Source organism: Agelaius tricolor, unplaced genomic scaffold, assembly GCF_023055355.1.
Source record: "Agelaius tricolor isolate 1412-34295 unplaced genomic scaffold, bAgeTri1.0.p SCAF_4, whole genome shotgun sequence".
In the NCBI taxonomy this organism is placed as follows: Eukaryota; Metazoa; Chordata; class Aves; order Passeriformes; family Icteridae; genus Agelaius; species Agelaius tricolor.
The window spans coordinates 36362444-36506622 of NW_027269264.1; the positions used below are offsets into that span (position 1 = coordinate 36362444).

Below are 144179 nucleotides of genomic sequence, written 5' to 3' on the forward strand. Positions count from 1 at the left end.
ATGATTAAAAACTCTGTTTATCTTTGTAGCCCATTTTGTATTTCTTCACAGACTTGACAGGTAAATTCAGAACTGGTTACTTAGGTAAGGCATTTTGATAAAGGGACAAGGTAAATTAGTCAACTTGATTGCAGTGGCTTCCTGCCCAAGGGCATTTGACAAAGATTACGTTACACAAAGAAATAATTCAGATTTGCCTCTGAAACAACCACATGACTAGCTTTGACCCTTTATAAGAAACCTTGTCAGTTGCTTACCTGCACAATTAAAAGTCTGTATCTCACTTTGGCCTGAATAGACCTAGTTCAACTCCGCTTGAACTTTACTCAGAAAACTCTGAATTTAGACAAAGGGAAGCAGATGTATCTTTACTGACAAAGCTGAGATGTTTTTGCAAGTTTGATCTGAAGTGAAGAGAGCTGTTAAGTAAAGGTGTCCTTTCAGTCCAGCAAAGGAAAGTAGGAACTGCTGGCTAATTTATTTATCCTAATATTGCACAGAAAAAGAACTGCTGTCCTGGGAGAGCCCTACCTTTGGTGCTAGGAAACAGTCAGAACAAGGTTGGTTAAAAAAAAAAGAAGTTCAGCATTAAAATACGTCTCCTCTTCAAACTGTTTAGGAAAGCTTTGCTTTCTGCCCCATCTAACTGTGCAATAAAGTGAGATCACAGCAAATCAAAGAGATTTTTTCCTGGAAGCCAGGCCACCCAGAGGAGTCTGCTGCTTCCGAAAAAGGGAAGACAAAACTTTGCTCTTGGTCTGATTGCCATGGCTATCTGCTTCTACCCTGCTAGACCTGCCTATACGTCTGTGAGGGACAACTCCCCCCAGAACACCCCTTCAGATCCAGTTTGTACTCGAGGCTCTCCAGGTGGCCTTTCAGCCTGCATAGCTCTTGTTAGTCCTCCTCCTCCCATTATCACAACTCTCCTGTGCATTGGCCTCCTTTGTTATTGTACCCCACAATGACTGCAGAATTGAATATGTAGCTCCCACCACCGCCATTGCTACGATTTTTTTAATTGCTTACCAGAATATTTTAGGTGTGGTAACAAAGATTCTTCATGTATGAGAGGTGAGAGTGGGTGACTGATGTTAGCTCCCTTGCTTCTCAGCTTTCCCACTCTTTGCTCTATGCCCATATTTCAGTTAAATACCTTCTTGTTTCATGGGCCAACAGTGGTTTCCCAGTCACTTGTCTCCCAGCTGCCTAAGGAGGAAAGTGCAGGGAGTCCAGTACTGCAGGGAGGAAGGCTGATGTTCACCCTTTTGGGCTTTATTTTTCTTGCTCTTGGTTAATATTCAGGTGCTTCAGTACTTACCTTCAGACCTAGATGGTGGTGTCTCTGCTCTGTTGTAGGGGAGCATGAACCTCTTTACCATGGATGGTTCAGGTCCACTCCTGTGGGAAAGGGGTATCCTGAAGTGGGTTCTGTGCTGCAGAGTGAGGCTGCTCATGGCCCAGTAAGTGACTCTGCAATTGTGCCTTGCACATGATTCTGGGAACCTATGACATCCCCTTTCTAAGAAAATTCTCAGATAAAAGTTCTGGCTTTCTTCCAATGACCTGAAATTAATCCACCAAAACTTCAAAGAAGGCATACAGAGGAGTGAGGTAGGGTAAAGCTGAGGGTGCTTTTGCTTGACTCTATTTTTGAAGTCATGTGGCTTTTTTTCAGGAAATCCTTTGGGTCTTTTGAGGAGAGAGTTGGCTACTTACAGAGAGAGTCCTGCTCATCCCTGGATCTCAGGATCCTAGGAGCTGTTTCCAGAGCTGTCTCTTTGTCCCTGAGACCAGCTCAGTTCTAATCCCTCTGTGGTGCAGTGTCTCCAGACTGATGTGGTGCAGTGTGGGGTGGTCCTGCTGGGAGGTGGCACCAGCGATGCCATGCTCAGGAATCACAGCTATCGGACTATGGTGAATGTGGGTGTGGGGCCATCTCCTTAAAGAGATGTAACTGCAGCCATATTACTTTGACTTTTCTGCTTATGAGCTCAGGAATGTAACCTTGGAAATGCTGTTCAGTTTTCCAAATATTACCTTTTGCTTCCAAACATTCATCAGTAATCTTATCAGCAGTGCTGTACAGTTTTGCAGTGAGAGAGATTGCCAAAATTGTTTTAGTTGGGTTGTGACTCAAAAGATCTGGTGCCTGTCCCACACTCTGCTGCTAAGATCATCTGCAACTGTGAGTAAATCCCTTTTGGCTGTAATGCAGTGAAGTGAACTAACAGCAAAGTGAGGGGATTTAATGTTTTGCTTGTTCAGATGCAGTAATTATTATGCCCCCATAACATGATAAGGAGTAATACAGAGAGTGAAAACCACAGATAAGGTCTGCAAAGCTTCAGCATAGCACCAGGGAACACAGGAAAAGAAGACACAACCTTCTAGAAAGTTCCATCTAGTCTTTCAGCTACCTGGGGCCTGTTGAAATGTTTTAGCATTCATCAGATCATGCTAATATTTAAATTTATTTATGAAAAAGCTGTATAGTTATATGGCTGTAATTATAAACATAGGTTGCAGTTTTAAGATAGTTTAAACCTCAATAGTTTGTACATGCATGTAGCTCTACACAAGCATAACTGGAGAATTGCACACTCTCTCAGATGTGTATATCTGTTTCTTTCTGTTTTAAAGGAGTGAAGACCAGGATAATATTCTACATAGTCTAGTATAATAAAGGTCTCAACTGAAAAAAACCAAACAAACACAAAATAAGCTCAAGTTTAACTCTCTGCCTTTCTAAAGGTGGTAGAAATAAACCAATCTACTTAAAACATACTGAAGAGACAGCAGACCAACAACATAATCTTCATTTAGAAAACCATGCCAAAAATCAAACTTAGACTTCTAAAGACTTTTATAGTCCTCACACTCTACCATTTAAATAAGAAGAATTAATAATTTTAAAACAATTTTACAGAAAAGATGCTCTATCAATTTGTTTACCTTTCTACACTCTAACTTCACTAGATTATTAACTGTGCTTTCACACTTGTCTCCAAACCTCTGCCCCTTTACTTTTCACTGTTTAAAACAACTTATGAAAGAATCCATTAGAAGTCAGCATAGCCTCAGACTCAGGTTAGTGAGACATTGGATCAGCTCCTCCCTACTTAGCAGCTTTATCTTGGTCTACTAAGTAATTTGCAAATGAGGCTTGTCCACCTGGCTGATCAGTGACTGTATCCATCCTGTGAACTGATTGTGTACAGCTCCTAAAGAGATCTCACGTGTTTCCACATGTTTTGATGGATGTCTGAGTCCCTCAGCCGTTGTGTCTCTACAAATGTCCTTGGTCCAATGGCCTGAGCCATTGCTGCATCCAACTCCTTGGTCTGCAGTATGGCCTCAAACAAGACATCTCACTTTCAGAAAGACAGCCTGGTACAGGACTCAACTTTAAATTAACAACTTCTCAGTTGTCTGTCAGCCAATACAGAAAATCATAGAATTATAAAGTTTGGAAAAGACTGCTAAGATCATCCACATACAATAGACACTAAGGCCTTTCATGACATTGCCCAAAAAATCCACCAAAGAGTACCATGAAAGTTGAGCACATAAATACACAAAAAGACATAGTCAGAAACAATGAAGAATATGGGAAAAGGGCAAAACCACTAAATGATTGTATTGTCTTGTTTTGACACAGAGCATTTATTCCTTCTAATTACAGAAATATTTTGCATTATTATCTACATGGGATAATTAATTTTTTTCTTATTCTGAAGAAAAATGTGGACATATTCCTTGCTGTCACTGAGGAAGCTTATCCAAATTCTTGCTCAGATTCTCTGTGAAAGGATCCAGAGCTGTTCTGTCAGCTCTCCAGGCCTGGACTGCTAGCACATCCTGTCCACACATTTTCAGCAGTGGTCATAGGACTGACTGCATTTTCTGGGGACATTCTCACTAAAGAGATACCCAGTAGTATTACTTCTCCATCCCACTATATTTTTATGGACATAACTCCCTGAAGTAGCCAAAGATGCAGGACTGAACTGTTATAGACAGACTGCTTGTCATCTTCATGTATTCCTGAGCACTATCCTTGCCAGGGGCTCCAACCTGACTCCAGTGATATTACAGAATATTGAAGGAATTCAGCACCTTGTATATACAGTTTGGCACAAATAAAGTATTTCATTGCCTTTGGATGTAACAGTTTAAATTGTCTTTTTTTGGAGCATGAAAGACACACTCTGAACAGACTGCAATAGATACTAGACTAACCAGGAAAACTGGGGAAAAATTTGTTTAGGATGAATTTTATAATTTCAAATAAAAAAAAACTTTATGTATTCATGAAACTGTCAGTTTTGTATAACATTTTAGTGAACAGGCATTGAGAGTACCTATGCTATCTTCAACAGGTTTACGTTTCTTGCTACCTCTCAACCACAAGAACCAGTGCAAAAGGTTCCTCTTAGTCCTACCCACACATGAGAACCCTTCCTTTTCTCTCTCCAATCCTCATCTGTGATCCTCGTTATCAAATACAGCTTAATCTTCCAGGGCTTCTTATTCAGAATCTACAACTCCAGAAATACCTTCTGTTTTAGGTAGTTGCTTATATGCTGTGCAGGTGCTGGCTTTTGGTCACATCTAAATCCTGTTATAGCAGCCTTTGTGCACTTTGCCCTGCCTATTCCTCTTCTCTCATTCTCCTCCAATATTCTACCTCAACTCCAGTGAACACTGTATAATGACAGAAAACATAGAAGTTACAAATATTTACAACACCTCACATCTACTATAGATTAAAAAAAACCCAAGCACTTTGCTTGTTTTTTCTTGAATCCTATTTCTTTAGGTCTTTCTGCTTTTAAAGTCACTTCTGTAAACTTACAGGGATAAAGATGACTTTTTAATTCTGGTTTTGCATCTTGTTGATGATAGTGGATTGTGTTCACAACAATAATATAGTAAGTTCTTAGTGAGATGACAATGGTTTATACACAATAGGACAAAATGAAGTTAAACAGTGCCAGCATGAAATAAACATCATGATTTTTGGAGCTTACTGGTAATCTCTGATCCCAAGTCATTAGTTGATCAGAACCAGCAGAATAAATGAATGATCAGATTTTGTGGACTTCTCAGTGTTTCAGCAGCTGTCCTGTCAACTGCAGAAAATGAACTTTTGCCTGAAGTTATTCAGTTACATAAAGAACTATTAACTCATCAGCATGCAGTCTGGACTACTGCAAAACAACCATGTGCCACCTCATTTTTGAGAGTATGTGTTTCTCTCCTTCTTGGCTGTACTATTAGTCCTTGATCTGACAACATTTTGTAATCCATTCCCAAGGGGAAAAGCAAATGAGAATATTTTTACATCATGCAATGGCGTGAATTCCTTTGTTATAGTCCAGTTTCCCCTTTTTACAAGAAATCATCTGCTCTGATTCTGCTTATGAATTTAAATAGGAAAAAACCCATTTAAATAGGAAAAAAACCCAGTGATCTCTAGATTCAGTTATGGCCTTTTTCATTATGTTCTGGGGGTGTTAGGGTATAGGTTGTCTCCCTTTCATTTAGCTATGAGCCCTGTGGGGGAAAAATTTAACCATCTTTGAAATGTTACGTGATATTAGATGGATTTAGGACCACAATATTTAGTGAAATAAAGAATATCATATCAGATTATGTAAACAGAGAATGAGGAAGGGGAGGTGAGCACATTTTAACTTTGTAAGCCTAAGAACACTCTCCCTGCTGCTGCAATCTGAATTGGCTGGCCCCAGATTCTTCAGAGAAGATGAAACATTGTTCTCTCACAAATTTCACGTTCATTAAAAGATTTCATCTTCTCCTGTGCTATGTTTGCATCACAACACAAATCATCAACTTGCTTGGACCCTGACACCATTTTATAGGCTTAATAACAATAAATCTATGTCCTGAAATAGTTTCTGCAGATTACAGCAATCAATCAAAATTCAGGGAGCCTTAGACCATTAATGTCATTGGCAATGATCCAGCACCCTGGGAATCCATCTAAATCAGCCATTATTACTGAAAATGCTCCTTAAGAGCCTTAAGATAAAGGTAGTATTTGGGAGCATAAATTGCAGTTCTATTTTTATCAGCCACTGAGGGATGATTTTCATGGCAATGTTTTTTGTATCTGTTTAGAACAAGACAAAGCCAGAGCAATTCCTTCTTTTGCCTCGTGCAGCTCTTTTGGTTATTGTTACAGAAAAATAGAAGCCAATACATAGCAGATTGCTTTGCTTTTGAAACATGTTTGTTATACAAAGGAGTCTCAAGATTTTTTGAAGGAAAAGGAGAGAGCTGCTGTCTCTAGCCCTTGCTGTACTTCATGGAGACATTTCTAGTTCAAGGCAGTGTTCCTAAGAGAAGCTGTGCCCACTTTATGAGACTATAGATATCTACAGGTTTGGTAATTTCACACTCTGAAGTTTTTTTATGCAGAGAAGCAATGCAAAACTTTGAGACAAAGCAAGTTTTTCACTGAGAGATACACCTACAACTCTTTGTCTCAGGATTTTCTGTAGATGACCATGGGCAAAGTACCTGAAAACCCTTAATGTAAAATCAATGGCAATTGTGTAACACTTTAGAACTCACGTATATTTCTCTTTTATTGGAAAAAATGTTTACTTTCTCCTTTGTGTGTAGATTTTTTAAAAATAGTTTTCTTTTACCTGTTGTAACATGATTTTTTAAATATTATTTTTTACTTAGCTGTTTTGATTGAGGGATTCTGGTTAAAAAGAAGGGCCATATGCTTTGGAACAGAGTCTTTTGAAATTGTCTAAACTGTGTCCTGCTGATTTTTTTGCTTATTGTGCTCTGACAGCTTGTTCCCACTCAACTGTGAGCACACAATGCATCTCAAGCAAATCAATGCAGGCTCTGTGATCAGCATTGTTCTGAGAACAGCCATCATTTTATAAAGACCTGATGTCCATCATCAGTGGGAATGGATTCAAGGCACCATTGAGGACTAGGCTGGGCTCACAGGTTTGTTAGAAGCTGTCTGATTGCCCAGCAGCCTGACCCTAATGGACAGTGCTGAGGCAGTCCAGCAGTCTCCACCTTCAGCCATCAGCCTGTCAGCAGAGATCCAGCCAGATAGCTGGACATGCTAGCAAGCTAAAGGAAAAAATGCTTAAGTCATTTTGTAGAGGAGGGGATTGTTAATCAGGTGATCAGACTGTCCCTAACACAAGACCTATCTGAAAAGGAAAGAGTTTTTCTTCCCTTGATGGCCTAATTCATCCACAGGTACAGCTACACTGTTTCCTTGCTCATGATTTGAGCTTTCTGCAGAACAGAGCACAGACAAACTGCATGGACAATTTTGAATCTTCATATCAACAACAAAAAAAAAAAAGGTCACAAATAAAGTCCTGTGTTGGAAACCATGTTGTGTGAGACTCAATAAAAAGCACTTTAAATTTTTATCTAATTCAAAGGAAATATATCTATAGACAGGTTTTAAGCTTCCCATTTCACACTGAAAAGTGGAATATGTAAAGGAATAATTTTCTGGTTCCCCACTCCAGTCTGACTGTTTTTGCAACTGCTTTAATTCCCTGGTAAGAGGCCAGCTGGGTTTTGCACTTGAAATACAACATAAGTATTATTGTCTAATAATGGTTCAAACCAAACTTCAAGGTGTCAAGGCAAAAAGATTTCCACAGCTGACCCATCCCCAGTGAGAAATCTATAAATTTTACTCCCAGTAACCAGGAGGTTACTGGGTCTATAAAATTCTGGCCCCATCAGAAGCCTGACAAGTTTCTCTACTAGAATCTGGATTATAGCTTGCAGAGCCTATGCAGTAGAAAGAGGGTTGTAAGGAAAAACCAAACAAGTATTGTCCTTTCTCACCTGATTTGGAGTTAATGGAAGAATAATCTATGAATATCATTACCTAAGGAGCATGCAGCTAAATCTTCTTCTCTGGTTCTTCCCTTAACCTTCTATTTCCTGAAATGGTACACTTGACCTTTTACATCTTTTAAATTTGATAGCAGTATCTTTTAAAAACAGACAGGCAATTATGACCTTGTCAATGTCAAATAATTTTATCTACCATTAGATGCCAGTCCTTCTCATTTAACTGATTTACATTTGGGACTCCAGCTCTCCCTGAGCTGGGTGGCTGTTAATGGGGCCTGTTGCTGTGGTTGGTGATGCAATGAGCTATAAATGCTACCTTTTATCTTAGCTTTTACTATCCAAGTGAAGCCAGTTACTGGAAAAGCTGTTTGGTCAAATTTGGTCAAAGAGCCCATTTCAACTGAACAACGTAGTCCATCCTGCATCTGAAACTTTGTTACATGCATTTCAGTTAGACAGCAAAGGTGGGGACTAAAAAGCTTCAAGTTCAAGATTTGGAGATGGATAGCCGCTACTTTAATTGAGCAGTGGAACAAGAAGCAAAGTTTTTATTAGGTTATTTCTGAGGCAAGTTTTCTCAATGCACTGAATGGAAGCATTCAGCTAAAAAGGAGACGTACATGAGAAGGAGAAATTTGATTTCTTGGAGTTCAAGGTATTTCCCAGTATACAATTTTTGGCTGGTTTACGTTATATCTCACAGCTGCTACCCACATGACAGGACAAATGCATGTTTCTCTGAGTTCTTGCTCTTTTACATCTCTGTGTGTAACACCTATCAGTCTGTATAGCACTTCTTCAGGCTCTGCTCTTCAGTTCTTCAGTTCTAACTAATGGTTGTGAGATCAGTATTTGAGGTGGTGGTGTGGTGTGGTGTGGAGGAATGAGCCATAACAGATACCCTGACAATGATGAAACCCATGGACCTGGGTAGTAACAGAGCTCAAGGATGTGCCAGGTGATGACCTAAGCATCAACTGAGGGTAAAACTAGCTTCTTTCTTAGTAGCATTTTATCTTCAGCAGAGCAAGCAAAGGCTAATGAAACCTGTATATATGGTGCAAGCAAATTTGGAAGATTGAAAACTGTGGTAAGTTTTGGGATGAACATTTGAACTCTGAACATCTAACACTTGACACAGTATCTCTGCTCTCAGAGGAGGGTTATCTTATCTAAAAGAAGTGCTGATTTGCACTGAGTTGTATTTCTATGCAATCTAAACAGGAAGAGGGTATTTCAGAACTGGGATGTCTGGTGTGTGTGGACTCCCTGTACTTACAAATGTTTACTGTTTCACTTAATGTTTGACCTTCCAATTCTGACTGTCTCATTCTGGAAGTCTGATCTGTGAACTCTCATCTTTCCTCTAAACTGCAAATTAAGACATTGATACCATCACATCAAAGGTGAAAAGACAATCAGGTTCACCTGCATGCAGAGTACCCTATATGGCATGGACGGTTCTTCTGGCAACTAACTCCATCTCAGAGATTTCTAACCCTCTTGGTTCTTTTAAGAAGCAGCCCAGATTCTGTCACATTGCAGTCTGGTGAAACTACATGAAGGAGATTTGCTGACATAGTGACCGTGTTTACACTACAGTAGATAATTTAGATCATAATCTTATGAGTCTACGTCTGATTTTGACAAATATGTATGTGTATTCAAAAGAGAGTTCCTTGCACTTAGTTAACCATATGCATAAAATGTCTCTAAGAGCTGAACTTTAATTGTTGAATGTATTTCATCCTATTCTATGTTCAGATTTATACCATCAAGAAAGTGAAAAACTTGCAGTTGTGGGATACTCCTAAAGATTAATGAAGACAAATTAGTATAGAAAGACCTAGCTCTAAAGTATATATGTCTTTCTAAGTAAATCAAACACGATCTTTCTGACGTTGCATTAGGTTAATCTTAGCAGATTCCAGCTTTCCCATTTACAAGTTTTACACTCCAGAAGACTAAAAATTGTTCTGTTGCTTCAAAGACCTTTGAGTCTGAGTTCTGACGGTCCCAGTGCCAATCAGAAGGTATGCCACAGGGCGTCCCTTCTCTTCAAGTGAACAGCCTAGTCCCATGTCTAGTGCAGGGTAAGAGGCTCCCTAGGAATATCAAGTATCCTCTGCAGGAGCAGTTAGAGGCATGAAGTCTTGGGCAACTTGGAATAAAGAGTACAGATCAGAAATGGCTCTGAGCTACCTAGGGGTTGTTCCTGCCTACAGGAACTAGGCCTTTCAGATCTGCTACAAAATAAAGCAATCAAGCCTACAAGTTGCCAGGTTGTGTTAAGGAGAAAATTGGAAGGTGGGCAAAGAGCTAAGTACAGTAATGTGAAAATGTACATTAAAAAAATCTTCAGCATTTCTGGAGGCTTTTCTGCTCCTAATCTTCAAGCCTAAATCATGTCCTCAGTGAGCTGGTTCTCCCAGTACCTGTCTCAGTCCTTCAGATTATTTCCTCAGTGGATGAGGACCAGAGAGGAAAAGCAATAGGTGGAGGCAGGGTGGTGATATAGGAGAGAGCAATACTTACACTACTGGATTCATTGAGAGGATAATTCAAGGATAAATGCTTACTGTTTATTGCTTTTCAGGCCATTTTTGAAGCTGAAGATGAAGGGAAGAATTATTATTTTAATTATTATTCTGCTAAATATTGTAGAGAGGCATTTAATAATCTCCAAACTGTCCATGAGGAGGTGTTGGTTCTCTCCAGATTTCCAGAAGGTAAGGCAGGCTATCTGGTGTCTGTCTATTGTTTAAGACTTCCAAGGGATAGGGAAATTATTAAATGAACAGTAGGATTACAGCTTTTTTTCATTAAAAAAATAATGAAGATCTTGCATTAAAAAGTTGTTAAAAATGTCTCTGAGTCTTTCATTTCTGTGTAGCTATGTGCTGTCATTCCCATGGGGTCAAGGTGGAGCCTGGATGAGGTAAGAGAAAGTCAAGAATACAAAACAATCTTGTCTGCACAGTTGTGGAGTAATGGTCTACAGTTAGAAATTATTTTAAGCATTTCAGCTTGATGTTTAGTGAGGATCAGTACATCCAAGGCCTAATGAGGCCTGTAGAACAGATTGGTCATAATAGAGAAGCAGCTTTCATTATCTCTTTTTTCATCCACATTATTCTAAACATAATGGGAAACAACCTCAACGCGTTACAGCTTTGAAGTGTCTAATAAAGACAAGTTTTTCCTTCTTTGAGAAGAAATGTCAAGTGGAAGCATCTGTATTTAGGATGATAATTTCTGAGTGCAGTGAGTGAGCAGAGAGCTGACAAATATGAAGTGAAGGGTTTCTGAAAACTAGCCATGGTTTTGAATCACCGATTGTACATTAAATCTCTATGTGGCCTGATGTTATGTGCAGATCTTAGCAGAGGTGTAACAGAGAAATATAGTGCATTCAGTGTTTCCTCTTTTAGACCTTGCCAACTGTTGTGTAATTCCTAGTGGTGACAACGTCTTTAAATTCCAAGTTAAAAGGATCAGTAGGTGCTCAGCATCTCTTCTCTGAGAGAACTGAGTCAACAGGCTCACTGCAAATCAGAACCCAGGGCAGTGCTGGTAGGGAAGTGATAACCTGCTGGTGGGCAGAGGCTGAAATGGCTATAATCTCAGTGATTAACACCTCTACATGTAGGCTCAGATGCAGTCCCAAGACAATGCAGCACTTTGGTTCTGTGTAATAGAGAGCAGGACTTGGCTGGACAAGGAGTGTGTGATTCAAGTCCCATCCAACCATGGTGATCCTATGCATGGCAGCTACAAAACAAGTTTTCCAAAGTCTTCTTCACTGCAGCATTACAAACTGTGCCACACTTCACTGGTTGTCTAAGGATATGGTTTAAGTTCAGGACTAGAAATCTCACTGGGTAGAGCAAAGAGCAAGTAGCTTTTGCACCACACCTATATGACAGTTATGATAACATTCACAAACCTTCAGGATCTGGCCTGATTATTTTGTTGGGCAGAAAAATCAATCTCCAGTATAAGTTTATCCTTTAATTTTGAACTCTGTTCCTGCTTCCTCAGAGATCTGGTTTCATCATTCTAAAAGGTAAAATTTTGCATTCATATTAGCTTAAGCAATGCAAATCCTGCAGTTCAAAGGCTGTTATGTTAAGCTGCAGGTTAATATGCTCAAAAACTTGTTAGCTGCTCATATTTGGTTGGGGGGGTACTTAGTGTAGGCTACAATTCATTGTACACCTTCAAACTTTGCTTTGCTCCTAATGTAGTATAAATGAAACCAAGAAAGAATATAGGTATAAACATATTCCAAGAGACTAAGTGTCACTGATATGTATGTATGCAGATAGATGTACATACATGTTCACTATCTAACTTAGCAACTTTCCAGTGACATTCAAAACAGTGAGAGCCCAAAAAAAAGCTACAGGATATAAGAGAGTTAATAAAATATTTGAAAGTTTCATCTGTGTACTGCACTGGGCTTTCAATCACCCTAGGTTAACCTAGCTATACCTTTTCTACTCCTAAAGAAGAATGAAAGACACATGATCAAAGATACCTCTTCCATATTGCTGAACTGTGATTAATGACATTAACCTGACTGAATAGTCAGATAGTTGCATTTTGCTTGAGTAAGTTTATACAAGATACACATTTTCCTACTGGTCCTAAGGCACGTAACAGCTTGATGGAAGTAAATTTGTACAGGGATTTGCTTCCTGCGTTCTGATTTCAAACCCAGACTAAGAATCAAGCCTCATTTTTCAAAGGGTTTAGGATCATAAAGTCATAGAATGGTTGGAATTAGAAGTGATCCTAAAAAATATCCTGTTGCAGCTCCTCTGCCATAGTCAGAGACAACTTTCAGTAGACCAGGTTGCTCAAAGCCCCATTAAGACTGGCTTTGAACATTTTTGGGAATTAGGCAATATAAAGTTCACTTCAAACTGAAGCTTTCCTTTGTGATGCTAAAGAGAAAAGGGAACTCTTTGGCCCCACTCTGCAGCTCCTGCAACCGCACAGACCGGCGGTGCCGCCCCGCACGCCCGCCGGTCCCTGTCGTGTCTCCAGCTGCATCCTTCTCTGGGTCTCTGCTCTGTGTCTGCTTTAACTGGGGCTTCCTCTGCACTTGGACAGTGTTGGGCAGCACAGTCCTGTTCGGTGCCTCTGTCTGGGTGCTCACGTAGCATCCGTGCCCGTAATGTCCTACAGCCAAAGGAAAGGCAGGGCTGTCCTTGCTTGGAGCTGGCCAGCCCTGAGAGTGCCCAGGCACAGAGTGTTCCCTCGGCCTACCTGCTGCAAGGGGGCTCAGGAGGAAGGGCACACAGCCCTCACGCTCTGATGAGAAGGTTTTGCTTGCCAATCAAGCCATGTCTGTGTTGCAGCTGACTGCCACCTCGGTTCATGGACACGGGAGCACTAACGGGGCTGCACAAGGCCAGGCCCAGTCAGCGCTGGCCCTGGTTGCAGCAACAGGACTTGCCTGGATGGTTTCCAAACACTCCCTGTGAGGGCAGAGCCTGCAAGGAATGCCAGGCAAGGCAGGCTGGCCGGCAGTGCTGGCATGCCCCTGAGCTCAGAGGGCTCACTGCAAATTCGGTCACAGAGTGGCCTGGGTGCCACCACAGTCGGAGCCTGGAGGAGCCACGGGAAGGATTCCTGCTGCACTGAGGACACGGCGTTGCTCACCAACCCTGCAGCAAATGGACACTCTCAAGCGTGGAAAGCCCCCACATCCTCAAGCTCCTTCCCACACAGTGTGTCCTCCCAGCTCAATTTAGGTACTTGATGATTAAGAGCTGCTCCAAACCACAGGTGGCTGCAGCCATGGGGCAGGACACAGTGCTGGCTGCCCCAGGGGCTGGGAAGGGACAAATAGAAAGGGAAGTTTGGCTGCTCCCAAATGATCTGCAGAAACAGCAACACAATTACCATCCATTTCATGGCCCCAAAGCTGTAGCCACACCGCTGTTTTGAAAAAGAGGACGTAAATGGAAGATCAATTCATGATTTATCACAAAACGGAATTAGGTCTATTCCTTAGTTATAATGGCTCATGAGGTCATCATGGCTTATGCCATATTGTCAATTTTTGTCTTCCTTGAAGAGATGCTCTATTGCAAATGAAGCGTCTGATGTGCAGAATTTTATGTGCTTATTACTGTGCATTTTTCCTGACAGAGACATGAAATGAACCTCTATTCTCTAAGTCCTTGCACTGCAGGGTTCTTGGTGAACCTTCCTCCGTCTCCACTCCCTCCCTCCACACAGTCTCCAACAGAGTTTAAAAGAACTACAGGAGGGGACTTTTTACTGCTCTAATCACCCCTCATTTGTGCTGCAAGTAGCTCATGGTCAGGGCTGCTTAATATAAGGCCTTGCAGAGGTCAGGCTGCTCAGATCAAGCAAAGCATGGCCTACCTTTCCCTGGTGCTGTCAGCTTTCTGAATATTCTGAGTTGGATTCCCCTGCCCGCTGCAACCACCACCATGTTTTAAAATTTTGGAATTGCTAATGCTTTTCTTTTCAAAAGAAGAGCACTGCTACAAACCTAAGCCCCACCTGCAGCATAGCCTGAATGTGGCGTGGTGTGACCAACAGCTGAACTGGCAGTGGTCCAACAATGAGCATGGTGATGGTTCCCTTCCTGTGCACATGGACACCTTGTTCTTGTCCTCTGAAGGAATTAATTCCATGCACAAATCAGGAGGACAATTGCCACAGAAATTTCATTGTCAGAAAAGCAAAACCGGGCTGTGGAGAGCCAGGGGCCCATGGAGCAGGGCAGGGAGAAGCTGGAATCTCAACACCTTGTGCATTGTCTCAGTTTCATCCCTGTAAAAGTGAGAAGCAGAGCTGGAAAACTGAGGGCCTAGCAGGGCCCTGCAGTTTTGGACATCTGACTTGCATGGTGTGGCAGGACTACTCTGGCAAAAGGTTCTCCACTGCTCAAATGAGTTCTTCTCAAAACTTAATTTACTCCCTTACTCCCTGCTTCATTACACTAAAACTTAAATACTTCTTCAGGGGTTACTGAGGCCTGGGGCACAGTAACCATAGTAATCATTCTCTGATTTCTGGTCACTTATTGGGACAATTTGACTGCCATTTTTGCTGGCCCTTTTTTTTGGTGATCTTTTAAAAAATTTTTTTTTTTTTTTAATATCTGTGCAGTTAAATTAAAAATAATGGTGACAGATTGCCTAATGAGGGATGGATTGGAGTATCGGTACTGCTGCAAGCCAATTCCAAGCATAAAATATGATACTGATTTTGCCTCCCAGTGGTATTTTGACTGCTGATAGGGCTTGCTGTATCAGTGTTTCAGTTTCTGTTTGAGAAAAACTGCAACCATAACACATTATTAAAACTAAGAAAAATATTTCCTAGTCCAAACTGGAATAACAACCCATGTGTACAGAGCATTTCCTAAATTATACCCCACCAAGCACCCTTTCCCATGAGAGAGACTCCTGCAGCAGCCCTCTGTGGTTCTGTACCTGTGCCCAGTGCCATGTGCTCATACTCACATTACTTCCTTCTCAACACAGCCTTCGCCACCAGCAAAACATCTTGAGTGCTTTCTTCAAAACTCTAACACAAAAAATAATCCAGAACACTCTTTCAGTCTCTCCTATTAGTCATAGCTTTAAAACATCTAAGCAGTTTATTTTAAGCCACTCCTCTACCTAATTCCATGTCTCTAATCAAATTATCCTGCTGTTAGCTGTTCTCTCAGTAATCCTCAAAAAACTGTATTCCAGCTAAGCTGATTTGTAACAAAGTCTACTCCACAGGCCTTAGTACTGGGGCCAGAGCTCTTGGCCCCTCCACCCTGATCCAGAGCTTGTAATGGCTTGAACGTTTTCTCTTGGGTTTGTTTTCCCCGAAAGAGTCAAGATGATGCCACACTGCTGAATTGCTCCCACAAGCAAAGCCCATTTCAGAGGACTTCAAAATTCATTTGTAACAGTTCTTGACTTTGTGAGAAACAGCTGCTCACTTTTAAAATGTTAAATTTTTTTAAAATTTTTTTAAATTTTAAAAGGTTTATTAAACCTTAACAAAAAATACAACAAAAGGACTAAATAAGGAAAAAATTACAGTGCTGGGAATGGAGCCGGGCTGAGCCCCACTCCTATGATTATCAGCCACATGCTCATCTACAAAAGGAATGCTCTGCCTTTTATACCCTTAGCCATGCCCAAAGTTTTGTCAGTCAACTCCTTCTCTGCCATCCACTGGTGGAGATCACTTTCTTACACCTTAATTGGAGGTCAGGTGCTGTTACACCGTGCCTCCTGGTAACAAGTCCACCTTCTCCAAATGTCCTGGCAGCTGAGGGCCAGGGGGAAGGGGAAAGGGGAATAGGGGAGGACATATTGCCATAACATCACTCTACATTTTAACATCCACCTAATATCTGTCTCTTAATTGTGAGAGCCAACTATTGCATTACTCATCTGTAACAGCTTCCTTATATGTTCCAGAAAAAAGGTGTCAAATGACATGAGGAAACCTACCAGCTGGGATGCTTTTTTCTTGCCACAGGAATGGCATTGTTGTTTGGTGGGGGAAAAACCCAAGGGAAAGGAGAACAGTCTTCTGCTCACTAGAATGGCTAATCGCTAATGAGCTTCTGTTCCTGAGTCAGTTTAAGAAATCAAAAAGCAACTTGTCTACAACGTAGTGGAGTACTGTCGCCATGATGCAGCCACATACTTGAAATATGACTTTTCCAAATGAAAACTCTTGTTAGTATTATTAAAATAGATAAATACTGTCTACTAGGGCTTATAAATAATTAAATAGATGCTAGATAAGGATCCTGTACCTTGTCTCCTATATCCCCCAGTGAGAGATCTAGCCATTGTGCCATCATATCCCTCCTAATTTCCTATCATTGCTCTGGGCCAGTGAATGTTTAATTATTTCCACAGAGAAGAATAACTGCCACAAAAGAGGCTGGTATTGGTGGAGTATGGTAATGATATTACTTTGCTAAACATGTTCTATGATTATAACAGCACAGCACTCTTCCAGAAGTACTGTGTCCTTGGTCATTTCTCCCAGACATGGAAAGTGGAAGCTCTGCAGTCACAGACCCTCACCGAAATGCTTCTTTTAAGAGGTTTTCATGTGTGTGTCTAATTTTCTACTTTTCGTTTTCTATGGATTGAGTGTTCTCTCATGACTTTCCTCCCCACCTCAAAGAAGCTTGTGGTAGAAAGCTAAGAGATAAGGCTCTGCTAAAACAGAGAAAAGAAAAAATGTGACCAATTGCAATAACAAGCTTGCACTGGGTAATTTAATACACTCACATGAATTCTGCTTTCCTAATATGCTGAGTTAGTTAGTGCAGTAGTCAGATGGCCACAAGAAAAACATAACAGAAGAAAAAAGAAAGAATCTGAACAGGAAAGAACCTGCCCATACTCCAACCCTCCAAGGGAGGGGTGGGTAAATTTTTGGCACCCAAAAATTTTAGGTGAATTATGTCTCCTTCCCAGAGTCATCTAGATGAAAGGAGACAGGCTGATGAGAGTCATCGAGCTTTCCACGAGCAGCCTGGTCTGACAGAAAAGTGTCCTTCCAAAAAATTTCTATTAACATAAGGCCAAAAATGAAGTACAGTGGCTTTAAGGCTACTGGGTGAGACTGAGGAATTGAGGGATAGACAGAGTTTGACAGGCTTGTGCAGCACAGTGGATCCTCTCACAGGGCTTAATCTCATGCCTGGAATGAATTCCAGATGTATCTGCATTCCACCAAACAGGAGAAATTGCAATATCTGGCTTGAAAATTAATCAGGATGATATAACTTTGTACTAGTATCTAAACAGCTGGAGGGAAAAATTGATTTGTCACTGTGTTAATCTGAAAGTTGTTACTTTTTTTTAGCTTTGTCTAAATGAGGGTTTTTTTAGTTTCCTCTCTTTGTTATTATTTTTTTTTCATTTTGGGTTTTGGGTTTGTTTTGTTTTTTTTGTAGCTGCTGTATCTGGAAATAGAAGGAGATTCTATTTTCCTCACACTTATTCGAGTAATGAAGAATGAGAAAGGAGACAAAGGGCAGGAGGGGATAAAAATTTAGAAATTCATCAGGTGGAAATGCAGTGACTAATCTATGATAATTCAGGGATTAATAGGCTTAATTCAGCATGATTGTAGGGCTTTTGTTTTTTCTTCTCTCACTTCAAGACAAAACTTCCCATTACGGCTAAATGTAGGGAAAGAATGAAAAAAAAAATCTTCATATTTATCCTACTTGGTGAGTGTTTTCCAGAATGGAAAGGATGAGGAAGCCCTGTTTCAATGACTGAAAGTTTAAAGGACTAAATTATCAGGAAAATGTTTCTAACCAAATAAATGTTATTTGCATGCAGGATGAGTTCTGAATATATGGGCAGGCAACTACTAAATGTCTTATAGTCCAATCCATATTGGATGGCAGCTAATGAACTCTTGGCTTCAACGTGTTCGGATAGAGTAGTACCTTAATTCTTCTTCTCGTTCCTGTTAATGGGAAGAACAGCAGCTGGGAGGAACATTTGCTGTGGCCAGAGCATAGACTGCATTAAGGATCAAACATTTAAGCAGAACATTTCAACAGGGATGCAGAACCCATTTAGATTTCAGCTGTGAACATGTTCTATCTTGTTTAAAACTGAGCCTCTTAGAATGCCTCTGCAAAAGCTGAGAAGTGTTAGAATTTAAGATTGCATTTACCCTTGAAGCAAAAGGTCATAAGAATGAAATAAGAATACTGCCTTATTTGTTTATGTTGAAAAATATGTGGTGTAGTTATGGTACTGCACACTCCAGAGTTTGAAAGTGAGTCTCACAGACTCTTGAAGAGATGGCATTCCTATAGATTTTTCCAGAACTTCTATTAAATTAGTCATGAGCTCCAGGAGACTTAGGAAGAAAAAAAAAAAAAATGGCATATTCTAAATGTGAACCAAAATTCTGGAAAAATGGCAAAGTGTAACAGGACCTGACATTTTTGAATGTAGATCTATGTGGAGTTGATAATCACAGGTGACGCTATAAAGGGCCTAACTCCCAAAATCCCAAAACCTTCAAAAATTTGGCATCCAGGTCTGAATGATTTCAATATCTTTTTATTATACACTTGATTAGTCCCTTTATAATAGCTTCTGTGGCTTATCATTCCTTCAGTTCTACCTGCAGTTCTACCTACAGATTTTACTGCCTGTAATTGTAGCAGCAGTTTTTCATTCAGTTGTCTGGCTGTATTTGACTGCAATGAATTTGTCTTATCACCCCTCTGTATTCATCGTTTCCCAGCTAAAGAATTTCACAGTGCATCTAGATATTATTTGTATTCATGTGTTTTAAGTTAACCAGCTGTTAAGTTTGTTTGATGCCCTTAGACCTTATGTTCTAAGAAGCAGTAACTAAATTTTCTGTTGGCATTCTCTCTGTCTTTCAGAAGTGGTTGTACCTATCACACCTCCTCATCAGCTTCTTTGCTGAGCTAAAGCACCCTATGTCCTCTTTCAGTGAAGCTATGCCACACCTTTGACCACATTTGTCATGCTATCTCTACGTTTTCTAGCTTTTTAATCTGCTTTTCATCTGCTTTTTTTCATGATGAAGAAGACAGCAACCATAGAGTCATAGTCAAGGACTCCCACTATCTTTGAAACAGCTGAGTTGTTTACCAACTTATGAACTGAGCCTCTTTGGGATGGGTTCTATATAAGGGTTTTCTCACAGGTTCAGGTTTGATAAGGCAACACTGAAGTGTGAAGTTCCACTACCAGCCCAAGAAAAAATAGGTGTGTCTGTACGGGTCTTTGGGCTGATTGTCGTCATGGTGCAGGGGAGGCTCTAGCTGTGACACTTATTTATTCACTTGTCCTATATGCCCGAAGAAACACTTACAAAAACCCACAAAAAAAACCAAACCAAACAAACAAACAAATACAGCCAGAAACCAAGCAGCTTTTAGAAGCATTGCAATTTTAGAAGAGGAAAGGTACACCTCCCTTTGCCTTTATGACTAATGAAAAAAGCCACTTCCTCTCCACACCCCACCCCAGCTATCTACACAAAGAAACAAGAGACAGAAAATACTGAACTCTCCAAAATAAGGTAACCACCAAGAAAAATTTTCTCACCACCCCCTACAATTTGCTCTTCTACCAACTGCTTGCCCCATCCTGAAAGAGTGGGGCTTCTGATGACTCAGTGAGACAAGCATCTGATCAGACTGTCAATTTGCCGTCTCTCCCTCACTCCTACCAGTTTATTTTTCAGACAGGGAGATGAACATGCGGAAGAACTTAAAAAGACAAAATCTACCTTGTGTGAACAATGTATAAACAAAATTTATAGTTCAGATTCAAAGGACAAAGAGATTAAAAGCTTGATCACTTGATCATCTGTAAAAACAGTCAGGCTCTCTAATTAGGAAAGACAAGTTCTCTTCTCCATTGCAAATATTATTCAGGCGCAGTAGGTGCAATCAGTCAGGCACAGAAGGGGAAAAGGTTTCTATGACACTAGTACAAAAGCAGTCCACAGGAACTTGTGGCAGAAAAATTAGGTGAGACAGATAATTTACAAAAACACTTACAAAAGCAGTATCATCAGATCTAGATAAATTATTGAAAAAGTTGTCAAATAAATAGCCTAATGGATATGATAACCATTTTGCTGGTTGAACAGCATTTGAACAAGTGCCCCTCCAATAATTTGTGAAAGGAATTGTCTGAGTGAAGTTTTAATGTGACTTTCCTTCTGCTAAACTTTTTGAAATGAATATTCCTAATGCAATTTTATCACTCACTTGTAATTTTTGCACTTTGATACTGCTCTCTTGGAAGTGATAGGAGAAGAGTTTCTCCTTAACAGATGATGCATGTTTTCAAGACTGGGAGGCCTGACCAGTGATTTTAGTTCAGCCACATCTAAAAATGTTAGTAAAGAAAGCAGAAACCATTTAAGAATATTCTAGTGTAGCAGGTAGGCAGGGCTAATTACTGTAATTTACCACCAAGAATAGTGACCTGAATGGCAGCCAGATCCACCTATAGGGTAGGTAATTTTGGGGAGACATTTTGTGCTGGGATTAGATGGGATCAGTGAACCTAAAGAGAGTTTTGGCACATGCAACTCCATCATGTATATTTGTTTATTTCTAGTTCACACCAATTTCTGTTGTGATTGGAGTAGTCTGGAGGGAAGAGGTCTGAAACAATGGAGTTTCCAATCAGTGTAATAGTTAGTTATGCTTCATGATAGTCTTTTATGCAGCCATAAAGATTCTAATGCATTCATTGGCCTTTTTTTTTATTGCTGTGGTCAAATGTTTGTGTTTCCGATCGAAAAGACTAGGCAGTATTGAGTTTTTCAGCACAATGGAGCCAAACGTTTGATTTCTGAATGGATAAGATATGGTTATGAATATACCAGTCCAGTCTGGTTTCTGTCTCATACTCAGATCTGGCTAGGTTTGGTTTCCTGCTCTGTTTTTAAGTTACTTATGTCCAAAGCAGCAGGTCTGTTATTTCTGTGATTACATGAGGGAGATTTTCATGGTCGAAAAATCTCCCAGAATTTGATACTTTGGCATCCAAAGCCAGACTCACATTGCAGACAAATTAAGCCTTAAAATGTGGATATTGATCTAAAAATACTTCTGATCTAGATATCACTTCTTGATCTGTAATATTCAGTAAAAACCAAAGAACACAAACTGTCTATAGAAAAACATCACCATTTTTATAACTATATAATTACCATATCTACCCAAGGCCTGCCTAGTTTTCTTGCTCTAGACATGCAGTAATTATTGAAGCAGGGATGTGAATTTAATCTTCCCTTTTATCTGCTGAGTGATAAAATCAGGCATTATAAACAGTTTTCTTTATCCAAAGAAATATTTATTTTATTTTATTTTATTGGTGGACTAAAAACACCAATGAATAGAAACTATTTCTGTAGTTTGGTGGAAATTACATAAAGCATTCACCTGGAGCATCTTCTTTCTGACTTCAGTCTCTGCTCACTGAAGACTCTCCTAGATCTCACATGGGCTAAGTGACTACGAGGATGGTCACTGTTGGCTAAGAGGCTTTATTAAGTGGAAAATGAAGTCCTGCTTTTAGTTTTGAACCTCCATATGGGCCATTCACTTCCGAGTTGGACTTGATGACCCTTGTGGATCCCTTTCAACTCAAAATATTCTGTGATTCTGTGATCTGTAAAAGAGTTCCACTAAATTCATAACCCTTGTGAAGATTTCATATAAAATGAGTTTTTTTAAATAAGAATTTCTATGGAAGAATGATTTTTTATCAACTCTAATTTGTGCATACTGAGCCTTTCCTTCCTAGGGTCTTTCAAGGTTCATGACTAAATTAGTTTCTAGGAAAGGACAGAGAATGATGACATCTTGCTGCTAAGTGTGTCATTTATATGACACAGGAATATAACCTTGGATTGTCAAATGCATCAGCACTAACAAATACACCAATAACTTTGAATTGATAAGGATATTGGGCTGGGAGACTTATCCTCAATTATCAGCAGAGCAAAATTAAAAAGATAAGTAAATCCAAGGTTTTAGAAGACTGTGTGGACACCTGGACATGTTTTTGTGCCTTGACCCTTCTGCTTGCATTCAAGAAGATCCACCGGGAATATAATCTACTGCAAATGGGTAGCTCAGGAAAATTATGGAAGAAAACTTGGTTTTTCATGTCTTGTGGTCCTCCTCCTGCAGTGGGAGCTAGTTCTCAGAGCTCCAGAGTTAGGTTTTCATCAGAAGCCTGAGAGATGAAAATGTAGATAAACTTCAGATGTGAATAATGTGCTGAGAGTCACAGAAGATGTCAGCTCAAAGAAGAAAACGTACATGTTGAATTGGGGATGGACACATGCCAGTTAAGGGCTACATATGTATTACCAGCTGGGAGAGTATTTTTTGAGTTTCTGGATCAGGCATGTTTCTCACATGCATCCTGATTTCATATTAGGGCATAAGTCAGCCACCACCTTCCCTCACAGCCCCGTTGCCACAGAAAACAACCCAGGTGCATGGGTGGGAGTAGCTTTGGCTGCTTCAGCTGGTTTCCCAATCAGTGGCCAGAACACTAAAATTTGAGAACAGTCAAAAAGAGTACAGCCCTTGTGTTTTGACTGGAGAGAAATATATCAGATCTGATCTAGAAATAATAAATATTGTCATGGTTTGAAAGACAGGTGTCTTCCAAGGAAGGTGGGGACCTCCCTTGGAATAGGGAATATGGCCCGCTTCTGTCTGAATTATTGTAAATTTGAAAATAAGGTGCTTTCAGGCAAAGATATGGAAAAGGAATAACAGTTCTTTACTGCTATGTCTGTATAACGAGGCGAACAAGCCATAACAGCAAACAAACCAGAGCACCCGATGAAGTCACCTCCTGGCGGTTTATCCCATTTCCCCTTGGTGCAGTTCCGGTCACAGCCAGCAGGGGCGCTGCTGGCTCCGGGCCGAGCAGGGCAGTGCTGTGATTCCCCCGCGCCTGCAGGGGGCGCTGTGACGCGAGCTCAGGGACCACGCGGGGATGGCGGCTCGGCCCAGATGGGAAAGGATGGAAAAAGGGTTTTCTTTACAAATTCTCAGGGGTAGCCAATCCAGGTGCCCCTCTGGATAGTGTAATGAGTTGTAGCTGGGACCTCGGAGCAGCAGCTGGAATGGCAGGGATCAGAAAAGTCCCGGAGTAGTAGACAAGATAGGTCAGAAACTCCGCGGCTGTAGCAGGAGTTCTTGGCAGGCACTGGGTATGGGGCTGCAGTGTAGTGGGGAAAAAACCCGGAGCAGTGGCAGAGGAGCAGTGGGGCTGGGCAGTGGCAGCCTGCCTCCTGAACATGGCAGGAAGAGGTTCCCTTGAACAGAGAAAGAGGCTCAGGGATCCCGGGATGCCCTGAGGGAGCTGAGCAGATGGGGAAGGGTCCCCTGTCTGGTGAGGCAGGGTGTTAATAAAGTCCCAGTGCTTTTTAAGAGCAGAGTTCTGCTCATAGGAAGCATTGGGACTTTATTAACACTCTACCAATGCTTCTTATGAGCAGAGTTCCACTCGTGATAGGAGGCAGCAGAAGATAGAATCCCACAGTTGGTGGCGAATGCTTCTGACAGTGACCCCGGCCTCTTTTACCCCCGAATGCTGAGAAAGCAAGACAGAGCTAGGAGATGCGCCCAGCCCTTTCCCTCAGCCCCAGTCTTGTGGTATCTCTGCTCTTTCCCGGAGAATGTCCCTCAGCTACCATAGTAAAGCCAGCTGCACTCCACCCCTTTCTCCATGGTTATTGCTTTTCTTTCTCCTAAGTACCAATTATTACTGCTTTTTAGCAATAAAATGGGAGAAAATGCCCTAAGAGAAATAAAACAAAAAAGGAAAAATCCTAACCTCTAACAAATATGTACAATAGGGACAGGATCTATCAAGTTCCACTAGTGTCTGTTCTGGAAAACCTCTACAGCAATGTGCTTCACTTGGGCAACGTAGTTACTTCTTTACTTAGGCAGTGACATGGATTTCTTTGGCTTCTCCAGAGGGTTTTCCTCAATTTTATATTAATTTCAAAGGATGATTGAATTTCAGAAATTTGGGAAGAGTGGCGTTTTGAAAGGAAGACTATTCATTGGCATGGCCTGGCTAAAAATCTGAACGCACTTTCCATAAGTTAGCTTGTCTTCAGACCTGAGGTCATGTTATTGGGTGTTTTCCACTAAGAAATGTCACCTTAGGTGAGCCTTAGGTCATGGATGTTACAGTCACTGTGTCTCCAACAGAGACATGCTGAAGGGAGCATGTGCATGTACACTGGTATAGTGAAAATAAGGGAGAACTTGTTCATGTAATTGCCACAGCTAACTGTTTTCCCCAGTAAAAGGAGCTCTCTCCAACCATCTTAATAGAGAATGTGTTCTTTGGTATGTGACGCCAAAAGGAAAATTCTTCCTATCAAAATTTTAATAACAGTCCCCTTCTTTTCCTGGCTGCTCCCATATTCTGGAAATGGCTATTTGGAGTCAGGATTACTCAGGAGTTGCCTCACACAGCTGTCAGAAAGGCACACAGGCAAATTGTGTCTGGTCTCTGGCCACACCCTGCTGGAAGTACATGTGGCCCAGCCAGATAAGAGGCATTTTTTCTGCTGGAGGGCTATGGACAAGACCTAGCTCATCCATGCCTGCCAAGATTACAGTGCAAATTTGACAGGCCATGACAAGATTTCAGTTTTAGTAACACTGTTATTGGTTATGAAGATCAAGACATTTTGAAATTAAAATGTCATTTAATTGTGTGTATTTGCACACAGTTGGCCTTTTTTTTATTCCTTTAAATCAGTTTGTCCTCTCATTCTGTCTGAAATACAGCTCTGCAGGAGAGTGGCTGTACAAATTCACTCAGGAGCTAGGTCAGTCTGTTTTCACCTAGAAGCAATATGTTCTTGCCCAGAAATCTACAGTGCAATGCTGTGAACCCACTCTGAGGATTTTACTGACATATCCTGAGAAATCCTGGTGCTCAAGGGTTGTTTGTCAATCCCTGGCTTTCTTGTTTACATTGCCTCTTATCAGTAGAGCAACAGACTGTTTGCATAGCAGCTTGTCTTCCTTCATCTCAAGACTTCTGAAGCTGTTCCCCAAAATGTCAGGTCAAATGCCTTTGACCTGACACTGGATCTGCTCTAGCCACTGAAGCTATTCAAGGCCAGATCTTCCATTTCACTGGATGGGGAAACTCCTCAGGCTGTCTCCAGGCTCTTCCCAGTAGAACACTCTGCACTGAAAGGTTTGGTTTAACTGGAGTAGGTATGCACACATAATGTACCCAAAAATCACCATAGGACCTGCCACCTTCTTGAATTTTTCATGTAGTAGATGCCTGGGGGATTTCACACAGTTCTCTTGCCCTGAGGTAGAACTCAGTCTGACTGGGAGGTAATTTGACTGAAGTCCTTCCTATCTTAGTTTTACTATCACAATACCCCACCCTGTGGTCTTGGCTATGGACCAACTGGAAGGAAAGAAAGTCAAGTTCCCTAGATTTCCCCTAGATAAGAAAGGAAATATAGATGTGGTGACTAACAAACTGATCTTACTTGGAAAAAGAAGCAGCATCTTCTTCATCCATGTCTTTTCAGTGACCACATGGCTGGCAAAAGACCAAATTATTCCTCAAAAGATAGGTCTATAGCCCTCACAAAGACAGGCTGTTGGGAGGCACTGATAAGCCAGGTCTGAGGCAGTGCCAGGTTTTTCTCTGAAGCAGTCAGAGAAGGTGGTAGTATCATGGCATTACTGCTTATCTGCATTCCTCTGTGTGGAGTCCAGCATTACATCTCCAAGGAAGATATGGGCCAGCATCTCTTTGAACCTGTCACCCTTGCAATTATTATGAAAAACCCCAAGTTCTATGAACCAATTGAAATTCCAGACCGAAATTAATTGTCCTTTATCATTATGCCTAAGAGCAGAAGACATTGCAGCTGTACTGGAAAGACTAAAACTGAACTGCCTATCAGCAGAGAAGAGACTGAGTTCATCCAACCTTAGCCACATTAAAGGTGCAATCTAGCATAAGTCATTTGCCTGGCCTCTCCTTCCAGTCAATGGAACAATTCCATAGAGTGATTCACTGCATCCTAGGAATAGTGCCTGAGGTAGGAGGGGTGAATCACTCTGGGGAATTGCCTGGCTCTCTCTGAAGAGAGTTTTGCCAGACAGCTTTGATGAAGAGCCTTTCTTCATGTGCTTAAAATTAGGTAAGATGAATCCTGCCTCTAAATGTTCAAACTCACTGTCTTTCTGAAACAATGAAGAGCTGCAAATTGCATGAGAATGCAAACAGTTGATATTTTTAAGTGACAGCCTTCACTCAAGGCCAATCCTTCATCTATTTCACAGGCAGGGTGGAAGGCAACTGGACGGTGCAGTCTGGCTGGGAGGTGCTTGCTCAGTCTGCAGTGAGAGGTGCAAAGCTGCTCCTCTCACCTTTGCTCCCAGGTCTGGCTCCAGTTCTGACACCTCGTGATTTGCATTCATCTTGTATTTCCACATCATGCTCTAGGAGGTCTCTACTCCCATTCAGCCATACAGCAAGCAAGCTATTAAGAGTTGCTCTACCTCTTAGATAGGTAAAGCTTACTGCTCATTGCTGTGAGTGCAGTGACAGGCACGAGGGCCCATGAAAGCCATCACCTGTATGAACCACTGCCATGGGTACTGTGCAGGCAGGGGTAATGGGTGACCCTGTCACACAGACAAGACACACAATTCCTGCAGAATTGACTCCAAACATTGACTCTCAGTGTGTCTTTTTCACCTAACACCCCATGGATGACTGCTGGAGGACTTCCACCAATTACAACATGAACATGATGTGAAAATTAAATAATTTGACAAAATTGTGAAAATTATGAATCCAGCAATATTTGTTTTATACCAAGCACAAGATTTGGGGGGAAAAAGTAAACCATGTAGAAAACAAACATTTATAGAGGATTAAATGCTCTCAGGTATGAATTCATTATCTTTCTTCTCAGGCTATGGACTTCTAATGAGTTAGGAATTCCAGACACAGGACAGTGAAATCATCATCTGAATTAACTATATTCATGTCCAGTTTTGTCAATATTTTTTGTTCACAGACCTGAGAATGGTAGGCTTTAGATCCTTTTATATGCTCCCTGTTAAATTTTAGTCCTGTAAATATTTGCACATTTAAATCAGTAACCCTAAATGCCTCCATTTTTAGTATGCAAAGGTAATTTCTTCATAGAGGACAGAATGGCACAAGTGGTGTCCTTGTAATGCCATTCTGGCAGAAAACAAGCCCTGGAATACCCATGGATAAAAGCCCTTTTTTTCGAAGAAGGGCATTTCCGGTTATCTCATTGCTTGATCAGAGGTCAAAAGGCTTGTCCCTGCAAAGATTATCCAAAGTTTAAATAGTGGCTGATCAATTAATATCCGTTTATCTAGAAGGTCCCAACAGAATTTTTCTTTTTGGTGGTCTATGTATTTGAGGACATAGGTCCTCAAGGGGATTAAAAGAGACACCAGAACCATGTGATGTTCCCAGAGTTCCTGCTTTTGATGTACCAGAGGCAGTAGGGAAGCCTGATGCCTCTTGCACAGCCCACATCTGTCTGGAAGCATGTCTGACCTCCCTCCCCCGCAAGCTGTTCTGCAGGGAAAGCAAAACCATTTATTTTTAGCTTTCTTTCCAGTCAGGGATGCTGGCAAGTCCCTGCTGTTTGCTATTCCCTCAGTTTGCACCCTCTAAATGAGGGAATGGGGACCCTGTGGTAAATGTTAGATGTATCCTAATGGCAATCACTTCAGGAGAGTCCATAAGAACAAGAGCAGCTCTTCCTCCGTGACAGCTGGGAGGGCCATGATGAGCAGCAATAGGTGGCCCAGGCCTTCAGAGGAACTGCTCTCCTTGCCCCTGCCCTTTTGTGCCCAGCTGCAGCCCTGGGAGTACCTGTTGGTCCATGCAGAGCCACAGAAACAGCAACAGTGAGTTTCAAAACCTCCCTCCCCTTTTTGGCTTCATGGCTCAAATAAAGAGACTTGTGTGAAATTACTCACACACAACTTTGCACGAGTCAAGCAACTTTGGGAGAAAAAGTCCCAGCCTATGAGCATTCCCAAGCCTTTAAAAATATCACACCCATTTGTATCTGCACAAAAATAGATTTAAGCAGTTTTCTTCTGATTCTGTGACCATCAAAGTTTAGCAAGAAAGCAGAGGGAAAATAGGGGGGCATTTGTCTGCAGACAGTAAAAATAGAATGGCATTTTTGCAAATTACTGTTCTAGTCTGTCAAGTGATTTCTATACAATGTATGGTACTGGCACGAAATCTGCCAGTCCATAGACTTTTCTGGATTATGATCCATCAGTCTTAATTTCTCTCCAATAGATGATGATAGATAACACATGATTCACCACTTACCTCACCTTATTTTTCAGTGATGACTCTGTGGCTGCAGAACCCAACATTGGTTCAGGGGGCAGGAGAGAGATAAACTCAATGTCAGTATAAAAGTGTCAGTCTTCTGAGAAAAACTGCAACAGATGCAAGTGCTGGAGGTCTAGCCCCTCTTGCTATTAAGCAGGCTAAAAATACAGTAACAGCTCTTAGTCTAAATTTCTTGTAAGAATCTCTAAGGGCCAGTGACAATGTTGTGGTTGTTAAAAATTGTTCAAGTTGGGGCTGAATATCTCAGTCAAGGGTATTTCCACATTAGTGTGAGCAATATGTAAGCAAAGTTTAGAACGGAAACCTTGGACAGAATGGGAATAGGAATCTCTTTTTTCTTCCAGAATGGCTGGCTGACTTCCCTGGAGGACCTCTCTTGGGGCAAGATATGAATGAACTCGAAGAAGTCAGATACCATATACCAATAATGAGGGGAAGCAGACAATATTCACAATTGCCCTTACCCAATCCCCTCCCCCCCATACTTCCTCCCTCTTCTCCACTCTTGTGCTGGGTTTCACAATTAGATGCAGACAGGAAGCTGGTAAATGACTTTCAATTACAAATGCTGACAGGCCGGCTTCATGGAAATCAGTGACAAAACTCACACTTTTCAGAAGAACCATAACTTTATCTGCACTGCAAGAGGCAGATCACAGATCATGAGTATTGTACTGTTTTTGCAATAGTATGAGATGAGCAAAAGTGTCATTTTGTCACTGTTTGACAAGAGATTATTTTGGAGCTACTCAACTACCTCATTCAGTTCAAGACACAAAATGGCTCTGAGTCAGCTGAAATGATCTGTTCCCTAGTTCCTCCAATAATAAGAGCATTTGGGTATCATTTTCAAAGAAGGCCACATATTGACAGGAGGAGTTAGGCAAATAGATAGCTGGTAGATAGATAGCACAGTCGTTATTGAAGACCCAACAAATGAACTGCAGTTTCAAAACAACCTTTATTCTGCTTGAAGACTTATTACATTTTTAAAGCAACTCAAAAACAAGACACAGCTCCATCAATTCTACAGCTTGAACAAAATTTTAAGGAGGCATGTTTTCACTGTTGCCTTGTAAAGGCAATTTACAATCTGCTTTACTCTCCACCTCCTCAACGACAATTTTAAAACAAAGCAATCTTAATGTTTTAAAGACATGTAACAGAACAGAGCTTTATTTTCAAAAAACAAGAATAAAAAAAAAATAGCAGCATCTTGGGCAGCTAATGCAATCTCATCAGGACAAGTGCAATGTAACCTTACCAACTCCTACAGTTTAGTCTCAGCTGCAGTAAACAGAACATGACTCTACATAAAATGTTGCACTTTGTAACCTTGTCCCATGGGAGGCATTATGCTTTGAGCTGCCCATTTCTAAAGTGACCCTGAAAAAAACCAGTATCAGGATTCACTTTCCCAACTTAATACCATGCATAGCAAAAGCACTGTGTGAAAATCGGCAGTTTTCCCCATTAGAAGCATCTGAATGTTTTCCCAAGCATTATTATTTCATTGCCAATTACAAGACAAAGCCATTTTTTCACTACAGAACAGTTGACACCAAATAGAAAATCTGAAGATTTGGTTTTACAGATTGCTTGACAAGATAACGGAACCATACAGACAAGCTTTTTTTTTTCTTTTTTTTTTTTTTAAAAGAAACTATCCAACAACACAGAAACTCAGTTTTCTAACTGTATCTGGAAACATGCTGCACCCACAAAGGTCTAGTGTGCATGTGTGTGTCTTTAAACAAAGTTAATGATATCGCTTACTAAATTCAGCAAAATGATCATGTTCTGTGAAAATGCATCTATATTGGGAACTGTTCATACATAAACACAGCAAGTGTGTATGAGTATGCACAGATATGCATCCCCAACCTGCAAATTCATATTTCAGCTGAATTAAATCAGAAACTCTTAATTTTGCCTGTGAGTTTTGGTTCTCTTTGCAATGTCTCATGCCTTTCAAAGGCCTTGTGAAAGAGATGCTGCAGTGCAGCATAACTCAGGGACTTAAAATAAAACAAAAAGTTATGCAAATCAAAAAAAGAGAAAAAAAGTAACAGAGTTAAGCCCATCTATTGATTATATTTGATGAAAAAATCTTTGCATCAATAGAAATACAGAAAAACACTGTGTTTCTTTAGTTATATCCCCATGCTTTTTTTTTCTGTATATAGCAGTCTGAGATCAGATCAAAACTGGAGTGAACAATATGGTACATTAAAGACAAACAACTCTGCAGTGAATAGGGCCTTTGGCAGGACTTAGCTCTGTGCATTAAGGAGGGAGAGAAATGCAGAGGCCACACAATATGTAAGTACCAAAGAAAACCCACTCATGCCAATTTGAGGGCGTAAATGATCCCTGCAAATTACACAGACCCTGTGTAGGCAGAACATCCCCTTAAGAAGCCCTAAGCATTCATCATTACAACATAGGGCTTATTTCTCATTGTTGCTTGTGCAAGAAAAGCAAGTGTCAAATCTGCACACACACTATTTTTTTTCTGCTACAGCCACACACAAAGAGAAGTTGCACAGCACACAGGAATGAATTATATTCCATACTGGGCTGGGCATGCTAAGGATATGGCCCACTGACATAGCAGGGGTTTTCTTAAAATGAGGAAAGTTAGATCCAAATGCTTTAACTATGATAAAATTTCTTGACAAATGCTACGTGAAACATCAATTCAGATTACATATATTTTGCCTACAGAGAAAAAATACGATTTTACTCTTAAAATATTTAACATTCAGAAATTAATATACGTCCAAAGAATATCTTGGATTGCTATAAGAGTTAAACTGCTGTATATTGAACTAATCTGTAACTTCAAGCCCAGTAGTATAACTGGCATGCTAGAGTAATTGTTGGTGTTTTTTGTAGTATAAACCAGTTATTTGTATAACAGATTCACATGGTCCTACAGGCCTGAAAAAAGTGTGGAATGAGAAAGAGAAGGCATGAAGACTAAACTTCTATTCAGGAAAAATATTCAGAATAATTTTCTAAGTGATGACTATCATGAAACAATATTCGTTGGGTCTTGTTTCCTGATACAAATAAGAAAATACAACTATAGGAAAGCTAAGACAACCCACCAAAAAAAAATAGACTACGAAGTCAAAGTAAAATTAAAAATCTTACAGCCTCAGAACTGAAGTAACAATGTAAAAATGAAAGGATAATATAAAGATTAGTGGAGACTGGTGAATTTCTTCTTATTATTTCCAATAGCTTATAAAGCATTGCGTACTTTGAAATAAAACACAAAGATCTCTAACCAGAGCTATTATGAGAGAACTCCATGGGTCTCATTCTTTTGATTGTGTGTGCAACTCTCTTTAATAGTAATAGATCTTATCTTTTGCATCTTGGGGGAAGAATAATTCATATGTTCACTTAGTCAAATCTTCTCCAAGATTTCTCTGAATGTCATTACTTTATTGATTTGCAATGTGTAAATTTCCTCAGTGGTCAGGACAATAAATAACCATTGCAAACCATTGACAGTGAACTATCTCAGGATTGTGGGTAACTCTGTTTTAGTGAGATTTATGTATTTGTTTCCCTTAACTGAACCATGATTTTGTAAGTCTCTGGTGCCCTAAAATTATCAAAGTGTTCACTTTGATACTGCCTCAGCCTACAGACTTGAAAATACATATCATAGCCTAATCATTTTAAAAAAAGATATTTTCCAGTCTTAATTAGTTCTATATTGTATCCAAATGTTCTCTGTAGAGGTGGAAGTTTTTTTTTTTCCACAATACTAATACAAAAAACAAAACTAGGCAACGGATTGGAGAAACTTCCTTCATGTGAAATGAAAATACCTTTACAGGCTGACAAAAATTCTGTCACAGGAGGTCAAGAAGTCATTTATTTACTGTGAAGGTGGATTCATTCTGAGATCCAAACTATCTACACTCTACACTGCAGTAGCAAAATATCCCCATTTATTTCTGCAGTCACTATCAAAGAAGGATACACTATTTTCCTTGTCTTCCATATACAAAGACAATCATGATAGAAGTCCAAAATGCTTCAAGAAGCAAATGTAGCATGGTACCGTATTCTAAAGATATCTCTGAAACAGTATTGTTGGACTCAGTGATATTTTGTAATGTTCATATAATTTTATTGAACTAAGCAGCTTTGAAGCTTATCAGGCACTGCCCAACAAAGTATTTAGTCAAAAAAAATTCATGAAGTTTTTCAACTTTGAGCTAGTAGCTCAATATTCTATACAATGAAAATTGTCAAATATTTCATAGTTTAAATTTTCAAGCCAACTCTTGCTGGCTCCCTGTACATTAAAACAAAACAAAACAAAGCAAAAGACAAAACAAAACAAAACAAACAAGAAAATTATTAACAAAAAGTAATCACCAGGAAGAATATCCTTAAGGAAAAGAAATTAAAAAAGGAAGATGACAAAAAACCAAGAAAAACAAGCTTAATCTGTAGATATGCTTGAGAGAAGACTACAGCCTAAAGAAAATTCAGTATTGCATAGCATAGTCTAAAAATTCAGCTTTCAGCAAAGAGAAAAGGAAAAAACGAAGCAGTTTGGTATTGACAGTTTCCATCAATGACAGTTAGTCATCCAGTACTATGTACATTATTATACACTGTATGCCATTGAAAATCCTGTTTTCTTCAGTCTTAAATATATTCTAAAAACAGGATTTTTAATCATCTAAACAAAACACTTCCTGGCACTTTGCTATTACAATTACTCTTAGCAACATACTGTAACTGAAGTCCTTTTAAAGTGTCCCTTAGAAATGAAAGTGCCACTCTGCTACATATCATTCACCAGAAACCAAAATAGAACCACAATGCTGTATGTCTGGATCCACTGAGTGCAGCAACACCATTCCAAGTCAGATTATGACCACGAAATTCCAATAACTGAATGACACAAACCTCTTATACCTTGTGTCTGGATAATCCAATGTTCTAGCTGGTAAAGGTTCAGAAGTGGTCGTAAACAAGCACCATGCTTAAAGGCCTCTATGTCCCTGCAGGGAGATCAGGTTTGGATTTTTCTCTTGTGTTTTTCTTTTATAATTACAAAAAAAAAAAAAAAAAGCACTTCAGATTACAAACATACATTTACAGCATAACACTGTGATCTCTCCCACTGCAGTTGTGAAGGAAATCTTAAGTTCCATCTGAAGACAAATAGCTTTGATATTACAAATTCTTGAGTAAAGCTGAAAGGAGCCTTTTCTCTCTAGAGGCCTCAACGTTGCCATATAATTTCTTTAAAAAAACCAACAAACAACCCAGAGTATCAGGATCTTCATCGCCTCTGCTGTGCATATACTGGGTAGGCTAGCGTGACATTGAGAGAGTCATTGTGCTGCACAAGTGATGTGTGTTGGTAATGTAGCACCAGTTCTTTGAGCGAGTTGTACAAGTTATATGGCTCTGCAAATCCATACCCAGTAGGTGTTTTGTTTATGACACAGTGCTTTACTTCACCATCCACCCTAAAAAAAAAAACAAAACAAAACCAAACAATTTTTAGTTTTTGAGTACAGTAAAATTAAGATAGAAAATAAGGTATTAGCAATACATCTTAAGATGCTAGTCAGTACATAGAATTCCTCTGTTTTGTGGTGGGATAATGGTAAAAACGTATGTTGAGTCCAAATTTGTCATCCTAGCTTAGGGAGGAAGGAGATAGGCAGGACTTAGCGGCTGCACAGAAAGGAGAGCACACATATTTTGGTTTCCCCTCTGAGTGAGGCTCCTCTGTGGGAGTGGCATAGGTTGGAGCTGTGTAGGAAATGGAGCAGCAATAAGAATGGCCTCAGGAGTCCTTGAGCTGCTACTAAGCCAAAAGGTCCAAGAGGAATTATGCATATGCAAGTGACTATCTGCCCCCAGCTGAAGGTAGCCCCTTGCATGTGGGTTATATCATTCACAAGTTAGGGTACATACACAACAGAGCAGGCATAGCAGCCTTGTTTGCTGCTCTCTCGAACAAGGAACGTTCCATCTCGTTTTCCCCGCAGCAGATTTTCAGCTTGGCTTCTATTGATATTTCCCACATTCCATGTTCTCTCGTCATGATGGGGCAAGTCCTCATCATCTTCTACCATAGAGTATTGGCTGTTGGAAAGAAAAAATCTGTTTGTGAAACACAGAACAAAATCCACTAATTAAGTAATCTTTATTCCATATTACAGTTGTTAGCAGGATGCCTCCTAGTTAAAACTGGGGATTTAAACTAAGTAATACTGCACCATTTAAACCACTGGATAAAAGTAAAATATAAGCTCTGTTTCTTGTTTCTTTGAAACGTAAATTTTAGGAAGAATATAAAAAGATGATGTGTTATTTTTCAGAATATGCTGTGAGCACTTTAGTACTTCTGCCATTGCTCACTGTTTTGGTAAATAGCAAGCCCAACAAAATCAGTACCCTCTGAGTCAGCTTCATTTCCAAAGATCAGAACACTTGGTCAGCAGTGAAAAATCATGCAATATATCAACTACAGCTGCTGCCTAGAGAACCTCTGAGCAGTTGCACAGGGAGGCATTAATTATTTATAGGGGAATGGCTTTGTGAAAAGGTGCAAGAAAGCAGTAGAATGCTTTCTCTCTCTCTCTCTCTCTCTCTCCCCCGCCCCCCCTGCCCCTTATAAGGAGATTGTGAAAATATCATTCAATACATGCTTCTCTACTAAATCAGCCACCAACTATAAAGCTGATTCAGAGTTAAGGAGAACCTTCTGAGCTAAAGCCACCATGAAAAAAGAAGCATCTGGTTCAGCTGTGTGGGTATCACCTTGGAATTCTGCAGTTCCAAAGCTCCCCAATCCCACAACAGTCTGCAGTGGCTGGCCCTGCCTCTCCTGTTCTGCTTGCAATAAGTCTGTGTTAGGCTAATGCATTTATTCTCTCTGTAATAGGCTTTTAATTAGTTTTCCTTGGTCTAAGAAAAGATAACTTCTCACTCATCCATGGTTCTGCTTTTCTGAAGATTCTCAAAGTAGTCTACAGAAACCAGTAATCACAGAATTCTATTTTTCCTAAAGAGAAAAGGTTCTTTTTGTTTCAGATAACACTATTTCCAGGTGCCTTATCCCATCACTCTTTTGACCTGCATGACATTCACATACATTCAGTAGTAGCTCTGTTTTCAACTAGCATCTAGAGAAAGCAATTCTTGTTTTCATCCTGCTTATTATATTGGGGAATTTTTTTCTGCAATACAACTTCAGAAGAAAAGCCATATTCTAAAAGTTTCATTTTTCAGCAGTTACCAGACTGGCCAGCAAGGAGTATTAGAGTGAGAGAAAATTAAGATTTTCTTTAAACAGTTTGATTACTATTTTGATGCTACATTAAACCCACAGAGTGTTCTTTGTCTACTGTTTAAGTGATAGGAAAACTAGTGGGATCAGGTGCCTACCTATTTTACAACATCTAATCTTTGCTAAGACTGGGAAACCAACATGGCTTTAAAATGTGTATGTCATTTTATCTCCTGCTACTACCACAGTGATAAGCACAATTTCCAGGATAACAGTAAGAATTTATTTATTAACAATAAACCAAGCCAAATGCAAATAGATATGGACAAGGCCAGAATGCGAGGCAGAATGCACTACAGTCATGGTCAGTCTGCTGCTTTCATATTATATTCAATCAGGCAACATAAAAGGGATGCATAAGAAACTACATAGGCGGAAAATGTTGATACAAATACTATTGAGACAATGTTGATTTTTCTATTTGTTCATTTTTCACTGTTACTGTGCTTCAGATATTATTTTGTGTCTTGCTTTTGTTTAAATTTGGCCTATGTTTACACAACCCAAGCACTTTCTGCCTTTTTTTCCCAGGAATAAAATGAAATGTATTCATCAGCCTAGCCTCTGTCAGAACCTACAGTAAACTAAACTGAAATGACAGAATACTACCCTGCCATTTTCTAGGAAAACAAATCAGACCATAAAACTACAGGATATTCCTCAGCACATACAAATTTTTCATCTCCAATAGCAATGTGACACAATGATGTGGGTACCCCTATACTGGATAACATCATGGGACCCACAGATGAGATTTGGAAAAAGCTTGCTTATGCCTAAGAGACCTTCTGAATAATTTATCCATCCATATGACATCTCTCTAAACTGCTAACACCATATGAACTTAATTTTGCTGGTAACATAAAAGACATAGGTTACATTTCATTGCTTTGCTACAGTAACTTGAATATGCGCTTTGCTGAAAAAAGGATGAGGGTACAGGGTGAGACAGTATCCCTTCTAATTCTTGCATTATGTAGGCTGTCATGTCTTAATACTATGCATTGTTACTGAAGACCTAGGCTTGAGATTTACTCTTTCTGGTCCGAGACTTAAATATGCCTTATCTCACTTCTGTATTTAGGTGATTTGAAAAACTAGAAATATCTAAATCTTTCAATACTTACTCTTCTGCATTTTCATTTCCAAGCCATTCATTTAGCTTCTTTTGCCGAACGCCTTTTTGAGTCAGCCACCTGGACAATAATTGCAAATGAAATTAATTTTTAGTCATAAAAGTTGGAAACCATTGAAAACCAAACAACTTAAAGTTTTTTAATTCATGGTACTCACATCAAGTACTGATCTCTTGTCTTCCTCAGCTGTATGAGGTCTGGCTTAATGCTGTTCATACGCTTGTCTATCTCTCTATATTCAGCTGCTTGCTTTTTTAAATCTTCTTCTAATCTACGTCTGCTGTCCACAATTTCACTTATCCGAGACTTCAGTTTTTCATAGTTGTGCATGATTCTAGATGGAACAATGTGGCAGGTTACACTCTGATTTCATAACTTTATAGTCTGCTATTTAGAGGTGTAGACACCTAAGAGAACAGATTCTTTCTCTAGATATAGTTATATATTTTGCCAGTTCACGTCTACCCTATTCGAGGCTTCTTTGCTTACAGCTGAACAATTTAAAACTTGCCATCTTGCTTCAATTTTAGGAAGACCTATACTTGGCATTGTTTTTTCAAAAATCATACAATTTGGTACTCAAAATCAAATACTGACCTTTGTATTTCTTTTTCATTTCCTTCTCGTTTAAATTTTTCAATGTATTCCTTACTGTATCTTTCCTGTGTTTGGCACTGCTCTTCAAATATTTTTATTGTTTCATTAAATGCCTCGATGGCTGTTCTTTTCATTTGAATTTCCTGAAAATAAAATAATTGTTATTGCAGTTGTTATCAGATAAAGGGGAAGAGTTATTGGCTTGTATCACAGAAACACTTCAGGATATTGTAGAAGAATTTCCTTTCAATATCCCTTTACCAAAACGTATTTTGTCTGCTGAGCCTCATGGCACAGAGACAACAGGCCTGTGCAAAAGGTTACCATGATAAGATTTCCATGATGAGGTTTATCAAGAAATAGAACTGCTAAAAAATGAATCACTTACAATCTTTGCTTTGTATAAATAAGTTGATGCTTAGAACCTTATGGCAGTGCACTTTGCCCTTAGTGTGAACTCAAGTCGTTAGAAGCACACCTGGCTTTCTGAAATAAAGGTGGCCTTGAGAGGTCTCAGGAGGTTATCCGGTTTACCCTTCTGCCCCTACATACCTAGTTGGTAGCCAGGTCTTAAGTCATTAGTTCAAGTTGGCAGCAATTCTCCAATTTTCTTCAATTATCTTTAGGTGTATTTCCTGCACACTTTTAAGAAGCAGTCTTGATTCTGGGACTTTAAAACTGGACTTTCAGTGGCACTTCAAGGCATGGCTAATAATTGATTAAGCTGAAAGAGGCAGCTTTTCATTCCTGCATTTTTTCTACACATGTCATCTCTTTATCCTGTATAGGTAAACTAGACCCTTCAAAAACTCAAAATAAAATGCAATGCTTCCCTGGAAATGTGCCTTGAAAACTGTAACTCAGCTTGATGAGGTCAGTATGCAGAAGTGGTGTAAATAAAAACAGTTATGTACTTGCTTTGGATGGAGCTGTCAGACTTGGGCAGAGGGTGGCTTAGTTTACAGGTGGTGGCTGTTCAAACATGAGTAAGCAATTGCACTGTTCTGAGCAAGCACATCAGGGCAATGCCGTGGTGGTGGAAGAGAGGAGTAGGAAGATGACAATACAAATTCACAATAATATTCTTCAAAATCTGCAAAGTTTTCCATTCTCCCTTTGGTTCAAATCCAGCTTACCTGAGATGTTCTTGTGTAGTCTTCATAGAGTCTGTCATATTCTCTGCTTTTTTCTTGGAACTGGGTATTATATTCATGTAATTTCTTTCCTACTGCTTCAATGCTATCCTCTTTTACAACTTGATCCTGGAATGATGAGCAGAAATAAAGATATTCTGTAAGGAAACAATTATATTGCCCAGCTTTTCTGGATAAAACTGCTTAAAAATGCTTAGATAATTACATGGAAATGTGACTCCTCTTTCACCAATATGGAGATACACTAAATGCATAATATGCAAATAAGATATTATTATAAAAAGGAATTTTGCATTGCAAGTGTTTAGCTTTATACTGAAAATTACATCTTTCACCACTGAGTGGGATAATTGTTAAGATGTTTATTTCCTAACAGTGTATCTGCGTTATTTAAACTTTTAAATATTTACATGCCAAGCATGGAGTTGATTTTAAACAAAAATACCAGGTTTTGTACCCACATGATTTTTTCGAACAGTAACAGAGCTGAAGTTCAAGTTTGGCAATAATTTCTCTGTTTTTTAGTGAAATGCAAATAAAATAAACTAAATTACCTGCTGGTACTTAGATACTGGATAGAGTAATTTTACATCCAGTTTAGGATTATACTGGGCTAGAGATTCATTCCGGTAGTGATTTATTAGCTCGACCACAGAGTTGAACGTTAATGGGTCAGAAAAGCCGTATTTTCCATCTCGGTGAAAAATTTTGATTAATTTGTTATTTCCTCCTTTCCTGCAAATAAAGTATATTGAAAAGTTAGGCATGCTTCAAGTACTATTCCCTAAAGAATACTCTGCATTAAGAGCAGTTGTTGCATTTTACTATCAAGTATTACAGACCCAGTGTAACTAGTCTTACCTCAGTGTCAGTGTGTAGTCCCCATGCATTTTGGTTGAAGCATCTCGTACCAAAAAGGTACCATCAGCTGTGTCTCTAAGCTTCTCATTTACTTCTTCTCTGAAATGAAAGCAAAAGTAACCAATAATTTCAATCAGTTCTCACACACTTATTCTTCCACAGTGCTCTAAATTCAAAATCAAATGTTTTGAAGTAAGTGTGTTTTAGAAGCCTTCTATGTCTCCATATTAATATATTACCTTATTTAACATTGTTAGAGAACAAGTGGGATAAAAAATGGCATACTCTGTGCTCTCACTACTGGACAAAATTATTATTCATACAAAGCTCTTTCTGCTTGTTCATACAAGCCTATGCAAGTGGAGCAGCTAGTGCTGGTCTAATATAGCTATATATAGTACAGATAAAAATGTTGCTAATATATGGCACTTGTTAGTCTGACTTGCTGACTATAGTGCCTACAGCTGAGGTTCTGAATGAAAGAAAGGAACAAAATTCTTAGTGCTATCTTTTCATGCTAAGCATTTCATGTAAGTCTTAAAGTAAGAGAACAATCATTTTGCATACTACATTCTTAGTGACTGCCAGTAACTTTTTAGTCATATTTGGAATAAAACCAACTGTAATATGTTTATGGTGGAAACTATCCTAAAATTGCTCTTAAAACTGTGAATTTTCTATACTCAAAGCCTAATACATATACACAGAATAGCACAGCAAGAATAGCACAAAGCCAAACATAAGAAATACACGTCTTGAGGTGATTTACCTTGAGATATCCCCCCAGTACCATTCAGCGTCTTGTAATGACATGTTGTTATTCATGCTATTGTTAGTTACGGTATTAGGTTTCGGTGGCTTAGGAGGCAGTGCTGCAAATGAAAGGGGGGAAGAAAAGTTGTAACTCACTGAAAACATTACCATATATTCCTTGAAATTACACATTATTACATAAATTTTAAAATTCTATGAGTGCATTAAAAAAAACCAACTGGTTACCAAATAGAGTTGTCCATCATTAACAGAATTTAAAGACACTACAGGAATCAAGAAATTTTGAGACAAAATAATAAAAAAAAAAGTTTTACTGTTTCAAAAAATGATGCTATCTTGCAATAATATTTTAAGGAAAATATAACACCATACTCAACTCCTGCCCCTGTGAAGAAAGCATTTGAGAAAAAAAAATCTGAAGTTTGTTTTTACCTTCTTTCACCACCTTTGGGTGAACACAAGTAATAAAACATGCCACTTTTTTTTTTTATCCTTCTATGTAATGATCTTAGAGGAATGTTGCTATTTTCTAATCTAGAAGCTGAGTAATAAAAGATGCAAACCCATAGCAATACAATATATTTGAAGAAGAATCAGGGTTTTGAAATCCTCAGCATTCTGTGCAATGATTTTCAAGAAAACCAAAAAAACAAACCCAACAGTTTAAGAAACCCATCTGTGACCCCAATATCCGTTGTGTTAATCTTAGTATCCCACAGAATAAATTGTGTTCCAAATGCCAGGACTGATTAAAAAAACACCCCCCCCCCCCTTTTTTTTTCAATGTCAAAGCTGCATATGTATACCAGTGGGTGCCAGAGAAGATACTGCAGCACTGATTTAGTAACAAGGGGGACTACACTGGAATCAGGATTAAAAATCAACTCAGCTCTTTCAGTTCTCCAATAAGTACAACATTCCTGTCCTGTATATTATGACCAGACTGAAAAGACAATGTTTTTAAAGTTGCAAGGAATATCAGAATAGTGTAATACTTTCATATGATATGAAAAAATGATGCTACAACAGGCATTCAATTAGTATTGCTAGATTTTAAAAATGTTTTTTCCTTAAACAATCCAAGCCAATGATTTGGAATTACTGTTTCAGGAAATATGAGTGTTACTACAGCATCTGCTTTTAGGCACAGTGTGGAACAGAGAGAGCAAAAATAGTAATAAAAGAAATACAATTTTTACATTATAAAATAGCAGGACTAAAACTACATCTGACATAATAAAATCAAAACAGAAACAGGTCAATTCAGTAAAAATTCAATTAAGTAAGCAAGCAGGTATTTTAATATGTTAAGATTCTAATTACTACAACCATGCACTAATCCACAATTTTATTCTAATTTATGAAAAAAAGGAAACCTATTTGTATCCATAACAAAGTAAAGAAATCCTATATATCCAGTAAGAATTTTTCAGCAGCTATTCTAAAGACAAAAATTAATTAAGTCTTCTATAATAAGACTGCAGTTTTACCTGGTGGATCCATTTCTATGTAAAACATCAAGTCTGTGCCACAATTTATATCTGTCTTAGGATATTCTATATCCAGTTCTTCCATATTCCAAACAGTGTTGTACATTTGTATGAGTTTCACTGAGTAAGCTCAGATACAAGAAAAGAGTCAGGCTGTCTTTGTAATGGTGTCTTGGAATTCATTTTAAAACCTATAAGGGGCTGCACTGTAACCTATTACATCATAATCCTCAGCCAATCATGTCAAAATAATGTCACCAAACCACTCCTGCTTTCTCATTTTTTTCTACATTAATCTTAAAACAATTTCAATTTTGGGAAGAATCTCTATTTAGCAGAATTGCAATATAAAGCTGGTATTACATGCAAAAGGAGCAAGTGGACTCTCCTTGCCCATATTCCTGGCTCATTTTCCTGACTTTGCAGCATGGTACAGTCCAATCTTGGCAGGATGACAAAAGGCTGATATGCTGCAGCACGTAGCTCTTAGACACAGGCGCAACAACACTCACACACAGGGCAGCTCCCTTCAGAAGCAGGTTGGTCACATCTCAGGTGCATTCTCCTGCTTAAATGCCTGAAGCTTGCCATTCAAAAATATTTAAAAGGATTCTATAACTACTGCACATGTTAGAGATGCATTAGAGAAGAGCATAACTCTGTGTGTATATCCATTACACACTCATTTTACACAAACACACAGAGAGATGTATATATCCACATAATGAGATATGGATTATGTTTTTAAACTCTCCATACTTCTACTATTTTTATGGGCACATAGGTCTGATAGAGTTTATATTATGATATAAATGTGCTTACGGCAGAGATGTTTTCCTCTCTTACTATTCAAATCAATCTATATTAATTAATTTTGAAATCCAAACCCCAAATATTGTAATCTTACATTCAGCTGATTCACTCAAACAATGGAAGAAAGTCGTAACTGAGCAAAATCTTCAAAAATGGTTTTGCTGAACATAAAAAAGGCTGTGAGGACAAAATAAGATTTAGTCTGCCTTTTCACACAGTTTCTCTGCCCTATTCTCATTGATATTTTTATCAAGTTAATTGTTTTTAAAAGCAAGAGTCTCTTGTCAGTGTCTCCTTTGCCCCTTAACTTTATGTCAGCAGCATCCTCCAACCATTTAGAAATATTCTATCTTAACTCCCCTCATCCCTGACCATAACTCTCTCAGACCACTTGGAAGAAACATGGACAGAACAGACTATTAACTTCAGCATATTACTATGCTATGTAAAGCAATATACTCGCTATAAACTATAGGAGGAGAAAACCAGAGACCAAAAATAACTACAACGAAAACTAGCTGTAGCAACTATCTGTGCCTTACACATTAAGAAATTGTGGAACAGCTGAACTGTGCTCTATCTCACATTTAAAAAAAATTAGCACAATTTATATGATTTCCAAATATTTCACCCCTGCCCCCTGCCCCCCCTCACCCCCCACTGTCTGTGCCCGTGAGCAGGTTACCCCTTTCAGACAAGCATTAACATACAAGAGCATGTCTGGAGTACAAACATATACAAAAAGATTCAAGCTAGTTTGCTTTGTACATTAAGAAGCCTCATTTTGAAGTAGACTCTTCCCTTCCTGTTGAGGTAGATAAGCTCCAAAGATTCTTTCAATTTCCAAAATGAGAATCACCCCAGACATAAGTCTAAATGCTAAACTTTGGGGTTTAACCCACCTGCTACCCAAACAATTAACTTGCCAAGGTAATTATTTAAATTAACTTAGAAAGATTTCCTACAAAAACTGAATTGTTGTTTTTAGGTCTCATATGGAACCAGTAATTTTTTTTTATTCCGTTGAATAAAGACTTTCAGGAAAAATTACTTCCCTAGAGTTTCACTGGTGGCCAAATCTAGGACTGAACAAACTTGTATAATCAGGTTAGTGTTCAGTTCAGACTAGCCTAGCCTGCAGGCAAGAAAAGACAGAGGAGGCAGATAGGCTTTACCCATTTCATATATAAGCTGGAGAGGTACTGAAGTACTAGACTTGAATTCATGTATCTCTAAAACTTTTAAAGCTCTACCTGGTAATCAGTTGCAGTATAATACTTCCACAAGATGATGAAAAAACCACAGAAATTCAAAATCACTTACTTTGTAAATTATGCATCGCAAGTGATCGCTCTTGTAAAACAGTCGAAAATACAATCCAATATTGGTTTCCTCTTATAAAAATCTTGCTTAAAAATAAACCCTAAAATCTCCATTTACTAGGAAGCTTCTCTGAAGCAATGAAGAAAAAGCAATTGCTCTGCTTTCCAACCAACGTTCCATAAAACCCCCTAGTAGAGTTGTAATTGGAACTGAGAAAATCCAAGCCTTCTCTCTCAACTGCTTAAACCTCTGTGCTGTGCAGAAGGTATCCACTTACTCTGGTTCATCATTAAAAAGTGAACCTGACTTCAGTACTGTGAAAGAAAAAAAAGAAACCACCACCCTCAGTAGCTTGCACGTCCCTCTCAGATAAAGATCTCAGTTTCATGATTAACTTGGGTAGGTTCAAATATTTGCTGAGCCAGGAATTTCAGCTGGGGGATGGGAGCCAGATTCAAAGTAAAAGTTGTCATCAACTAACAAGTGGCCAATGGAGAGCTAACTTTCTCATTTTAGCTAAGTAAATGAGCAGACCATTGTAAGAAGCCTTAAAATAGTCCCTATCACTGGCTGCTGCATGCAGCATTGAAGATGAGAAAAGCACCATGAACGGCCAAATACAGGAAGTGGCTAACTGCAGAAAAAAATAGAATAAAAATTTTCCTTGAAAAGAGGTGCATCTGTAGAAGCAGCCTTGTGCAAGCAAAATAGCCTGCTTGCAAGCACAGCATCACCTTGTACGTACTCATGCTGGATCACAAATATAGGTGCTGCTTCAAGACCCTTAGTCTGAGGCTGTGAGACTGTTTATCAATTTCCTATAAAATAAAAATATTAAAAAAAAAATCTGTCTGTATCCTTGGTGGTTTCCAGTACATCCGGATAGTTCATTTCTTGGGCAGGCAGGTGGGAAAAGGAATGGTACAAAAAGGGAGGAGCTTAGGTTAAATCTGTTTTCCTTGCCTTAGTGTTTGGTGGAGATCAAAATTGCTAAAGGAACAGAGCAGCAACTGAAGAGCCCACAGAGGTTATCTTCTTTGCCAGTTAAACTTCCAAAAGGAAATAAATTCAAAGTAAAAGGAGAAGCAGACACATTAAGAAAAGGGGAAGAGAGGACTAATATTTTCCTGTCATTTCTTGCAAACAGTGAGAACTTCTAATAAAAACACTGAGAATTTCTTTGAGATCTGCTTGTTGCTCCTCAAGGCAATCAAATAGTATCGAAAAGTTTTGCCTTCTTCATACTACACATACCAAAATCCTCCTACACTATGAAACACCACTTGTACCTAATAATGAAATCCCAAATACCTGCAGTACATTTATGTTTTGCACTTGATTGATTAGCTTCACCTACAACAATCCCTTGCTCTCTAGTTTTAGCCTCTGCCTACTCAAACAATTGTCAGTTCTAAATATAATTTAAATCTGCAGAGTCATAAAGGTACAGTCTACTTCAAGTGGAGATGGAAACCTGTGTTTCTGAACTAATTTAGATTCAGACTGTACTTGATATACTTCTTTACTGCTAAAATTACAGAAGGATTTGAGAACATTTCTTGGTTTTTAGGACCACAATACAGATGTATATAGTCAGAAGAGAAAAGACAATGCAAACTTGGTTCACTTTTTATCAACTAAAAAAGCACAGATACCCACACAGAGATAATGAGTTCCTCATGATCCTGCAGGAGAGATACAAGTGTCTTGTCAAAAAGAGATACTAACATGCCCACACCTGTATTTTCCTTGATATATTGCCAAATCTTTTCTTTTTATCTAAATTTCAAAATCTTGAGTGGTGCCCATTTAATTTGCAGCCTACTATTCCTTGCAGTCATATTCATAGTGTTCTTTTATTAACACAGCACATTTTTTTTCTAAAATGTTATGTCTGAAGCAGGAAAAGAACTAAGCAGTTTTGACATGCTTCCACATGTTTTACACACACATACCTGCACAAAGACATAACAATCTGTAAAAATGCTAATAATGTTGTACGTATTGTTTCACTTTTATAAAATTCTTGCAATTAGTTATTGAGAAACATAAAGCACTGGCTTGTGTAAAACCTTAAAGCAAGGACACGGCATTCCAAAGTACGGCGGTTAGCCAAGCACTGTGGTTTCCGTTAGGTCGGGGATACAGCCTGGCTTTTATTAGCTTAGAAGGGGAGCCCTCTGCTGGGTAGGACACGGACGCACACGGTCCCCCCGGCCGCCGCGGGCACCGCGTCCGCTGTCCCGGGCACTCGCAGCCTTCTGCCCGCTCCAAACCCTGCTCGGCGCTGCTGGCAGTCCAGCCAAGACTCTGACATGATGCAGATAAGTTCTGACAACTGATAGCATTCCTACACATTTGTTTATGTCCCCAGGACATTACTGACACGACTGTGGTTTTAGGCTAATGCCTGTATCAACAGGCATTGTACCTTTGAGGAGGAATCAAATTCCAGGAAGCACTGGATCAGCCTTTACCTTGCCCTGCTCTAGCTATTATGCCACCACTCTTGTGAATATTTTTTGTAGCCGAAAGCAAAGTTTCTGCACCTCGGTGATGCTACCATGACTTTCACCTCAGCCCCAACAAGTGAGCAGTTACATGTAAGGCAGCCTTGTTACCTCACTCATTATTGCGTATGATGCTCTGAGTAATAAAAACTGCTTCTTCAGGCTGCAGTATTTCAGTCTGAGCTGTTATTTACAATGTTACATACAAGCCTGGGAAACAGGAATAAACTGGGATAGACAGCCCAGACAAAGCAGCTCAGCTCTAGTCAGTGCACAGGCTGTTGGAGGCTTTGATTCATTGATACAAGGCAGCAGCTCTTTGCTGTAGCTCCTCTTCTGCTCTTCACCAGCAGTGCTACAAGCTCCCCACATCCCCTTGCTCTCTCGCCACATCCCACTTCCTCTTTGCCTTCCTTAAACAGACATTATTCTCACACACTCCAGCTCCAGAAAGGACTCCTATCTCCCTAAACTCCCCACCAAAAATTACTTCCAACTTTCTCTGTGGGGCCTGCTTTCACAGCTACAAGTGTTAAACAGACCCTGTTGCTCTGAGCACTTACTACACCTACTATGGGCAGCTTTGGGATCTTCATCCAGGGCAAGCCACCTCCAGAAAAGAAGAAAAAAAAAAGGAAGAAAAAAAGGAAGAAAAGGAAGAAAGGAAGAAAAACCAAAAGGAAGAAAAACCAGGAGCCTCTAAGATCCTTGACAATTAACTGAAAAACTACCCCAGTCTTCCATACCTACAAATATACCTAATATAGCCTATTTTCCACTATTTACCTTCATAAGTCTGTATGATGTGTGAGATTCTGTGAGACCTGAGCAGCACTATTTGCTAAAATATATGTTACAATTAAGATATTTTCTTCTAATAGTACTGTTTTGGATAGCACACTTAGAGGCTTGTACTTTGTTTCTCACTGTGCTCTTTAAAGTCTGTGCAGCTGTACATCAAGCTGGGATGTTCAGATAGGATACAAAAATCACCTGCCTTGCCCACCAACACCATCTTTTGTCTTTCCTACGGACAAACTTGAAGAATGAGACAAGAACCAGAAAATTGATCTAATTTTTTCCAGCCTCATTTCTCCTGCAACATTACTTTGTCTTCATCTGCTACTCAAAAATCTACAGTTCATTAATAAGTATTGTTAACTTCAGTTTTTTTTGTACGACTAAGCACTATTTTAATCTGCAAACTAGAATCTATAGTTTGCTGATGAACACCATGACAGAAAAAATACCCCAATCCATATGTTCTGCGGTAAGTCAAGTAATGGTCTAGGAGTAACAATTTTATTCATGTTATGACATTCAAGAAGCACCCCTCTAGCTAAAAGATGTCCAACTGAAGATGCCTAATTTAAGATACAAATTTTAAAATACAGTAAGATGTAACGTCCCGCTGCTTACTTTCTAGAGTTTTCAGGTAACAAGTATAATTAGTGGGTGATGTAGTAAGGAAAAAACCCACAGCTGTGCAAAGATCTGCCTGCTATTCAGATTGGTTATCTCTTAACACCACATTTAATGTATTTATATACTGCATTTATATACTAGAACTTCATGCACAGCTTGTTTTAGACAGAATGTTCTCATCTTAACAAAAAGAATTAAGAAGGAAGGAAGCCATCACTCCAGCCTGTGAAGAGAAGAAACCTGGCAGCACTAGCTTCCCTGTTATCACTTAGTTGTCATGATGTTATTTTCAATAAGTAAACTTCTTTCTGCTTAAGACCTCTCAAATTCTCCACTTGTAAAGTTCTATTTAAGACTGTAATTCTCAAAATACTTACATGATAAAAAAGGTATATTTAATTGGATTTTCTTTTTATTAGAGTCTATCTAAACAGTCTTTATGGAAAATCAAGCCACTAAAAGCAGTAATCTTAAAGATGACAATTCTGAAAAACAGATCTTAGAGTGCTTTTTATAGTTCTATGAGAACAATAAAAATAGACCACTCCAGATGTTCAGGTCACTGAATGATACTGGTGTGGAAATGGACTCATGACCTAATCCTGCAAACTTACAGAACATATTAGTAAGATTCAACTTTGGAAAATTAGTCAAACTCATTACATGCCTGAGGGCAGAGACCAGCTAACCAGACACTACAAAGCCTGAAAATTTCTATCTGAGGTTTTTTTCCAGCATATTTGTGCATGTGTTCTACTAAATGTTCTACTAAAAAGCATTCTACTAGACATGATGGACTTAAATGCACAGGGAAGGAGTTCTATTTTTGAACAGATCACATGAAAAATCCTAGGACTGTAAAAGTAAACTATTGCATCATGCTATATTAGTAAGTAAGAAGTAATATTAAAAACAATCAGGTCTTCCATTATAATTATTAATGTAGTGTCAAATCATATAAATCTGGTGGATACAATGGCATTTCTTCAAGCACTCTAATGACACTCTCAAAATGACTAGATTCCTTGTTCTCATTAGTAGTCCTAACATCAACACCTTTCACTTTTATACTTTCCTCACGTGAAGCAGATAAGCAACAAAGTGATCTCTTAAATGAAACTTATAAAATTCTTGCTTTGAAACTGAAGGAACTGTTGACCCTACCTTTGTAACCTCCCAACCAGCTTCGAGACATATATATTTACATACTCCAAAGCATTTGCAAACATGTAACTACAAAAAATGCCATTAGCATCAGACTATTAGAATCTGTTTTGCTTTTTAGGTCTTGCATCATGTGACAAAGACAATAATTCTTTAACAATTAGCAGCTATTTGCTGATTCTTAGTAAAACAGCACAAATACTGTAAGTCTGGACTCTCCTAGCTGTTACAAAGCATTAGGCAGAAAAATACACAGTGGTTCTGGAAATCTCTGTTAACTACTTCACCAAAATTGAACAAAACTAAATAGCAAGCTGAAAACAGATGTACACAAAATATTAGGGAAAGTTTCCTAACTAACAGAACTGGCAAGATTAGAAAAGCCTTTCAAACACAGTATTAGGAAAAAAAAAATTAGCCATTTTAAATTAATCTTCATTAGCTGATGAAGAGGATTATACAATGTGCCTGCCTGAAATACAGGAAATAAAGCACTTTTCTGCTGTGTTCTAGCTCTTCAGAACTTAAGTAACCCTAGAAATCCTACTGCCATGAACTTTATTTTGTCCTTTGACCACAGAGGTGGGAAAGGTATAGGCTGTCCAATGTTCTATTCACACTTTCCTTTGTTAGATTATTCTCTGTGAAAGGAATTGCTTTCAGCCAATATGTAAAGTTGTCTGCATTAATAATTCCCTTTACACATAGTTAGTAACTCTGCCTTGCTTCTACTGAATACTTGATTCAAACCCAGGGATTTTGCATAACTTACAGGTGTGTTTACTATTTGTTGACTTAATTAGATGTTAACTTACAGAAGCAATACAAGTAGGAACTAACTTTCCTGGATGGGCTCTTAATATTTTTTACATTATTCATTGATATTAATAAAAAAATATTTTGTTTATCTGGATTAAAAAATATGTATGTAAATATGTATGTAAATAATGTCTCCATAGAGTACAGCAAATTTAAGAAAATTTGCCTGGGAGTAAATTGAGAACTCAATAAAATCCCAAGAATTAGTCCCCCCACCACTGTATGACATGCATTGTACTTGTTTACAGGTCTTAAAAAACTCACAAAATCCAATTTGCTGTTTACTGAAAGAGAACAAAAGTCCTAAGGCTGTACAAACTATTGGCACTAAAATGATTTTAACGAAAAATGTTTTATTTCTTATAAAACAAACATTGAACACCACTATAAAACACACAACTTCTGCTTAGCTCTGTAATTGTGCACTTCTGTTTTGCATGAAGTTTGATTTAAATAGAAGAAACTGCAAGCATTTACTGTCATTAAGCTGAATTTTAATATTTAAGAGAACATATAACTTTTAGAAATAAAAATTTTTTTTACCTGGTACGGGCTGTCTCTCGTTCCATTCACTTGTGATTAAAACCTCTAGGATTTTTATGTGGTGTTCTGTATTATCAGAGCTGTAAGAGATGGATTAGGCAGTAAGAATTAGGAGAAATAGAAAAGTTTACTTTAAATTATTAAAACAAAATAGAAAGAAATTACTACAATGCCCTCACACCAGAAATAAGGTCAGAAAATTATTTAATTAATCTTATTTTGTATATAACTAATTCATATTTACAGTACAAAATATGGTAAAGATGATCCACGTACCTTGCTATCTGGAATCTGAAGAGCAGAGGGCTGAAAATTTCAGCCAGAGACCTTGCATTCAAGAGATTTTTGCTGGAGGCTTGACAAACTCTGAGGAAATGTTTGAGCAAATACTGGAGTGTGAGCCAATACTGAGGAGGTATATTTGGAGATCTGATCAGTTTCTTCAGCAACTGAGCATATTCCTCTGAGCTTTGCACTTCTGCAAGCAAACAGATAAATGGTTCTTGAAACCAGCACAGAAACATTCAAGTAAAATGAAACTATATGTGGCTCCTTTAGAGACTCCAATTTTACAGAGAAAAAAAAATCTGTCCTTCATTAGAACCAAAAGATATCTTTCTTCTTTTAAAATAAGAGAAACACTCAGGGAAGAGTAAAGAACAAGTATTTAAAAGTCAAATGGAAACAGATACGCATTTTGGTAAAAACCACAATGTGTTCAGAGTGTACTGGTAGAAGTCTGTCTTGTGTTTAGCGTCACACATGATTGGCTAATTTTGAGATGCAGTAGATAAGTCTCACAGGTGCTGTTCTAACTTTGAAGGTTACCAGTAACAATATCCTTTCCTGAGATATATAACAGAATACTTGGCCCATGTGCTGAAAGCTTATAAGCTGTACTTGTTTGAAATGACCACTGTAGATGATGAATCTCACATGCATGTATTTCTCACTTCATAATCTGCAACCCCAATGTAACACAGCACTACATGACCTCTAATACATTTACTTTGTCAGCACTGATAAAAAGTTAAAAATTAGCTTTCTGTATACAGTCCTTGATTTTTTCCCCCAGTTCTTCTATAGTGTTTCTACTTACTAAAATGAAGAGAACTGTGTTATCCCTTATATTTTACATTATGTTTGCCTAAGTAAGTAACCAAATAATGCAGAATAATGTCTAGATCTAAACTGAAACAGTTTTCATAGAAAAGGGTAAAGGTATATTTATAGCTTCTGAGATGCTGCCAGGTTATGTAGAATTTTTGCTGTTCTGTAACAGCTGAACCACCAGTTATCCAGAATTCTAATAAAAGCCTTTTTGTTTGATATTTGAAATAATGTCATAATCATACCTTGAGATACAGAAATCATGTCACTGTAAACAGCTGCTGGAATGATGGGATTTGGCAGGTCCAGGATATACCTCTTGAGAGCATCTGATAAAGCGTGAACATCAAATGTCTCTAAATCTAATGAAGAGGCATCTAAAGGGAAAGAGCAACATGCTTTTTAGACTTCAGAAAGTGGAAAAAATATACAAGCTCATAACAAGCCAAAATTGCTAACTTACATCTGGTTCATGGGGAACAATTCATAAGAACGTAAGACACCAAGAAATGTCTTTGAGAAGAACAACACACAAAGTTCAACACCATGCCCAGTCCCTTGGCATCTGATGAACCAAATGGTTTCCATAACTGTGTGTGGCCTTCTTTCTCATACAATTCAGGGCTGAAGTCAGAGCAATGGTAGTGACTTGCTGCATCTTGGCAATGTTATGGAACATCAGAATATTTTTAACAGGTCTCTGTTTTATGTGTAAATATTTTGTGTAAGTAGTAAGTACTAATCAAAGGTTTGGCCAAATGCAGCTTCTCTACAGGGAGCTACTTCTATTATGACTAAAAGTTTGATTAACATCTTGGGGATCCAAGTCTGCAAATATTTATGTAAGTAAGTCGAAACAAATATACACGTGCAGAACAGTGTGCTTGGTGTTTTATGCAGCTGTTGAGATTTATCTTGTAAAACCTGATACCCTTCCAGGATAGTTATGACTTGGGATAAGGTTTGGCAGTGTCACATAAAGGACTACTTGTTAGTGTTGGAGCGAAGAATATCAGCAGCAAAAATTAAAATGGGAAAATACAAAAATCCTTATTTAGTGAAAGCAAGGTTAGGGTTCATCCTATAACATGAAACTCTGGCACAGTAAAGTCCTCAGTGTATACAAAAAGATCCTTATTTTGTACAAGAATTTGGAGGCATTAATGCTGATCAGCCTTCTATCTAGCAAGATTCTTGGTAAAATAACTATTGAATCTGTTTGTCTGCTTTAAACAAAGGGAACAGGGAGGTAGAGGACTCAAATAAATGGTGCGTCTACCAATACTGTGAAATAAGGCAGCCAAGAGGGGGTAGTGAGAAACTTAGTGCTCCTCCATCTCCTTTGTTTTCCTCAACAAAGAGCTTGCAGTATGAGCTCAAACCTTCTCAGACACCAAAGAATTGCATGAGAGAAATGGCATAATAAATGTCTTAAATGATATAAAACTTGCAGTGTGGGAATGATTTCTGCAAGAGCAATTATGTGTCAGAGAATCCACAAATTTTTAAAGAAATAGCTTTCATTACTTTTGCTGCTTACGGACTGTTTTTTATTTCATGAGCCAAGTTAAATCATGCATTTTCAGTGTTGACCATTTCTCTAAAGTATGTCCCAAATTACTATAATGAATACATGAGTAAGAATATACTTATTCTACAACTCTCTGGGTGTAATATCATAAACAGACCTGGACTCTTCCATCTGCTAAGCTGACAAGATGTAAATCAGCTTTGATTTTGGAGCTAGATAGTATTGTGTTGATGTTAACAGACAGTTATCCAATTAAAAAATGGAGAGTATTTTAACCACTAGCAGAACAGCACATTAATGCAAGTTCCCAACTTTGAGACCAAAGCTGACTTTGCTCTCTGAATTAGCCTTCTGCTAATTCAAAGACAGCAGGCAGAGGAAATAGATCTGCCTCTATCCGTGTACCTGGATACTCACTGCACCAGCTCTGAGCTGAAGATCCTAATCCTATTTTAAAGAGAAGTCAGAAAGAGACACTTTTACTAAAGGGAAAAATTCTGTTTCTGCTACTCAAAACAACATTTTAAGTAGGAATACATGTAAACCATGAGTTTTTAATCTCAAGGGGCAGATAAACCTTTCAAAAATTATAGCTCATTTTAGAGACTTAAGAAAGGATTCAGATAAATAAAGAAATGTAATCATATTGGTGCCACCAAAAATCTGGATTTATGCAGACTGAAAAACATAAACACAACACTGAAGAGGTTGCTGCTATCATGAGGCTGCTAGTACCACATGCCATTCTTCTCTCCCTGCTTGTACACATACAATTCTTCATTCCTACACAACCAGCATAGGATATGATGCTTTTTTGTTTTGAAAAAACAGACAACTCAGAGTATAATCTCTTATTCGCTTTGTAATGTTCGCAATTATTCAAAATGAGGAGACTAAATCACTGAGTGATTTGCTTTTTTTTGTCCCTTTGGCAACAAGGCATGTAACCATTTCTATTTTCTACCCCTTGTATTTTTGCACTCTTTTAGGCAAATGAAAGCTCACACCACACATTGCACTCCAGCTTGCCAAGTCATGGTCAAACTCTCCTCCTACTCTCATACTGAAACAGTGCTGCCATGCCAGTATATTCTGTCCTGAAGAAGAAATTAAGTATACCAAAAAAAGAAGAGGAAATATATTTCAGGAAACTTGAGCAGGTATGTGGTGTAGTTGCATTTTACTGTCTGAGAACTCAGCCTGAATATTAATTCAATTGTCTTTCTTCAGTGTCCCTCTGTAGCAGGTAGATAATGGGCTGCTATCGACACCCCACCTACTGGACAAAAAAAATGCACCACAGAACTGTACGTAAACGACTGGCCATTTGTTTACAAAATAATAACTTGCAGCCTTTCAGGACTAATCTATCTTTACCTCGATTCTGAACAAAACATCTTGTTTTTCTCAGTACAGCAAACTGTCAGTCTTTGAACAAGTGAGACAACAAGAGATTAAAATAAATACTCTTAGAAAAAAAAGGTGCAGCTGAGCCATGAAAAAAGACAACTTGTAAAAGTGAAAAATACTTTTCATATCAAGGGTAGAAGTTATAAAACTTTTTTATTTATATATGTCTTTTTCATAGTGTGTTATTCAGAACCAGCACATATGAGTGAGAGTGGTCTGATCACAAATCTGTCTAGTGCTTTAAGGAGAGAACTGTACTTACCACACTCAAAAATTTGTCTTAATTCCACTGCACTGCTTGAGCCTGGTGCTCCATACAAAGTTGAGTACTCCAGACCTTCAAAACAAAATTGATAGGACACATTCAGGATAGCATTAATATTTTGGTGACTGTTGCCCTGATGCAACATATTTCTGTTTTGTTCAGTAAGTATTAACAGTATAAACTAGCAACATTCTTTTGCTTACCACACTACAGAATGTGATTGCTTTTTTAAGGCTGTAAGACACCTCTTTGTGCACTCAAGCTGCTGTGTCTGCAGAAAGAGATGGCCAAAGAAGATCAGAGATGCTGGCATCACATTCTGTAGAACTGTCCACTGGCCAACTATAAAAGGCCAGGACTAGGAAACAGATTCACACCAGTATCAGAGAAAGTATCTGTATATATCACATAATGTGATACAATAATTCACCTGAATTGTTAGAGAAGACATCAGTAAAGTGTTCTCACATGAAAGATATTGTTTACAACTTTCCTACATTAGTGAAAATAGAGAAGACACAAGGAAAGAGACCATATGCAGGGATGCAGAGCACCGACAATTTAACACTATCAGTGGTGTCTCCTGAAAGCAGCAGCTCCTTATGCACGCTTGTGCTAAATACTGGCCCTCCACGCTGATATCAGCAAGCTTCTACTCTTTCAGGAAAGGCTTACACTCTTTTAAAGTGCCAGAGAAGTATGTTAGAACCCATGACCCCAAGGACAGCAGCCTGATTCTCGTCAGAATACCACTTCTGCTCTTGTTCCCCAGGTTAAGGCCCCTAAATGAGCACGATTCACAGAACTGCTCCTTACCTCACCAGCACTATGAAAGACACATCAGAGGAGGTGCCAGGAAGATATAAATAGGGCAAAAAAGTATGGCATTGTAAAAGAAAGAGGAAAGCTTCAAAAGGATGGAGAGATATCAACACAGGAAAGCAGATGAGGAAAAGAAACCATAAAAATAACTGTCTGGTTCATTACAGAGCAGCAATAAAGAATTGGCTCCTGAAGAATAAAACCAGTTCTTGAAACCTTTTCATATTTTATTATTTTCTTTTTTTACCTGCTTTGGGGCAAAACATTACTTTTTTCCCTGTGCCACCAACTCAATGTTATGCTGGCATTTACATAACCAACTAAAGGTGCTTACTCGTTAGAAAAGAAACCCAAACAATACCAAACCCTTCTTCCTTACTTTCCAATAGTACTTATATTAATTATTAAATGCCATTTGAGGTAAGCTTTGATTTTGCTCCAACAGTCCAAATAGCCTCTAATGAGCAAAAATCTTAACAAACCTTAAGGAGATTATTTTGGGTGTTAAGTAATGTGATTACTTTACATTATCAGTTCTAGAAAGAGGACATGCCAGCTCTGGATCCAGTTCTGCAGTCTTGCTTCATATAAGCAACAGAACACTTTGGTAGATCACTCTTCAGCCTACCTTTCTTTTCAATTGTCTCTACTATCTTGACAAGAATTGGTGGAGCAACATCAGGAGGTGTGAACTGCTCTGTAAGGTCTGGAAGTGAAAAAGCTGTAAAAATAAAAAGAAACATAAGCCAAGCTGCAGATGAATGCAATTTTATGAAAATCATGACATGTAATGCAACTAGTTAATTTTTAATCACAGAACAAACATCCCGGTTGTCAGTGCTGTATGAGAAAACAAACTCCATAGTTAATCAAAAAATTGAACAAAAATTATGACAATTGCATTTTTTATAGCATTTTCTTTCAGGGACCTCAGTCCTAGATTCACGCCCCATATTGTCTAGGAAAAGAAAACACAATAGAAGTTTGCAGTCTATGGATGTGCAGAAATACAATGCAAGTAAGGAAAGAAAAAGTCTTTCTGTCTGAGATATTCCAAAACACTGTGCACCAAGTGAAGGAGCTATTAAACACATAACTGGCTGTGAGTGCCTGATCCCCTCAGTAAAACAGACTTAAAAAAGCCTGAAACAGCAGTAGAAACAAGTATTTCACACTCATACACAAGCTTAGTAACTTCTGTGCATTTCAATTTTCAAGCATTATACTATTAACAGTATAGTTTACTTGAAGCATGAATTTTCTTTTTTACATGGACTGGTTAGGAATAATTAGCAGTATAATTGGAAAGGGACACTTTGCAGATTCAAACAAAACTGCACACAGGTTTTATACCAAGTCAGCTTTCATGCAATCTGGTTTCTTAATGGAGAGAACACACTCTTAAAGGTATGTTCTGGCTCTGTGAGGAAAGATCTATCTCTAAATACACCATTTTCCCCAAAAGAATAATTCAAAAGTTTTAGAGTGATCCTGTTTAACACTTGGAAACAAAAATGTTTACATAAACTACTGCCAGAACCATCTGGCATAGTTTGATGGATTATGATTGATAAACAAAAAATTAATCATTGAAGCAAAAATTGTCATTTGCCTAAGCAATGGTGATCTCTACTCAATTAAACTCACCATGGACAGAGAGCAATTCTTGAACACACATATACAAAGGTGCCTGTAAGGATATGCATAAATACATATATGCACACCCTCCATCCCTATTTTCAGAAGACTGAAACAAAATTATGATGATAACTAAGTAGAAGGAGAAAAAAACCCACAGAAAATTATGAACAGAGAGTTTTTAACTAAAAACTTCGAGATAACAACAACAAAAAAAATCAACTGAGAAATAATATATATCAACTGAGAAAGAGAGAGCAGACAGTTTTGGCTGGTAATTCACCCTGTTTTGAATTACATAACTTCATTAAAATGCAAACAATTTTGCTGTGGTTTAACCCCAGCCAGCAACCAAGTCCCACACAACTTCTCAGGCACTCTCCTCGGGTGGGATAGGGGTGAGAGTCAGAAGGGTAAAAGTGAGAAAATTAGCAGACTGAGGTTTAGATAGTTTAATAGAGAAAGCAAAAGCCACATACAAAAGCAAATCGAGCAAATCAAGGTATTAATTCATCCCATTGGCATGCAGATGTTCAGCCATCTCCAGGAGAGCAAGGTTTCATCACTGGGTAATGGCTACTTGGGAAGGCAAACACCATCACTTTGTGCATCTCCCACTTTCTTATTCTTCCCTCAGATTTACTGCTGAGCACAGTGCTCTGTGGCATGGAATGTCTCTGTGTCAGTTGTGGTCAGGTGTCCTGGCACTGTCCCTTCTCAACTTCTTGTGCACTCCCTGCCTCCTCACTTGTGAGGTGGGGTCTGAAGCAGAAAAGGCCTTCACACTGCATAAACCCCACTCAGCAATAATTAAAATATCCCTGTGCTATTAGCACTGTTTCCAGTGTGAATCTGAAATGCAGGTCAAGGATAGTTACTATTAAGAAAATTACTTCTACCCCAGTCAAAACCAGCACAAATTTAAAAAACAGCAGGACAGCAAGGAAGGGACAGAAATTTGGAAGTGTAGAGAGATGAGGAGTGAAATGAAAGACAATAGTAGTAATAGAAGTGAAGCATACTGGCAAAAAGAAGGAAAATTATGGTACCATAATGATGGAAATACTTTCCTAACCCATTCATAAATGAGGGTATTAGAAAAACATCTGTTAGTTGTAACAGTTTAACTTAGGAGGCCTGGAAGATAACCATTCAGGAGTTTAGAAAGAGTTGCCTATGCAGATCTCTGCCCTGCTGACGCTTTTTAATGACTTGAGGAAAATAAGAACAACTCCCACAGATCCAAAGAGCTCTAACACCTGATACCATACTCTGCAAGGACAAGTAACATGCCTACATGCTATTGTCATTATAGGTCCTGGACAAAATAAAGAAAAACCTAAAACTAGGCTCATATAATGCAACAAAAGACAGCAGACAGCTCTGTAATGAAGGATCATCTGCACAGTTTTTTAGAAGATAGGTTCTTTCCTTAGCGGCACCTTTGTGAGCTGAAAAAGGCCAATGAGTAGACACAATAAACTCCAAAGTTCTGCCAGATAGTTGATTTAGTATAACACTCCAATTAAGCTAAATTCAATGCAGCATGTTATACAGGTACATTAAGGTAGAACAAGCTACTCAGAGAGAGGGAGCAAATGGACTTTTCAACTCTTTCCATCTTCAAATCACATTCAGATTCCATTTGGAACATCTCTTTTATATCTGCTTCATGAACACAAGATAGGCTCAAATGGAAAATGCTGCACTCTAAGTAGCCTCTGCTGAGAACTACTGAAATACAGACCAACAGATTTGTAATATTCAAATCAAATAGTACTTTTCAACCCCAAACTATGTATCTATCTTATGATATGGACAAATCTATTGAAATAATAAATGAAAGATTAGAGTAGTTTCAAAGCGTATGCTATGAAAATTCTCAGATTGTGAGATACTAGCAGACTCAAGTGAATGTTAAGGGCTTAAAATGGATCCCTTACATGGTAGCAGAGGAAGAATATGTTTTAAGAACAGAGCTTACAAAAATTTACCTATGAAAGTAACTTTCTGGTCCCTGATGGAGCTAGTTACATTTAATTCCTCCCTCTTTCATAACATCAACAAAATTGCATAATCTCTGAACAAAGATGCTCATTTCCTAATTCCAGATGGAGGCAACATGCAGCCACAGTCAGCAGCCTAAACTGAAACAGAGGAAAGAGACAAAGAAGGATAAATAGAGACAGAGGATGGAAGTCAAAACTGACAGACAGTTGGACCTTATCAAGGGACAGCTCGGTGGTTCAGGGATGGCCTGTCTAGGCTATTGAGCAGCACAGTGCTTTCTTCCATTAACCGAATTGTGCCTTTAAATAATGGCAAGACATCAACAAATACCTATCAAGAATATATTAGAAATATACCTATTAGAAAAATAATTCTAATTTCCACTGATGTAGACTTTCTACACAAGGGGCGGAGTCCAAGGAAAGCAAAGAGGAGAGCCCAGCCACAGGGGAAGAAGGCCCTTGCAAGGTGAAGACAAGACAATACAGAAAACAGTTTATCTCTGTAGACTTTACCTAAATTACCTAAGCAGAGAGGGCCTCTTCCTGCAGCCTTTTTGTGCTCCATGCTTTTCATCTTAACTTTAAGCAGAACTTTAGCTTAAAACCAGGTTTTTATCATAATCTGTTACAAATATCTTTGTTGTAGAGTATTCATCAATCAGTAATATTCTTACTTATTGAAAGCCTTTTGGAAGCTATGTATTTCCCTTTATATTTACACAAAACCTGTAATGTACCTACAAAACGTGTATGCAAACAAAATGCCACATTACTTTAAATGAAAAGTTTCCAAAAGTTTTCTGCTAGAATAAAATATGCATTTTAGGAGTTCAGAGGATTTCTGATGCCTCTTCCTCTCTTTATCCCACTCCTTTCCAAAACTGGAAACTTATATAGCCAAAGACATTGCTGAACTTTTAGATATGACATGAGACTTCAAGTGAATGACAATGCCTTCCATAAATACATAGTATGTAAAATACTTGTGTATTTGATGAAAACTCAGGATATTCATTTCTCTTTTAAGCTCTACAGCAAAAAGCCACAAAGAGGTCCAAAACCTGCAGTTATCAGCAACTTCAAAGTTACAGAAGAAAACATCTAAGTCACATAGTTACAATGCTCAGCAATGTAGAAGAAAAACATTCACTTCATCAGCATGTTGAAGACAGCATGAACAAATTAAAATCATTTAACCTCCCACCTGTTCTAGGATTTTCCACTCACTGTGTCACCTTCAATATAATTAACACACAACATCATACTGACTTTTGCTTCAAATTTCCCAGCTTTCGCACAAAATAGAAAATTAAGTTTGTTTAAAGGCAAAAGGCTTTACAAGACACATGTAGATAGAAGTTATAATTAAAGAAGTCCTGATCCTAGATTACATGTACCAGGAGAAAACCCAGAATGCATGTTAAGATTTGCAGTGGGAAAGGAAGACTTTTTAGATAGGTCAGTTTTAGTAAAAGACAACTGAAAAAAACCTCACATGCAACCTGTACTTAGTACCTGATTTCAAAGTAGTCTTTTTCTTTGAAGAATGCTGTAGGGCAGCAAAGATGTTTGAAGAACCATATCCACTCTAAAGGATTTGAGCAAATTTGTAGATGCCTCTGCTAAAATCCTGTATCAGTTTTTCATTAAAAGCAATATTTTTCCCCAAATACCTCTGCTTTGTTCTTTTTTTTTTCCTTCCCTTAATCCCAGGGTCTCCAAAATATAATGGTTCTCAAAACTGTCTTCTTCCTAGGTCTAGTAGTGGGTCTCCAGATCGTAAGGAAGCTTCTGATGACACTAAATAAAAGCTGGGTTTTCCACTAGCTCTATTTTTACCTTGCCATAGTGAGAATCAATGAGATGAACCAAAAATCAAGAGTTCTCTCCAATCTGTAAACTCTTCCTTCTCCCTGTTACAGACAGGACTGAACAGCTCTAAGGCAATGGCAACGTGTGGGAGATGAGAGCATACCTTACATTCAAGGGTTGCCAGCACAGCTACAAAGTGCAAGATGAAACCAGCACACAGCTGCACCTTTTGGAAGGGTTCTCAGTAAAAAGATATAGAGTTAGTACCTGGCAATGACAAGTGGAAATTTAAAGCTGCAATTTGGCTTCAGATTATTCTGAGACATATCTTTCATTACTGCTAGAAGAAGAATGAAATTTAAAAACATAAATATAATAAAACCCCTTAAAATGTACAGTACCATGAAAGGGAGTTTAATTTCTAAATAATTACTATTTAGGAACTATATACTAACTCTACTTGAATTTAATTTTTAATTAAGACTACTCCACAAATGTTCTTATTTTTCCAGAAATGGCATTAAAATTTGTGCACACATTTTGCACTTTTGATGACAACATAGCTCTATATAAAAGTCTGCTATTTGAGAGCTCAGGTGTTATGATCACAATACTTATGGTGCATGCAGATATACTCTTTATGTTAGTGGATACAGTTGTATCCGCTAACATAATGATTTTCTATAGCTTTACACAGGTCCCTTGTTTGGAAGTCATACAATAACTCCAGACATGAAAGGTTTTACCAGTATTTAAATCAGCTATATTAAACATTAGCATATTAATTAATGCAGAAGAAGAAATGCAAAGGTAAGGATCATGGTCAAGCAAGTTGTGATAATGCTCCAACAAGATTAGCCAACAAACTGTAAAGAAATTATGTCTGCTCAAGCACCTAAAATACTTCTGCCAGCAGCACCATCCGTATAATGCACTACCAGCTGTGGACAATGGGGGGTTTCCTACATAGTTCAACACCCATGCTTGCTATTGGAATTTCTGGGAAAGACAGGAGCTTACTTTCTTGATTGAAATACTATTATTTCAGCAGTTATGTACTCTACTCTAGGTGGGGAAATGGAATTCAAACCATGTGCCACTATTATCATCCATCTTCCTTGAAACAGAATCTGGATTTCAATAAGGATTCATACTGTCTGAATTTATCAGTATACAATGTTGAATTCCAGTGAAGATGCATTGGAAATGAGGGCAGTTTGGCAGTTCTGCAGGCCTTTCAGGCAGTGGTATGTATTAAGCTGTCCCATGTACTCCTCCAGGGTGCTGGCTGCTAGTGACTCCCACATCAGATACAGCAGAGCTTGAGGAGATTGTGCAGGGAACACACCAAAAGCCATCCCTGCAGAAACACAAATTCAGACCCTGGAAAAGTGGAAAGCACTAGGAGGTACGTCATCATACAGATGATGGCACAATCTGAAGCTTTTCCTGGCCCTGTGGTGTCAGCTGGTACAGATGCTGAGCCTCAGCCATCACAGCCCTCTCAGCACCTGCTGTAATCAGCTGGAGAAGAAAAGGCAACATGAGCTTCACAAAATGTCTGAGTGAAAGGAGCCTTACTGACAAAAAACTCTTAATTCATAGTGAAAGGGAATTCTGTGATCTACTAAATGTTTCTTAACAGTCTAAAAAAGTAGTGAGTTCTTGCAAAAAGTTTCAGTACAACAGTACGAAAGGCTAAAAAAACCCCTCAACTCTTAACTCTGGAGAAATTTTCCACAGATATCTGTGCTTTGGGTTCAGTGTCAGACCAACACAAAAGATAAGTCTGGTATTAATTAAATAACAAAGAGCAACTCACCCTGAGATTTGAAGAGCTCAACCTTGCCTTGACATTTGCATTTTCAGATAACCTAATTGTATTTACCAAAAGAACAATGTTCAGAACTGCCCAACTGCCATTAGCAAAAGGTTTTCACTGGGCAAAGAAAAAGGGGAGAGTGAAGAGAAAGTCAGTGTTACTCTGTCTCAAATAAATCAAGGACTGCAACAGATAGCAAATTCAGCTGCAATTCTTGGTAGAGAATACTTCTTAGTCCCTACTGAGATGATTTTGTTTGGCTATAGTTAAATGCTACCTTAAATGGTTGAAATCATCATTTAAAGTGTCAGGAGGAAGAGCTGTTTGTCCAGTACTGGTTTCATTAGAAAGATTTTTAAAACACAACACCATTCATGGAAAAATATGAAAGAGACTTAGGCTCATGAATTTGACACATCATTACAAGCGGCTTAATAAGTCTGCCAACTATTAATTGTCTCTTACTTTTGTGAGATATCATCATTCATGCAGAAGCCTTGGCAGTAGAGAAGACTAGATTCAGGAGAACTGAAGACAGGTGAAGAGTATTGCAGCACTAGAAAAATAAATGGTCATGCCCACCAACACTATGAGCCTTTGAGCCCAGAAGAAGTCCATTTATTATGAGGCAAAAAATGTCTGAGACTCAGGATTTATTGTGATATGAATGACCCCAGAGCTATGAAAAGAAATATGGAAAATGATGCCTGCTGGTGACTTTAAATTACTGGGGTACAACTGCAAAGCAGAATGAAAATACCACCACTTCATAATCCTTGAATATTATGTACCCAGGACAGTCTGCTTCTTCCACTGTCTAACAGGTGTTGGGTATGAACTAGGGGACAAAGTGGTAACTTGATTTACATGTTTCCTGTTAAGAGAACACTGAAAATTTTAGCCAGGAAATACAGATCTGTACTGAGAAAACAGTTTATTACATCTGCTGTCATACCTCTTTTTTTTCTGTCTTCAATGATGGAACATCTGGATAAAGCATAAATGAATAAAGCCTTTCAAGGGCATCAATGGAAACATTTAACCCTCATGGCAAAACAGTATTCTGGCAATACACTTTCAGATTTCAAATATCTTTGCAAAGCATTCATAATTCTGCTGTGATCCTACATCAGTAACATCGAGTGACAACAACTTATCCAAGGCGCTTATTGCAAAAGGATGACAACAGCAGTTATCACGAGCATGATCTACTGACTCGCCAGTCCCAGTTTACTGCCCAAAACAAAGCCAACATCTCCAGATTCCTCTGTGCAAGACAGGTACTAACACATAACCTATGCAGTTGAAAAAGGGACTTCAAACCAACTTTTATAGAAAAATGTACAAAACTTGTCATAATATTATGACACCTAACAGAATAAGCCAGTCATTTTTTCAGAAGGGTAAACACACGTATATTAAGATTGGGTTACTGATAGTCCAACCCACTAAATCTAAAAGGGTCAGAAAAAGCCTGAATGTTACTTCATTTTATCCTAATTACACATAGTATGTCAAAAAGACAAAGTTACCTGCATAAATCAATGTTGTAACTGAGACCTACTTTGCCTAGATGCTTCCCAGGGTTATCAGCACACATGGAAGCAATGCTCTGGTTGATAAAATATCATGTGCATGGTGGCTATGCAGGGAATTTTGGGGGCCAGGAGAACTAATTCCTCTCTTCATCCCAGTTTATGAAGCTGTGCCAGCTGCACTCTCGGGGCTAAAAAGGACAAGGGGCAGCTATGTGAAAAGGGGTGAAACAAGCCCTGGTAAATACAGATTAATACAAGAAAATAATTTGTAAAGAATAGATGGCAGGACTAGGAAGAAAAAAGGTCTGATTAGATATTGAAAGTCTTACTCAATAAGACACCAATTCTCTGAAAGAAATCCAGGATCTTTTTACCCTTCTCTGTCACAAAAATGAATACTTGTCCTAGAGCTGCTGCATCAATCAACTAAGAATTGCTCTAAGACAAAGCAAAATGAAAGTAGGGAAAGGAAGAACAAAGACATTGTGTCCGGCTTGAGGAAAGTTTAGTTGCAGAGATAACCAGAAAAACAAAACCACAAAGCAACATAGTATAGAGAACTATATTCCTTTGTAACAATTTAATACTTTCAATAGTGGCTGATAATCATGTTTCACACTTATTAATTTAATATTTCATAAAGCCCTGATTCTATCATCAGTTGAAAGGGAGTGATAATGTCTGTACTTGGAAGAAACTCTGTACATAATATTCTATCAGATTAAACCTCAATAACTTTATGAATTATGAGCTGTCAGACATTTTTCTCATCTGCTACAGAACATACTTCTTAGAAATAGAAGCTATAATTAAGACAACAGATGTTCTTTGTTGGCTTCATCTGAAGCATGGATAATTTTTTAAAAGCAGCCTATAGGTTAGACAGTATTCTGCTTCCCTCTATGGGTGAGCTTTTGCAATACTCTTTTTCCAAAGAGAATTGAATTTAATGGCTGCAACTATTTACAACTATTATTAGCATGATTAGAAAACATGAGCAGTACCATTCTGAGGGAAAAAAAAAACATTAATAAGTAAAAAGTGCTGGCATGAAGTACGCTGCATAATGCCATACATAATGCATACATAGTTTTGCCAAAGAAACTCCCTCCCCCAAAAAGCAAGCAAGAGGTGGGAAAATCACTTCCTTATTCAACTCTTTTTTCAAGGATCTGTGAGATAAACAGAAAGAAAAAAATAAGAAATAAGCAAGAATGTACTAAAAGATGTCTTTCTGCTTCTAAGTGGAGGAGGCACTCAAAAAGCTGAGGAGGATAGAGTGTGGGTCAGGATATACTTAGCTGGAGCTGAAAACCAAACAGGCTAGCACTGGAACTTTGACACTGCTGGCTGCCAGGAGAGGCACATCTCACCTCCTTCAAGTGGTTTGGAGCATTGGCACAGCTTGAGGCTTCTCATGCTTTTCTCAGGCGTGGCAAGACTGGTGAATAATTCCCTCTTACCCTTCACTCTCAGGGATCAACCTAAGCCCTGTGTGACATGCAGGAGCACAGCAGTAGTAGTGTGCTCACATTCCCTACGAGCATCACTTTAAATGGAAGGACAGGTTAACATCTCTAAATAGAACAAGCCAGCATGGATTTCAGTGCATGATTCCAATGACAGAAAAAAAAAAATTAATAAGCTAACACCTGTTTTTCCTGTCTTGTTGACATCTGCAGGTTCCCTGCCAGCAGTTTTCAGTCAGAGACATACCAGCAGATGAGAGGTAAGCTCTGATGTAGATACCAACTTACTGCATCACCACATGCAAGGAGATGATGACAGAGATGACAGAAAGGAAGGAACAGGACAGGGTCAACCAAGTAGCTGAACTAATAAAGTGCAGAACTGCTTTTTTCATGAAGTGAGGCTTGTTATATTCCCTCCCCTTCCTTCAGGATGGCTGTTCCAGCACTAGAAAAGAACTGAGATCTGCAAGAACTTGAGTAACTTGGCCTGCTTAGTTCTCCTCAGAGACACTAAATGACAATTTCAGCTTCTGGCAGTGGTTTGACATGAAACCATACATACTATCAAGAAGGGAAATATATACCACTGAATGGTCAAGAGTAGTATAGGTAGTGCTGGTGAGAGAACAAACAGCATATTCCACTGGCAGCTGCATCTTGTGACTTACTTATCAAGTTCCCAGTGCTTCAATGTTATTATTCCATTAAACATCCAGATTTTAGTGGTGGTACATAGAAGTCCTTATTAGAAAAAAATTTTGATAGTTCTCAAAACAAAACCTCCCTCACTGGCATTACGATTAACTAAGTATTCCCTTAGAACTGTTGCCAGCAGCCTTTCTACAAACTACCTCATCATTCCCAAGGATATTTATGCCATGATTTCTATTAACTTCTGCACTCTAGGCTTTTTTTTTGCCCAAGCAAGAGTGAAAATTCACCAAAAATACAATTTAATGTAAAGTGACTAGATGTATGCTAATACATCTAGTATGTATTAGCAAAATTTACATGGTACTTTTGCTATTAGTCAAAATTTGCATGGTACTTTTGCTATAGTCACTCCATAAGGGATGAGCAGCAAAGCTCCCTCTGATGCCTGCCATACCACATAGACACATTAACAAAACTATATTGTAAGAGCATCAAGACCACCACCAAGGTCAAGCACTCAAAACTTAAGACCATTTAGAACTAAGAAAGAATTAAAGAACTAAGGCTGCATGTTAAATTTCAGTTCATGCTTTTGTCTCTTTTCATATAATGACATAGAATTTTCCTCATGAAATTACACTGCCCATCTCAATGCACAAAGACCAGACCTCTCAAGGGATAAAACTCAGCTGAAGAACTGAGAACTTTAGTACCTGGAATATTATCTAGACTGTACAAGGACACATGGTCATGCAGTGGGCTTATATTCTCCTGTTTATTTTCGTCTTCAAACCTGAATTTTCTATCATCTCATCTCAGAATGGCTTCCCATGTAAAAACATTTTGGTCCATAATTTGTTCTTGAGTTCTTCCTAGCAAGTGGGAGAGGAAATATGTATTTGTTTTTTCCTGAAAACATTTGAAACATAGGAAAGAGGCAGTTGCCTATCTTTTTAAGGGAAGGAATGCTGAGGTCCATCTCAAGAGGCACTTGAAAATTGTGGCTCTGGCCGACCAGTGGAAAGCCATAGTGAGACTATTTCAATGACCTCTATCAGATAAAACTTAATAGATAGAGCAAGTTCATGTGCTGAAACCATTTTCACTTAAAAAGTAGTAACGTGTATTTTAAAAAGCAGTAACATGTCTGGTGCTATCCTACAAAGATACTAACCTCAATTCCCTTTCTCCATATAAATAGTGACAGTTAGAAACAGTGCTCCACCAGCATCTGCTCTTTGTAGCCAAGACAGGTTATGAAGGTGGATGAACCTTCACTGTAAGATACCATGGTCACTGCAACACTGTTGAGAATGACCTGTCCTAGCTCTAAAGGATCTTTGTTCCTTATTGCTGTGTTGTTTTTTCCAGTAGCATAAAGTTTCTTATGCAGGGCAAACACTGGTTTGTGATAGCATCTCTGCTTGAAAAGAGCAGAATTTAAAGCATTCTCTTTTTATTCAATAACCATAATACATAAAAATTCAGGGCAGTATGTTGTTTTGCTCTGAAAGAATGCTTTGTTTTGTTACTTTTTTGCTGTGGAGAAACTAATGGGAGAAGAATGACAACAAATCCCTGTCAAACTATCCACAGACAAAAAATCTAGAAGAAAAGAATACGCTCTTCACAGCTGCAAGAAAAAGATAATGCATATTACTATGCTTGAGAAGTCAAGTTGTTTAGATCTGGAAGATTTACATAAAAGAACTGGCAGAAGCTGCTGACAGATAAAAGTCAACACTGCTCCTTCATCTTTTGGGAATTATGGGAAACATTTGTAAGTACACAGAAAGTTAAAAATAATGAGTGTACAGCAGTCACCCAGAAAAAAAATGCAAACAATGGCAACAGCTCTCCAGCACCACGACTTTTATTCAAAAATTGAATGTGTTTCAAATCAAATCAAACACGTTTCCTCCTCTAAAAAAAAAAGAAAAAGAAAAAATGAAAAGCTTAGAGCCGTAGCTGTAGCAACAGAATACAGCAATACAGCAATGCTGAAAGGCAGACTTATAAGAAAGTAAAACTGGGTTAATCCTTACAGCCATTAAACCATCAGGTGATCTGACATAGATACAGAAACAACATTATTAGGAAAATCCTGGACTGAATCTATAGAGAGGTAATCCCACCATCCTTTTTACCTTCAGATGAAGAAGAAAACTCTAAGTCTATATGTAATAATATTTTTTGACCCATATCATACTCCTGTGGAGATTTCTCTGGATAGCAATATCAGTGTTATTTTCTTATTCCAATATATTTCATACTACCAAGATCCTAAACAAAAAAGATGTCATACGATATCAAGTACATGTACTTAATGCAGGAACCTAAAGATCTCTCTTTCATAAGTCATTGCTTGTTCACACTTCTCTTCTGAGGTAGCTTTAATTCAGACCTTAGCACTTAGGGAGACAAACGAATTTCATGAACGTTTACAAAGCTGTCAGGGTTCCAACTGGTTAACTTACTCTAACTGGCAAGAAACCTTAATTTGTGTACTGACCATCACACTGTGTTATGAAATTCATACAGTGTAAAACCTCTTTATAGGAAGTGTATAAGAAAATTGACAATGACAACAAAGATGGTGCTCATGAAAAACTGGCTGTTTTACGTCACCATCTGCAAGCCAAGGATTAACTGATGTCAGGGTAAGAAGGTATGGAACAGGATTTCAGTCTGCAGTGGGAGCATTCATTTGCAGAGACCAAAAACAAGAGACAAAGCCTCTCTAAGAAAACCCAAACTATTCAAATCCAAGAAATCCTTTTCTAACCTTACAGTGTTAGAGTGCCTTGTGGTCTAAAACAAAAAAAAAAATCTCTCTCTTGAAAACCAGTGGTAGAAGAGTGAGACTGAACAGAATAGGATGAAATAACTGAAAGAAATATTTTGTAAGTGATCTTGGAAGGTGTAAGCTACAGAAGGGCAAAAATAGAAAAACATAAATCTGGTTAAGAACTGACAACATGTTCCGTATGATCTTTAGCTTAGGTGAATCAAATAAAAGCAGCTATTTCATGGAGTAAATGAGGAGGCAGAAGCTCTTTTTAGGCCCTCTACAAAGACCCAACAGATAAGCAAGAAGGATTCCGATCCATTGCTTCCATTTCTTACTTCTGCTACTCAGCAGATGCCCTACATCTGGGATGTGCTGTAGACATTCTCCAACTTTCTTGTAGAAAATTCATGGGTAACGGGATCAATGCTATCTCTGAGCTTAGAGGACTACTAAGTGTATACATGACAATTACAAGAAAAACTAATGTCTTGAATTTTTAAGTACTGCTCATGTACAGCTCTTCTAGAGGTTACACACATAAAACATACAAATCAGTTTTTCCACCATCCTGCTCCTGCCAAGAAAGTTAGCTGGTCTTCTAACCCATCCATATCTGAAAATATAGTGGCATTATCTATCTATATATTTATCTCCATTTCCACATATGTACAGAGCTTAAAGCAAAAATCACTCAATTGACTTGGAATGTTGCTTATAGGGTGCAATAAAGGAGTAAAAATACATTCCTGACTTGAGCAATATGTGATCAAACATGTGAAAAGGCCTTCTAGCTATGACTCACTAAGAAATGGGTGGGGGATTGAGAGGCTGAAAGGTTGCTGGCTGACTGGAATAAGCCTTCTTCCACACTGGCCAGCAAGGACTGAGAATTGACTATTCTGTCAAAATGCCAGGTATATCTTGCTTGTTTTCCTGCTATCCTACTGGGTGTGGGGTGGTGCGGGGGCTGGGGGAAAGAGAGAGAGAGAGGAAAGAAAGTCTTACGTTTATGGTCTTCTGTTATTGTGCTCCAGAGGAATCCCTTGGTCATCTTGCCAGAAGAAAGAACCAGTTACCTTTATTTGGTCCTAGCAGAAGGGAACACCTTTTCCTCATTTTTTTTGCCTTTTCAAATCTATCTATCTATTGGCTATGCCAGAAGGAAAAAGGGTATCTCACTTGACTTCCAGAAGGAAAATAATTCCAAAAGAAACAGTTCCCTGCTGATAACAGGAAAAAGAGGAATACATTAATTTTAAATGGACCTGATTTTTCTAAAATGCATATGACTCCTTGTTTTTAAGCACAGTTCACATGAACTGCATGCATGAAGCTGGAAAAACTTGTCTCCTAAACAGCTCAGATGTGGCAACTTCAGAGAACTTTACTGAGGATTTTCAAGATAAAGCTCCTCAAAAATGGCAGCAGACAGCTGGTCTAACTCTTCTAAGCTCTGCTATGCTACCACCACGGACCTATTTATTGCAGGACCTATTACCTCTCAAAGGATTTTAGTCTTTCATGGTAAATGTGCCACTTGTAGTCCCTAAAATAATTTAGATGTATCAGTATGAGCAATCATCTAAACTCTGGCCTTATTTAAAGGAAATTCCCTTTTATTTTTGCTTTTTTGGTGGTTTGGGTTTTTTTCAAATAGCATATTTCTTGATCTCTCAGGGGAGCCAGCCCTTCTGCTTCTCTTTTTCTTGTTTCAGTACATCAGTCTGCTTTTCACCTGTCAGCTTCCCTTACTTCAAACCTTGCTCTCAAACTGAGAAGTAAGTCTTAGGAGACAGAGCAAGGTGGCTGGTTATTCTATAATGTCATTCAGGTAGGAGTGAGCAATACAAAAAACCAAGTCAAAATGCTACTCTGTATTGCCTGAGGTTGAGGAGCAAGACATCAAGAAAGTGCAAGACCACAGGTGTAGACTTCTCTAGCTACACACACTCAACTTGTTTGTCTGCTGATTACAAAATGTTGCAGGATAGTTTTGTTCCAAACTTGAATGCATAAAGACTGGCTTGGGGGGTTATTTTATTTTTTTCCCAGAATAGCTATAAATTACATATCACAAAATTAAATGCAGAAATTTAACATCTACTGGGAGTCAACAGTGGAGTTTTGAGTCATGCTAATAAAGACAAGAACAAAGTTTCATAGCCTATTATAGTGGCCACTTATGTCACAGTCTGACAGTGCTCTGTAAATATCCTAAGCAAACTGTGATTTTTTTTTAAAATTTGAGTCAGAAAATAAGCATGGAATAAAGATTTCTGACAAACTGCAAACAGGTAACCAAATAATACTTAGCATGATAGAAAACACAGTATTTTCCAGAACATTAACTTCATACTGAAATAAGAGAATTTCATGTCTTTACTTCTGCATGGATATCAACTTGAGCCCAACAGAACAAATTGGAATCATATTCAAGTCTATTTTTTCCTGCTGGCTTTATAGCTTCCCCACGCTTTCTGCACATTACACGTTCCCTCTCTTTTGCTCTCAGCATTTGGACTTTCTCCTTCAGGCATTCTGTAATCCTGCCAGCCAAAGAGCTTTGCTTTTAGTAAGTAGATCTGCCAACTTAAACACCAGTCTCCTAAGGCAATCAAATAATGAAACACACATGTATGTACTTGCACATAATCTGTCAAATAGCTCTCTAGCCCACTACAAATGATTTTTGCAATCTGGGGTTTTCAGAGGAGCATGCATTAATACATAGTTTTCAAAGATCAAATGCCATGGCTCTCCAGAGTTCTCTCTCTTGATTGTGCACTCAAACCCAATGACCCTGCAATTTCCATATTAACATCTAAAGATATGAAAAATGAAAAACTTAAAAACAAAAAGGTCTTTGTGCAGAAAACTTCATAGGGAGTAAGAGCAGAAAACTTCATATGGAGTAAGTATATCCTTCAATTTCTCCAATTTGGCAGAAGTCTCCTGCAAGACAGCACAGATTCCTCCATGGCAGAACACTCTTTCCACATTTCTAATGCGTTTGGAAAGTTAATGAATAACCATTCCAGGTGTCAAGAGTATTTTTCATACCTCCCCCATTACTCATCTGTCATCCACACTTGGTGTCTTGACTTCCACTTTCTAAACTAGTGTTTCCTGAAAGAGGAATCTAATGTATGATGCTAGCAACAGAGTAACCCAGGAAAAGCTTTGAACTTTGTCATACTAGGATAAAATTGCACTGCCACACCTCTTGATTAAGTAAGGTTGCAGTTTACTACATGGCAAGATAAAGACGGAAGCAAAAGCGTCTTTCAAGGAAGAAAGTTATTGATTAGTATTAGAAGAGCAAAGATCTAGTTCCAAGAATGGTAATTTACTATGTAATGTCACCATTCGCAAAAAATTCTTGTATTCTGAATCACAACTATGATACAACAAAAGCCCCTCAAAACTAACAGAGATGCACCATAAAAACCTAAAGTAAGAGGTGCTTAAAACGTGTCACTGAAATGTTCTATTGCAAGGCATGTCTAACACGTACAACAAAGTACTGAGAATTTGAAACTCTGGCTTTGCAAAATCATGAAACAAGTAAGCTAACACTAAATTATGTTACCATATATGTTGAATCTGTGCATTCACGTTCTAGTAATTATTTTGATTTTGATGCTTATATTGGGTTCCAGCTGGTGCAGGAAGAGGCATGCCAGGAAGATTTGTTCTGCAATAAGTTGTTTTGGACATCCAGTACCTAGTAACTGAAGCCAGACATGGAGTGAGAATATGGTACTCACTCCTTGTGACAAATAAAGATTTACAGAATCAAACCTAATCCATTTTTGGTTCCTGGTTTTATTTATCTCAATGAAATGTAACTGCTAAGGTTCTCATATGTTAAGAGTTTTTAAGAGTTACTTCCTAGGTTCACTTTTTTGAAGTGAAATGTACATGGCATGAAGAGATTAACCTTAGACTATCTTGAAGCAGTAGGTTTGTTTGTTTGGTTGTTTTTTAATTGTCTGTTTTGTTTACCTTATTCCTTACAGGAACCATGATAGCACCTTTGCTCACAAAAGTGTCCTAAAGATGATTTAGTACTTGTCATTATGAAGTTCTATGAAACACTAATTAGTCGTGTCATTGGAAAGAGAACAAGTATCAATGAAAAAACCTGTTTCCAGAGAGAAGGTTGAAGGCTGTGAAGAACAGGTGGCTTAATACTATGAATACTATGATCAACCTGAATGAAGCAATTTTAATTCAGTGAAGACCTTGGAAAAAAGAAAGCAAGAATAAATGGGGGAAAGGGTGCGACAACTGTATCACTAAAAAAAAATTGTATCAGATGGTACACACTGAAAGAAGTTGTACTTTTATGTATAAACACAAGATTTAGATGCAGTTTTGAAACCTTAATGTTCTCCTACTGTAGTGTGCAGCTCTGTGTCTATACACACATACATCAAGGTGATAAAACTCTGTATTTATTCTAAGTATAATAATTTGTTACTGTAAAAGAATATACAAATAAAACTGTCATCAAATCACTTCCTCAATTATAAGAAACTCCTATTACTATCACATTATCACCCAAACAGGCAGCCCTAAGGAAAACATCAGCCCTGCCAAAGTATCTATCACCCTAGAGCAAATTTTTAATATGTATCAGTGAGGAGTTCTGAATATATTGAAAGAAAGTAACCTGGTCAAAGTAGTTTCTATACTGTCATCACCAAATACAATTAAATATATGTAGTTTCCTAAATGAAAACATTTTACTACTAAATTCACAATTCTTATCATGTACTGGATATTAAAGGGATAAAAAGTTAAGTAATCTACACTAAATATGTACAAAGGAAGCAGTTTCAACTAATTAGTAACAGGCTTTAAATTCATCTAGAAGTTAGGAGCTCCAAACAGGAATAACAGGGTGAAATGACATGCCCTACATTAGCCCAGAACCTCAGAAGAGATATTCACAACAGAGTTTCCCTTACTTGTATTCAAAATTTATGGAAGGACAGTCAGACTCTGCTCTTTACGCCAGTGTTTATGGTGTAGTATTTCACGCACATTCATATTCTATGATTCTGGTATACCGGAATCTCTTCCAAAAAGAGATAAGATTTCTGCTCCAAACCCTAAAGATATGGTGAATTTTGCCAAAAAGAACTAGGACTAAGAACTATGGGATTTTTCCCAATGCTGCTAAATCTTGACTATAGGTCTGATCCTGTTCCTTCTGAAGTTGAGATGGGTTTTGCCACAAATTTAAGAGAAAGTAGAACAGTAACCTATGGCTTTGTGTATGAACAAGTTCTTGAAGTAAAGGAAAAAACCCCTCAATCATGTATAGTATTTTCAAGAACATCAGTATTTTACAATAGTTTTATTTTCAGCTTGCATCCAAAAGGATTTTGAAGAAAGGATTTTAGTACTCTATTTAGAAGAAAGCAGCTCACATTAACAAGCATGGGCATGTTCCATCCAAACTACTCGACTATTTACCACCGTATTTGATTGACTGGCTATTTAGTTCAAACAGACATTGAGAATTAAAAAAACCCAAAAAACACACAAAACCCCCCCAACAAAACAACCATATTCATCTAATTGGCATGTTCTTACTGTGTTATAATAAAACTCTACATATTTGTCTTAGAGGAAACATCTGGAGAAAAAGCATAACAGTTGGTAACTGTCTTCCCCTTTTTTGCTAAACTGTTCATGCAACTCAAAGTCCTGCATCCTAAATCACTCTGGAAGGCAGCAGCAGCCCACTAGCTTTTTCAGTGAAGGTTTTAATATCAAAAATAGATGAGACTTTCAACTTGCTAAGAAGCAAGATTTTATGCTAGTTGCTCTGTAGAAAACATTGTTCAACCAGTGGTTTAATATTATTGCCAAATCCTGACAATAATGAGATTGTGAAAATCTCTTATTTCATGTAGGGCACTGCAGTTTACACAGGCTACCAGAAGGTTTTTAGAATTTTAAGCACTAAGTTTGATCCAAGAAGTAGTCAGAAAAACATGGAAGTTGCAGGGAACACACACTAATCTTTCAACCAACAGTAATTAATTATAAATACAGCAAAGAGAATTCAAACATTCATCACTCTGTGCCCTTAAGAAGCCCTCGTTCAATGAACAGAGGTCCTATTTTTGGTTATTTCAGAAGAAATTTTTGCTACTTGCTGTTTAGAATTTGTTCCTTAAAATTCTATCATTTGGCCAGGCCAGATCATGAGGATGACTAGAAAAATTTTTATGGCTAGAACCGGCTTGCACTGGAGCAAAAAAGCCTCCCTTAATCTTCTTCTTATTAAGAAAATTACTTATTTAGGCTACTGACTAGCTATATTCCTCTGGCTTCAGAACAATTGAGTAGATTTGGACTGGCCAGAATATATTCTAAATTGTACTTAAACATCTGTACAGATTTTACTCCAAAGTACCTAAAACAAGCCTTCACAGAATACCCATATACCAGCAGAGACTGAAAGGCCAAGTACCAGATCACACCTCGCTGCACCCCATGGTGTCCTGGCACCTCACAGCTCTTGGCAGATCACATCAGGGCAGATGTCTCTCATGCATGTGCCAGTCAACTAAGAGCAAAGCAGGAAATGATGGGCGGTTTTGCCACGGTCTCTGTTGCTCCTCACCTGTGCCAAGCAGCTGTGTCTTGGCAAGGATAAGGTTGAAAACAGGATAAAGATTCAAGGGTAAGGTTGAAAACACAAGAGACATTTTCCTGCTCCCTGCATCCAAGTGCAGCACATGAAAAATTGCAGTGAAATTTGCATGAAAAAATAGCAAGCACTAGAGGACTGGAATTTGTGCTCACAGTGTTGAACACCATGTGCAAATATGAAAAAGACTGAAAAATTTTCCCCTTAACTGCTTATTTCTGGAATGTTCCTGGATAGAGAGATAATGAAACCACATACAGCTGTGCAGCCTTATCTACTATGATGCATAATTAGTGGTTTCCTTCATTAATTCCCTAATTTAAGTGCCTTCATCTACCTCCATCAAAAAAGAGCTGAGGAAGAGGACTGGGAAATAAAAAAGTAACCTCACAAACTAAGAGGCTTCTCCTTGAGAGAGACTGCTGGAGAAGTTGTAACATGCTTTGAAACATTGATTTGCAGTGTACCATTCAAAAGTTTCTTTGCCATGAATAGTCCTCCAAGTTGTCTGCTTATCTACCAATGTTATCCAAGCAGGATGGAGAGATCTTGGAAAAATAGGTGATAGCATTGAAGTTTTCTCTCCTGACCCCAACAAATAAATTCCGCTGTTATATCTGTAAACAAGACATACAAACCTGGTGCAGCCATGCCTTCTGCTAGGTTGTCGTAGTAATTCTATCCCAGCATAAAGCTGCTCAGAGGTGCACTCCCTCTCAGACTACAGATTTCAGGTTGCGCTATGCTTCCTTCCTTCCCAGGTGGCGAGCAGGAGGCTATGGAACTGGAGTGTTCAAACATGCTGCATCCAACAAATACAACCCCAGAGAGGAAAAAGAGCAAGGTAGAGACCACCTGAATTAAATGTTCTAGAGTGGAATAATTTGGATTTTTGCCACTACCTTTACAACTTAAGGTGTGCATGTGTTTTACAGGAAAGCATCAAAATGTTCAAGGAAAGCAGAGCTTAACTTTGTTTTTTTAAAACACAGACACTAAAAAGAAAAAAACCCACAGAGAAAAATCAACCCCATCTATTTTACTGGAAAGATACAATTGCTGAGTGCTAAATGGACTCAAAGTAACTGCCATTCTTGCAAGAGGTCCCTTCTGCAGGAGCATCTTCCTGTCCCAGATGCCACCAAGTGATTTGCCAGCAGAGATGGAAACTGGCATGTTTAGACCTACCAAAGGCAGATCTAACTTCTTGCTCTCAACATCCACAACCTCCAGTGAAGAAATTATCTCAGATACTGACCTCTGGGAAATGTTCTAGCATAGCAAATGATGAGGAGCACATACAAACAGACCTAGTGGATTGAATGAGAAAATTGTCTGACAGCTAACTAAATTGTAAAAGATGTTTTTCATCATTCATGTCATAGTTTACATAGTAGTTTTGAAGTAGAAGATAGTCTCAAAAGATATTTTTGAAGTGTAGAAACCATATGCAATCACATCTTTCCCTGGATCAGGGCAGTAGTGAGTTTTTGAAAATCTGCCTTGTGAATCTCGTTACCTGAAAAGCTATCAGCTTAAATATAATTTTTTAATGCTATTTTACATACAAACTAATTTATAAAGTGGGTCAACACATGAAAATAAGGAACGAAATTTAGGTGCTACCCTTGTGGACTGCAGCATACAGCATTTATTAAAGACTGAACAAAAAGCAGTCCCATTAGTAAAAAAGGTTACACCTGCTAACACTTTATGAAAAGATTTCAGGCAATGTACAAGGGTGCAGGCATTTCTACAAGACAGTAGAAAAAAGAAAACAAACAAAAACCAAAACCCTAACAAAAAAATCCATACAAGCATCTTAATGAAACCATAAAATAGAATTGCATTTTAGACATGTATTTTGAACATAAGTTAGCAACTATTAACCAACTATTTTTTTTAAGCCAGAAATTCTCTTTAAGTTCTCTCAAGCACTTAGATTCTTACCAAAGTATTCTCAGGACTTAATACCCTTCTCCAGTTAAAATAACCATGTCTTTAATATTGTGTAATTCCCTTTGTCATTCTTAGCTATGAAAATAAAGAAGTTCTTTGTATTCTAGACTTCAGATTGATTTCATGGATGTTCATCATGGAGAGTGGCTTTGGTAAGACGCAGATGTGAAACAGTGCATAGCCAGCTGCAGTTACAGACTTGTGTTCTTTCACACAAGAAAATCTGGATGCATATATGGCATCACACAACTATTTAAGTGGGCACGGTTATTTGCTTAGGGTGCTGAATGATCCATTCTTGGCAAACACTTAGTACCATGTATTGCTAAAACTCACAAACTGATGTTATCATATGCAAGCCTAAGTAAGAACTATTTGCTAACCAGTGAAGGTTTTTTTCAGATGTTCCTGGATCACAGCTACAGGACAAAGATGATTCCAATGAGAGTGTAGGCTAATTCACCTTTGCCATGCTTTACATCTGCCCCAGCTTTCATGTCAGCACAAGGTATTAGCAGACTAAATCAGTATAACAGGAGGCTAAGAAAATGTAAGCAAAGTCACTCAACATAGTTCTGCCTTTGTAATCACAGGAAGGCATATTAAAATCAGTATGACACAAAACAGAAAAATATTTGTTACAGCAGCTAAATAGGAGTGTCTTATTATTTCAGCTTCTTAATGCAAAAATGTGTAAAATAATGTGTTAGATTAATTAGATTGATACAGTCAGGGAAAAAAGATTCATTTCAGTCACACAAGCCTTTTCAGTCTAAGATCAGCCTTGAGGATTAAAAGGGGGGTTCTGTGTACTCCAAGCGATACATTTTTCACACGAATATCTATTTTTCAAGACAAGAATTATTTTAAAAAGCTCTCTCTCTCACTTTAATTTTTATCCAGTGAGGATTAAAATGCAACATGGAGACAGCGTGTTTAAAGGTCCTTCCTCCCTCTTGCTTCCTTCCTCCTGCACCAGCAGGTGGGGCCACGCATCAACCATGAACTATCCCAGGCCCTCTCTCCGCGCGCAGTTTGTACTCGGACCTGCAAAGCCTATCCCTGTGCTTCCTGTGGTGCTTACAAAGGCTTTTTTAGTTATTATCAACCCTGATATTATCGCTGCGAAAAAAAAATGTTCTATCTCACTTCAGTGAAGCTTGCAAAAATCTTTGCCATCATCAGTAGTGATAAAGCAGTTGGCAAGGACTCTGTTTTCAGATGCATGCGCTTATCTGGCAGCTAGAAATTTGCCTAGAAATGTTATCACAAGCAGCCGGCAAGGCTTTATGGCAGGAACTTGCCCCATTTCTCAGTGCAAGTAAAATTCAACTGACGTGAAAATTCATGACTGCAACGAAGTTCTGACAACTGCAGCAGGGCAAAGGCTTATACTCTAACTGGTTCTAAAAAGAAAGAATTCAAGGGCCCTGGCTTGAATGGTAAATATATTTACCATTTGTATTTGTCATGAGATAGTGGCTCATCATCCCATAATTTCCTTTTTCCATTTGCCTAAATCATCCAAGATGACTGTTTTCTTGCCAATGGAGGCTCCAGGTTCACCGCATTTCACTCACTCTTATGTCCCTCAATACACAAATCTAAGTAATTTTCACAAATGAATTGCTACACGGGCTTTATAGGAAAATTAAAGAAACAAATCCTACAACACACTCAGTTAAACCACGCACAAACGGTTTTATGCCCTCTGTCAGTTTGGAACTCTATCAGATATTGCATAACCTGGTTGGTGAAAGGAAAGAGTTTCCAAATGTTATGTGTCATTATCTTTGTGTAACTTGCTGATCTGTATCTGTTCTAGGAGAAGAGTGAAAAAGAGTTTGGACTTATTCTTAAAAAAAAAAAAAAATCTGTTTTATAGCTTCACCACAAGAAGGAAGAGCTTCAGATTATTTTTAGGCTCAAAATCAGCTGAAATAGTACAAAGTGTCAACACAAACAACCCTTTTTAGTTATACAGGAAGTTACAGAAAGCGTCAAAACATCAAACCAGACAAATTATTCATATAAAGTTTTGGTCTGCCTTTCTGCAATCTGATCTTCATTTCAAAGTGAGAATTTAGCATTCCAAGGTAAATCTGTAAGTATTTCAGTCCATCAATCAAAGCTTTATGTTCCAAAGTCTGCTTAAGATCAGCCTTCACAAAACAGGTAGGGAAATGATACTGTATGAATCAACTCTAAATGTATATGGCTGTATCAGATGAGTTGAATCAATGTTTGAAAAACATATCTGGACTTTGTACAGCTTGTGCACTTTCCATTTGCAAAGACTTGAGGAAAACTGGGATAAGCGAGAGGAACCACTCTAATGTAGCTTCAATTAAAAAAAAAAAAAATCATTCCAAGAGAAAAAACTCCAGTCTTGTAAAATCTTTACTGTTTCACATGAACTTCAGATATCTACTGAGAGGTATAAAGATGACCCTATGCTGTATCTCCACTGTTGCAAGTACCTCAATCCTCCCAGCAGCAGCCAGGCACCCTTGCCTGGGAAAAAAATGTGGCATGTTGGATCACTTGGAATCTCTCAACAGTGAGAGGAATTATATCTGCCTTGCCATAGCTCTGACATTGCATCAGGCCTGAGACTACAAGGTGCTAGAGTCTTCTTGGGGCTTTTGTTTCTCTTTTCTTTTCATGTATTTTCAGATGCAATTTTAAAAAAATTCCAAAAAAATCAGACTAAATCTAGTTCTTTATTGACAAAGACAAGGGGAAGACAGGCAAAATATAATAGTCCTAGCATTTCAGCCAAGGAATGCCAATTCCTGTCTTAACCAATGGTTCAAGAAACTTAAAATAAGTGATGAATAAAATAAAAATATGGGGAAAGAGTTAAGTGTTTTAATGGAACATAAGACCACCAGCAAGGAGGGTTTTGTTTTCAGATTGGTTTTTAACATTTAGGAAGTTTCCTGTTTCTAAGACTGAATGCATAAGACACAGGCCTGATGAGCAGCTCTGCCCATGTCAACAGCCTCCTTGACTGCAAAGTGTGTTCAGATGTCTATAATTATTTGTTTATGAGTAATACAGCATTGTGAGTACTGGCAGCATTGTGCTTAAATACTGCAAATTATATCTAATATTAAGCAATCTGGACATTGATGAGCAAGTGATCAGGCTTAATATACACAAGGGGGAAAACCATTCAGAGTGAGTAATTAAGTATTAAAGAGTATTGAAAGTATTAAAAAGTATTGAAAGTATTAAAAAGTTTTCTTCAAAAAATAAACCTAGGTATATGGCAAATTAATGGAACTTCTTTGATTATGCATATATATTCTTTGAAATCGCAAGTTTCTGATACTCTTATTCAACATATACACAACAGGAGTACATACAGAATTCCCTCTTTACAGAATTGAAAAAGGATACAGATTACAAATAAATGAGGTACGTTTAAGAAGTTTTAAATTACAGTTCCTCATTAATTTGTCATTTTAATCCACTGTACTTTCAATTCATCAAGTAGTGAAAATGTAAACTTGACTGCATTTGGTGAGGCAAGCTTCACACTACACATTAATTTATTTGAAATACACTCTAAGGGTGCAGAGAGAAGTATCATTTTGGGAAGAATCTTTTGGTCTACTGCCCATTACATTGGCTGCTGGACAATGTTAACTGTGCTATTCCCTGCCCCAAATAACACATACAAAAATAGTGAAGCCACCTGAAAATCAAACATATATTGCTTAATTGTTCTTTATCTGAACTGTATTTCTGCCCTCATCTCTGGTTTTACCCTAACTTTTGTAGCATTCTGCCAACTTAAAAATCTTACCTTCATTTTGATTTTTATAATACTCTTTCAGTAAATTTCTGCTTCTAAGATTCAAAGCACTCTCTGCCTTAGATCTCTTCAGAAAAAAAGATCTGTAAAGAGACTACTTATAATTACTTTTCCTAATTTCTTTTAGGAAAGCATACTTTATTTTAACAGTAATTAAGCCTGAAGTTCAAATTTCTATTCAGAAGGGTCTAATCCCTGGTCTTAGGGCATTATGGAGGTGTCTAGCCTCTTATATGAAGCTTAAAATCTTTAATTCAAAACCAGCTATGGGAAGTCCTTTTTTCTTTATCAGAAGAAAACAAGGTTGGACTGCAAGCTGATTCTTAAGCATTTTAGAACACAGCAAGATTATGTGTGCAGGCTTTGAGATGAAGATTCTCAGTCAAATCAGAACATTTTCTTGTTTCCAATTCCCAGAGTCCCATGGTATTAAAAATAAACACATTGCATGTAAATAGTACTTTGTCTAAAGGCAATAAATCTCACATAGAAGGTTACACATAAGCAGAGCCCCCCCAAATCTGCAGCAGAATTTCCCAAAGTAACTCCCAGCAGCTGAAACTCCCATAAATGTCTGTTACAAACACAGTCCTGAGGCAGGCTTGGAAACAGCAAGATTAACACCAGGACTTCCCAGCGCAGCGCTGCGGCCAGCTCACAGCATGGTGCTGTGAACAGAAGCATAGAGCAAGCATGAGTACAGAAACCAAAGAAGTTACAAAGTGCTACTTTTTAAACCAATAAAGATCAAAGCCAGGACGCTGGCTGCTTCGCCACAGCATGCACATGTAAAGAATGGGATTTTCTTTCCATTCTCTGCTTCTCAAAATAACCTGTCAACTTTGAGGTGTCTATCCAAAAAAACATGTTTCTTCTGCAGTTACATAGGATGGTGATGATTATCTCCACAGGTGGGTTAAGAAAACAGCCAGTGTCACCTGAACAGCATAATTAATATCCAATAAAAGAATGATCAGAGATGTAATAGTTTTTCTTTTAAAAGGAAATACTCCATTTTCAGAACTATGCCAACGAAAGAGAAAACATGAGGCTCTAATGACTAGCATTTAAGAGTTCAAGGACTTCAGAGGTAGGGACAGCACAACTTAAAATCCCCTACAGCCTCATCTGCTCTCAACTTCATTCTAACAATGATTTACATCTAGGCACTGCAGACTTGTAAGGAACACCTGCTTCAGAACACTGCCATATAAACCACTGCAGATTCACTCTTTATTAAGTCCCCACCAACCTAGAAATGCTTCTGCCAGGTTAACTTGGTTGCCACATATATTTTTGTATATTTCTGTACTTATATTTGCTGGTTATCGCCACAGCTGAATATAAACTTATAATACGCACAAAGGGATGAAAGTTGATAAACCAATCCCACAAATTTGCAAGTGATGCTGCAAACATTTCTGTGTAGGAAGTGCAGTGATACAATTCATTACAATGGCATCACTGTGAAAATCATGACCACATACTACAACTCTTATTACCTACAGTTAGAAACCCAGAGAATTTATGAAGCATTAGAAGTTGAGGAAATAAAAGCCAGTCTAGACTTCTCCAATAAGCTGTAAAATCCATTCTAAAATGTACTTGACTTATTGATCTGTAAAACCCAACTATCTGAATGCCAGTAGGTAAAAGAGACAAAATCACTTGGAGGAAGAGTTTTTTTGTTTCTTTTGGTTTTTTACGCCAAAGCTTTTCCAATTTTACAAGACAAGACTTGTTTCTTCTCTTAACAGAAGAGTTCTGATAAAATTCTGAGTTGTGCCTAACATCCTGTTGCAAATAAAGCTTAAAAAGCAACTTAGGAAGCTATTTCCTCTGTTTAACCTTTTTTCATATAAGGATATCTTTTTCTATGTATGCCATAGCCCCAAAATTATAAATCTGAATTTCTCTTTATTATAATTACATTTTTAATTTTAAAATATTCATTTCTACCTTTAATGCCACAGGTAACCCCCCATGACGAGAATATATCTTCTGCAGGTAGCAAGAGATTTGTGGTAAGAACATACTTTTATTTAGAATGCATAGTATTGGACTCACTGAGAACTTTCTCAATAGTGAGTTTGATGAACCACAAAACGGATGGAAATACTTCCATCCGTTTCTTAGAAAGCTAAAATAAATGTTAACTGGCTCATTTTCCACTTAAGGTTTTACAATGGAGAATTAGAAGCAGACTTTCTAACCTGTGAGATGTACCTCACAGTAAGTCACTGGTCCTTGTGCCTGAGACAAACTACACAAAACTACAAAGTGTGTGAGCTAAACATTACAATGTAGAAACAATTCTTAATTGACTGAAATGAGCTGTACACTAAAAAAAGCTGACCAACAGGTGCTATATACATGAAAGTACACTGAGACAAGACTGTGAAAAAAAAATACTTGAAACCATGCACATTCTGAATACTGACCTTGTTGCTCACTCTCTGATTCAGCTTTTGCAGGACTTGGTGCTACTGGAAGAGGCCGAGGAGGACGAGGCTTTGGAGTGGGGGGAGATATTTTTTTTCTTCCAATGTACTCTACATAAGTTCCTGGGAAATCCCCCCTCTCCCCTGTGGTTTCATTAAAGCCATTCAACCAACCAATTTCCTCAGGCTTTGCTTCTTCCCCTTCACTGAATCCAAGTGCTAGTAAGGTACCTTTATTCACAGTTAATATATCTCCTAAGTGCAAGTCAATATCTTCTTCTCGCTCTTTTTTGTAGTCGTATAAAGCTCTGTATTGATATCCCTCAGCACTCATCTTGGCAAATGATTTAACATTCAAAAGTGTTACTAAACAGTATTGAAATGCAATTGTCCAGTTATAGTTCTATGTACAGAGAAATTCAAGATGAATTAAATGGGATGACAAAAATGTCTCTTAAGTAATAAAATCCAAAAGATAATGAAAAAACACAGTCTGCCTTTTCACTGCTGATATTTTTACCAATGTATTTATTCTTAGTCACTGTCTGTTGCAGAAGTTAAAAGTTCCAATTCTTCTGTGTCTAGCAATACTCTTCCAATTAATTCTTTTCCTGGGCTTCCTGGCACTTCTTTGTCTTCATACACAAGTTCAGCCGACTCTTCAGGCAGTCACGCTTTCTTCAGGTGTATTTGCCACAGACTGCCCACATACCTTAAATATTCTGCCACCAAACTCTGCACACATGCTTTTCCTGGAAAGAGAAGAGAAATGTCATGAAATCATTTCACATTCACTTGATGATTGTGAACTTCGTATTCTACCTCTGACTTAAGCTTTCTGCAACCCTGGAAAAGACTCTGTCCCACACAAGAATCCTATGTGACAATAAAATCAAGCAAGAGCACAAAAAATATCTACAGCTAATGTTTGCATTTTTATAAAGGATATATGTCAAATTACTTCAACCAAATTTGTACCACTGCAGTATGAGGCACACTTCCTTCTCTGTGACTTACGGCTACTGAAAAGCCTCAGGGTGAGAGGGCTAAGCCCTGGAGCTGTTCCTCTCCACTCTAGTGCAGTATCTAACCTGGCAGCAAGATTTTATATACTATCTCCCCCGAGCCAGACAGCCACACCCCTTCTCCACAAAAGGTCTGTCAAGACAGAGGAGGAGCTTACTGTAATTAGCACTGACCACTGGGGTATCCAGTCTCCTCCTCTTTATGACAAGGGTGAGGATGGGTAACAATCCCCATCCTAAAGCCTGTATTTCAAAAACCTTTTGGAGGAACGCGTCTTCTTGTAATCTGTAGAAGAACCAAAGACTCAAAAGAACTTTTACTTGATGACTATCATATTTCCCCTTTTTCTTTTTTAAAGAGGGGCTTTACCACTCCCCTATCTTCCAGATGTTTTTTAATGTGTTTATGGTATAATACTAGAAAAACAATCAGCAACTGAAACAGGCACACCCAGACCACCTAAGCAGCCCTAGCAGGAGTGAAGTATCAGGGTACAGGCTTAAATTACATTAAAGGCAAGAGAACACAGGCCTGAACTTTTAGCTCAAGGTTGCCCAACCATAAAGTAAAAGAAAAATATGACTAAAACCCAAATCTATTTAGAGAACAGTTGCTTGAAGACATATAGAACAGTGAAAGCTTTCTAAATATTATTTCAACTGTTACTCATTTTCATCTACTTAAAAAGACAAGCCAAATCGTAATTTGAAATGCTATACTGGAAACCAGAAAGTACTAAATACACAAAGCTGCACTGAAAGTCCTAAACTACATCTGAATAAAAGACCTGAGAGAGCTGTGTAAAACCAGCAGGAAAATATTGACTATGTACTATGTATTCAATGTATAGAAAGCCCTTTTTTTTTTTTTTTTTTTTTTGTGAAACACTCCCTTTTTACACTATAAAGAGACATCAGTAGACAGGGCTGGAACAGGGAACATCTGACAGCTCTTTTCCACACCATTTTTTCTAGTGCCTCAGTCATCAAGTCCTTTGAAATGTGATTGACAAGCTAAGAAGTGTTTATAGGAACGCATATGGACTTTCTGTGCCAGTGAATAAACCTGATCCCTAATTTGGGCTCCTCTTCAGCCCATCAGGTCCCTGCAGCATGTTGCACAACATCTCTCGTGACAGAACACAGAAGAAAATCTTGTTAAGTTCTTCTAGAACTTCCTTATCATCCCTTGCAACCAGTTTTTGTTGTAGGAAAGAATTATGTGAGCCTGAATTAGACTTCCTATTTCAAAAAGCTTGCACATAAGTACTTATTTTAACAACTTGCAAATCTATCCATGTGTATTAGGCACCCAGCTCCCAACAAAGTTTTAATTAGAGATTTCTGCAGCCACTTCTGAAAAACCAAACTATGTTGCCTACCTGACTGATGCTACCAAATATCACAGACTTTGTAATTAGCATGAATAGTTTCACTTGTATTTAATTTTGCTTCTTCTACCAGAGAAAAGTCTACTGACAAAAACTGTGGAAAAAGTACAAGTACCAGTGTATCAAGTAAATAGCAGAGAAGCCCTCACAAAAGCATGGATTTCTCCTCTTTCATGTAGCAAGAGAAAAAAAATGCAGTTTAACAGTTTTGATCCAAGCATTATGATTAATACAAATGTTTCCAATCAAAACCAACTATGCACGCAGCAAAGCCTGCTAGAAAATTACCACTTTGACTACTTTAAATACTCTGAAATATTTATTTTCTTTTTAAGGAAGATTCAACAAGTGCTCTGCTACAACTACTTATTTAACTCCTACTGCCTGTGGGCATTTTGGCAGCCAACGAAGTCTTCTAAACACTGCATAATTCAACTGACTTGACCTACTCCTCTGATCTTTTATTATCAAATGTATGATAGCAACTTCATGGCCATATATTTAAAATGAATACTTCTGTCTCTTATTAATCTCTTGAACATACTGGAACTGGAAATGTTGTACTAGAACTTCTTATGACAATTTTAAAGCATATTTTAAAAACTCAAACCGTTAGAAAAACTCAATGAAGTTATGGTAGCAAAGTTTCCTCAGATCCAGTTTCCTTGGGGCTCAGAGCTGCAGTACCTGTTCATGCTCACTTATCAGCACCATCCTCAGTACAGAGTACCCGGGATATGCCCTCCTGATCTAGGGTGCATGTACCTGGAGACAATCCCGTGAGTCAGCCATTGTGAACTCCTTGGATTTATGCCTTTTTCTATTGTTACTGTGTCTCGGGTTCAGGGATGAACTAAGACTCAGAGTTCAAGTGCCTTGCATATAGATCTAACACAGGGACAAACACCAGTTTTCCACACCTGCTCAGTAACACCACAGTGTATGCAAAATGCCTCTTAGAGTGCTTGGCTAAGATCCTGCATAAAAAAAAATTCCTTTTACTCCAATTGAAATTACACAGTCTCTACATTGAGGCATTTTGACTCAAGCTGACTGGTCCTTAAATATATAGCTTGGACACCATCTTAAATAGATTAAAACAAACAAACCAAACACTTCAGGAGAAATACTCCTATATTTGAGATGATTTTATTACTGGATTTCCATTTGGCTGGTCAAATGGAAAAGGAGGAAGAAGTATTGGAGGAGAATCAATGTTCATTTGTTTTTTATTTACTGTCTAAGAGCATGATGCCACTAAAAGATTCCTGAGTTCAGGCAGAATTCCGATCTCTCAGCAGAATGGTTTATATTGAGCATTTCAGTAGGGATAAAAATTTAAAATTCAACAGAAAAAGTCGAGACATTCCTACAAATTTAGGTGAAAAACGAAGGGGACATGAAATCTTCCCCTTCACCCTCCCTTTCTTCCCCTGTTAAAAATGACATCTGGCTCACACTTCACTGGTACCCAAGGGTTTCCTCCCACACAAGATATCATGTCTTTGGAGCTGGAGAATAAAAACTTCTACACTGCATTTACATGCACAGCGATACCAGAAGGGTGGGCTGTTACTGCTACAGCATGCCTAGTACAAGATGCAAAGATTTTCTTCATACCTTTATATTAACAAATTTAATAACCATATTTCCTTGCACTGCAATCTCTCTAACAATTTCCAAAAATCCCTAGAGAAATAGTGCCTAACGCAAGCTCCCTTCCACTGCAGGATAAGCTTGGTAGATAGAAGAGCTGATTAACATACTCATTGGGACACTGAAATAATGAGAATTGTGGGGTAAGCAGGGAAATTTGCTTGGAGACCAAGTCTTCTCCCCACTAGGTGTCTACACACCTGTGACTCAAACTGCAGCTTTCTCTGAAATATGCTCTCCAAGTGGAGACGACCAAGTACCACATTAGAACACTATTTTCTGCAGGAAAGTGAGGTCCGTGATGTATCACGTAGTAATACCTTTATACCACTTACAGTCTGAAATAATTATTTTGAATCTGTGGAGATTCTATCACAAGTCTTTGAACGAGTCCAAATATATACACACTGAATTAGTACTCTAAGCACTATACACCGCATCTCATTCTGAAACATCTCAAAGACCTTATAAAGGCTGCAAACTATGGACGAAGGGAGGTGATAATTAAAAAACTTAGGAAAGCAGTACAGTCTGAACTTCCGTCCCGTTGAAGAGGCGGGCAGGTTAACCACTCCGGAGCCCCGCGCCGACACGCAGTCCCCGCCGCAGAGCAGCCGCTCTCCGGGGCCGGTGCTCAGGGGCTGCAGCCCCTCCACCGCCGGGGCAGGGCTGCACCGAGCCGGCTCTCCCCGGCGCCGCGGGGCCGATGGCGGAGCCCCGGACACGGAGGACGCCGTGCCGACCGCTCCCGCCCCAGCGCTCCCTATGGACACCCATTCCGCCGCCCGGGGGGCTGTATCCCGGCACGGGCACCAGCCCGGTTCCCCACGCCACCCGGGCCCGGGGCTCCCGGGCAGCCCCGCGGCGGCCGCTCGCCCTGCCCGTCCAGGAAGCGCCGGGCCGAGCCGCCCCCGGCCGCGAGGGGACAGGCTGCACCATCCCCGGGGCTCGGCCTCGGCAGCAGCGGACGGCCCGCCCCGGCACGGGGAAAAAGTTGCGCGGGGCGGCGCTGCCGCTCGGACTGTCACCCCGCAGGGGCGGCCGGTGCTCCGCGCCGCCCCCTCCCGCCCCGCTCCCGTGCCCCGGCAGCCGCCCGAGGGGCAGCACCAGCTGCAGCGGATGCAGCAGGACTCGCTTTACCTCAGCGGCAGCAGCGGTGGCAGCAGTGGCAGCACCGGTAGCAGCGGTGGTAGTGGTGGTAGTGGTGGCAGCAGCAGCAGCAGCAGCAGCAGCAGCAGCTGCAGCAGGAGCGGCAGGAGCGGCGGGGCCGTCACCACCTCCCTCCCACGGGCGGGCAGCAGCTACCGCCGCGACGCCCCACTCTCCGCCGTGCGCCCGTCCCACCGCGCTCCCGACCGCGCTCGCCGCCTCGGTGCCTCGGCGGTGCCGTGCCCGCCGCCGGCTCTGCCCCCGCCCCGCCCCCGGCGCCTTCGCCAACCCGCTCAGGCACCGCCTTCCGCGGCCGCTGACTGACGGCGGCACCGCCCGCCCCCCGCTCCGCGGGGCCTCGGCGCAGCCCGGTGCGGGGCCCGGGCGCCGCTGGGTGTCCCGCAGCGCCCCCGCCGTGGCCAGGGGCATTTGGGTCGCCGTCGGCGAGCTTCGGGCGCGGCGCTTAGAGATGCCTGCAAGCCTCGGGCGCCGCCTCAGCCCAGGGACGCCAGTCCAGGCCGGGAGCCGCCAGCGAGAGGAGCACGTGCTTCTGGCTAGTTCCTCGTTGGGGAATTTCCTCCTCTCTTTTCTTTCCCGCCCCCCCGCCCCGTGTTAAGGTGGTGTGTGTCACGCTGGCGAAGTGTGAAGTTGGTGAAGTCCAGAACAAATCCGGCCACCGCGGGCCGCAGATGCCCGGCTGTGTGTGGAGCAGGGCCGTGCAGTACAGCCGGCTGTCCTCCCTCGATAGACTGTCCGGGACTCCCGCCGCGACACTGCTTGGTGGCGGTGTGGATTTGACCCCACACGGGTGCGAAAGAGCCCTGCAAGGCTGTGTACTTTAAGGTCCAGGACCCAGACCCTGGAAGATGGTTAAAATGCCTTCAGTGGTCTACCTGGCAACCTAGAGACACAGAATTGCTTTTTAAATTGGTACTTCTTTTGGAGTAGAGACTGTTGTTTGTATACAAGTAAAAACATTGCTATAATTTAAATAGTGAACAGTAAAATTTTTGAGGAAAATGTCAGCTCATACAGGGTTTTTTTTGGGGGGGGTGGTGGAGGAGGGGGGTGGGTTTGTGGGATTGAAAGTGCAGGCAGAAGCAGAATTAAGAAATAATGTTTCATTTCTTCTGTCCAGACTGCTGTCTCTGGCATTTGCTATTGCTGAAGGCAAAAACAGCATGGATTTTGGAGGGGATTAGGCAGACTGGCTGGTTGGAATGCCAGTCCTGGGCACTGGTCTAACAATGGGTATTTAGGGGAAATAAAGATCTCCAAAGTAGCATTTCCCAGCTGGTGAGACTAGACTTGTCCCACAGGTGAAATGCAGGGCTAGAGTCCATGTCTGTGCTCCCTCCCTGGTATGGTATCCCTCAGTGGAGGGAAAAGTCTCTCCAGGAAGTTCGAGGATCACCTCCTCTCTTCCCCTCTGCCCCTCCAGGGTGTGTGGGTCTGCTTTTTTGACGAGTTTTCTTCCCTGAACCTGACTTTTGATTTCACCTTGAGCATCTAACTTGGGGCTTTCTCTGTCAATCAAAGAAAGAAAAGGGCCCAAAAGAGGTAGGCAATAGCAGCATGTAACTTTGATGCTTCCCTTGCTGGCTTTGCTGTCTTGTCTGTTGTGACTTCCGTCTCAAGGTCACTCCAGCTCTTTCTCACCTCTTTCCCCATAGATCCCAGCAGTATCCCAGTGTTTCCAGGAATAATTTCCTATGTTTAATCTTGGTAGGTGAAATTTATACTACAAGGTTTGCCCTAGGAATGTTGCAAAGCAGTACCCCAGGAGACAGAAAGGAGAATGCACAATTTGAAAACCATGTTCCTTCTTCTATCAGGTACTTTTCAGAGGGTCTTAAGGACTCCATAAAGCTTTTGCATATTAAGTTTACAGTGGACTTTAATGCATGTAGATGTGTTTGATTAGTTCTAGGTTTGTTGAGAAGGATATTCTTGAGAAATTGAAAGGTTAAGTTGAGGCAGCATATAAACAGGAGGGATTTTCAAGGCAACGGTCAGTGAAAAGCAGGACAAAAGGGTAAAATATGGGTGAAAGGGCAGGATCATCAAGGTACAAGCCATACATACATGTTTTTGCTAAGACAACTGTAGTCTCCATCTTGCAGGAGACCTTTTGAGCATTTCTGCTAGAAGCTGCTTAGGAGAAAGTAATAAAAAAGTGAGCAGGTTCTTTTTTCAGTACTAGTAGCAGCTGGATGATATGAGCCTTTGCATCTTATGTCTGTGTAAGCTTTCTGTGGTAAAGGTCATGCAGCACTGGAGAGGATCTACACTGGAAGCTCCCTTTCCTCTAGGAAAAAAGTTCAGCTAGATCTTACAAAGGAAATTTTAAAGTATGGAAACTGAGAGGAAAAAAAATGTGCTCATCAGAGGATTTGTGGGGAAAGCAGAATTTCCAGAGTTTAGGATCTCTTCCACTTCAACTAACAAACTCAAATTTTTTTTTCTTTACTGGCACATTTTAAACAGGAAGATTTCCTTCTTTTCTTATAGGATGTCAAGGCAAATCCATTTGTGAAGTAAGATGCCTAGATTAATGGACAGTGTTAAGTTCGTGGTTGGACTCAATGATCCTAAAAATCTTTTCTAATCTAAATAACTCTATGATTTTACCAGTGCTGAATCTGGTCTCCTGGGGCAGATAGACAAAGGTGGAAGAGACTGTGCAGAGGAGTTTTACTGCAATATACCTTAGGTGTGATGAATGCTAATGGCACATACCATTTACTAAGTTCAGAAGAGGGTCCTGTAACTTATTACATATTATCATACCATCCTGCAGCAGTGGGGTTTTCAGGTAGCTGATTTCAGGGAAGGAATTGGAGGAGAATCAATGCATACATCCATTTTACTCCCAAAGATGAAAATTATTTCATACAGTGTAGTTATACTGTTCTACTAGCACACATTGCTAAATGACTCATGTAAAATTCCTGAAGGAATGGGAGTCACGGAAACAACACGAAAAACTATCCATAGTTATTGTAGAAATGAATTAAATGCAAAATAAGTACAATGGATCACAAGAAGGACAAGCATCAAAGACTGTGAATGGTGATGTTTTCCTGTCATAGCCAGGACAAGGAAACATTGCTCTTCAGAAATGTAGTTTTAAGTGTGTTTCAGAAGTCCAAACAGCACCATGAAAAGCAAATTCCTTCACTGCTTAAAAGCTTTCTAGCATGTAAGGGAAAAGAAAGCTAAAAATAAGACAGAGAAATTCAGGAAATAAAGAAGCAAAACTTGCTATCTCGTTACGAATCAGAGAAGTAAGCCTGACAACTTTCATTTTAAAACTGGGAGGAAGCTGATTAGCAGCATGCTAATCATGCTGGGCATCACAACATGATTTGGTTTGAATTTATTTCTGTTCTGTGGGAAGGATAGAATGGTTTCTCTCTGGCCAAAACTCTGACATCAGCAATAAATTTGGATATCTCAGCTAATCAGACAAATCTGCCTTAGATATTTCCACTTTATATTCATGTCATGGTTGACATCTAAGGCTGTTTTCCACTCTTCAAGATACAATGCACCTGAAGAGGCAATGGAATCTCCATCATTAAATGTTTTTTAGGAAGGTAGCCATATATCTGTCCAGCTGAGACAATGGTTGTCCTGACTCAGCCAAAGACAGGTGGCTACTGGAGGCCTTCTGCGATTCTATAAGTGGACATATATAGAAATTATCAGAAGCAGGCACAAACCTTGAGAAATTATACTTTCTCTTAAATAAATTTTCCCATGAGAATCAAAGCAGCTCAAAAGTTGCTCCCCCAGCTTCCACCCGATATCTGAAAGATGATGACTGCAATCATAAAACAAATAGGGCCTTGCTTCTGCAATATGATCTTTTAGGAAGGAATTTCTCCAGTCTGCTTTAGATCACATTTTTAAAACACAAAAGTAGTGGGAAATAAGATTTTTGTGTGCTAATCACATCTAGGAAATACTTTGTGTTTGTGAAAAGTCTTCAATATATTTTACTTTAAAAAAACCCCAAACTACTTTCAGTTGTCTGAAAGTTGACTTTTTATTTAATTTTCTTCTTTAGTCTCATAATTTTGACTAAATGTATGAAAATATGCATTTTGTCAAGAAACTTTTTAAAATATGTAAGGATTAAGAAATGTAAATATACCAAGTTTTTCCATGTCTGAAGCACAGCATAATTGATAAAATAATGTTATAAATATAATATCTGCAAATGCAACATCTGTGTTTATCTTTCAACCATATAAAATTACATAAACAAAGATTCTGCTTTTTATGAAATCTATGAGTAATTCCTCCTCTGCTCTTTCAGTGCTTGTATGCTAAATGATAGAAAAGTCAGGTTTGACAGGCATGTAAAACTCATGTCTTCAGTGTAGACAAGTGATGCAGAGTGAACAGAAATTTTAGGAGTTTTCTCAGGCATTGCATCATTTTTGCACTGACATCTATACCGACATTTCAGCTCTGTCTGAGTAAGACTTCTAGGAATAATAAGACCTCCATGTGTAATAATGTACCTATATATCCAAGGCAATTTGTAACTACATTTTCTATTGAGACTGTTTTCCTAAAGATTTGTAGTTTTTGGTATTGATGCTGATCACAGGAAAACTTTAATTCTGCAGAAATAAACTCAGAAAAGGATGATGTTCAACTTAAGTTGAGACCATTTAGTCATTTTGTATCAGTTTTTACAGAGTAAAAGTTGTGCCCTTTCTTCAATAACATCAAGGTGGAAGGTGTCACATATTGTTACAATTTTCTGAGATATCCTGGACCCTTAAATCAATTATTCAGAGGAGTCACTTATCACAGTACATCTCAGTATAGGTATTTGATAGGTGGTACACTCCCTTCTCTTTCAAAGTGGATAAGATGCAAGACCCAGCGTCAGAAAGCTTGCCAATTTAGATGTGTTTTTGTAGAGCCTGTGAAACACACTGCAATATGTGCATGAATAATCCAGATTCTGCCAGGCAGGAACATGTGCTGTTGCTCCTACATAAAATGCATCTAAAGTGACATATCCAGCAATTACACTACTAGGAAGCAAATACAAAATTAGGGTTCATCCTGTGAAGCTAGTAGGAATTCGGGGTCAAAAGAAAAGTGTATTTAGTATCCCCTTGCTTCCTGGACTAGGAAAGGAGGTGGGGTTTTTTGTTTGTTTGTTTGGGTTTTTTGTTTGATTTTTTTGGGGGGGAGGGGTGTTTGTTTGGTTGTTTGGTTTAGTTGTTTGTTTTGTTGCAGTGATAAATAAACGATTTATTGGTGTTTAAACTGATGGGTCAGAGCTATCGTATTTTTAAAATCTGAGAGAAAGTTACAATGTGATTAATTAGATGTATCAATGCATTCTACTGCTAACTAAGGGTGCAGCCCCAAAATTTCAAGCTTTTTTTTGCAAATATTGTCACACAACATGACAGTTGTCATTTGCGCAAGCTCAAAATGATAATGCAGGAGCTGTGAGCTGCACCTTAGAAAGTCAGGCTTCCTTAAATCTCAGTTAGTTGAGAAGGCTGTGAACATTTGCCTTTCACTTTTTTTGAGGGAAAATGCATGGCAGCAAATTGCCTTTATTATTCCTACCTACTCCTCTTCCAAAGGAACAGCAAACAGAAGATTTTCAGTCCCACCTTTCAGCTATAGGACAGGATGATTCATCATGGGTCTCTGCAGTGCACATACATACCAACCAACACATATGCACATATAACTGATCATTATTTCTGCCTGCCATCTGAGTAGGGCGTTTATGTCATTTTATGGCAACAGCATAGTTGCTGTACTAAAAAAAGATATGTCTTACTGTAAAAATGTCACAAAGCTATTAAATGAATGTCACTGTAAAATAAGCAATTATAGGAACAATTAGTGTTTGGAACCTTTTTCTGTTTATATGATCTAAATTTGAAGCTAGCCCTGCTTGGAGCAAATTACAAAGAATGGGCTGAATAGCCCCCAGTGGTCATTTCCAACCTAAATTATTCTGTGAGTCAGTGATTCTATGAAATTTTAATTTCTTTCATTTTGACTTGGAATGTAGTAGAGTGAATATATTATATGTAACATGTCTAGAAGGGTATTTATTTGGTATGTACTACTAGGAAATCTTTTTAATGAGATAAAAATAGGATTTTACAAATGCATGGGAGCTAATATATTTCAATATAAACTGAATAAATGTTTAAATTCTACTTTCTTTGAAAAAAATAGGGAAAAGAATAAAATTTTTTTGAAAGGCTCATATCAAGACAATTGCATCGGGAATTTACTAAACTGAAAAACCCAACCAGAGAAGCCCTCAGTTACTAGCAGAAAAAGAAAATGCTATCCTTGGTGTTCAGTTGTCATTTTCATACTATCAGCAAGCCTCAGAATAACAGAATTATTTAATGTTTTTTACGTGCAGTGAAAGTGGTGAAACCTCCTCCTGTTCTGACTTTATCTGTTAAGCCACAAAGAAAAGCAGGGGGAGCCTTGGGGGAGGGAGAGCAAACCACAGTTTTAAAGCAAGGTTTTAGGTCTAAGAAAAAGAATGGAAATTCAAAGATAAGGATAGTAGTTGTCTACCCATTACCCACCAATTTGTACGTTGTTGTTACATGTTTCATATGAGAACAAGTATTTCACTTCTCTATGACTTTGGAAAAAGAATGTATTTGGGAAAAGAAGCACCTCTTAATAACTTTCATAAGACAGGAAAATGAACCTTGAACAGAGCCATGTAGTCTCCAGCAGTATTTGTTACTGGTATATGGGGTTTGTTTGATTTGTTCGTTTTGAACAAGTATAGGTTCAGATGGCAAATAAAAATCAGTGTCTGGTGCAAAGATACCATAATCTCCTGCAAATCGTGATGAAAGTGAGTTATGCTGTTGCTCTTACCATCCTTGTTTGAGTGTGCCAGCTGCCTGAAGCAGAAACTATGTTACAAAGGGCAATGTATTCATGCAACTTTCTGCTGAAAAGTACTCCCTCGATATGATGCAACTGGGGCTTATGGTAGGGTCACCAGCCTCTTAAGAGACACTACTGCTCTCTGGCCTGTTTCTTAAACATAGCTTTCTAAAGTAAAGCAATTTTGGGAACTTGTAGTTCATCAGCTGTGTCATATCGTAAATCAGATCTCAGAGGGATCTTGTGATAGCTTTGAAGATGTGAGAACTAGCTGAACTCAGTACAGGAGTGGATTGAGACAGTATTCACCATGAAATGTGATAAAGGAAAAACCTGACATTTTAAGACTTTCTTAAAAGAAGCAGAAAATGCTGATGGCTTGAGTTTAGGAAAAACCATACAAAATATATAGGCTGTGGGAACTGAGGGAACAGAGGGATATGGTGAGGTAACCATAGGAAACATCATGGTTAAATGCAGGACAGAAGAATTGCTGCTACAGCAAAATATTTTCTTGGAAGATGATGAGAGGAAGTGCTATTAAAACAGTGTGACATGTTCTGAAACTGTGGCTATTCTTGTATGAGTCTGAATTGAATTACTGACAAGGGTCTGAACTGTGGGAAGATAATCTTCTGTCTCAGATTGAGCCACAGCACCTGAGGACTACAGTCTACATTTTTTCTGGGGGGCCAGGAAGTAGAAAATGAGGGTCCAAGGAGGGCCAGCATCTCTGCAGGGTTGTCTTCTCACACGGCTCACTCAGCACAGATGCCTTAATAGATTCATAACTAAAGAGCCACACAGAAAAACTCCGATCTGAGCCCATACCATGGGCTCACTCCAATCTGAGTGAGCCCATGGTGTGCCTTGCTCAAATTTCATTTATGTGCCTTAGTGCGGCCACAACAGTCTCTCAAAATGGAAAGAAAATGGAAGAAGCTGGAGAGCAAAACTGTGGCTCATACAGGTCCACAGGAAAATTGAGGTACAGGGATAAGTGTGGTACATTGACCTCTGAAAAAAAGTTGTAAGCAGTTGTCCTTGGAGAGCATTTCTTCTTTGAGTAGAGAGAGACAGAGGGAGGTCTGAGTGAACCACTGTGCATGGTGTTTCATGTACTGCTCTACAGTGTTAAAATCAGGAGAGCTGGGGGAATATGGGGCCTGTTGAATTCACCATCAAATATCTCAGTTTTACTGAAAGCTTCCCCTATGTATTTTTTCTCTCTGTGTGTGAATGTGTTGCTGCTAATGGTTGGTAAAATGTTGCAAAGAATGCTGGAATAGCATTTCTGTGATGGAGTAGGGACCCTTATTCGAAAGAAAAGTCAAGGAGCTTATAATCTGCAAGGAGCTATAGTCTTTTTTGTGAGCTGGGAGTCCTCTTTTATTTCAAACTGGACAGTATCATATGTACTGAATTTTTTAAAGAACATTTCAATTCTCTGCTTTCATACAATGCAACCTTAATTTGCTTCCACTACTTGTAGTAGGGACAGGGTCAGGCTGAATCATCTATATATCAGAGTTCTATACATTAATGTAACAATTAAAGGGGAGTGAAGTAATTCTATTCAGCCTGGTAAACTTGTTTTCTGCACAGTGCTAATTTCATTTTTATGGCCACTCCATGGAATCTCAGTGACCCTTGGCAAGAAGGGGAGGCAATTTCTGGGGGTAGGCTGAGATAGATTTCCCTTCAAATAGGAGTTTTAATTCTGAAGCCTCAGTATTTCTTGAAGACTTCACCCTTCTTCCATGAAGACAGCAGGATATTCAGTTTGTTGCCCTGACTGTCTCTGTCAAAGGACATCTCCTCTTGTCAGCTGATGCTGATGATGAGGCCACTGTGCTTACAGAAAAAGAAAAAAAAATTAGTTCACAAATACTAAATGAGATGAAAGATATCTCTATAGTAGCTTTGTTGCAGGGGTGTCTTCACAGAAATATATGTGATCCATAGCTCGTAAGTTTTGCTGGATTGTATCCTGTAGTTAGATGTATAAGTGGGATCCAAGCCCCTGCTATGCTTATATTTGAACAGGCATTGCAAAAAGAGGCTTACTCTGGAGACCTGTATGATGAGAGGTAGGTAAAGGGCTTAGGCCAACCAGTTCCTCCCTCTGTGGTCAGTACTGTTGGAGTTCTGCTTCTCTTTGTGGCTCTGTTCTCCATGAAAACCTCTGTTGGCTTGCACACCTTGACCTTGATTCAGGGTTGCTGTGTGGCAGGGCAGGCAAGCATGGTATCCCTCAGGGTTGTTGCTAGGACTGGACAGTCAGGCTTAGAATCAAGTTGGGGACTTCCATAATGAAAAGCCTGAGTCTCACTGCTTTCCCTGCAGTCAGATTCCAACTAGTGGCAGTTACTTCTGTTCCATAACGCATCAAGAAATACATAGATGCAATGGAGAAGAGCAGTGCAATGCTGAGAAACCTGCTAGGATTCTGCAGAGCCTCGTCTTTGGCCAGTGAGTTCACACTTTGCATATTAACTTTATCCTATAGCAGTAGAGTAGGTGTGCAAATTCCTTCTTCTCCTATGTGCTCATATGAGAACATAGGCCTCAATTAGCAGGTCTGCAGCTTTTCCAATTCAACAGTCCTAATGTCTTACCAGCTTTTATTTTTATTATAATCTGAGCAGAAAGCTTTAAGTTCTGTGCTTGCAGTCCATTATGTCCAGCTCACCTGGCTACAGCTTATGTGGTAGAGTCCTCTCATCTGCAGAAGAGGTGAACAAGATCTTGGTGTGGTACTGTGATGGATTACTAATTCAGTCCATTAGGATCTTGTTTCATGTATAATAAAGAAAAAAGAACATTCTCTGACTTTAATGTTCCAATACGATTTTTAATTCATAGATCTAAACCCCTAAGAAGCAGGTGCAGCCCTCTGTCATTTCAGAAAATTGTGAGCTGATCCTTTATTTACATATGTCCACTACCTTGCATGATAAATCTGGATGGTGTGTATTCCACTGAATATTCCATATAATTTCAGGACCTACTTTACCTGTGTGAAAAGTTATTTTAATCTTTAGAAAATTATTGTCATATCTTGTCCCACAAAGGAATCAAACCACATAGTCCCATGTCCTTGTGTTGAGTCCCATTAAAGCCTACTTGTAGATTCTCAACTGAGGTGAACCAGCACATATTTGTTGAAGCCATTCGTTTATTTATGTATTTGAGTTTATTGCTAGTAAAACAATGCAGACAAATCTGTTTAAAGGATTCCCTTTCTGGAATGTTATGAATTAAAGTGTTAAATATTCTTGGCATAATTATTCATCCAGTCAATAGGCAAGATTTAATTGGATTTTATTATTAAATTACCACACAGACCTATTAAATAATCACAAATGCACATAAACATATTCCCGTGTCTACAAATAGAAGTATTCTCCACTACAGGAGGTAAGAAAATACCTATAGGCATTAAATACCACAGAAATAGTATCCTAAACACTTTGATCCATTTTTATATTACTATGTAGGAAACTGAAATCTTCAGCAAATCTTTTTTGTTTTAAGAGTTATTTCTTTGAAGAATTATTCCCCAAATTTCCCCACTAAGTGCTAACATTGCTCCTGGTAGAATCCACTTTATATACTTGAGTGCTAAAATTCACAGTGCATTTTCTCATTTGTTTATAAGCCATCATCAAATAGCAATTAACTAAAATAGTTGCTCTTGTAAATGGAGTGTAACAGTAGTTAATAATTTATTTTTTTCTGATTCCAGTGTGCAAGAATGTGAAAATGAATGACTAATTTGTTGTTGATATGGGAAGGAATTTTAATCTTTTATGAGAACATCTTGAGTGTTGGTATGCTTATCTCTGAGAAAGAGAGTTGGAATTCTTCAGTGGGCAGTCTGTGAATATTATTGAGACAATTTTGAAAGTAAAAATAATTGAACAAGGATCTAGTAACAATTTCCTCTTCCGTTTCTAAGATCCTTATCAAGAACTCTCTAAGCAAATTGCTAGCCCATACTAAACAGATATAAACCATTCATTTATTCATTTATTAATTGAACATTAGTTGCTTCTGCAATAGGACACCTTGTTACAAACAAGATAAAAGAACCATTTGGCTCATTTTTAATAAACATTCTCAAAAAGGTGACTTAATGACCAATATAAGTGTAATTGCTACTTTAATTAGGATTTCAGAAGAGTGGTTGTCCTTTTGTATTCTGGGGCCCCTTCCCTGTCCCCTACTCTTAGGTTCATGCTTCCATTGAAAGTTCACCAATGTGATAGAAAATCATACCTGGTGATTACTGGGGCAAATCATCTGCCCTCATCACCAGCACTACCTGCTGCAATACCTTAAGGATATTTTTATGCAGCCTCCTTTTTAAGGAGTGTAGCTGGTAGACAGAATAAAGAATGAAGCCCTGGTCAGCTCCAGCAGTCTCAGCTCTGTTGGTGCAGATGTGTAGTCCAGAAATATTCTTCCAGATGTGTACTTCCAAGAAATAACTAAAAGTCATCGATACTGGATCTACTACCTGTCTCACTCAGTGAATCACAGCATACAGAGGATAATGAGTATAAAGCAATCCCCCTCAAGGTCTTTTGGTACTACTGTTGATGATATAGTGCTCAATAAAGAAATAGTAAAGAAATCTTCCTAGCAAAACTCAAGAACAGTGATGTGACTTGCCCCTTATACACCTGCACGCTCATCCATACTACCTACATCATTTTCACACTCTGCTATTTTCATGATCTTCTCCTGTACAAGCCACTCTTTTTTTCAGAGAAGAATTGAAATGACTAAATGTGCGGCTAAGCCCATAGACAGTCTAAGAAAAGTGCCCATTATTTTCTTAGGCAGAAACACTGACTTGAGACCTGTTTCTCATCATCTTTCTTTGGTGTGCTCTAGCTGCTGTCTCTCTGTTCTTCTCTTTCACCTCACTGATCACATTTTCAAAGCACTTATTTTACCTTACAATTCCTGCCCCAGTAAGACGATACCTTTCTTTGTGCTTACATAACACCTAGGATTGTGAAACTTCTGTCCACTCAAACCTTCTTAATGATGTTGTGGTATGAGTAAGCGGTGAGTGCTATCTTAGCTGGCCACTGCACTAACGCCAGGAGCTGAGGCAGATTTCTATTTTTTTCATATCTTTGCATCCCTCCTATAGTGACAACTAGACTTTGTAAATCCCCATATATAGTGACTCATGAAAAGTAATTTCTTGATCCTTCTCATTACAGCTGTCTTCTTTTGTTTGAGAATTGGCAAGAGCAGGAATAGAGAGGAGTATGATGGTCCCACTGCTGGCCAAGGCCAAACCAGCCAGAGGAGGTGGTAATGCCTTTGTGATATCATACGTAAGAAGCAAAAGAGAAGTTACAGTGCAGATGTAATTGGGATCAGAGAAGAGCATAGTTAGAATAAGAGCAGCCCTGCAGTCATCAAGGCGGGTGAAGGAGGGACAGGAGGTGCTCCAGGTGCCAGAGCTGAGGTTTCCCTACAGCTGTGGTGAGACCATGGTGAGGCAGCTGTGGCCCTGCAGCCATGGAGGTCCCTGAGGATGCAGAGATCCACCTGCAGCCCCTGGAGGAGACCTACACTGAAGCAGATGAATGCCCAAAAGAAGGCTGTGACCCTGTGGGAAGTCTGTGCTGTAACAGGCTCCTGGCAGGACCTGTGGATAGAGGAGCCATGCAGCAGCAGGTTTGCTGGTAGGAGCTGTGACCCTGTTGGCCATGAACACTGGAGCAGGCAGTTCTTGAAGGACTGCACCTTTGTGAAGACCTGCAGCCCACGGCAATGATTCACACTGGAGAGGCTTGTGGAGAACTGTCTCCTGTGGAGGGACCCTATGCGGGAGCAAGGGAAGGGCTCCTCTTCCTGAGAAGCATCAGAAACAATCTGTGATGAATTGGTCATAACCCCCATTCTTCATCTTCCTGCACCACTGGAGAGGAGGAGGTAGATCCCAGGATGCAGGAAAGGGTGGGGGGGAAAGGTGTTTTTAAGATTTGTTTTACTTCTCATTATTCTGCTGTGAATTTGAATAGTAATAAATTCAGTTAATTTCTCCAAGTCAAGCCTGTTTTGCCTATGAAAATAGTCTGCTTGTGATCTTTCTTGGTACTTACCCCATGAGCCTTTCGTTATATTTTCTCTTCCCTTTCCAGTTGTGGAGAGGAGTGATAGAGTGGCACCTGTCATCTAGCTATGGTCAATTTGTCCTACACAATCTTGTCAGGTCTCTATGACTGACTTTGTTTTCTCTTTGGAAAACAATACAACTGGAAATTAAAACCATTTTAGTAAGAAAACTATAAAATTTTAACATTTGCGGTGGCATAGATTTTTATTCTTCCCTTTCTTGTTTTTTGAGGGGAAGTCTGTTCTTCCTTTCTTCTTGCAGTCTAACATGACTACTTCTATATTTGTTTGGCTTTAAATTTAGTGTTTCCCTTTACTGATTTCATAGAGTTTTGCTTCTTTTACAGAAATGTAGAAAAATGTTTTGTATGTTTTCAAGCAATGCACTTTCAATTATGTTAGATTGTAGTGAAAGTGGGAATGGAAAATGCCCCTTTTATAATTCTAGTTGATGCTCTCCATACCAAAATTGTTGCATATAGATATTCTCAAGAACCTTGAGTACTAACATTTTAAGTGCTTCTCCCATTCTTCTATGAAGGGTAGCATTTACATTCCTGTAGACTTCCCCACTATACACCTTTCTTTAGATATCACAATAATTCAGATACACTTCTGAGAAGTCACCTATGTTTTGTTTACAATAGGCAACTTTCTCTCTTTTTGTTTTAAGGAGTCTTATTCCAACAACTTTCTAGATTGGTGCAAAAAAGCCCTGAACATGAACATTTCTTTTTGCATGCTCCAGAAAATGGCATCAGAGCATGTAGAGTATACATGCTTTTTATGCTTGTAAACTAACATACAAGTAAGTATTATGAACATTGCTACTGCCCTCTTGATTTTACACTGCAGAGGAGATGCTATTATTGGCTTCAGACTCAAATGTCATCTGGGTTTGGAGTCTTCCAGATTATGATTTCATCTCTGTAAATTCTAGTTTTCATAAGTCTGTTTATATGCACTGTAAACTGAAATATTCCGTCTGAAATAGTTACAGACATACAATGCTAATCAAAACATTTTATGGTTGAGTTATGCCTGCTTTTACTCTTTTAAAAATTCTGCTTGGGAAATCACAGCATTGTATTTTAGATTAGATGCCTACCATTTCCTTGTTTGTTTACTTCCTTTACCCAGACAAGCCACCATATTCAGTTGAGCTGGGCTTAGGACTCGAAAAGGGACGTTATATTTGGATAAAAACCAAATAAATTAATGCCAATTTTATTCTTTCCAAGACAAGCTTATCACTGAAGATTTTATTAGTTTAAATAATTTGCCCCCTTGAATTTGCTAGGTACCTTAAAAGATCATGCAATTCCTTCAAATTCCAGGATAAATGCCATTATAAGATGGTACAGAATGGGGATTGGTGAGCTTTTGTATGTCTCAGTGAGCAAAATAGGTGACAGGAAGCAGTTCTGCCTGCTTAGACATTCATCCAAGTCTTGCTATAAGGACTGGAAGGACATCCATTGACTTCACTGGGAACTGGATGAGTCTCTAAGCGTCAATAAAATCAAAGAATTCTCACAGTGAATCGGCCTATCTGGCACGCATTAAAATAAACGATTGTAAATTTTGAAAATGACTCTTCTTGCAGCATAGGCCAATTGGTCAGCTGCAAATTTGGCACAGCTGTGCAGCATGTGTCCTGGGCAGTCCACAGGAACATGATGTTCTTTTTCACTCCTGAGAGCTTTGGAAAATGAAAGAAAGGACTCAACCCATTGCTGAAGACTAAATGCTGAAATAATGGAGCTAAATAAAGAAATCAACAAAAGGCTTACAAAGGTAACATTTATTTTGGAAGAAAATAAATTAACAAAACCCCAAAAGATGAAACATTTTAAAGGCATGTGTACTGCTTAATTGGGTGTTCTGGAAAGAGAAGAAGAAAATTCAGAAAATTCTCTGGCAGAAGCTGATGGAATTTGACCTTTATATCAATGCACTGTAGAAATAAGGCAGAATTCCTGAAAAAAAAATACTAAGCATGTAATTTTCATCCTTTAACCATCTGTGAGGGGAGTGAAACTCATCCAAAGAAAGGAGAAGCTACTGAGCCCTAGGCATCACACTGCTGCGAAGAAATGCTGCTGCTCTGTCTTCAAATAGAAGGATGATTTTGCAGCACAGACTCCTAGGGGATGCCTTTAAAGCCTTGTGCAGTGGGTATGAACTCTAGAAAGAATAGATTTTCAACTGCATATAAAGACAAAAGAGCAAAAAATTACAGTTGAATATTGTTTTTCATGTAATAAAGCACAGCACATGCACACTTAGGCTTGAAAGCAGCCACTGAAAAACTGGTTTTGATTGCCCTGTTTTCCCACAAAGGAAGCTTCTCATGCTTAGAAAGCTAGATGAATGTCATTAATGGAAAAGGAGCTTCACCACAATAAAAGAAATGTGAGATTTAGTATCCGTACCATGCTGTTAAACACTAATCTCAAAAGACCTTAAGTCTAGCTCAGCATTTTGCAATTACATAGTAAAAGATACTTTGGGCTTCCTTATTTAATGTCTTTGGGGGTAGTCTGCACTGGTAAAACAAGATATTACAGAATATATGATTAATAACTAAATATCCCTGTGACCTAGAGATAACTACTTCTCTCCAAGCTAAGTGAATTCCTGAAGAGTCTTTTTGCAGTTGTTAAAAGGTACTAAAAAGTCACTCTTTAAAAACAATGCAATTTTAAATTAGCATTTTAATTCTGGGGGCTTTAGAACTCCAAAGTTTCATCTGTGTTTTGTTTTGCTATTTACTTCCAGCTGTTGCATGTGATCTGGAGTTCTCCTCCTTCTCTGCTTCCCTGCTGGCTCTGAATGATTTGTGACTGCATTCCACAAAGATCCAGTGTGACAAGAGCAGAAGAATACATTAAAAGACATTTTTTAGAGGTGATCTTAAAACTCTGGTTTTTGTTAATTCAACCCTTTTTTTTCAGTTAAAATATCTGACCACTAGTAGTTTAATATGACTCATTGATGCTAATGGTCCATGTCCACCTCTGTTTCTATGGAAATTGATGGCAGCCTGAAGAGCAAAGAAAGATTTTAAACATATTCTTCACAGAAGCTGTTACTTATTGGATGTCCTTTATCACTAAAATCTCACTTAGAATGGTTTCTGGTAGCAAAACAAAAGCACTGCTAAATAGTTTCTAGTAATGCTAGTTGAGGACCAAATTTACCAAAATACATTTTTCAAGTATATACAGAAGAAAATCCTGGGTTCACTGGCTTCTTGATCTTGATTTGTTATTTTTTGCATCAAGTACAATAATGCACCAGATCAGAAAGAGTATATCAAATGCTATGAAAGTAGGATGGGTGAATAAAGCATTACCAAAATGGGACAAATTTGCTTCATTGCTCTTTGTAAACAACAAGCATGGTGAGAAGGAAAGAAGGGTGAAAAATGGGCAAATTTCAAATATCTGCTCTTAAAGGCAGCATGGACATTGTTCTCCCAAGGGAACATTGGCTCTCCATAGAGGTTTTGCAAGTAAGGTGTGATGCAACATTTCTCTCTGAAAGCTATCACTCTGCAGGAGTATTTCCTTAGGCTTAATAGGTTAGTGTTGTGTTTTTTTCTGATTCATGGGTAAAATTCTGGTTGGTTCAATAGATAGTATTTACAGCTGAGAGCAAACTTGTTTCCAAAGATATAGGGAAAACTTAAAAGCCTTTTCTTTTTCTCAGCAAAAGATTGAAAGACTTCATTGAAAATATCCTATTCATGTCTCCAATCTGTGTATGCATGCGCACACATGATCTTGGTCTCATATAAAACAGTGAGGAAGGATAACATGGAATGAGTATTTACACAGAGTAATATAATGAATACAAGTCACTTCCACTTTTTAATTAACTTCTCTGGGACAATGTGTGAAGGCAGAACACATGTCCTGGCATGTATGCTATTTCAGCAGATTGTGGAACATTGCCACATGCTTGTTTTCATGACTTTTTTATGGGTTCTCCCATTGGCTATCACCTGGTTTTAGATTATTGAGTCAAATGTAATCTAACATGCAGCATGTGTATTTTAATGTGTGTAACTGGACATACTGTAGTATCTCAACAGCATAGCCTCTGATAGATTTAACATACTGAGCATTTTGTACAGCGCATGAGCCGTGGATTCCATATGTGCTTCTCATCATCTGAGGTCTTGCCCTTCATGCCTCCCTCGTTGTGTACTTTGTCCATCCACTCCATTGATCAAGTGGCAATGGGCTTCATTGAAAAAAGTGCTAACAACTTTGCACCTGGTTTGAGCAGGTGGCTTAATATTGATCTTAAGACAAAGAAATATTTTTGACAATTTGTCCCAAATAATTTCTCTGAATAGGACTTTTGTCCTGGGACAATTCCCACCTAGAAAAATGATGTATCATTATGTGACAAGTTTGGATTTTCAGATTCACTGGATGGACTAGAGAGAAATTTTTTCCTTGTTGAATTTTTTATGTTTTCTGAAGTGGAGTAAGAAAAGAAACGTGGTGAAGCCTTTTTCCCCCAAATGCTATGGAGGTTGTAGGTCCTGTCACAAGCTACAGACCCTCATTTCCCTCAGTAAGCTGCTAGGATGTATTACAAGAATCCCTGATCTTAGCACTGTGGAGAAAATTGAAGTCACAGGACATGAACATTGGCATATATCAGATCAATCAAATTAGGCAATGTTGATAGTAGAAAGATTCAGCTGAAAACCAACATTGTGTTTAAAAATTAGTTCAAAAAACAATTTTCTGCTGAAATGAAGTTTGCACAAAAAACCTACTCTCAACCAGTAATATCTGAAAGGCCAATACTCTGCTGATGGCAAAGTATTTGGTTGTTACTTTTGTACAGATGGCTGCATAACATTCACAGAAGGAATGATTCTAGAAGCCAGTTTTTCAAATGTCATCTTCTACATATGTAAGTGCAAATGGGTCCCAGCATATCACTCGTGCATGCAAATGATAGACCTAGCATTTGCACATCAAGCACAGATCATCTTTGGGCATTATCCTACAGATGGACAGATACAGTGTGAATCACATTTATTCAAAGAAATGCAAGCTAAAATCCCTTTAGAAAGGCAGACTCTTGGTTTGTCTACTCCCAGCAACACACAGTTGCTGAGGTAAGCAGTTACTCCTCCACAATCTTGTGAAAAGAATTTTTTCATCCTCTGAATATGCTCTTATTAATCCTATTTCCAAAGGTATGATGCCGTTTTGTAAGGCTGTGCAGTGCAGAAAACAAGAGTTTTTAAAATTAATATTGGCTTGGGCTGTCAATATTACACACCTCTGCACAAAAGTTGACAGAAATAAAATATGCTGGGTCAATATTAGGAGAATGGATTTTTAAAAAACATTTTGCGATATTGTTGTCTTTAATCTGTCATGTCATTAATGATGCATCGTTGGCTGAGGAGTTAAGGCACATTATTTATGGTTCTGATTAAATTTAGCCATGTGAAAGAGGCTTTTTTTTCCCAGTCTATTTATTTGTGAGAATAGATTTTTTTACCAGAATAGCTAAGACTAAGAAATTTTGATCTCATCAAATCTAAGCTGATTCCATTGGTTTCTATACAATTATTTAGTCATAGATTGGAAATAAACACCTTCATTGAGACTCACAGTAATGTGGAATGGTGTTAAATTGCTAATAGTATGCTATGTATAGATGTGCTAATACAAATGTGATAGCTGGACATGCATCATATATCTTCTCATTGAAAGTTTTATTACTGCTTCAATGCTAGAGAAGAAAGTAAGGTTTTACTCTTACTGAGAGTAGGAGCAGTTCTCCAAACAGTACCATTTTAAATGTGCAACATGCAATAAATTACCTTTTGTCTGAAGGATTTAAATTGTATTTATATTTCAAAGAAAAAAATCACAAAACTTTTTCTGTTTAAACACAATTCTTTCCATGGTATCTTTCTGAAAGAAAGGGAGGTAGAACATATAATTTTAAGCTTTTGTAGATATTTACTGAAGCTTTGCTTCAGTATTCTTGATATTTTTTAAGGAACTCAGTTAAAGATGCCTTATTAGCTACTTTGTCAGCTATTTGATGCCAAAAGAGTTAACACAGGTGAAATAAAGTTCATGGAAAATGTTGTATTTCTAAGAAACAGACTGCTTAGCACATTCTCTGTTGGTCTGGTCATATGACAAGGGGGCCTTATCAGGACATGCTTGATTTTATTACTAGAGGTAAACCTTTTTGTATGTGGTGAGCTATTTGACTGTTAGAGTACTGCATTTTGGATAGTGAGCCATAAACATGTTTGTGGCTTTCAGATGTATAAAAAAATCAAGGCCTTATATAATTGCCCATGAAGAAGAAGAAGAATCTAGTATGATTTTTGTTTGTTTTCTGTAGGGAGTACAGCTCAGATGAGTGTTAGCTTTCTGACTGAAGACAACACAGTTTTTAACAGCTTTTAGATCTTTGCATGTCTGTAGCTAACTTAAGAAGTCTTCAAAAGGCTTTCAGAAGTCATGGTGCTTTTTTTTTTCTGCTTAACAATGAACTTACAGCACTTAAACAATGTAAGAAGATACTGGAGGAAATCTACATCTTCTGAGTCCAGGGAAAAGGGCCAGAAGACCCAAAATAGTGGACAGTGGGTGAAGTTTTCCTAGAAGTAGTAACACACCAACAGCAAAGCAAGATGTCAAGCTTGGTGTAGCAACAACTACATAAAATTAATATTTCCTTCCTCTTCTCTCCACAAATAGGTTCAGATAAAAGGACCCTGTGCCTTCTTCCTCTTTGAACTTAAATTGTTTTTATTGTCTGTCAATTTCTGTAGCTTCTGTAGGGTGAATATGACATAAACTCTGCTAAGAAAAGTGCAAAGAAATTGAGAAACTGAAATTGAAAAATCTTCAGTAATGAATAATTTTGAATGGGAAGAGAATGGACCAAAGAAGCATGACAGGAAGTAAGACATGTGTTGACATGATTTTAGTGTTTTATTACATAGTTATCTCCAAAGACAGGTATTTACAGTGGAGTTCATCATCTAATTCAGTTCTCAGTCAGCATCTGAGAAGAGCATTTCTCTCTGCTATTCTCCCTAAAGTCCCACCATGCATTTTATTGAACATGAAAGACAAACATCATGTTATAAACAATGAAATCATGTTTCTCCTAGTTTGAAGCAAAATACTGGACCACATAATCTACTGAGAATCCTTCCCTATTTCCTTTTCATTGATTCTATTGTTGGAGGCAACTTCCCTGTGTTTCTACAGCTTTCTTTGATGCAAAAGCAAAAATACAATTAATTAAAATTAAAGTACTATCTAATTTTCTGGCAGAAATTCATTAATCAGAAAGTAAAAAGCAGGAAAGAAAATGGTCTCTGTCTCTTCTTGGATCAATGTCGCTCTATTGCCAACAAGTTAATTCATTGGTGTGGAAATGCACTTCCTTCTTTCCTCAGTGCAAATCCTAGTTCAGGATTTGTACTGCCTTGCCAATAATAGGAGTCTGATGAATTGATATTTGATATGTTTGCAGCTAAGTAAATTCAAGACCAGTCTTAACTAATAATATGGAACTGTGGAACAGATTTGGATTCTGTGCTGGGCGGAACATTTCCAAGATAGGTGACTCATTTCACTTTATTTAGTGTACCTTTTACTTATGAATTCTAGGCATCCTCCTGTCAAGTATCTACAAAAGATGGAACTGTATCCAAGAACTGACAGCTATTCAGATTGGACAACAAACTAATGCGAATTCACTTTGAAGTCACCAAACACCAAGAGAAGTTATCATAAATCCTGCCAAATTTTCTGGATGCTTTATATGTGTGATAAACAAAAACCAGAAAGCATTCTGCGGGCAGACATGATCTCAAAAAGCAGTCTGCTCCTCTTCTTTCCAGTGCTGTTGCTCCATATAGTGGTAATTGGGCCACTGAACTCTCTGTTGCATTTCAATAGCCTTTCCACATACTGAGTGCCAGGTTTCTTAGACAGAGTTCTTAAAATGACAGGTATCCTTGATCAATACTTAACCATCCAGATTTCTTGAACTCAAGTTCTTTGACTCACAGGTTGTTGCAGTTGAGATGGACATGACATGACTCCGTGGTTCATGCAGCAACAGTGAATTTTTATTGATTATAGCTCTCTTTTAATATGGTTTTCGAATAATCTCACAGTTGATTCCGATTGACTAAATTTTAGTTACCATTCAGCTCACTAGCCAATAGCTGCCTGCATCCATGCTTGCCAGGGATTGGCTGGTGTTGTTTGAATTTGAATCTCCCAGCTCCTCAGTGCCTTCCTTCTAGGGATGTTTACTTCTTTTCCCTGATGGCATAGACTGGTCAAGTAATAGTTAGGGCTACCTCTGACTGTGAGGCCTCCAGGCCAGCTGTTGGCCCTCACAACTCCCCCTTTTTGTTTTTAAATACAAATGCAGTGTCTGTCACTCTCTGCAGGGCCCTTGCAGGCAGGATGACAAACGTGGCACAACATGTGAAATAATTATGATGGCACAAATGCAAGCCTAGTATGAAGGAGGGTCTTCAGCCAACTCGACAAGCCTAGCCTTACCAGCCATTTATCTATCTCACATACTATCAAAAGTTTTTACTATTGTGTCCAGGAGCTATCAAAAATGAGCCCAGTTTTACAGGGTGGTACGCTGCACACCGTTCACATCTATGGCTGAACTGCTCAAACTAAAGTTACAAACAAGTCAACTAAAAAAACTGTCAAAGGTAACATTCAAAAACTGTAAGAGGTAACATTTCACTATCTTGTCTCAGTTTTATCTTACAGGTCATGTCCAGGTGTGTAATTAAAATTTACATGTCCTTTTGCTATTAATGTCCTTAAATTATTTCACTCTTCAGGTTTAAGTGAAGTAATAGGTGAATTGTCTTCCAGTTGTTGACAACATCCAGTAGATGTTGGTTTGTTAGGTCATGTTGAATGTGTTTGAGAATTTTAAGAATATCCAAGGCTTTTGTGGTGGGTATAAACCATCCCTGCACTCCCCCTTCTTTTTTTTTACAATAGTATACTTAACATCATTATTCAATGGTAGTGGTGAAAATAATGAATCTTTTCACTTTTCAAACATTGAAATCTGAATGTCAATGTTGTTGAAAGGGCTTTTTTCTTTTGTTACAGCATAAGCTTCATTTCCTGTTGGTCCATGGATATAATAGTGATAGATATGTGCCAGCTGGCTTGTCCAAAGATGAAAGTAGTTTTTCCAGTACTGCTTATGATCTGGTTATGGAGCTGTCCAGGCAGGGCTAGCTAACCCATCAGGTCAGGCATTTGAATCCTAGTCCTGAGCACAGAGTATATACACAGCTGCACAACCTTGGTCAACAATGTTTCAAATCTGAGAAAAAACGGTGTCTATTTCAAGGACTGTGAAATAGATGAAAGTTTCTGAATGAGGAGGCAGGGCTCATTTTGTCATCTAGCCTTGCCTATTATACTGTTTAGGTCCCTTCACACTTTGGAGTCCTAATTATTTAGCCAGACCATAGACCATATCCTTTAAATAAGTACAAATACCCATTTAACAAGTTCCTTCACAACTTAATAGTCAAGTGCCATTACCTATTTTACAAGTAAGTTAATTGAGATGTTGCACACAGTGCAATCCCCCTGTAAATTAAATTAATCCCTCACAACTGGCTCAGACTTGCTGCTCTTCAAATACTTGCACAGAGATTTAAAAGAGGTAGCATATTTAGTGAGGAGATGAAAGGGAGGGAGAGATGACTAGTCTCTTCCTTTGGCTAGTGTTTGTAAATTGGTCATCATACTTGACAATTTTATACATTGCACTGTGTAGGATACACTTTCAGGCTGAGCACCTGAGTGTCTCTTTCAGGCGCATGCAGTTTGCACCCATGTCAGTTGTAGTTAATTACAGTGGTTTTATGTGGATAGATATATGAACAAAGCCTTGAGATAGAAAATATAATTTCAGAGTTTGTTAATTATTACTAATAGATTAGGAGTGCCTTGGTTGATCTGATTTGTGGGGTTGTGGTATCTCTTATTTTTAAGGCAGTCTGTAAGATACAAACTCTCTACCCCACACATAATGTCTTTAAACAAAGCAAAACACTTGAAAGAAAATTCTAAGTTTTTTGAGTTATAGCCATACTTGTTCATGTATGGTAATTATTTATTGAGTTAGCCCTACCAAAAGGCAGATTTGGATACCGGGCAAATGCATTAGATAATTGCTAGTCCATTTGCTCTTGTGGTGTTTTGTGGTATTTTATGCCGTTTTAATGGCATCACCTGAGATTCTTTGAGCACAAAAATATTTTAAATTGTGGTCTGTAATAAATTTTCAGGAAATGCTTTTCAAATTCCCACAGAAAGAAGATCTGTTGAAATGGCCAGGTTATAATTTTGAGAATACTGAATTTAGAGAATACTGAATTCTAGTTAATTTAAACTGTAAGTATTATATATACATGTAAATTCAGCCATAATATATAGAGATATGTGTGACTGTTGAGACTTAAGCATGCCATCAAGAGGTTATTAAACACAGCACACATTCCAAGGACAGCAAGTCCAGTGGAAGTGTTCACACATTTTCAGTCCAAACCAGCATGAGTAATGCCAATGCTTGTATCAGCAACATAAACTGGTTAAATTGCCAAGTCAGGGTAAAGAGAAACATTGCTGTGAGTACAGCCATGAGTGTGAGCCTTTCTTGAACAGGCTGTAAATGAGTTCTGAGTAGGTGTGTGATGGCTGCTACCTGAACAGCAAAGAATGGTAGCGCCCAATTCTCTCTTAAAGGGATGGTGAATGGTGAATTCTGCTGCTTATAATATCCACTCTGGCTCTGAAAAGAAATCACTATGAAGGTTCTGCAAGTTACCCATTGTTTCTGTATCTCAAATGATGTACTTCAGCTTCACTAACTGTAATATACCAGCAAGCTGCCAACAACCCTGAAAGCCATCTTCCACTGAGAAGCCAGCTTTTTATATGCAGGACAATGGCCTAAACTGCTTGAAGTCCAAACAAAGTGTAGATATAAAAATAAAGGGCCCTAGGTATTGCTGAATTGGAAAAATCCTAAACAGAATGCTGAGAAATACCTCCTGATAAACATTCATTCTTTCAAGTATGTTAATTGTCCTCAGATTCAGCTCTATTGCCATATATGAAACCATGTAAACCTTGCTGTATGGAAGCAGCCTGAATCATCTGTTTATAGCAGGAATAATAAAGTTCACACTTGGTTCTGATTGAAATTTCTCTTGATGTTTGAAAACCACAGGTCATTTTCATGCAATGCAGCCACATAAAGAGAAGTAAGAAGTCCAAGAGGTCACCATTCAGCTCACTGGCCAATAGCTGCCTTGTGTCTTGGGATTGGCTGGTTTTGTTTGAATTTGAATCTCCCAGCTCCTCAGTGCCTTCCTTCTAGGGATGTTTACTTCTTTTCCCTGATGGCATAGACTGGTCAAGTAATAGTTAGGGCTACCTCTGACTGTGAGGCCTTCAGACCAGCTGTTGGCCATCACAACAGGTGGTTATAAATGGCTTAGGAGAGTTTCTGAATAAAACACTTGTGGTTAGGTAAGGAAGAATGATATTTTAAGATAAATAGCTCCAGAAGAATGGGTCTATAGATTGTTCATTTAAACATCACTGCTCTTCAAATATGATAAAGAAAATAAAGCTAAGGAGAAAGAATAATAGTTATTTTTTCTTTGTTGGATAAGGAATTCTACCATTGTACTCTTTTGACTGTACACTGAGAATTAAATGCAGGTATGGAAATTTTACAATTGCCTCAGAAAAATTCAAGCATGGATATGTGGCAGAAGGGAGATTGTTGGTTTGGGTTTTTTTTTTTAATTTTGATGGAATTTTTTTGTTTGGTTCTTTTTGGGGTTTGGGGTTTTTTTGGGTTTTTTTGTTTGTTTTTTTTCCTTTGTTTTTGTTTTTGTTTTTTAATATTTCAAATAGGTCTAGAAGGTCCAAGAAAAATGACATGTTTTGTCCTTGAATTGTTAGGTGGATTTCTGCATATGCAGGAGAGAGGCAACAGCCAGAATGTTTAGCTTGCTAACTGGGGTTGTGCCCACTCCATATCAGTGGTCACAGATGCCACTTAATGATTTTAGCACCCACTATTACTACCTAAATTTTGTGACTGTATCTCTTATTCAGACCCTAGTTTTAATAACTGCTTGGTTCTTTCTCTCATGTACGTCTTTCTGCATTTGCCTCTAACTGTAAAGTGAACAGTTCTCTCCAGTACTTGTCACCATATCCTCTTTCAGAGGGTAGCACCACACATTTGGTGGCATGACTTCATAGCCTCTATAGTCATCCAAAACAACAGCCTCCTTCATGTTTTTCTGTACTCCTGGAGCTCTTTGGAACTTGTTCCTGGGAGTGGAATGCAGACCAATAAAATTCCAGAGTACATGAGGTTTATAAATAAATTAAAGTGCTCTCATCTGAAACACTTAGAAGGGTATTTGTGAACATTAACTGTATGCATGCACAGAACTATACCCTCACTCTTCATCTCTTGTTGACTTTAAATAGTTCATCCACCCGCTGGTATACATGTGATACATGTGTAAAACACTTTCTCTCTTCACAGCAAGCATCGCTCAGCATTTTAGCAAACACCATTTAGAATCCCACTGGCAGATGCTTCTAGAGCCACATAAGAAAGAAAATTCCAACAGTATGCCTCAGCTTCTCCAAAGACTATTACAACTTTCAGGTAGGGAGTCATATGCAACTTCCCTGCCCTACGTCCAGTTTTAAGAGTATTTCATTAAAAGAGAACTAAAAGAAATACACTTATCTAATCCCAGTCAAGCATGAACAATTAAATCTATGCAAATCTTTCAACCAAGGAAAAAGAACTGTCATTTAAGGAGTGCTATATATCTCATCTTCTTATTGCTATCCCACAACTACTTCAGTCTTATAAGCCACTTTACAGCTTTGGGAAAAAAAAAAAAGGCCAAATTGCAGATACAGTAATCACAGAGTGATAAACAGATGTCTTTAATGTATCAATGTTGGACAAAGAGAGAGCCTCTCTTCCTCCTGTAGAAGATTCTTTTCTGGTACCAAATTTGTGCCAAGGCTAGGTTATCTGTTTGATTGCATTTTTCCTGTTCTAAGTCAGAAATGTCAAATAATCAGTATACTCAACTTGATTTTATTTTCTAAATATGTTTATAGTTTCTATTGTATCAGACCTTTGTGGTCCTGTTGCAGGACAATAGGTAAGGCAGAATGAAACCTCTGGACCTGGGAGACTGATGAACTGTACTTGTATCTCACTGCGCAGGTTGTAGGCCAGGCAGGTTTCAGGGCAGGTTTCAGAGAAGAAGGTAAATCCCATGAACGTTCACTCAGGATTTGTCCACAGAGAGCCAGATCTTTTTAAGGAGTAGATGTTGGCTCTAACCTGGATTGTTCAATACACCTTACCCCATCTTCAAAGGTAAGGATGTTTTTCAGATACAATGGAAGGACACTAAATCTCAGCTCTCACTGCAGAGCATTGTACATCTCAGTCCACTGCTGGCTGTACTTCTGTCTCAGATTTACTACTGCTTCTTCAGCAGATACTTCTCTGTTTTGATTTTTTTTTTCTCATTTGGCTCCATCATCAGGAGTTTCCATTTTCAGTCTGTAGAAGAAAGCTGCTACAAAATATGTTCAGTTTTCAGAACACATTGAATGTTGAGCTTGTCAGATGGAAGATTGTGACTTCAATAGTTTTGATAGATGCTATAAATATCACTTATAAAATAAGCTGCTCTTATTTAAAAAGTTTGTTTGAAAAATGCCTATGATTTACTGGCACTAAAAAATTAAATTAATGGAGATTTACATTTTCAAATCAAAATGGACTTTTGCCTGTTCCTTTCTGCAACAGGGTAACTGTAAGATCACGGAGTTCTATTCACTACAGAAACAGATGACAAAACAAGATGTACTAAGCAACCAACTAGAAGATGGCTTTTAAAGTGCTGACTCGAAGTGAGTTTGGAAACATCCTCAGTGAAAAAATGATGGCCAGAGGCCAGAAGCACAGCTCATCAAGAGAGGTAGAATGAAATAAGATAAAATACATTAAATTTCTTGTGGAATGAAGTCGTAAACCCCAGATGATTGCTTCTATCACTGTGTAAATTTTGGTGTTGTCACAATACTTTATTATAATTTGGATTTTTCTTTAAAAAATAGAAAATATTTAATATAAATATTAAAGGCTTAGTTTAAATCCAATTGTTACAGTAGAAAACTGCAGAAGCTCAGTGAAGTCCAAATAAAGTATCTTGCTTTAGTTGAATCAGCCTGTTTTGACACAGCGTAAGTCAGTGAGGAAGCTTCACATCTTATGCCACTAGGAATGTACTAGGAATAATTTTTGTCTTATGTACCCTAAAAGCCAGAAGGTACAAATGTGACCTCCTATTTAAAATATCTCTTTTTTTTCTGGATCAGACCACTTGGAAGCCTTTGCATCAGTGAACAGCAAGTTCTGCAAGAAATTATTTCACTTAGTTTAATAAATTCATTTCTACTTTATCTGAAATAACTTTTGAAAGTCAATCTCTCTAGGCTTTTAAAATGTCCATCATTGAGCTCTTACTGATATCACTAACAGAAGAGCAAATCGGTACAGAAGGCAGCATGTTCCTCTGGCAATACTAAACCTGTTGGTCTTGTTGTTACCTTGGCCTCCCAAATGGAATGGTTTTTGTATCAGCGAGCTGTCCTATACAAATTAATTGCTCCTCGAACAGTTAAGGTGTTCTACAGCAAATATCTCTGTAGTTATGGATGCTTCCTGTAGCTGCAATCCTGTTTGTAAAAGGCAAGGCAACTCTCAACTACATTTACCCTCCCTTTGTATATTAATCTGAATGGTGGTTTAAAAATGTTTAATCTCCATTATATGGAAAAAAGAGTTGTCAACAAGAACGTGAGTTCTCATTTCTAGGTAAAGCTCCCAAATTCAAATTAAGAAATTGGAACTGGAAAATGGGGATTTGGGGTGCATTCCCTGTCCACTAAAGTCATTGGCATGTACCCATTGCTGTTGGAGAGCATACAAAAAGACACCATCTAGCACACTTTGTATTGCATTTAACTTCCCCAGATGAATGAGTAACAATGAATGGCTTGAGTCCCTGGCTTAGTCCGTTTTGAGGTAATGTCCAAAATTAGCTTAATATTCCTGCATATCCATAAATAATTAAAGAACAGCTACATCAAATCTAGTCCCAGTGAAAAACTTGGGGATTGAATCTGCAGGACCTACATGGCTAAGTGGATGAATCTGGCTATGCATCTTGAAAATAAACATGGATTACAGATACTTATATAAGTTCCCATCACCTCTAAAGTGCGAAGTACTTCCCGCCTAGGTGTCTGGGTCTAAGTTATCTAAACTGGGAGTTGCAGCAAACTTTACATATATAGCCAAGGCAGAGAGCCTACACTAGGTAGGTTACTACCCCTCCACCCTTAGTACTGACTTCAGTATTTGCACATCTACTTTTTCCTGATTGAAATCAAAAGAAACACCTTTTTAAAATTGCATGACATAATTGAATCCATCTTGCAGCATGACCTCTGAATTGCTTTGTTGACACAAGGCAAATCCACATCAATTACTCTGTCCCTGGACAGAGGCAATGCTAATTAAGTGATGTGAAGTCCAGGTATAGAGCCCTTAGCTAGTTTCTTTGTAAGTACCACATTTACCCTCATGCAGGCTTTAGTCTGTGTGCATTCTTGGGTGTTTTAAGCTGTAACTGAAAGTGGCTTGAGCTGAAGTATTTTTAATCTTTTTAATACTCAAAGTATTAAAAAGATTAAAAAGTATTAAAAGTTCTTTGGAACACTTTTGTATCTTTCAATAGAACCATCTACCAAAGATGCTCATTGCCTAAAAAAGAAGGTCTTAAGTTTTCAAACCCAGCGATACATTCACCAAGAGAGAACCTAGTTTAAAGTTTTCTATTTATGTTGTTTTCATCTACTTTTCTCAATATCTCTTATTAAAGAGGTATTTTTGTCACTCTTGCGCCGGGGTCAGGGCAGGAACAGACGAGAGTCAGGATCATAGAACAGGCAAAGAAGGCTTTATTCAAAAGAGTTGTGTGGTTTTTATAGAGTGGTATGATAGATTCTATTCTATTGGCTAACTAACAGAAACATCTTTCTTATGCATTGTTTTTGAGAGGAACAGAAAAATAAAGTAGAAAAACACCACTTGCAAATTGTTTATAGTCAACATGTTATCACTTCTTTCTAGCTCTTTAAAACTTCTCGGAAGCTGCTGTGAGAAACGCTTGCTGTTTTTCTCTCTCTCTGTCCCATGTCATCCACAATTTTCACTACTATAATTTACAGAACTACAAGAAATTTTTGAAAGGTAGCTATAAGAAATTATACTTGAAACTTCCAAATTCTTTGGGGTTTTTTTCATGCTATGAAAAAAATATTTTAACATGATCTTCAATGATAAAATAAGGACAGTATCGAAGTACAATTTGCTTATCATACTTCTATACCAACACTGATATGTCTAGTCCTTCTTCCAAATATTTGACTCATTTTTATTCCTGTTGAAAAGGTTAATAAATGTTTAGTAACTCAGTACTGTCAGCTTTTTACCACTCCTTGCCTGCTGTGTAATATTTTTCTGCAGAATTGCAGAAACAGCATAAATGATGCATCACATAAGCCAGTCATAGTGTTATAATCTCCTGGTTACTTATTAATACAATTAATCACCTACTTAAATTCCTTAGCTTTGTTTTCCTTGTAGTAACAGTAGGATTTTGAGTCTTCTTTTGCTGAAAAACTTTGGAATTTTTTCTGGGAAAGAAATACAGCTTCACTTCTCAGTGGATCCAAAAACTGGATTTCACAAATGCTCTGAGCAATGAAGTTCATTGGTCATTAGTAATGCTTAGCATTTATTTTAGCAGGGAGCAGGATGACAACTTGAGGCTTGTTCAGGCAGAAATGGATGGAATACAAAATGTTCTTCCTCACTTCATGTCACATATAAATGATTAACATTCCTAAAAATTTCTCTCCCCCTCAGTCACCTCCTGTTGTGCATGAAGAGTCATATTTTTTTCTAAAGCTTTTCTTTTTTATACAGTCCACAGTAAGAGACTTAGCTGACAAAATGGAGGAATTGTGCCAGCAAAATTGCAAGTACAATAAAGTTTCTTCATTTGAAGAATGGCCCAAGTTCTCCAATCTCTTGTCTATTGTTGATTCCAGTAAACAACTCAGGATGCAATTCAGGAAGTAAAAACCATGCCCTAATAGTGAACTTTCATCTAAATCATAGATGAACTGTCCTGTTCCCTTCTCTTTCTGCCCACCTCCTGAAAAAAACAACCAAAACCAAACTGAAGACGTATTACTACTTCTCCATCATCAGCAGACACTTGTGATAAGCACTGGTGATAAGTACTTGTGATAAGCATGGCCATCATTACCCCTTGACATTCTCTTATGTGGACAAATGTTAACCTAGTACTGGATGTCAGCTACTTGTTCTCCAAGTGACAGATCCATGTAGCTGAGCAGATACCTCTTGTATGGTAAGGGTTTCCAAGCTGGCAGTGTACCCAGCGGCACTTGCAAAACAGAGTGTAAAATCCATTTGCTATTGCACTGTCAGTGCTTCTGTGCTGAACTAGCAACTGTCTTCCATGCTCAGTTCAGTGATGTGTTTAAGTGTGACTTAAACACATCATTGAACTGAGCATGGAAGACAGTTGATAGTTCTGAAAACTACCTGACCTGGAGTTTTCCCTACTGCTGTTGAGGTGATAATGTTAACTGCATGCAGTGTAGTTAAACAGACAGTTTTAAATGGGACTTAATAACTCCGGAATCAGTCTTCACATAGTTCAAGAATACAAATTACAAAAAGTGCCTTCATCAGGGGCTTGGATGCATAAGACGAAAACCTCTACAGAGCCAGAACTGCAGCTGAAACTAGCCTCAGGTGTATCCACCAAAGCTAAGGCAATTCTAGATTGAATCATTCCCTCTAAAATTTTGTTTTCTATTTGGCAGCATACTACTCAGAACCTAAAGCAATACTCCCCAAGATGTTTTTTTGTTGTGCTGTGATCAGGGTTCACACTGCACTGCTGCTCAGCAAAGAAGGAAACTCTCTGTGTGCCAGCTATGATGGTGTCTGCAGCAACACTTCTCATTTTGTGGGTTTCCTATCAACAGCTAGCAGTTACCCACTGGCCTCAGAGCACACCTCGCCAATTCTCAGCCACATGCCACCACATGAATACTGCTGCTTATCTCAGCAGTAACGGCAGCTGGTTTCCCAATCCAGCTGCAATCAAATGGTTTGCTGATCAGGTATTATATCATAAATATGGCAGTTAAGGCTGACAGACACTGCAGATGCTGCTCCTTTTTTCCTGTGCCACAGGGCAAGGTAATTTTTTCCTCCAAACATTGTGGATCACCACGTCTCCATCCTGCTTTCTTTACTTCATGCTGACTCCTTCTTCCCCTTACCTTTGCTCTTGTTCCATATTAACCAGAGTTATTTCTTTTTCTTCAGCTGTTCTTGTTCCTTGAAAGATTCCTGTAGAATTGAATATATCTCAGTTTGTCATTAAAGGGTGAACAATTATTTTCCTGAGCAGTCTGATCTTTAAATAAGAAGCTCTTAATGCCTTTAAGTTAAGCATGGAGATCAGGTTTTCTTGCCTGACTAAAATTTGTCAATCATTTTTGGTTTCACATAAACTGTGTGAATCTTTCTGTACTACTCTTCTGTCCAGGTTCACAGTTTGCAGATAGAAAACTGTATTTTCTCAGGCTATAGCCTGAGGGCTCTAAACCAGGCCCCAGATGATTCACAGCCTTTGTCTGTGAGCAAGATAACAAAATCTTCTGGTTCTTACTTCTTATCTTTCATATATGTCCCCCACTTTGTTTTGTAAATAGGCTCTGATCTTGTTTCAGGTGTCTACAGAAGCATGTGTAAGTGACTTGAGATGACCACTGCAGTTTTTGCTCAAGTCTTTTCTCAGCAGCAGGTAACTCAAAGCCAGAAAACCAGGGAGTTTCAAAGGGAATTTCACAGGGAGTGAGTAAGAAGGCCTCTATTCGTGAAGTGGGTACAGACTATATACATGAGGTGTGTTTTGTCTTTCATAAGTTCTCACACTAGTTTCAGGCAGAATTGCAAGAAAATCATACTCCTAACAAAATTATAATCTATTTTACAGGTACGGTTGCAGATATTTTCTACAACTGTGTCTATACCAACATGGCTGGGAACAATTTTCAGTACGCACTTCTGTCTGCCTGTTTTAATCCCATTCAAAGACAAGACATAGACTTTTATGAAGACAGCTCCTTTTCTCTTTTCTTCCAGTTCTTACAGCGTACTTCATGCTGTGTAGGTAGGTAGATGCCAAATTCTGGCATTTATTGAAGTGTTCCCTTGTATTTTACTTGGTGGTTGGCATAGTTGAACAACAAGCATGATATGCCTATACTCCAGCCATGTACAGGCTTGGCTCAAGCAGGCTCCCAAGATGCTGGATGCTTTATAACCATCATGCTACAGCATTTATCAGACTCCTGCTTGCAATGACAGCATGATGTGACTGGCTACAGATCTGTGCTACACACCAACTAAAAGCAAGTTGCTGCTAATGATTCAGATTCTCTCAGAGAATTACAATCTCTGCAAGTTCCTTCATCTGCTCTTTTTAGGAAATGTCTGAATCCATTCTCCTCTGAAGAAACCACCACCAGAACTCAGTCTACAAGACAAATCTAGATGCAATCTACTAACACCTTTGGTCTTTGGTGAAAATAAAGTCTGATTCTTTGAAGACCTGCAGAGTCTCCTCTGTAACAAACAAATCTTGAAGACATGATTGCCATACAATACCTCCCCTCTCTTTTTAATCATACCTGTAAATATCCAGTTTGGGAAGACTGAAATTTTGGAGTAATGATCTGAAACCTGTAACATCCCGTGTATTTTCCTATCCATATGGAAAAATAGTTCTCTGTGATTTTTGCCACTAAGTTCTTAGAAAGCCACAGCAAGATAGGAGAACTGTTTAAACATATTTTTGATTTAGGAATAGCGTGAAACAATAAAAAAATCTGTAGAAACTCTTCCTTACAGTTTAAGATCAAACCTTAGCCTATGAATTTCACTAGGAACTCCCTTCCCCTTTTTCTCCTTCTCTGCTGCTGCAAGCTGCTTCCTAGGAGGCTAATGAGCTGCGTGTGACCATGCCCTTTGCTGGCTGACCTTTGTCTCTCCAGCCTGTAGCCCCAGAACCTTTCACCCTGGCTATGACCTGGCAATAGACCTTGCCACATGTAGTTAACTCATCATCCCTCTCCCATATTTGAAATCCCATTATTAGATAATGGCATTAAAACCAGCACAAATAGCGAATTAGCTATAGATTGACTTTTAATTAATATCTGTATTTTAACAGGCAAGAGTTTGATTATTCACAAAGTAAGAACATGTGACAGTTATAGTTGCAGCTGAGAAATCAGTGAGTTGTAATAATATATTGGTGGGAAAGGTTCCTGTTGTTTGTGCTTTGGTAGACATTGTCATGAGATATTATGATATACTTCCTAAGTCACATATGGTAACCATAATGTACTGGAACAGAGCTGTATCTATTTTGGTCATCCTTTGTGCTTGACAGCACTCAAGGTGACACCAAACTATTCTTCTGATCTGATTCCTGTGGAGCTGCTTCTCTATGTTGATTTAAGACATGTGAGAAGAGTTTCTCTTGAAGCAGTATTGTCAAACAGCATATGGAAGTTGGACTCATTGTAGCTCAGCTTTGCCCCATGGAATCAGATTCACTAAGGGATTATTGAAAAACCTTAAGTATCTGAGTTGCAGGTGTTTGAGCTTTGTATACATGTTACGAATACATATGTCCAGCCAGCTTCCTTCACAGAGACATTTCCTCACACATTTCTTCAAAATACAATCTCTAGAATAACACATAGTCTTGAAAATATCTCAATATTTTCAGAAGACAGAAGTGATGTATATGGTGCACCCTCTGATGAAGCATGTGCTTGAGCAAATCTTACTGCATTTCAGAGGTCATCTGTGACAAATAATAGGTATGCACAGAAGGCCCTCAATATATTTCAGAGTAGGAAGGAGTTTGAATAAGGTTAAATTTTCATCTCAGAAAATGCATAATATGAGAAAACTGCAGACCTGACAGCAATCCATGTTTGCTATTTCACATGTGTTGAGGTGTGTTGGGAAATTTAATTAAAATGAGGTAAGGTGCTGATGTAAGGTGAGGATTTCTAGAAAACCTGCATTTGTGTGGAAAAACAGGACTTGCCACTGTGGATTGAAAAACAGGCCAGGCTGTGGATAATCAAAAATAGTTTATTAAAATCCCAAGGGGGCCTCAGCCTTTTATTAATGCTAGTCTGTTCAGAGCATGGTTCTACATAACACAGTGCACAGTAGGTAGCTTCAGTTACACCTTAATTAATTATGCATCTCTTAATATATTTTAGAATTGCTTGAAAAATGTGTGTTTAAAACTAGCTGCTCTAGCAAACAAAATTCACTGCATGTGAATCTTCCTTTCTTGGAAAATATAAAAACTTCACAACAGGAAGGGTGGTTAGTACTTTCGAGAAGCAGCAGAATTTGTCTGGAAGGTTAGTGAGGAGAAAGACCTTTGGCTGGAAAAGATCAAGCTAGTGACTGCAATGTGAAGGATGTGACTCAGAACTCAAGCTCAGTAAGAACTGTGAGATAAAGGATGTGACGGGTAACAGGATTTAATAAGTTGTCTTATGAAAATGAATTCACCAAAAACAAAGCCAGGGGAATCTGAGATAATGGGAATAATGCCTGATTACATATATAATGTATATAATATATATAATATATATATATATAATATATATAATATAATTATATCTATTCTGACAATTGCCAGCTGTTACTGATGCTTGATTATATGTATACATTCTGTCCATTACCAGCTGTTACTGGTAACCCTAGTAACAAATTTTACTGGAACTGCTCAGAAATGTCCAAATGGATCATCTTTTTCTGTTAAAAAATGTGAACTAAATAGCATGAAATCCGCTCACAAGAAAATACTAACCTGGGAATCTTGGGACAGATTGAGAACACTTCCTGCAAGGAGAGCTGCCAAGATTGGCTGCCAGACAAATTTCTATCAGGGGTTTGCCAGTTTGCTCAGCTGTATGCTTGGCATATATCTATAATGCATCCTCAGGTTTTTGACCTAAGATTCAATGGGTTGGCACCCCTGAGAGCTCCTATCCTGTGTGTTGCCCTAGAAATCAGCAGTCCAGGAGTGATTTCAGCTTTGCCAAGTCCCATAGAGTACTGTGGTTACTTCTGTTGTTGTTGGGGAGTTTGATTTGAAATATCTGAAATGAAATCTCATTTCACAATGAAATCCAATATGAATTTTCTCTTTCCAAAGAAATGTTGAAACTTCTGAAGACATTTTGGGGCAACGTCCAATATTATTCTCTTCCAATTTTGTAATACCTTATAGAGAAGAAATTCTTACTTTTCTCATCTCTAGAAGCTTTATAACAGAATAAAAAACAGTCCCCCACTCACCTGCTTCCTCAAAGAAAAGGAGTTTTATCAAAAGATAAACTTGTCAGTGTTAGCAACTCAGGCCATGCTTGACTTCACTAACTTGCCTTATGCTGTTGTGTTTCAGGTTTTCACTTGTTTTTTTCTTAATATGCGTTGGTCATGTCAGATTAAAAGCCCTCCTGAAAAGTGAATGCATAGCCATTGGCCAGCAATTAGCAAACACAAGAGAAGACAAAGGCACCAGGGTAGGGAAAATGTGAATTAATCAGAGTAAATATAGGCCAGAAAGGGAAGTTGTTTTTGAAACTATAGTCTCTCAAGCTGAAACATTCTGTCCATTACAGCTGATACCTCTGTTAAGTTCTAAGCATAACTTTCTTTCCAAGATTTGCTGAAGTAAACTTAGAGAGAAAAAGGCAAGGAGATTTTGAAATGCTGGACTGTTCTGGATGGGAAGAGTAAAGAGATAAATATTATCACCCAATTAATTATAAAAAAAGCCCGACAAAACAAGAAGAGTTTCTATATAGAAAACCTTTAAATAGTGAGGAAAAGCAACTGAAATGCTAGGTCAACATAAATACAACTAGAACTCCCTCACTGAAAGATGTCATATAATCAGTAATAATATCCTTATAATAATAATATTTTGACTAGGATTGCAGAAAACTATTGTATTTCTTTGTGGTGAAGCCATACAATACATATCAAACATGCTATGTGCTGTTGTTGTGGCTTAACAATGAGGACAACTGATTACTCAGGAATGCATGAAGATTTCTTCTGCATTAATGTAAAGTTGTTTGCCTGCTTGCATGTCCATTGAGGATCGACAGTCTTGGATAGATACCCCTTTTACTTACATTCAGCCTCTGCCATACAAATTGTTAGCAAAACAAATGTTGCAAAGGATATGCACTCCAACAGCTGTGCAATTACCTTCTACATATGGACCCCAATCTGAAAAAAATAGTGTGGAACTAATTCACCTGATTTCCACTTGTCCAAACATAAAGAAAAACACAGTGGAATATAGATGTCCTACGCATGGCTTTAGCCACATATATTTCTCACAAGGAAAATGCAATGTAATTAGACTTATGGTTGAAAGAGGAAACAGAGGTTTATTTCTGCTCTCTCTGATACACTAAAGTGTCTTTCTAAGAAGCTGTGAGAGTTTGTCTAAACAAGATGATTGTTTCACCTTAAGAGAGAAATTCAGATGCTCATCTCTTTCATATTATCACTGATAATGTTGAGAATTAAATAATGAAGTTGTCAGCAATATAAATGTTTGCAATCTCAATTATTTTCATGAACTTCCATTGTCTAGGAAAATAGATTTTCTCTATATTCCCTCTGCAAGAATTTTTCTGCTCTGTGTCACTCATTCATGATATTGAAAATAGGAATGTGTTGCCCAACTTTTTGATGGAGAACGACATCAGTATTCTGGGATTCTGTACTCGCAGTTGGAGAGAGAAAAAAAGGCTAGAGCTGTTACCATTTCTGATGTTTTGTTGTTTTCAGTTTTGAGGAAAACAAATCCAGTATCAGTGTACACAGACAAAATAACGTTCACAGCCTAAAAATTACTTTTGCTTGCTGCTGTAGTCAGCTACTGAGCACTACTTAGGACAGTGCAAATATAGGCTCTGTGTCATATCATTGGCTTTCAAGGCACGAGTATAGGATTCCTCATAGTGTTAAAGCCTTTCACGGTAAATGTCTGTGCTATAAATTTTGATGTACTTCCCAGCTGAATGGATGCTCTGAGTGGAGACAGACTGGCTGGAGCTAAAGTAGTTAGGTTTGATTTACCTCTTCTTTATTCAGTTCTATCAAGAATTTGGAGGAGTGATATCAAGGCATGTTGATTGACTTCAGTTTGTAGATTGAAATAAAGTGAGTGCTATTCAACCTTGGCCAATACCATACAACCTTATAGTGGTATTATCAGGATGAAGTAATGTGTAGATTTGTAAGACAGACAATGAAACATGATCTTTTCAAATAAATCCATTGACAGATGAGTTTTTCCTAATAATCATTCAGTGTGTATTTTTTGTGGAAGTCCTTATGGGATTTCCAGAATTAGAGAAGTACTTGTGAAGGACTTTAATACTAACAGTTTAAAGTACCATGCAGTAAAAAGGGCAAGCAATGGTGGGGAAAAAAAAAACCAAACCCAAGACAGATGTGCAACTGTCCTGAGAAAGACCAGGGGTCATAAAATTGAGTAAGTCCTTGCCAGCAGTATTTCAGAAGGCAGTGCGATAGTTATGTGTGAATCCCTAGGGGCTTTCCGAATGGGAATGCCTGTCAACTGTGGCAGCTGTAAGTTACAGTCCTCCAAGCACATATTTGGTCTTCTGCATACTTGTCATGCAGTCTGGTGGCCCAAGGTTAAGCCAGAATTAGGATATTTATATCCTGAATATTATTGTCACTAACCCACACCAGAGTTAGACACAGTTGAGCTGTATTTGGCCATTGCATTAGACTCCGCGCACTCTAGGGAAATTCCCAAAAAGACGAGGGGAAGGTCTGAGGAGTATCAGCTGTTACTAGGCAGCAAAGTGACAATTAAACACTCAGTGTGTACAGTTCTGGTTAGTGTCTATGCATGCAGAAATGTGACCAGCTCTCTCAGACATATCTGCTGTTACTGTGCACCATGCCATGCTGTACTTGCTCAGACAAAACTGTCAGCAGCTGAAGGTGGAGCATGATCCTGTGATCCAAGGCCTTACTTTTTGATCACCATAGCCTGTAAATTAACTAGTCTAAACAAGGTGAAATATAGAATCCTTGTCGGCTTTTACCAAAATAGAACTCTATAAATGAATCTCAGTTTATTCTTTTCCATCTCTGTCGATTTTTTGAGACCAACCCTTCCCACAGACGACAAAAATGTTTAGCATTCAACTGAAGAGCTATATCAGACTCCAGCTGAATTTGAAATAGTTGCAACCCTTAAGCATTCAGGTCTTTCAGAGACTACGAAAATCCAAAGAGTGTGTGCAAAACAGACCCTGCAGAGTGAAGTTGCAACAGGAGATTTAGTCTGTCTCACATGTCCTGAAGATTCATACTTGGGTTTTTATTCCAAATGAAGAAGTCTACATACAATTGGAAGGTTATAGAGTAAAACCACATAGAGCCCACTGAGTTATCAAAAGAGTATGGTTCTCATTCATTAGTTGTAATGGATGGGAATTCCCTTTGAAGTTCTAGTATTACAAGTTCTAAATTATTTGTTGTAAGTGGCTGGCTCTGTGTTTTGAATGTTTTATTTAATGCCAGGTAGAATATTCTTGTGATGGTACTTAGGAAAAAAAATATGTAATTGTACCCTTTCTTTAAAAGAGAAAACCATGCAGCCAAGTTCAATATTCATCAGAGAGCCCAGGACAGAGTGGAGAAGATGAGGAGGAGAGACCTCACAGATGCAGCTCCACAGATGTAAGAGCTGTGCTCCTGACCACATCCTTTGAAGTGGTTTCTAAACCAAATCAGTTTGAAGGAGCCTGGGAAGATCTTTCATCATCTGTCTCCTTGCTGCCCTTCCTTGATTAGTGTCAATGAGTTTGAGGGTGAGGGCTGAAAAAGGCTTGCCAGTGCAACACTCCTTGTTCTGTCCCTCAGGCAGAATTCAGGGAAACACATGCAATGAATTGTCTTTACTTCTAAGTATTTTTCAGGTGAGATTAATATAACCACCTGTCCAATGGCTATATACAACACATGAAACATATGTGTTGCAACTGACAGTTTTGTACTGGCAAAGTGCCAGTACCCAGTATAATTTAAATATCCTGGACTCAGTGTTAATCAGTAGCTTGTCTCTGAGAAGACTGTGCTATATTTCTAGTTAGTTCTTGCTACAAAACTGATTTTTAAATCTAAGGTTGCCCAGTTCTATGAAGAAGAGTGTGAAACTAATTTGCTTAAAATTGCCATTTTCCATTATTTTATGAATTATACTTCAGAATTAATAATAATTACCCAGGAAGGCAGTTGCTCTCATTTATTTGTGTGCTTCTGAATGACTTGAAATACATCTTGGAATAACCAAACCATGGAGATGTAGAAGACAAAAGCTAAACTATGACTCTATCATAGTATGACTCTTTGGATTTTGTTGGACTATTCTGCTTGTTTTATAAACTCTGCTTTTTCAATGCCATGCTTTTATACCTCCATAAATAATTATTCCTGTCAGCAGCTAAGGTAATTTTTCTAAAACCCATTCAGTTGCCCATATGCATGAAAACCTTACTGCTATTAGGAGGAAAAGGATGGCATCATATTGAGCCACTAGGTACATAATTTCTAGTTCCACTTCACATTCCATAGCAGTCTCAGTGTTCTACTTAGTGGGTATTTTTGCGTACATGTCTTTCTAAATCTGGCACCACAAGTTTCAGAGGCAATTGCTGCTGTACTTTCAAAAATCTACACTAAATGTCAGAAGTTCCTCAATATATGTTCCAAAATCTACTCCCTAAGTCAGAAGTTCTCACATCAATGATAATGAGACACCATTTTGACACTTCTCACAGTTTAATATATCTCTTAAGGAGCTAATGACTACATCATAGTCCCATCTTTCACTAAAAAAATATGTACATAAATAATATCACTCCACAAACTGGCCTATTGCACAGAACATGAAAGAAGAACTCTGCAAATCCAAACATCTTTAGGTAAATAAACAGCCCTCAACATGCATTTTTATTTAATTCTCATTGTTTTTACAAACACCTTCAGATTTTTGTGATTAGGATTTTTTCCTCCCCTTTTTCCTTTCTCTTCTTTGATCACTCAAGGTTGGCAACACAATCACAGAACCACAGAATCATTTATGCTGTAAAAGACCTCTGGGATTATCAAGTCCCACCTTTAAAATTACCACCCTCTTAACTGGACCATGGCATTAAGTGCCACGTCCAGTCGGCTCTTTCTTGATCACCTCCAGGGGTGGCGACTCCACCATTTGGATGGTGACTCCACTGTTTGGATGGCAGTCCATTTCAATGCTTACCACCCTTCCCATGAAGAAATTCTTACTGAAGTCCAGCTTGACAAGCAGCACCTCCCCTGGTGCAGCTTGAGGTGATGTCCTCTTGCCCTGTCACTGGTTGCCTAAGAGAAGAGACTCACCCTCCCAGCTACAATTTCAAGCAGTTGTAGACAGTGATAAGGTCACTACTGTGCCTTCTTCTCCCTCAAGCCCTTCTCATAAGATTTGTATTCCAGATTCTTCAACATCTCCACCACCTCAAAGTCCTTGTAGTGAGGGCTTAGCTGGACACAATACTCAAGGTATGGCCTCACCGGTGCAAACACCTGATGCTGCTCCATGAGAAGAAATTCTAAATCCATTCTAGCTCTCTAGTTTTAAAAGTGAAAAAATCATCATCAGTCTTCCAGTAAAATTTAACTGCCCAGATTACTTGCACATAAGCATGTTTCTGTAACTTTTGCATTTTACTGCATAAAATTCATTACTTTTGTTATATATCTGATGGAGAGACAGAAGGTGATAAGTACAGATGGATTTTGGTAAGTAAATGTATAGAGATATACACCATTTCTGCAACAGAAGATAAAATGCATACTTAAAGTAAGAACAGTTTTCAGTTCAAAGAGAAATGTAAAAAGTTTAAAAAGTCTCAATACATAAATTTCATTTTCTGTTCACAAAACATATCTATGTTTTCTGTATTCTTATATGCCTAATGTTAGGTAGTACCATTTTCCTTGGAATGGTATTTTTTGATTAAAGATTGTTTAACTATGGGCAATTCTGAAACCTAGACAAATACCTCAGTCATTCTCCTTTGGCAAAGTGACCTCTCAGTGCTGTGGTTTTATGATGCAATTGTAGAGGTTGTGTTGCTTGATGTGGAAGAAGAAATACACCCAAATTTTCTCTGCATTAAGCAAGGCAATCCCATGAAGTTTTTAGCAAGTCTCATGTCAATCATCAGAAAGAACAGAATGAGATGAAGAATCAATGGTAAGGGCAAGCAAAGATTTTGTGAATTTACTGTAAGATTTTCACATTTAGGAAGTTAAGCTTCAAGAGATCCTCCTGAAATTCCTGTAATTCCTTGTTAGTTTAAATTAGATATTTTTTCAGAATGTCCTTCATATTTTTGGTGCTGACTCAGATGTAAAAAGATCTAAAGGAACGATATGAAGCTAGTAATAGAAATTATGTGTTCTGCAATAGACTTTTTTTTTTGGCACAACTGTTCAAGATTTTCTGTATGTGGAAAAGCCACAGAGTACTTTTCAGAGCACAGAAATCACTCCACGCTAAAATTTCTTTGCACTTCATGCCATCAGAAACACTGTGATAAAACTACTCCACATTTTTAAAGAAAAATAATTTTTTTATACTTGAATTATGAAGAATTTTACCCTGTAGTGACTATAACAAAAAGATCCATTGAAAATTACTTGTGAGAAATAACAGCTTAGTATGAAGTTGAGTAAAAAGGCGCTATAGGCATGCAATGTGATGCAGTCAGAAACAAAGGCAAACACACTACTGGTGTGTATTAGAAGTACCTCCATCAGAAATGGAATGCTGTTACAGTCAGACCCCTCTACTTGTCACTTGTGAGAGCCCACCTGGAGCACTGCAGCTCATGGGATGATGGCGAAAGATCCAGCAGGGCCCAAGGCTTGCTGCCTATGGCCTACACTGTGTACCTGCTATGTTATCCTTGGGGGTGAAGACTGCATAATGCACATCAAGAAAGCATGGGTTGGCTGAAGGACAAGGTCCTGTGCAGATGGGATGGGCAATGGCTCTGATGAACTGCACAGAACGCAACAGTCATGTGATTGGAACTTTGAAGGGCACCGTCACCCAAAACGTAACTTTTAGAATCATAAAGTCATAGAATGACTCAGGCTGGAAAAGACCTCCAAGATCATCCAGGCCTTTGACTATCATCACCATGCCAACTAAACCATAGCACTCGCTAAGTGCCATGTCCAGCTGTTTTTTGAGTACTTCCAGTTTGTTCCAGTGCTTGACAACCTGTTTAGTGAAGAAATTCTTCCTGATGTCTAACCTGAACTTTTCCATGGTGCAGCTTGAGGCCACTTTCTCTTGCCCTGAATTCATGCATTAAGACACATGTCCTGCAAATACTAGTAAGTATAATGAAGTACATGCTTCCATGTGTATGACCATATTACTCAAACTGTCTCCTTAGATCATGCTGCATGTAACAGAGAAGGAGGGGATAAGACTGGGTTGTATATATGGGTAGGAATTTCACATAAGTTAGGAGAAAAACTCGAAATCACCTTACCAACAGCTGACTGACAACCCTCCTCTCCCTCCTCCCAAGGAGAAACACCTTCTTCCTGAGCTTCTTAGTAGGATGGTTCTTACTATTACCCAGGTTAGCACAGTATTATTATAATTATTAGAGCTCTATTGCAGCTAGTGCATTCAGCAGCAACAATGCTGAATCTGTATGTCTGTTGCTTCAATAAACCACAGTATTTGTGAATCTGTGATTGCAAAGTTCTTACTGAAGCGACTGGATCCAAAGTTTCTTACTGGTCAATCTCACCATTCGTGAATCTATGATACCACAAATTCTTATTGAACACAATGAGACTTCTAGTGCCAAATGGATTATAATCAGAGATTAAGCCTAGTCACACCCAGCCTCTTTGATCTCTGAGGACCAGGTGGAATGCAAGGGGGTTTATGTCCTGGCCAAATTGCTTAACCTTAATGCAACAGACCCTCAACATACACAGGGAAAGGACTCATTGAAGCAGGTCCAGAAAAGGGCATGAATATAATCAGAAGGATGGATACCTCTCTTCTGAAGACAGACTGAGGGATTTGGCCTTATTCAGACTGGAAAAAAAAAAAAAAAAAGATTTTGGAGACACGTCTCAGCCCCCTTTCTAAAGGAGGTTTCCAAGAAAGCTGAAGAGGGACTTTTTAAAAGGGAGTGTAGTGAGAGGATAAGGGTTATTGGTTTTAAACTGAAAGGAGGCAGGCTTAGATTAGATGCTAGGAAGAAATTCTTCATTGTGAGAATGGTGAGAAGAAATTCTTTATTGTGAGAACGGCAAGGCACTGGAACAGGTTGTTAAGAGAAGTTGTAAATGCCCCATCCCTGGGGCAGGCTGGATGGAGCTTTAAGCATCCAGGTTCCTGCCCAGGCAGGAGGGCTGGAACTAGGTAGTCTTTGTCCCTTCCAGCCCACACCTTTTTATGATTCTATGATTAAACATCTTTTGTACAAATTAATTTGAACTTGGATGTTGTATTTAGGAAAGGTAAGTTTGGATTATAATGGGAGGGGAACAGAGGAGAAAGAAGTGATTATATGTTGCAAAGACACTAGAGTAGTCTAGTTCGCTTTACATTGTAAAAACACAAACTATGAAGGAATATGTTCATTTTCTAAAGCAAGGAGGAAGAAGAGTTGTATATAACAACAGTTTATGCTGGCAGAAACCCAAGCATAGCCATGGGTCACAGCTTTAAATTACAGAGTTTTCTTCAAACAGAACAAAGGAGCAAATCACCTTAAACTGGTGCAGAGTACTGTGCATGCAGTTAGAGAAGTCTGGGGTTCAGCACTTAGGAGGTCAATTGCTATGAAGACAAAACAGGGAAATGGAAGCAGATTTGGAATTTTTTTCAGTGAAATTTGTTTCTTGTGGGAAATTCTAAATTATCAAACAAAAAATTTCTCACTCTGGCTTGAAATTTATTTTACTTGAAACTTTCAATTCCTTATTTTCTTCCCCCTCCCCAAGATTTCATTCTTCAGCTTGACTGGGCATAAGCATTTTTTGTGTGAAAGGAAAACACTTTCCTTAGGGCTTTGTTAGCTGCCATACTTGTGCATTGCCTGGCTGTACTGAGAGGCAGTGATTTACATCTCTATTCTATTGGCTCTTCGAGATTTTAATTCTGTTTCCCTCTAAGTACACTTCTTTGTGTATCCTCTGTAACAGCAAATACATTTTTTCTGCTTTATTCTGATTTTAAGACAATATACATGAAGGAATCAGATCTCCATGTTATCAGGATTTGATCAGTGATGATTGGATATTCAATACTCAGACTTCAAAAAATATCTAGAATCACAAGTATAGTAGATGATAGACCTCTCAGGTTTAGAAATCTATCCACAAAAAAGGATGAAAGAATGTCAACATGCATGGAAGCTGTGCTACATATGGGCAGACTGCCCATCAGTCAAGAAGAAGTAATGATGGAAGTTTTTTCACTAAAAGCCTTTTTTATGGATGCAGGAAGTGGGGTTTAGTACAGGTGATCTGACTCTTTTATTCTTTCTTGTTTTAAAAGGAATTTTAATGCATTTTAATTTGAAAGATTGAAGAGATCTTCCATTGACAAGTGGGATAGGCTACATGACAGACTTAAGAAGTGCTGGACATGTCTGCAGTCTAAACATTTGAGCTGGCATACAGCTGCTGACACTAGAAGTCCTGAATTTCTACATTTTGGCTCTAAGTTAAGAGACTCTAGGCCCTGAAATTCCTAGTAGCAAGGAAGTTCTGTGGCAAGGGCTATCCATCTTCCCTGCAGGGCCACTCCCCTGGCACATGCTGGATTCTGTCAGACACAGCCCATGCCTTCAGGATCTGATTGTATGTGCTGGAAGGAAGTTCTCTGAAAATCTGAATTATTCAAAAATCCTATCTCTGAATTATATCCAATTATATTTCTGTGAAATGTTTTGGATAGGGACTGCTCCTGACCACAGTTTTAAAGAAAATTCTCTACCTGACTGGAGAAAGGGAAGACATGAGGTCATCTCAATGTACAGCCTTAGACAGTAGCACATTACAGAAACTAGGTAAACTGTAGTTTGCTTACCTTCCTCTCTCCATTCCTCCCATCCATCCATTCCACTGCCTCCACAAACACAAAGTCCAAAGAGATCTTCTGCCCTCCTCAGAGCTACAGTTTTTCTTGGTGTAAAATGCTTTCACTTGCATTATCGGAGAAGTATACAGGGGAAGTTCTGATTTGCAGCCCTTTCTGGCATGAAGAGATAACATACTGAAAACATATTTAATTGCCTAAGTTGAGTTGGAGCTGAAAAAGCTGAAATAACATCACCAATATCTCTGTTAGATATCTTTTGTGCTAAAACATTGTTACCTTCTAAGCATACATTAAGACAGCTGGCAACAATTAGTTAAGCAGGAGAAGCAGTAAAATCAGACTGGCAGATACAATTGAAATTGCCTGCCCTCTTCTTTTTCCAGATTTGGATTAATTTTTACCTGTTAATTTTTTATATTTCCCTATGCTTCAATTCCTCCTCCCATTTCAGCATGGGAAAAAATGTTGCAATATCTCAAAAACTCCTATGGAATGGAAGGATACTTTTTGATTTAGATTTGGAGAGCAGATACAATACGAATAATAGTGTTCTTTCCTCTTCCTTTAGTTTGTCTTTCCCTGAGTTTCTTTTCAGTCACGTGAATAGAGCTGGACTTATTACAGTGCGAAGTGTCAGAGTTCACTGACTCAGACAGAAAACATACATCTTTCTGCTACATGATCGAAATATCCTTTTAATATAATTTCTCAACTAAATATGTGGGATTACAGCACATGCAGAGCTTTAAAACTGTAAAAAGGAATGAAAAGATGGGAACACAATATATATAATGCTCTGTTCTATTCCAGAATGGCAAATTTTAAAAGCCATCTCACCACATCCCGCATGTTTTTTGTTATAGCTGAAGCCTTTTGGTTAATGTAAATGACTGTGCAGCTATTGAAACTGGTGTACACAAAACAAAAAATTAATTCATGATCTGAAAGAAGAGAAAGCTACTGCATTTTTCTCCTCTGACTAAACTGAAAGTTGTTGTTGTATTTACAATATGCAGCATTCTGGAGAGAGAAGGAGGTTTGTGTGGGACTGGCCTCCCAGACAGATCAAGCAGCAATAGCAACAACAACTTTGTTGTTTAGTGGTTTTCAGAGGCACATTCAAAGCTCTTACAGGAAGAGCACATAAAAAAACCTTTAAAGAAACACAGTCAAATACTAAATTTAAAGCAGAAGTGAAAATGTGGTTTAAAATAGACTAGGAAACACATTCCAAAGAGACACCCTTCAAGGCTCTTGAATGAAGTTAGAGAAGATATCTGCAAGCTAGGGCTGAGAATGGTCTTGATAGTAATACAGTCAAACACCATGAAAATGATTCTAAGAAAGATTTTTAGGAATTTTTTTTTTAAATTTTGCACGACACTAAGTACTTCTGTACAATGCCAGAGCATGATGTAATTGCTAATTAAATGCTCTTCCCAAAATTCACAATAGTCACATTGGCTACATTTACATTATTACATAAACAGGGGCCAGGCAGCAAACAAGAGCCTTGGATTCCAGATAGTTGAGACAGATTGACTACTGATTCACCTCTCTGCTCTACTTGACTGACCTTGTCCAAGATGAAGCTAGTCTTGGTTCTAGGGACAGGTATCTTAAGGGAACATTCCCACCAAACCACAGTGTAGGTGTTGCATCAGAGTTGGCTCCCTCTGCAGTATGCCATACTCCAAATCAGCCCTGTCAGGCTTTGCATCCCCGTAAATCCTTACATACCTCCTTGCTACACTCAGGGGCATACAGCCATTACCTTGAGTTTCAGCCTCTAAAAATCCACTCTGGCATAGTGCCGTCTTCATTATGTCACACAGTCCCAGACCCTCTTTCCAGAAACTTTGTTCACTGGGCCTCTTGTGTTTAGTTGCAGTGACGTACCATCTGAGTCAGGTGAAGGTCCACAATGCATAGTGTCCACTGGAAATATTTGCACACAAATTTCTTTGGCTAAGAATATGGGAGCAGGAATATAAGCACATACAAAGCAATCAGGGAATGATACCTCTTGTGCCCTGATACTTTGTCCTCAGGGACTTTCTGAGGTAGAGATTGTTTACCTCTGTTTAATAGCTCCTACAACATGAAAACTTGCCCACGATTACAAGAAACTGAGCATGAACTTTGATTTGCCTAAATATGTATAAATTGTTCTCCAGCCCTATTTACACCCTTGCTGGGATTTGGGAAAGACTAAAAGAAAAAAAAAGAAGAAGAAAAGAAATAGACTTTAACTGCTTGTTCAATGGTAAATCTGGAGAGTTTATTTTAAAGATATATATTCTACTGCCAGGAAGACAACCTTTTTTTATGTTATTGAAAAAAATTGTATTTCTTAAGCAGTCATTTAAGTTTAGCAGCACAGGCCTTAGGAAGATAACCAAACTATCATGAGACTTGGACATTGAAAAGGACATAGAGCATAGGACCAGGATTCAGAGGTTTCTTCTCCAGCCTTTTACCTTTTCCTTTTTTTTTACCAAAGACTCTTGAGGGTTTTTAAAAATAATATCTTATAATCACTTGTATTTGGTAGCTTATGAAAACCACAAATTTTTAGAGTTTTGGGTTTTTTTTTTTCAATTTGTAAAAACTGTCATTGCTTTCTTGCATGAAATGTTAACACCAGCAAGAGTGTTTCAATCAAGTTGAAGCCTGTTTATCATCTCTCTTGGCACAGACTAAATCAAGGCAATGTAATAAACTATCTGGAGAAATGTTCTTCTTAGTATTACTCTTGGATGCAGATGAAGACATTTATCTTATGAAAACATTTTGTGTTTATTAGTATAATCTTTGTCCAATCTAGCTATCGTAACAGAACAAATCAATACTTTAAAAAAAATGAAAAAAATCTATATATTTAAAGGAAACAATAATACATTACTGCAGTTCAGAAATAAAACAACAATAAAAAAATTTCCTCTTTCATTTTACTTTCTCTTTCACAATAATTCTCCTGTTTCAGTCTGGATAATGCTTTCTCTCCTTGTGGCACACCAAGTCCAGTAGACTATGTATATATTTCCCTATTTTTAGCTCTGAAAGCACACACACTTAAATATTCTATAAGTTACTATAACTCACAGAGAAGCTGTGGGTGAATATTGAAATTGTTGGCTGTACCTTTATAAACTGTTTTATGCTGACAGTGTAACTATGTTATGATCCCTTCTGGTTTTAAAATTCCTGACTAAGTATGAATTTCTAGCAGACTATTCATAGGTGCACTTGAAGAAAAAAAAGGTGTATTCTGCACACTTTTCACTGAAATACAGCTATCTTCAAAAGGTAAATTAAATCAGCTTAAAACAAGCTATAACCCCACAGAGGGGAACATTTCCACAGTTCAGGTGCTAGTTATAAAATCAGTTTGATGCTTTTTGGGACTGATGCAAGAAATGAATGAAGAAATTTCTTTGAAACACAGCAAAGGTTTTGCTTACATTATTTTTCTTTGCTGGATCCAGGTTTAGACTGGTTCTCATTTTATCTGCACCCTGTTCCCCACCTTCACATGAGTACACACAAAGCGGAGGCTTCAAAGCTGACAGCACTGGCCTAACTCTGTTCTTGTTAAAAGCATTGGCAAAAGTCCCAGTGGCTTCAACAGCAACAGGATTAGGCCAACTGTGCATGCTTTGAAAAACTCACCCAAGGCAATAAATCTAGCATTAATTCCCAAAAAAGAAAACCAAACAGAAAAAGGAATGAAGAGAGGGAAAAGAAGAACCATCGTTCAGTTGCTCAAAGTTGTTTAATAGAAAAATTTCCCCAGTTACATATTGTGGTGTAGGGTCTGTGTGGCTGGTACATGAGAGATTGTGTTAGGCTGTTTAGGACTGTGCAGACAGTGAAGATCTCTTCCCTGACCACTGTGCAGAAACTTCTGGCAATCCTGCTGTTTAAATGGTGCAAGAGCAAGGAGAGCTCTGAGATCAGAGTTCCAACTCACCCAGCTACAGAACTGTACTGGACCAGGCCAGCACATGCTTTGCCCTTTCCACTGCAAAGCATGGGCTGCTCCAGCCTCTAGTGTCTTGAGGTACCTCGCTGTCATTGATTTGATATATCTGCATCCACTTTTTCTCAACTCATCTTGTATGTCTTGCAGTACCTAAGGGGGGGCCTACAAGAAAGCCGGCGAGGATCTTTTTACAAGAGCATGTAGTGATATGACAAAGGAGAATAGCTTCAAACTGAAAGTAGGTAGGTTTAGGTTATGTATTAAGAAGAAATTCTTCACTGAGATGTGGAGCGTGAGACACTGGAACAAGTTTCCCAGAGAAGTTTGGATGCCCCGTATTTTGAAGTGTTCAAGGCTAGGTTGGATGGAGCTCTGAGCAACCAGGTCTAGTGGAAGTTGTCTCTGCCCATGGCTAGTGAATTGGAAGTAGATGGTCTTTAAGGTCCTTTCCAACCCAAATCATTCTATGAGTCACATAATCTTTTTTACCACTCATTTACCTGTGCCTGTTTTGAATCATCTCCTTTATGTTGTTTTGTGGTTTGGTATGGGGGATTTTTTGTTTTTATTTTTTGTTTGGGTTTTTTGTTTTTGTTTTTGTTGTTTGTTTGTTTGTTGTTGGGTTTTTTGTTTGGTTTGGTTTTGTTGCTTTTTTTGTTGCTGTCTTTTGGGGTATTTTTCTTTGTTTGTTTTGGATTTTTTAAGGAGGGAGGTTTGTGGGTTTTTATGGGTTGTTTTTTGGGGTGAGGTAGTTTGCTTGGTTTGGTTTTTGGGGGGCTTTTTTGCTTGGTTTGGTGTTTTTTGTTTGTTTTCTTTTCACTAGAGACTTGAATCTTGGAGAAATTGGACGAAAAAATGCAATGGCAACATAAATTTGGTGTGAATGTAGTAGGACTGGATTTTTGCCATCATTGCACTGAATACCAGAACCTTGACCTGAACTTCTTTTTCCTTTCACCCTTAGTATCACCACAGCCTTTGACATCTTCTGTGCTGCCACAAATTGAGTAGTGCTCAAAGCATTGACAACACTTTTTCATGAAAAGGCAACTTCGGAAATTGTCCAGACTTCTCTTACCTGTCACAAATGGTCATGATTTCTCACCTTCACAAAGTGACTTGCCTCTCACAGATGCTGACTTTGTGGCCAGTATAGATAGGTGGTATTTCCCCCTTCACTGTTCATGAACTCCTCATGCTGTCCTGGAAAAGCAAAAGGGCTTTACATAGACCTACCATGTGCCATTACCACTGTGCAAGGATTTGTCCTTATTTTTAGAGAAGGAGAGCATTCACACCTCCTCCTGACACCTTGGTAGAAAAAGAGAATTTTATGAAACAAAGATGTTAGTAAATCTCAGATACCTAATTGTGGTTCTTATTTCAACCAATATTATTATGTGAATCCCAAAAAATTTTAGTTGCAAATTCTTCCAGTCACCCTTTATGGTATGAGGACCTGGATCCAGGGTTGAAATAGTAAAATAGATGATTCTGGCATCCCTTTTTAACAACCAGGACCTTCAGATTTGCACAACACTGTAGATTCAGTCTTATATTCCTTTTTCTGGCCTCGTATCAGCATAATTTTCGCACAATATCATGACCACAAGTTGAATTAATGTACATTTTCAATGTGAAAGAAAATTCCTGATGCATGTAAAGAACAAACAGACTGAGAGAGCGTTTGGAAGAATACCATTAATCTATCTGAAAATGACCTAGGAGTTTGATGCTCACACAAAAACTACAACTGGTGTTTTTGGCAAAGAAATGCTCCTAACTCAATTTTTGTATCTAGATCTGGGGAATTTATTGATTTGCAGGGCTCACTGGCAGATCTACAAGAATTCATTTTGCATGAACCTGGAATGAAGTGTACAGCCAAATGAAAAGTAGGAAAAATAATAATTTTTTATTGACAGCAAGTTTAAGGTTTTGGGAGGGATTACTTTTTTCTTCATTCATTCTTTCATAAAACTGAAGTTGATTTTCAACTGCTGAGAACTAAAAATAAAATCTCAAAACTAAAATGCTGACATTTTTTCAGTTTTGAGACTTTTTTGCCTTAAACAACATACACAAAAACCAAAAGAAATAACCCAACAACAACAAAGCACAAAACAAACATGAACAAACAAAAAAATTTGAATCACTATTATTCAGGAAAAGCATTTTGGCCAAAAAAGTTTTCTCCAACTCCACATCTGATATTCTCCCATAATGCTTCTCTTGTTTAATACAAAGTGGGAACATGCGGAAATGCAAAACTTAGTGCAAATTCAGTAAAACTGTGCTAAATGACAAGTCAGCACAGAAGAAAAAAGGAAAAGCTAGATGATAGCTATGTACGCATCAACCTTGTTGAACCATGCATTTTTTTTCCTGTTTCTTTTAGCAAACCCTGGAATACTTCTAATACATCTGCTTCTTCTTATGTCCAAAATTAGTTATCATCTTGGAGTGGGGAAAAATAAATGTCATTAAAACAGGAAATCACACATAATACAAAATAAATGCATTGTCATTTTTGCATTTCCTTGATGTTCACACATTTGTTATTTTTGTATTTTCTTGATGTTCAGACTCATAATTTATATTAGTGATTAATTTAAAAAGCAAAAGATTATCTTATTCCCTAAATAAGTTAGATGTCATCAATGGTCATGACCTACTTGTTAAACCAAAGGAGCCCGAGATTTTAATGGCAACTGTCACACAAATATGCAAACAACAAGTATCTATAGGCTAACACAACAAGTACAGACCCCAAGAAGAATGCTAAAGAGAGAATGAATTGGGGAAGTTTTAGTTTGTTCAGAGTTTGTTCACAGTTCCCATGTGAAATACAAACATAAAGTTTGAGGTGCAGTGAGCTGCGGTGTGGTGGTCATTTTTATGACAGCCCATGCATAGTCAATATGAGTACAGAGACAGGTAGTTATGGCAAGTGGTTTTTTAATTTGTAGGAATGCTAACATCAGTGAGAAGTTTTCCATTACCTTCACTGGTGTTTAGGCTAGGCCTTAAGGTAGCAGCAGAAGAAGGTAGCAAATTTAATTTTTACTGTTAACCCTACTTTGAAACAGAAGTTCATATCTAGCCATTGCTGTGCCATGGCTTGTTTCAGTGACAATCAGAGTGCTTTCTGTATGCTGCACTTTTCCTATCAGCAGTCTACAGTAAAGATCAGAGCATCCCAAATAGTGGTATAAGACAGACTCTGCAAATCTGATGCTGACAGTAGCCTGAAATAATTGCAGTAACTGGACCCTTCCTGGAACCCAGCAGCCCAGTGTGCTAGTGAGCACAGAAGTGACACTGGAAGGATGGGATAAATGATGTGGACTGGAGTGGCTGTTGCAGCTGGGAGAAACCACTGGTGAGTATAAGAAGAAAAGGCGGATGCATCAGTACTTGGTTTATGTAATGATTTGGAAAAAAATCACAGGCCTGAAGAGTGGATGGAGTTTATTGTGACTTAAGTTTGGGTTTCCAGGGTACTGGATGATCACTTATTGGGGTAAAGCATTTCTTTTGAATAAAATGTAAATTCCCATTCAGATATGTGAGTGAAATTAGGTGGTATTTTCTGCTGTTACATTTGAATTGCAAAAGTAAAAGGGCAAAAGACTAAGATGCACTGGGCTCATTCCTCTGGCATTTCCCATGAGATCTAAAGCTGAGTTTTTGTTCCACAGATATTCTAGAGTATGTCAATCCAGGAAAAACATATTTGAAAAGGATCTTAAATTCCTTTTCCAGATCTGAACTTGGTTTTCTGCCAAAGTGGTTTGAAGTAATCTCTTAGCCAGTACATATCTCAGACCTTCACTTCTGAGCACAAAACACATTATCAGAAACCTCCAAACTGACCTAGAGATAACATTCCACCCTAGGACACTGGAAGATAAAAATGGGTGAGTTTGGAGTTTCCAGATTCCATACAAACAGCAAAAAAGCTGAAGCTTAGAAGTTTTGAGCTAAGGTTGAATATGTGGATTAAAGAGCAAGACTGATATTGAGAAATAGATATTGTTTTAATGATAGCTTAAAAAATACCCCAAACAGTTTGGAGGTCTCTGCCTTCTCTGCAGCTATGGTGTGATCCCAGGAACATCCAGAAGAACAGTGTCATCTCCACATTCATGTGTGTCCTTACATTTTATTTTCTTGTAGGCAATAGGAATTTTGTGCAACTCCCTAAAACTGTAGTTGCAATGCACTAAGTCACTAGATAAGCTTAAGTACTACTTTGAGAGCTGTATTTGCCCATACTCCAGGCTGTGATTCTGATCAAATGTCTGGAGATGGTATATGGGATCCATAATGTCCCTGAAATGCCCTTCACACTGTAGTGTAGGTGTTATCTTCTGATCTTACATTTCTATATAATGACTTTGCATTTGCTAACTTCAGGCAAAATTTTGGTCTTAAAAATGCGCATAGTCATTTTCTCTGCTGTCAGAACAAGTTCAGACACATATGTTAGAAGTGATTTTAAAACAATGCATTCATTTCATAAAGCACTTGAATGACTACCTGGCACATACTTGAACTCTGTCTGATAACTGTAGCATTTATTTTCATAGTTTCCTCCTTCAAAGTCTGGCACTCAGATGAAGTCCTGACCACTTCATAAAAAGCAAATGATGGCATTAATGTTGCCAGCAGGAGGGTGTAAGCC

The 144179-nt window shown here is 38.5% G+C and overlaps 1 protein-coding gene and 2 long non-coding RNA genes across 13 annotated transcripts in view; 1 reads left to right on the plus strand and 2 right to left on the minus strand.

The window, feature by feature from the left end:
- LOC139589152 (uncharacterized) overlaps positions 1-1560 on the minus strand; it is an 8732-nt gene extending 7172 nt beyond the window's left edge. The window contains exons 1-2 of one of the 6 annotated variants that reach the window (XR_011678953.1): positions 1322-1560; positions 1030-1238 (exon numbers count right to left, since the gene is read on the minus strand). This is a non-coding gene — a long non-coding RNA (uncharacterized lncRNA). The remainder of the gene's footprint in view (positions 1-1029; positions 1239-1321) is intronic. The other 5 variants (XR_011678951.1, XR_011678954.1, XR_011678950.1 and 2 more) reach the window with 5 other exon arrangements.
- Positions 1561-25554: 23994 nt separating this feature from the next.
- LOC139589156 (uncharacterized) lies at positions 25555-30530 on the plus strand. Of its 2 annotated transcripts, none has more exons than XR_011678958.1 (2): positions 25555-25699; positions 29222-30530. It is a non-coding gene; the product is annotated as an uncharacterized lncRNA (long non-coding RNA). The 2 variants fall into 2 exon arrangements; XR_011678957.1 differs by having other exon boundaries at positions 25555-25679.
- Positions 29820-90079, minus strand: PIK3R1 (phosphoinositide-3-kinase regulatory subunit 1). 5 transcript variants are annotated; one of them, XR_011678956.1, is made up of 17 exons: positions 89814-90079; positions 84602-85353; positions 56598-56690; positions 55145-55219; positions 52187-52318; positions 51108-51309; positions 50832-50911; positions 40740-40842; positions 39971-40069; positions 39664-39844; positions 39092-39217; positions 37956-38098; positions 37516-37692; positions 37350-37418; positions 34845-35015; positions 34009-34390; positions 29820-33916 (listed from the first exon to the last, which is right to left on the minus strand). XR_011678956.1 is itself a non-coding variant. In XM_071425278.1 (16 exons), exons 2-16 carry the CDS (start codon positions 84933-84935, stop codon positions 34201-34203), a joined length of 2175 nt encoding a protein of 724 aa, XP_071281379.1. In that variant the 5' UTR covers positions 84936-85353; positions 89814-90079; the 3' UTR covers positions 29820-34200. The 5 variants fall into 5 exon arrangements, 4 of the variants coding, with proteins under 4 accessions (XP_071281379.1, XP_071281380.1, XP_071281383.1 ...); XM_071425278.1 differs by having other exon boundaries at positions 29820-34390; XM_071425279.1 differs by lacking the exon at positions 56598-56690 and having other exon boundaries at positions 29820-34390.
- Between the last annotated feature and the right edge of the window lie 54100 nt (positions 90080-144179).

Excerpts from the sequence above, each read along its gene's own strand:
- PIK3R1 (XM_071425278.1), bottom strand. The coding sequence starts at position 84,935 with ATGAGTGCTGAGGGATATCAATACAGAGCTTTATACGACTACAAAAAA. Across the intron at positions 55,220-56,597 it reads AGAGACAATTGAAAAGAAAG|GTCTGGAGTACTCAACTTTG; the intron begins GTAGGCTGAAGA and ends TTTGTTTTGAAG. Across the intron at positions 38,099-39,091 it reads ACTACACAAGAACATCTCAG|GAAATTCAAATGAAAAGAAC; the intron begins GTAAGCTGGATT and ends TTTTATTTTCAG.